At 42.8% G+C, this 138616-nt stretch overlaps 4 protein-coding genes, 1 long non-coding RNA gene and 3 pseudogenes across 7 annotated transcripts; 3 read left to right on the top strand and 5 right to left on the bottom strand.

The window, feature by feature from the left end:
• Positions 1–15306: 15306 nt before the first annotated feature.
• Positions 15307–18754, bottom strand: LOC129811246 (GTPase IMAP family member 4-like; annotated as a pseudogene).
• Positions 18755–26457: 7703 nt separating this feature from the next.
• On the bottom strand, positions 26458–30484 carry LOC129811496 (uncharacterized). Its single transcript, XM_055862854.1, has 10 exons — positions 30115–30484; positions 29763–29833; positions 29499–29675; positions 29347–29408; positions 29181–29264; positions 29052–29093; positions 28702–28983; positions 28057–28603; positions 27664–27775; positions 26458–27569 (listed from the first exon to the last, which is right to left on the bottom strand). Exons 1-7 carry the CDS (start codon positions 30258–30260, stop codon positions 28783–28785), a joined length of 783 nt encoding a protein of 260 aa, XP_055718829.1. The 5' UTR covers positions 30261–30484; the 3' UTR covers positions 26458–27569; positions 27664–27775; positions 28057–28603; positions 28702–28782.
• A 1244-nt stretch (positions 30485–31728) lies between these two features.
• On the top strand, positions 31729–72508 carry LOC129811494 (zinc finger protein 883-like). 3 transcript variants are annotated; one of them, XM_055862851.1, is made up of 4 exons: positions 31729–31818; positions 32243–32326; positions 36105–36276; positions 72420–72508. In XM_055862851.1, exons 1-4 carry the CDS (start codon positions 31789–31791, stop codon positions 72494–72496), a joined length of 363 nt encoding a protein of 120 aa, XP_055718826.1. In that variant the 5' UTR covers positions 31729–31788; the 3' UTR covers positions 72497–72508. The 3 variants fall into 3 exon arrangements, with proteins under 3 accessions (XP_055718826.1, XP_055718827.1, XP_055718825.1); XM_055862852.1 differs by lacking the exon at positions 72420–72508 and adding an exon at positions 70782–72155; XM_055862850.1 differs by lacking the exon at positions 72420–72508 and adding an exon at positions 57215–64837.
• On the bottom strand, positions 69159–71955 carry LOC129811495 (transcription factor Adf-1-like). Its single transcript, XM_055862853.1, has 2 exons — positions 71823–71955; positions 69159–70873 (listed from the first exon to the last, which is right to left on the bottom strand). The coding sequence occupies exons 1-2, from the start codon at positions 71953–71955 to the stop codon at positions 70407–70409; spliced, it is 600 nt and encodes a 199-aa protein (XP_055718828.1). The 3' UTR covers positions 69159–70406.
• Positions 72509–72690: 182 nt separating the features above from the next.
• On the bottom strand, positions 72691–95894 carry heatr4 (HEAT repeat containing 4). The gene is given in 19 exon segments (XM_055862849.1): positions 72691–72718; positions 72720–72772; positions 73011–73063; positions 73247–73400; positions 73489–73567; positions 73773–73962; positions 74138–74207; positions 74389–74569; positions 74658–74776; positions 74883–74987; positions 75140–75309; positions 75555–75731; positions 77491–77634; positions 77794–78228; positions 78322–78509; positions 78706–79486; positions 79744–79771; positions 95314–95359; positions 95791–95894. Coding segments are annotated over 16 exon segments (2910 nt in total). The 5' UTR covers positions 79470–79486; positions 79744–79771; positions 95314–95359; positions 95791–95894.
• Positions 82615–86293, bottom strand: LOC129811244 (transmembrane protein 151B-like; annotated as a pseudogene).
• A 293-nt stretch (positions 95895–96187) lies between the features above and the next one.
• LOC129811492 (uncharacterized) lies at positions 96188–100477 on the top strand. The gene is made up of 7 exons (XR_008752888.1): positions 96188–97061; positions 97195–97337; positions 97438–97520; positions 97692–97833; positions 98053–98197; positions 98299–98409; positions 98703–100477. It is a non-coding gene; the product is annotated as an uncharacterized LOC129811492 (long non-coding RNA).
• Positions 100478–100484: 7 nt separating this feature from the next.
• Positions 100485–129652, top strand: LOC129811243 (RNA polymerase II-associated protein 1-like; annotated as a pseudogene).
• Positions 129653–138616: the final 8964 nt, after the last annotated feature.

The raw sequence follows: 138616 nt of genomic DNA, 5'->3' as shown, positions 1-138616 counted from the left end.
ATGATTATCCACAAAAATAGACATCGTTTCGGGGCATGCGGAGAATGCTTTTCATTTCGTGGCCTAGTCAAAAAGGTTCCAAACTTTAATTTGCCTAGCATTTCGCACCTAATAATAACATAACTACTGTAGCTGCAAACGTGAAACGACCCTACAAAAAAAGGACACAGCTAATTCAATATCATGGTAAGCAAACAGCATATTTGCACATGGACGCTCTAGTCTAGAGCGCCTGGTTCAATTGTGTTTACGAGCATTTTGTCCAAATGGGCAAACTAATGAGATGTGTGATACTTGAAAAAAAGGAAGTTTGCTTCTTTGACTATCACCCTAAATTAATATATTGAATTATTTTGCCGTCTAATGCATATTACGCTACTTTCCATGATGTGGACAGTGTTACATTACACATTGATGTTTCGACCACATCGAATTGGGGGGATATTAGCCGAATTACACCCGTTTTACCTCAGATTGGGGATGTTACTATTAAAGTTTATTCAATACGATGGCAAAATATACATTTCCTAAAAACATATTAATATCTTTGCTTTTGTACTGTCTACTTTTTCATAAGCACTGTGTGGTCACAGCTCTCAAACCCTTATTTTTCATACATACATGCATTCTGTGGTTACATTCGCCCATGGTTGGCTCCATGTGAACTACAATCCCGAAACGGTGTTTTTAAAGTTTAGGAACGTAAATTATTGCGTTCAAAACGATTTTCTAAACATATGTTGATTTGCCTCTTATCTTTCATATCAGTGAGAAATAATCTTTCAAATTAAATATATACACTTGCTGTAGTAGTTTTGCACAGATCTACAAACTGTATATGCTACCAGATGACAAACTAAACTCCTCCCCATTTAAATGTACACACAGGTAGGTGGTAATTAATTAACACAGGTGGCCACCTATGTCTTTCTTAAACAAGCGATGTAACATGGCCGTGTGGGGAAACTATTCCTGTAAAGGTGTGTAGTAATTTAACATTTTTATTGTTATTATCTCTCGCTGATATGAAAGAGTTCTTTATGTTTCCAAAACCGTAAGGCAAGCGATGTGTTTTAACGTTGACGAGCGTCGGGGGATCTTAGCAAACCCCCCCCTACCAGAAAATGCTACCATCAATAGGCGGTAAAACAGTTCGCGTCTATGAAGGGGTTAGACTTACAACGCAGCAATAATTTTCTTTCTCAAATGGAACGGATAATTCAGTGGCGGTCTCTCTATAAAAGTCACAGGCCACATATCAATAGACTGATTTTAATGTCAAACTATCACTTAAATAGCAACCGACCGTTGTCACTGTCGATTACCTATGGCAGGTCGTTATTTGTAGACTTACAGGAAAACTAACTAACAGAAAAAGTTGTTTGTTCCATTTTCCTTGATTGCAGCCTCCCGAAATCAACATTCCAAAACATAGAGGCTATTGCAAGTTTCCATGTGGCCTTTGAATAGTGTTGAAACAGTGCTACACCCCTGTTCGGTCATTTGTTACAAAAATACATTTACACATGCATGTTATTCAATCATTGCACCCACACTGCTTGTCTGCATTGCCAGGCGCTAAAATAGAAGTTGCTTCTATTTGAACACAATGCAAGTCCTGCCTCTCCTCATTGGCTTTTAGAAGCATTGGTTATACCCACGTGGGTGTTTGAAAGATGAAGGTCAGTTGTGGTAATAGACCTTATTATGAAAGTTTGTTGCTGATCATCATATTGTAATGAAACAGGCAGGGAGCAGGTCTCGAACCCTCAACCTTCTAGCCCGAGGTCCGGCGCGTTATCGACTGTGCCGCAAAAGCATGCTCGTGCAGCAGAGTCGATTTACGCGCTTTAAACCCAGGGTCGTTACGCTACTTCCTCCTTTCAAAGAAAGCGCCATCACGCTAGCCTGCGACTCTACGTCTTACAGGAACACGCTCACCGGCCAAGCACACGCACTTGTCGTGAATGCAAGGTCCGATCACTTCTGACACCAATGTAATGAAACAGCAGGGAGCAGGTCTCGAACCCTCGACCCCTAGCCCGAGGTCCGGCGCGCTATCAACTGTGCCGCAAAAGCTCAAGCGGCAGAGTCGATTTCCACACTTATAAACCCAGGGTCATTACAATATAAGGTCAAACAAGAAAAACGATTCGGTTGACTGTTTTATCTGTGGATTAATTGTCGGAGTAGAGAACATTGTGCATTTCAGGTAAAATAACTTTACATTCCAGGACAAATTAGCTAGCAACAGCAAGCTAGCTAGCTAGCAACTGCAAGCTAGCTAGTTAAATTGCCATACATGTTTACTGCTTTTCGACCTGTCCCCAAATTAATATAATTGGTTTAGAGTTTGTTTTGATATTTCAACTGGCGTGTCATGGGGGACAAAATCAACTTGCGCATGATGGCGGTTTGGGCATGGTGTTACATTTACGGTGTTGGCGACCCACTTGAATCAAAATGCAGCACTTCAAAATGTAGCTAGCTGTCTTCTACAAATTGTCCTCTAACCAGTCCTCTAACCATACATTATTCCCAGATTCCGTTTGGTTTTTGAGCTGTGTAAACAGGATGTACAATCCCACTCGTGCAATTGATTTCAAAGTGATAATTGATAGGAGTGATTAAGAAAGCAGTGTTTTTTTTCTCTCTGTTTTGGTGTGTGCAGTTTAAAAGCTTCTCGTAAAAAGAATACAAGTAATATGATTACTGTTGCACATGTACAATACCAGTCAAAAGTTTGGACACACATTTTATTTTTACTGTTTTCTACATTGTAGAATGATAGTGAAAACAAACTATGGAATCATGTAGTAATGTCAACAGGCAGCAGCGACAGCATCCTTTTCAATTAAGACCCAGAGTTAGAGTTCCTGTTTATTATCTATGCATCGTCACTTCACCTCTACCTACATGTACATATTACCTCTTACCTCGACTAACCTTATTTGTTATTTTTCTATTTTTTTTTAATTATGATTTTATTTTTTATTTAGTAAATACTTTCTCAACACTTATTTTTGGCTTAACTGCATTGTTGGTTAAGGGCTTGTAAGTAAGCATTTCACTCTAAGGTGACTGACCTGTTATATTCGGCGCATGTGACAAATAAAATTACATTTTTGATTTGATATACCAGAAATCACCAAAACGGGTTTGCCCTGCCTTAACATAGGCCAAATTGTAGCTTGCCGGTTGACTTTACAGGAATGTTACCAAGTGAGGCTTGTCCTGGGAGGCTTCCTCCAACAGCCCATAAAGAAAAGATAGCTAGCTAGTGCACTCTATTGCAGGAATATGATAGCTACTTTTCACCAATGCAAAGACCTTGTTGGGTTTGCTAGCTAATCCTCTTCATGTCTGTGTCATTTCCCAAAGATAAGACTTGGATTGTTCTTGAATTGAGTTGGAATGTGCCCCCCTCGCCCTTGCAACCATGTAAAACATGTTCAAATGACTAACAGTTACAGAACATAAATGTTTTTGTTGATATTGAACTTCTTATCAATTATGTTCATGCATTTTACTAAGGGTACAGTTGGCTTGTTGTAGTGACATGATTTAGGGATCTATTATCTATTATTTTGAAGTCTAGAACATAAACAAGTATTTAAATAAATGAAAACAAAGAAGTCTATACCTAATATAATTTATTACAAAATATAAAATGTCCCTTAGTTTTATGTCACTGGGGTTTCTGCCTTAAATCGCTCTTTACAAAGAAGGATCCTGAGTATTAACTCTATCGGGGGAGGGGTCTAGAAAAAATAAGATAATCACATCCTTTTATTATGTCATAAATTTGATAATTCCTTTGACAATTTGGTGTCTATAACCAAAGTGTCAATTGGTGTTCCTCAATTTAAATGAAATGACATTGTGATAAAAGTTATAAATCATATTACTTTAGTTATTGATCTTTAAAGGGTTAATGACCTTTGATTTGAGCATCTCTGGTCTCCATAAAATAATTTTTTTAATTGACCTAAAATGTATTACTACCTTGCTGGTGGCACAATGTTGTCATAAAGGTAAAAAATTATTTAGTCATTAAGCTGCCATATTAGTTGATGTACATTTTTCCAAAATTCCATGCCCAAATGCCACCACAAGTCCCTCTTGCTACACCTTTTCAGAAATCTAGTGTTTGTTCTATATAGATATTGAACTTGACAAGTCTACATAATATCTGTTGTTATTATTCTAGGATTGTAAGGACAGTGCCAGCCTGTCTCTTCCCTACCAACCTGATCCTGAACCTACGGTCACACTGGGTCCTGACTGTAACAGTGGAGCTCAGTGCACATTGCCTCCTCTTGCACTGCTGCTGGAAGACTGCATTAACCTGCTGGGGCCAAATGCAGAGTCTATGAAACTGGAGGAGGTAGCGTAGTAAGCATACATTACAAAATGATGTAGTTCATCAATGTATATTTTTCCATTTGACACCACCTACAATTGTCTGTTTATGTTGTCTTTTGTTGTAGGATTGTGAGGACAGTCCAAGCCTGTCTCTTCCCTACCAACCTGATCCCAATTCTTCCCTCAAGAGGGTGACCGTACTGCTGAAGGACTGCAGGAAATCACTGAGTCCAGGTTGTAACAGTGGAGCTCAGAGGATACTGCTGCCTCTCAAGAGAGTTCGAGTACAGCTGGAGGACTGCAGGAAGAAGCTGGGGCCAAATGCACAATCTATACAAGTTGAAGTTGTTGATAGCAGAGGTTCAACTCATCCAGGTAATTGATCAAATTTAGTAAACCTATAAGCATTTACTAATATTACTTTCCTCTAATCGGCACATAAGACGTGTCTTCCTGTGTTTCTAGACTGACTTGTTGACACTTATGTTGGTTTGTTTTGTTGGAAAGTCAGTGATTTAGACTTCCTCATGAACTTTGATCTCAGATTTTATGTGGCCTAAAGGGTGACATTTTCCTCACAAAACAGCACTGAACTGTGGATAACCACATCACAATACTCTGCAGTGTGGTAAAGTTAGTAATCCATTTTTAAAATTCAAGCTCTAGTTGCAGTATTAAAATACTGCCTTATGTACTGTCTTGACTCATGTCAAAATGCTTTTTATACATGGGACAAATGTCACCATGGTCCTTTCTAATTATTTAAAATGTTGTTCAATGCTTATCTTGTCTGGCTTGTCATTACTGTGATCTTGTTTGAAATGATTTAACTGATAACTAGGTTTAGTTAATGATAGTGAATGTGTTTTTGGATAAACCGACAGACCTATGTGTTTAATTTAGATGTAAAATAAAAGATTTCCACGAAAGTGTAAAACTCTTTTCCTCATCCCTGATTTTCAGTGTGATTTGTTTTATTAGATAGTGAAACAGTGATATACATCTGCCTTACATACAGAGAGGCTAGGCTACACCATCAAAGCCATCACTTCAAAGACTTCCATGAATACATCCATCAATATATTCAGTCACAACCTCCTGAAGCAAAGGCTCCTAGATTCATCCACCTATTCTATTCAAATTCCACATGAACATAATTGATTTTAAGTGATTGTTGTGGAAAAAATAAGCAACGAAGTTAAACTAATTTGATTTAAGAGTAATTGTCAGACTGAGTAAATTTAATCCCCCTTATTATTCAAAGGTCAACATTTCAACTATTTCCAGAATTTGCTAAGATCTGACTGAGCCTCAAAGCTCAATGGAATCAGTATTTGTGTTCTGTCCTGGCCACAGATAGATTTCTTATCTGCCATGAAAAGAATGTCAGGAGGTACAGTAGGAGGAGTTTCCTGTTGAAAGTGTGAGATGTAGATGGAGCACTTCTCATGTCTCAGGGTCTGGTCTGACTACAGCACCCTGGGTCTCTTCAGGGCTTCTCCTGGATCTTCTTTGGTCTCTGAACTTCTCCCAGCCTCAGCTATAGAACTCAGAGAGATAGTTCTAGACCTTGGGGATGGGGTTCTAGAACTCTGACCCAAACGCAGCGCGGTGCTCAGATGCTGTGGGTGATGTCAGGGAGTCGTATGCAGAGCTTCTCCGAGACTGCTCAGAAATGTCATCCACTCACAGTGGAACAAAACAATGTGGCGGTCTACATGTTTCTCAACGAATGGGAGCAATTGACAATACTAAGAATATAGATTCTGCTCCAGGGTTAGTCAGCCTCTGCTTCCTGTGGGTCCTGAGCTGGTCTGACTCTGTGGTGGATCTATAGGAAAATAACTATGGTCAAATTCTTAAATACCTTTTCAGAATGTCTGATCATTTTCTTGCCTTCTGTACCTGGATTCCATATTTTAGACCCACTTTTGCAAAACTGGAAATACAATTTATCAATTCATGAAAAATTGTAATTGACTGTAATTACCCATAATTCTGCACTTTTTGATAGTTGTATTTCCAAATGTGATCATCACGATTTAGTTATTGCAAAGAAAATCTATTGATCTACTTGGATTTTTTAAAAGAAAGACTAACTCTTGTCAGCTTAGACAGTTAATTCAGAAAGTATTTAGACACCTTGCCTTTTTCCACATTTGGTTACGTTACAGCCTTGTACTAAAATGTATTAAATGGGGAAAAAATCTTTCATCAATATACAAACAATACCCGATAATGACAAACCTAAAAGTGTTTTTTTTTAAACATTTTTACAAATAAAACGAACAAAAGCATTTACATAAGTATTCAGACCAATTACTCAGTACTTTGTTGACGCACCTTTGGCAACGATTACAGCATCGAGTCTTGTGTATGACGCTACAAGTTTGGCACACCTGTATTTGGGGAGTTTCTCATATTTTATTCTCTGCAGATCCTCTCAAGCTCTGTCAGGTTGGATGGGGAGCGTTGCTACACAGATATTTTCAGGTCTCTAAAGAGATGTTCGATCGGGTTCAAGTCCGGGCTCTGGCTGGGCCACTCAAGGACATTCAGAGACTTATCCCGAAGCCACTTCTGCGTTGTCTTGCCTGTCTGCTTAGGGTCGTTGTTCTGTTGGAAGGTGAACCCCCCCCCCCCCCCCCCCCCCCCCTCTTAGCCTGAGGTCGTGAGCGCTCTGGAGCAGGTTTTCATCAAGGATGTCTCTACTTTGCTCCATTCATCTTTCCCTCGATCCTGACTAGTCTCCCAGTCCCTGCCGCTGAAATGCATCCCCACAGCATGATTCTGCCACCACCATGCTTCACCGTAGGGATCGTACCAGGTTTCCTTCAGATGTGACGCTTGGCATTCAGGCCAAAGAGTTAAATCTTGGTTTCATCAGACCAGAGAATCTTGTTTCTCATGGTCTGAGAGTCCTTTAGGTGCCTTTTGCCAAACTCCAAGCGGATGGACTCCAAACAAATTGTAGAAACATCTCAAGGATGATCAGTGTAAACTGGATGCACCTGAGCTCAATTTCGAGTCTCCATAGCAAATTGTCTGAATACTTGTGCATTTCTGTTTTCTCTTTGTCATTATGGGGTATTGTGTGTCGATTGATAAGGGGAAAAACTATTGAATCCATTTTAGAATAAAGCTGTAACATAAGAGGTGTCTGAATACTTTCTGAATGCACTGCATGTTTGTGTTAATCTTTTTGCAGACAGTTGCGTTCTTTTGCAATTTTGACTATCATTAAGTTTTGATGAATGTATTGATGTTTTTAAAAGGCAGCTACATTTTGATAATGCATATAGGGGGGAACTCCAACCCGAGTTAAGCTTTTCTCTGTGTATTCTGATAAATGTAAGCATGATAATAGCTTAAGGGGTGGATATTTAAGAAATGAAGGTGTGGTGGAAGTGTCCACAGATATGCCCTATTCTTTTATTTGTATTTTTTTGTTACTTTTACCCCCATTTTCGTGGTATCCAATTGGTAGTTAAAGTCTTGTCTCATCGCTGGAACTCCTGTACAGACTCGAGAGCCGTGCGTCCTCTGAAACAACCTAACCAAGCCACACTGATTCTTGACACAATTCCCACTTAACCCGGAAGCCAGCGGCACCAATGTGTCAGAGGAAACACCATGCATCTGGCGACTGTGTCAGCGTGCACTGCGCCCGGCCCCCCACAGGAGTCGCTAGTGCGCAATGGGACAAGTACATCCTGCTGGCCAAACCCTCCCCTAACCCAGACGACGCTGGGACAATTGTGGGTCTCCCGGTCGCGAACCCAGAATCTCTAGGTGGCACAGCTAGCACTGCGATGCAGTGCCTTAGACCACTGCGTCTCTCGGGAGACTTAGATCCGCCCTCTGACCTTCACTTAATACCCTCATAAGTCCACCACTTTTATGTGAGAGGGAACCATGAATAAGGCTGAGTGAACCTACTGGTTCCAAGTGGAAAAAATATCTACTTATTTTTTTAAAGATAGAAATAACAGCATTCTCCTTGCACTGTCATTTCTAAATTGATAAGAGCCAGGTAAATGAGTAATATGTTTGGAGAAGGGGATTGTAAATACACATCGCAATTGTTTTAGGTAATTTTTACTTATGATCCCCGGAGACGAATGTAAAACCAGTCATATGGAAGCAAACTGAAAACCATATCAACATGACATGTATTGCGGCCCCTTTTCCACAGTGAAGTAGGCTATAAATAGCTGTGCTGTTATTCAAATTTTTTATTGTATTTCTTCATAATTTGGAGACCCAAGCTATAGGCATCTGTCGGGCCGAACCTGCCGAGTTAATGTATGTGCTTTAGAATGTTTTAATTATACAGTGCATTCGAAAAGTATTCAGACCCCTTGACTTTTTTTATGTGTTACACTACAGCTTTATTCTAAACATTTTCCCTCATCAATCTACACACCTTACCCCATAATGACATAATACCCCATAATGACATAATGCAACAACACATATATATATATATATATACTTTATTTACATAAGTATTCAGACCCTTTGCTATGAGACTCAAAATTGAGCTCAGGTGCATCCTGTTTCCCTTGATCATCCTTGAGATGTTTCTACAACTTGATTGGAGTCCACCTGTGGTAAATTCAATTGATTGGACATGATTTAGAAAGGCACACACCTGCCTATATAAGGTCTCACAGATTGTATTTATTATGGATCCCCATTAGCTGCTGCCAAGGTGGCAGCTACTCTTCCTGGGGTTCAGCAAAATTAAGGCAGTTTAAAAACATTACAAAACATTCACAGTTTTCACAACACACTGTGTTCCCTCAGGCACCTACTCCACCACTACCCCATATCTACAGTTACTTGATGTGGAATTGAGTTCCATGTAGTCATGGCTCTATGTAGCTCTGTGTGCCTCCCATAGTCTCTTCTGGACTTGGGGACTGTGAAGAGACTTCTTATGGCATGTCTTGTGGGGTATGCATGGGTGTCCGAGCTGTAGTTCAAACAGACAACTCGGTCCATTCAACATGTCAACACCTCTCATAAATACAAGTAGTGATGAAGTCAATCTCTCCTTTACTTTTAGCCAGGAGAGATTGACATTCATATTATTAATATTAGCTCTCTGTGTACATCCAAGGGCCAGCTGTGCTGCCCTGTTCTGAGCCAATTGCAATTTTCCTAAGTCCCTTTTTGTGGCACCTGACCACACAACTGAATAGTTCCAGGTGTGACAAAACTAGGGCCTGTAGGACCTGCCTTGTTGATAGTGCTGTCAAGAAGGTAGAGCAGCGCCTTATCATGGACATACTTCTCCCCATCTTAGCTACTGTTGTATCAGTATGTTTTGACCATGACCGTTTACAATCCAGGGTTACTCCAAGCAGTTTAGTCACCTCAACTTGATCAATTTCCACATTATTTATTACAGGACTTAGTTGGGGTTTAGTGAATGATTTGTCCCAGATACAATGCTTTTAGTTTTAGTCCTAAATATTTCTAACTTATTCCTTGCCACGCACTCTGAAACTAACTGCAGCTCTTTAAGGGTTGCAGTCATTTCAGTCGCTGTAGTAGCTGACATGTATGGTGTTGAGTCATACACATGCATAGACATACTCAAAGTTAGTGGCACTCAAAGTTAGTGGCATGTCATTAGTAAAGATTGAAATAAGTAAGGGGCCTAGACAGCTTCCCTGGGGAATTCCTGATTCTAACTGGATTATGTTGGAGAGGCTTTCATTAAAGAACACTGTGTTCTGTTAGACAGGTAGCTCTTCATCCACAATATAGCAGGGGGTGTAAAGCCATAACACCTATGTTTTTCCAGCAGCAGACTATGATTGATAATGTCAAAAGCCGCACTGAAGTCTAACAAAACAGCCCCTCCAATATTTTTATCATCAATTTCTTTCAACCAATCAGTCATTTGTGTAAGTGCTGTGCTTGTTGAATGTCCTTCCCTATAGGCATGCTGAAAGGTTATCAATTTGTTTACTGTAAAATAGCATTGTATCTGGTCAAACACTATTTTCTCAAAAAGTTTACTACGGGTTGGTAACAGGCTGATTGGTCTGGTGACTTTTTTTCCCCTCCAAGCCTGGGGGCACACACTTTCTAGTAGGCTTACATTGAAAATATGGCAAATAGGAGTTTCAATATCATCCACTATTATCCTCAGTAATTTTCCCTCCAAGTTGTCAGACTCCAGTGGCTTGTCATTGTTGATAGACAACAATTTTTTCACCTCTTCCACACTCACTCTACGGAATTCTAAATTACAATGCTTGTCATAATTTGGTCAGATATACTTGGATGTGTAGTGTCAGCGTTTGTTGCTGGCATGTCATGCCTAAGTTTGCTTATCTTATCAATTAAAAAATCATTAAAGTAGTTGGCAATATCAGTTGGTTTTGTGATGAATGAGCCATTTGATTCAATGAATGATGGAGCTGAGTTTGTCTTTTTCCCCAAAATTTCATTGAAGGTGCTCCAAAGCTTTTTACTATCATTCTTCATGTAATTTATCTTTGTTTCATAGTGTAGTTTCTTCTTCTTTTTATTCAGTTTAATCACATGATTTCTCAATTTGCAGTACGTTTGCCAATCGGTTGTGCTCCCAGACTTATTTGCCATGCCTTGTGCCTCATCCCTCTCAACCATAACATTGTTAAATTCCTTATCAATCCACTGGGATTTAACAGTTTTTATAGTCATTTTCTTAATGGGTGTGCGCTTATTAGTAACTGGAATAAGCCATTTCTTAAATGTGTCAAGTGCAGCAACTGTTTACTCCTCATTACACACCATGGACCAACAAATATTCTTTCCATGAACAAAATAGGAATCACTACAAAACCTATTGTATGACCTCTCATACACAGGAATGCGGTTCTGATTATGAACAGCAACACCTCCGCCATTGGTATTTCATGTAAATGTTATAAACTTGTGTTGCTACAACTGTATCATCAAAGGTATTATCTAAGTGAGTTTCTGATATAGTCAGATTATGAATGTCATCTGTAACTAGCAAATGATTGATTTCATGAACCTTGTTTCTTAAGCTACATATGTTAACGTGGGCTATTTTGAGCACTTTTCTTCTGGGATGCTTCCTTGTTTTCATTGCTTTACTGGGAAGCTTAGCAGAAGTAGATATGTCCATGTTATTTATGCTAGTGCAGGGTGAGCTGCAGACTGGACTTCCTTCTAGGGCACACCGCCTCAGTGCTAACAGTATAAATCTGGTTCATAGTCACATGATTACTGCATACAATAGCTGTAGGATCAGCAGAGGCATTCAGGACAGTTAGAGACATCAATTAGGTTACTTTTATTGTGTCTACCAACAACCCTGGTGTAATGTACATTTGCCACTATGGTAGGGATTAGCTGATCTGGGCTTGGGTCATTGTTTGAACACAGCCTTATACTGCTGTGAAAGGATCAAGGAACTCAAATGATTTGGGTAGATCCTATCCTCCTTATATAATGTGTTTTGTTTCCAAAAAGTATCGAAATTGTCAAGTTATACCCATTGAGCTGCAATAATCACGTAGCCAATTGTGAAGAGTCAGAATCCTGCTAAAGTGTTCAATGCCATGATTCAGAGAGGGCACAGGGGCCAGATATGATGGGTATCTAGAAGAGAGTCAATCAGCTCTTTAAAATCCTGTTTCAGCTGTTCAGTGCCCTTCATAACGTCATTAAAACCCACATGGACTACAATAGAATCTATTTCCATGTCCTGATATACTACGTTTGGGAGCATCTTCGTAATGTAATTTACTCAAGCTCGGGGATAGGACGTTTTTGCAACAGGAACGGTCACATTTTTTACCATGCAGCTGCCCAAAATCACGGCTGGCGAGAAGGACGAGGAAATCCGTCCACTTACACACTTTCCAAAATTCGGAAAATCCTTTACAGATGGGATAGAGGCAGGATGCCTTGAGCCCGTTGCGTCTGGTGCAAAGTTGACAGTGCGGGTCAGAGCAAAAGCCAAGCCATGAGGTCGAAGGAATTGTCCATAGAGGTCAGAGACAGGATTGTGTCGAGGCACAGATCTGTGGAAGGGTACCAAACATTTCTGCAGCATTGAAGGTCCCCAAGAACACAGCGGCCTCCATCATTCTTAAATGTAAGAAGTTTGGAACCACCAAGACTCTTCCTTAAGCTGGCCGCCCGGTCAAACTGAGCAATCAGGGGAGAAGGGCCTTGATCAGCGAGGTGACCAGAGTTCCTCTGCGGAGATGGGATAAACTTCCAGAAGGACAACCAACTCTGCAGCACTCCACCAATCAGGCCTTTATGGTAGAGTGGCCAGACAGAAGCCACTCCTCACTGAAAGGCACATGACAGCCCACTTGGAGTTTGCCAAAAGGCACCTAAAGGATTCTCAGACTCTCATGAGAAACAAGATTCTCTGGTCTGATGAAACCAAGATTGAACTCTTTGGCCTGAATGCCAAGCGTCACGTTTGGAGGAAGCCTGGCACCATCCCGAAGGTGAAGCATGGTGGTGGCAGCATCATAGTGTGGGGATGTTTTTCAGTGGCAGGGACTGGGAGACTAGTCAGGATCGAGAGAAAGATGAACAGAGCAAAGTATAAAGAGATCCTTGTTGAAAATCTGCTTCAGAGTGCTCAGGACCTCAGACTGGGGTGAAGGTTCACATTCCAACAGGACAGTGATCCTAAGCACACAGCCAAGACAACCTAGGAGTGGCTTTGGGATAAGTCTCTGAGTGGCCCAGCCAGAGCCCGGACTTGAACCCGATCAAACATCTCTCAGGAGAAACCTGAAAATAGTTGTACAGTGATGCTCCCCATCCAACCTGACAGAGCTTGAGAGGATCTGCAGAGAAGAATGGGAGAAACTCATCAAATACAGGTGTGCCAAGCTTGTAGCGTCATACCCAAGAAGACTTGAGGCTGTAATAGCTGCCAAAGGTTCTTCAATAAAGTACTGAGTAACGGGTCTGAATACGTGATAAATGAGATCTGCTTTTTCTAAAAATGTATCAAAAAAATAATTTTTGCTTTGTCATTATTTGGTGTAGTGTGTAGATTGCCGGGGGGGGGGTGTAATGTAGGCTGTAATGTAATAAAATGTAGAAAAAGTCAATGGTGTCTGAATACTTTCCAAGTGCACTGTATGCCCAGGGTTTTCTCTGTTTTATTTGACAATTTCTATCATGTTAAATATTATCCACTATCAGGAGCTGTCAGTAATACCCACACACATTTATAACTGTCACTTAGTGTTAGTTTTGTTCAATTTGTAGCCTACATTTTCAATCAATCCATTGCATTCCGTTTACCTTTCTTCCGTCAAGTCCGTGTAGTTGTTCCTGAGGGTCGCTAGCATTAGTTAATTATATTAGGCTAACATTTTGGGACATGTAGCCTATTTGAATCATTATGTAACTCAGACTACATATAGCAGGTTAAACCTGGAGCCTGGTGCACAGTTCGGTATGACTGGACCGTTGTCATACAGTTCCATGATTAGGGTAGATTTATAGGACTTTTGTTCAACCCATATTGTACACTTTTTTTCCACCTTCCAATATTTCATGTATTGAAATTGAATATGACAACTTTCAGGATGAATCAAACCATATTTTTTTTTATTCATCAATATATTTTGTGGGTAAAGGGTCTCCAAACCTGTTTTTTTAATTATGATTCATACATACAGTACATGCTTTCCTAACCTTAAAATTTGCACAAAAAATTTGCACAAAAAAAATCTACAAAATCAGAGTATTTTTTAATCTGCCAGTTGGTGCAGAAATGGAGCCGAATATGCTTATATTTAGATTGATTGCTTTCATTGATCCCTATATACTGAACTCTGTTCCCCGGGCGACGATGACGTGTGTCTATTAAGGCAGCCCACCGCATCTCTCTGATTCAGAGGGGTTGGGTTAAATGCAGAAGACACATTTCAGTTGAATGCATTCAGATGTGACTGACTAGGTATCCCCTTTTCCTTTTTGTGGTGTCGACAAAATTGTAATTAAGAGGTACATCGTATTTAAAGGGATGCACTGAAAACTCTATTAAATGAAAATTTCATGAGAAAATCTGTTGTCCAGCAAGTGGGCGGGTTTTCAGTGGTTTAATTAAATTTATTCAGCGAACACAAGGGAACCAGGCCTGCAAAGCCCGTTACGCACCTGCATAAGGTAAGTCTGAATACCAACTACTGAGAAGTGCGTAGGAAAGGCGTGCATGGGAAAGAGTACATTTCTTAAATCTGAATCGGGCCCTTATTGTTTTGCAAAATGCCAACTAGTTCTGTGTCTTGTGAACACAGTTTTGAAAACCAACAACATTGTTCCAAACTATGCTTGTACATGATTGAGAAAAACAACATATGGTCAATGGTGGTTCAAACCTGGTTAAATGCTGAATGAATTACATAAAATGTATGTGTATTTAAAGCTGCAATATGGAACCTTTTGAGGGACCTGACCAAGTAAAAAAAATATGGACATAAAGCAGTTCAAGCAAGTAAAGACTATATGCAATCAATTAAAGTTCTACAGTTTATAATATTAATACAGGTTAGTTAGAATGTTTCTTACTGACTGGAGGAAGCCCCTTCATGCTGTCTGCTTTCATGATTATTGCAGATTGTTCCTGCTCCTCTTCATTAGGCTGAAACACACCACCTCTCTTTCCTGCCACCATGTCCTCCATCTTCTCCAGCAGCTCTGTGACCTGAGTGACATCACCCCTGTTCTGATTATTCAGGACATGATACCTGTTCCTAAATTTCTCAACAAGCCACTGGAGGGCCTCCCCTTCACTTTCAATGTGCTGCTCAATGGTTGTGTCTCCCAGACAGTCCCCCATAGGTAAACAGCACTATAGTGTGACTACCAGACTGTCTCACTGAGAAGCTCCAGGTGTTCCTCTACTGCTCTTCGGTGTTTCTCAGTGAATTAAACATCTTCTCGTATGACCAGGAGGAGAATGTGGGGTCCTGGGGGACACAGAGACACACTAAGCACAATCTCCTGTTTAACCAGCTCCGGAGTTTCCACTAAGGGAACAATGTGTTTTTGTTGTTGTAAATTCCCATGGAACATCCCCATGGGACACACAGCAAATCATTATTGGGACACGTGCAATATGTTTTAATCATCTGAGAGTTATAAAAACACTCAAGTTAACATCGGTGTGTACAATGACTTATCTGTACCATGCTCTGAGGAAAAAGTTGAAAATTATTGCTGTTTACATGACATTATATATCACAAATCAAATCAAATGTTATTAGTCACATGCGCCGAATACAACAGGTGTAGACCTTACAGTGAAATGCTTACTTACGAGTCCCTAACCATCAATGCAGTTAATATATATTTAAAAAAATATATATTAATAAGAAATAAAAGTAACAAGTAATTAAAGAGCAGCAGTAAAATAACAATAGCGAGACTATATACAGGGGGGTACAGGGTCAATGTGCAGGGGCACCGGTTAGTTGAGGTAATATGTACATGTAGGTAGAGTTATTAAAGTGACTATGTATAGATGATAACAACAGAGAGTAGCAATGGTGTAAAAGAGGAGAGGGAGCAATGCAAATAGTCTGGGTAGCCATTTGATTAGATGTTCAGGAGTCTTATGGCTTGGGGGTAGAAGCTGTTTTGAAGCCTCTTGGACCTAGACTTGGCACTCCGGTACCGCTTGTCGTGCGGTAGCAGAGAGAACAGTCTTTGACTAGGATGGCTGGAGTCTGACAATTTTTAGAGCCTTCCTCTGACACCGCCTGGTATAGAGCTCCTGGATGGCAGGAAGCTTGGCCTGGGCCGTATGCCATACCAGGCATACGGCCATACGGCCCATGTACTGGCAGTGATGCAACCAGGCAGTGATGCAACCAGTCATACCAGGCAGTGATGCAACCAGTCAGGAAGCTCTCGATGGTGCAGCTGTAGAACCTTTTGAGGATCTGAGGACCCATGCCAAATCTTTTCAGTCTCCTGAGGGGAAATAGGTTTTGTCGTGCCATCTTTACGACTGTCTTGGTGTGCTTGGACCATGTTAGTTTGTTGGTGATGTAGACACCAAGGAACTTGAAGCTCTCAATCTGCTCCACTAAATCCAGTTAGGTAGTCTACATTATTAAGGGGGTAGAATTTGTAAAGTATATAATAAGTATGTTTTACCTATTAGTGATCTGAGGTTCTCTCTCTATTCCTGAACCTTCATCAGTCTCTGTTTTGCTCTCTCTTCCTCTACCTTATTTCTCTCTTCTATCTTCTCTAGCTCTTTCTCTTTATCTAATAATGGCCTCCTCTGTTTCCTGACACCGTCTCTTCTATCTTCTCCAGCAGCTCTGTGACATCATTTTTCAACAAGCCACTGGAGGACCTTCCCTTCACTCTCAATGTGCTGCTCAATGGTTGTCTCCCAGAAAGTCCCCATAGGTGAACAGCACTATAGTGTGACTCCAGACTCTCTCACTGAGAAGCTCCAGGTGGTCCTCTATTACTCTGTTTCTCAGTGAATGAATCGTTGACTTTATTTATTTTTTATTTCACCTTTATTTAACCAGGTAGGCTAGTTGAGAACAAGTTCTCATTTACAACTGCGACCTGGCCAAGATAAAGCAAAGCAGTTCGACACATACAACAACACAGAGTTACACATGGAATAACATAGAATAAACAATAAACAAGCCAATAACACAATAAACAAGTCCATTTTTTTATTTTATTTTTATTTCACCTTTATTTAACCAGGTATGGCTAGTTGAGAACAAGTTCTAATTTACAATTGCGACCTGGCCAAGATAAAGCAAAGCAGTTCGACACATACAACAACACAGAGTTACACATGGAGTAAAACAAACATACAGTCAATAATACAGTAGAAAAATAAGTCTATATACAATGTGAGCAAATGTGGTGAGATAAGGGAGGTAAAGGCAAAAGAAATGGCCATGGTGGCGAAGTAAATACAATATAGCAAGTAAAACACTGGAATGGTTGATTTGCAGTGGAAGAATGTACAAAGTAGAGATAGAAATAATGGGGTGCAAAGGAGCAAAATAAATAAATAAATACAGTAGGGGGAGAGCTAGTTGTTTGGGCTAAATTATAGATGGGCTATGTACAGGTGCAGTAATCGGTTAGCTGCTCAGATAGCTGATGTTTAATGTTAGTGAGGGAAATGTAAGTCTCCAGCTTCAGAGATTTTTGCAATTCGTTCAGGTCACTGGCAGCAGAGAACTGGAAGGAAAGGCGGCCAAATGAGGTGTTGGCTTTGGGGATGATCAGTGAGATATACCTGCTGGAACGTGTGCTACGGGTGGGTGTTGCTATCGTGACCAGTGAGCTGAGATAAGGCGGAGCTTTACCTAGCAAAGACTTATAGAAGACCTGGAGCCAGTGGGTCTGGCGACGAATATGTAGCGAGGGCCAGCGGACTAGAGCATACAGGTCACAGTGGTGGGTGGTATAAGATGATTTGGTAACAAAACAAATGGCACTGTGATAGACTGCATCCAGTTTGCTGAGTAGAGCATTGGAAGCTATTTTGTAGATGACATCGCCGAAGTCAAGGATCGGTAGGATAGTCAGTTTTACTAGGGTAAGTTTGGCGGCGTGAGTGAAAGAGGCTTTGTTGCGAAATAGAAAGCCAATTCTAGATTTGATTTTGGATTGGAGATGTTTAATATGAGTCTGGAAGGAGAGTTTACAGTCTAGCCAGACACCTAGGTATTTATAGTTGTCCACATATTCTAGGTCAGAACCGTCCAGGGTGGTGATGCTAGTTGGGCGGGCAGTTGGGTGGGCAGCGAACAGGTAAAAAGCATGCATTTGGTTTTTACTAGCGTTTAAGAGCAGTTGTAGGCCACGGAAGGAGTGTTGTATGGCATTGAAGCTCGTTTGGAGGTTTGTTAGCACAGTGTCCAAGGAATGGCCAGAAGTTTACCGACTGCTACGACCAGGAGGAGAGTGTAAGGTCCTGGAGGACACAGAGACACACTGAGCACAATCTCCTGTTTAACCAGTTCAGGAGTCCACACTAGTGGCAATAACCCACCAGCCTGGAGTGTCAAGCACAGTGACCTGCCTCCCTGCTACTTCTCCCTGTCTCTTCACACACTGAGCAGGTGTCCTCAGGTCAAACTCCTCTCTGCCCAGATGGTGTTTCCTGCTGAACTCTTTCCAGCTCTTCTGTATCTCAGCAGGACCATCCTCAGCTCTGAGTAATGGAGGGTGTCACCAGAGAGAGAGAGATACAGAGAGAGAGATACAGAGATACAGAACCAGTCAAAAGTTTGGACACTGCTCATTCAAGGGTTTTTCTTTATTTTTTCTATTTTCTACATTGTAGAATAATAGTGAAGACATCAAAACCATGGAATAACACATATGAAATTATATAGTAACCAAAAAAGGGCCAAACAAATTAAAATATATTTTAGATGTTCAATTCTTCAAAGTAGCCACTCTTTGCCTTGATTACAGCTTTGAACAATCTTGTCATTCTCTCAGCCAGCTTTATGACAAATGCATTTCCAACAGTCTTGAAAAAGTTCCCACATTTGCTGAGCACTTGTTGGCTGCTTTTCCTTCACTCTGTTGTCCAACTCATCCCAAACCATCTCAATTGTGTTGAGGTCGGGTGATTGTGGAGGCCAGGTCATCTGATGCAGCACTCAATCCCTCTCCTTCTTGGTCAAATAGCCGTTACACAGCTTGAAGGTGTGTTGGGTCATTGTCCTGCTGAAGAACAAATGATAGTCCCACTAAGCGCAAACCAGATGTGATGGCGTATCACTGCAGAATGCTGTGGTAGACATGCTGGTTAAGTATGCCTTGAATTCTAAATAAATCACAGACAGTGTCACCAGCAAAGCACTGTCACACCATCACACCTCCTCCGTGATTCACGGTGGGAACCACACATGCGGAGATCATCCATTCATCTACTCTGCGTCTCACAAAGATAAGGTGGTTGGAACCAAAAATCTATATTTTGGACTCATCAGAAAAAAGTATATTGCTCGTGTTTCTTGGCCCAAGCAAGTCCCTTCTTCTTATAGGTCCTTTAGTAGCATTTTTTGTTGTTGCAGCAATTCGACTATGAAGGCCTGATTCACACAGTCTCCTCTGAACAGTTGATGTTGAGATGTGTCTGTTACTTGAACTCTGTGAAGCATTTATTTGGTCTGCAATCTGAGATGCAGTTAACTCTAAGGAACTTATCCCCTGCAGCAGAGGTAACTCTGGGTCTTAAAGTAATGATGGACTGTCGTTTGTCTTTGCATATTTGAGCTGTTCTTGACATAATATTGACTTGGTCTTTTACCAAATAGAGCTATCTTCTGTAGACCACCCCTACCTTGTCACAAAACAGCTGATTGGCTCAAACGCATTAAGCAAAGAAATTTTACAAATTCACTTTAACAAGGCACACCTGTTAATTGAAATGCATTTCAGGTGAATACCTCATGAAGCTGGTTGAGAGAATGCCAAGAGTGTGCAAAGCTGTCATCAAGGCAAAGGGTGACTACTTTGAAGAATCTCAAATGTAAAATATATTTTGATTTGTTTAACACTTTGGTTACTACATGATTCCATCTGTGTTATTTGATAGTTGTGATGTCTTCACTATTATTCTACAATGTAGAACGTTTTACAAATAAAGAAACCCTTGAATGAGTAGGTGTGACCAAACTTTTGACTGGTACTGCATATTTTCTGGAGCAGCCCACATCACAAAGCTATAGTCACGTTTAATTTACAAATTTACATTCTCCAAGATATGATTTGAAGTACAAAGATGGACCTCTAGACTACTTACCTGCATGTGTGATTAATCTGCTGGCAGCCATATTGTCTTTCTCCTGCTGCCTCTCTCCTCTGCCTGGAGCTTGGATCACTCAGTGATGTCTGCAGTACATCTGACTAGTTAGTTATTTCCTCATTCCCGGTTCTGACACATGGTGAGGTACAGTACCTGTTTGCCAATCTGATTACATTCCACCACTGCTCAAGTTTTATTAGTCGTACACTACCGTTCAGAAGTTTGGGGTCACGTCCTTGTTTTTGAAAGAAAGGCACATTTTTTTGTTCATTACAATAACATCAAATTGATCAGAAATACAGTGTAGACATTGTTAAGGTTGTAAATGACTATTGTAGCTGGAAACGGCTGATTTTGAATAGAATATCTACGTAGGCGTACAGAGGTCCATTATCAGCAACCATCACTCCTGTGTTCCAATGGCACATTGTGGTGTTAGCTAATCCAAGTTTATCATTTTAAAAGGCTAATTGATCATTAGAAAACCCTTTTGCAATTATGTTAGCACAGCTGAAAACTGTTGTCCTGATTAAAGAAGCAATAAAACTGGCCTTCTTTAGACTAGTTGAGTATCTGGAGCATCAGTATTTGTGGATTCAATTACAGGCTTAAAATTGCCAGAAACAAATAACTTTCTTCTGAAACTCATCTGTCTATTCTTGTTCTGAGAAATTAAGGCTATTCCATGCAAGAAATTGCCAAGAAACTGAAGATCTCGTGCAACGCTGTGACCAACTCCCTTCACAGAACATCGCAAACTGGGTCTAACCAGAATAGAAAGAGGAGTGGGAGGCCCCGGTGCACAATTCAGCAAGAGGACAAGTGCATTAGAGTGTCTAGTTTGAGAAACAGATGCCTCACAAGTCCTCAACTGGCAGCTTCATTAAATAGTACCCGCAAAACACCAGTCTCAACGTCAACAGTGAAGAGGCGACTCCGGGAAACTGGCCTTCTAGGCAGAGTTGCAAAGAAAAAGCCATATCTCAGACTGGCCAATAAAAAGAAAAGATTAAGATGGACAAAAGAACACAGACACTGGACAGAGGAACTCTGCCTAGAAGGCTAGCATCCCAGAGTTGCCTCTTCACTGTTGACGTTGAGACTAGTGCTTTTGATGAGCTTTAATTTTGAAAAGCTCCTCTCTGCCGCTGCTACTGCAATTCTTAGGGCTATCCAACGTTTAGGATAGAGTAACTCCAGGTTTTTCTCACAGAGAAAGGAAAGCAGCTCAAAGGCAGTCATCTTGTCTGATGGCAGATCAGGTACATTCTGAATCTCGTGCGCCAGATCCATTCCACTGATGTCACAGTCATCTCTGAAGGTTAGAGTGTTTTTAACTTCCATCCAGTGAGCCTTTAAAGATTCACTGGACATCTGAGAGGCAGTGCTGAAGTTCAGCAGCACTCCATATTTGGTTTTCACCTGGTTCAGTGTTTCAAATCTCTCATCCATGGATGTCACAGCAGAGTCGACCACAATGTTGAAGTAGTTGACATCAAGGTTTTTCAGTACATCAGTCACTGGTTCATCAGGAGCCTCATAGCTGAAATGCCTCTTGCTGTTTCTCAGTCTCTTCTCTTTCAGAACAGCCTCCACATGAATTTCTTCACAAATGCTGTTGTCTGGACCTCAGAGAATCAAGTTTCCCAGTATGTAATGAGGGAGGCCATTGCATTTGCGATTCAATTCACTGCGATATCCAACTGCATTGAGGCAGATTGGAGGAGCTTGTTCACCTTGTTTGTCATTGTCAGTATCTCACACCATTCGACACAGCAAATCAAGAAGCGGTAGGACACAACTTCCTCTGCAAGTGCTTGTGTCTCCACTTTGGCCACATGATCATTGATCGTCTGTCTGGCTTCCAGTAATGCCTCCCGAACCTCATAAGTCTAATACCTGATTGTATGAGCACTTTGGAGCCTACTCTCCCATCTTGTGTCACCCCGTGACTTCACAGTTATGTTCACGTGTTTCTTCAAAACACTCCATCTTTGTGTGAAAAGAAGGTGAAGAGCTTTTCCACATGCCCAAAAAACCCAACTGCATCTTTTGGAGATTTGGCAGCATCTGCAATGACAAGGTTTAGAGTATGTGCTCCACATGGGATGAACGTGAGACTGGGATCTTTTTTTTTAGCAGTCTGGCTTGTACTCTTTGGTGCTTGCCCTTCATGTTGGCCACATTATCATAAGCTTGCCCTCTGCAATCTTCAAATGGAATCTTCAGCTTGTTCAGCTTATCTTAGATGACAGTTAACAGATTGAAGCCTGTTGTAACCTCAACATGCACAAAGCTGAGGAAGTGATCCTTGATCTCTAGCTTTCCCTTTAAAGCCACGCTTCTCAGAATCATGGTCATTTGCTCCTGGTGACTAATGTCAGATGTACAGTCCAAGATAATGGAGAAGTACTTTGAGTCTCTTACTTGAGTCACTATTGCTTCCAGAATCTTGTCTCTCACAATCTGTATCAGCTCATTCTGGGTGCTCCTCCCAAGGTAATGAGCATGTCTCTCCATCATTCATTTTGCTGAGTTGATTTTCCATAACGGGGTCAAATTTTGACAGTAATTCAACCTTTTTTAGGAAGTTTCCATTATCTGGTTGGAAGAGTTTGTCTGATGAACCCCTGAATGCTAGGTTTCTTTCAGCCAGAGACTGAGTGATACTTATTAAACGTGTAAGGACATCCCGCCATCTCTTTCTTTCAGCCTCCAAAATTGTCATTTGTATCTGGTCAAGAGTCTGTCCCCAACGTAGGTGTGGATCAAGTTCTCTCCACTTAATCACATTGTTTGTGTGTTCAGGACTACCCTCATGATGTTTCAGAATGGTGTTGATATTTGACCAGTCATTCACGCCTTCCTTTATTATTTTGTACTTTTTTGTAGTAAAGAGCTTACAGCAAAAACAATACACAGCATTGTTTTGATTGAGAATGAAAGCCAGCTCCTGGTAATCTTTTCCCCATTTGACAGCTGTCTCTGTAATAAACCTGACAGGAAACCTCTTCTAGACTTGTCTTTAGGGTAAGAAAAATCCAGTCCTGGTTGAATGGATCTCTGAGCACTAACTCAGTCCTCATAAAATCTGTTAAGACTGGGGGCCAATCTGGATCATTTGGTGGAGTAGCAACTGTTCTATTAGGGTCTGAGCTGCTGGTGTCTGATGCTGGCTGTACACCTCTGGTTATGCTAGTACTGGCTGAGGCTGCCTGTACTTCACCTGGATCTGTATTAGTACTGGCTGAGGCTGGATATAGATCAACTGAGTCTGTGCTTGTACTGGCTGATGATCCAGCATCTCCTCTACTGACAAACTTAAGCATAGTAATAGTATTGTTATCAGCTGCATCAGCCCCATTCAAACTGGCTCCCACAGATTTCCTTCTATACACGTTCAAATATAAAATAGTATTTATACTATGGCTTGGCTGAATACTTGATGGTTATTATTTACTGAGAGATGTACATCCATATTGCCCAGTATGCCCAGCTAATCAACATTTTAAATGCAATATATAAATCACTAGTCAACGTCAATCCATTGCTTTCCATCTTGCATTAGTCCAGAATAACTAAACCTTGACTGAGAGACTAGATAATCATTGTCTTGTTTTAAAATGATGTGCGCCTATGAGGAGTGTCATCACACCCATATATTGTCTGGACTGGTCCCCAAAGAGGTTGCTGCTGGAAAGCGCGAGTTTCAATTCGTGCACGCGCATATGAATGCATGTTCACGCGCGACGCGGTTATCTTTTCCGAGCTGCAGTTTATAAACACCGGATATGGAGATGAGTAGAACCAGGAGTGGCTTAGACCGGGCAGACTGCCCAAATACCCTACCCTTAACCAGTGGCGACCGGTCATTCAGGACCTGTTTTGAGCACCACCTGTTTAGCTAAAACACTATTTATTTCTAGCTCTAGTTGAGTAAAATAAGTAATATTGTTCTGGTCAGAAGATAATCCAGAAAATGACGGTAAACATTTTCTATTCTATAGTTAAATAAAGGTTAAATAAAAATAAATACAATTCTCAGCTAGGCCCATCTTTTCAAAGAAAACACAATTTCAAAACAAATACATTTTTATTTGTCACATGCGCCGAATAAAACAGGTGTGGACCTTACCGTGAAATGCTTACTTACAAGCCCGTAACCAACAATGCAGTTTTAAGAAAACATTTACAAAATAAACTAAAGTAAAAAATAAATAAAAATAAGACATTAAAATACAGAGTCAATGTGCAGGGGTACAGGTTAGTCGAGGTAATTTGTACATGTAGGTAGGGGTAAAGTGACTATGCATAGACAATAAACAGCGGGTAGCAGCAGTGTAAAAACAAAGGGGGGTGGGGGTGTCAATGCAAGCAGTCCGGGTGGCCATTTGATTAATTGTTCAGCAGTCTTTTGGCTTGGGGGCAGAAGCTGTTAAGGAGTCTTTGGACCTAGACTTGGCGCTCCGGGTACCGCTTGCTGTGTGAACAGTCTATGACTTGGGTGACTGGAGTCTTTGACAATTTTTGGGCCCTTCCTCTGACACCGCCTAGTATATACTGTAGGTCCTGGATGGCGGAAGCTTGGCCCCAGTGATGTACATGGCCATACGCATTACCCTCTGTAGCGCCTTACGGTCGGATGCCGAGCAGTTGCCATACCAGGCGGTGATGCAACCATGCGCTCGATGGTGCAGCTGTAAATCTTGTTGAGGATCTGGGGATCTAATCATATCTCTAGTTGAGCTAAATATGTAGTCGTGTTGCGATCATAAGAAAACTCTAGTCATTCAGGTAAAGAACCTCAGTCAGGCAGACAAATCTGAATGTTCAACAATTCGTTTCCCAGGCTGATAAGGCTTCTACTTAGAAATACTATAAGAGTAAATTAATAGATGACATTCACTGCTATAAACCTGTCTCCAGTATAATCGCATCATTTACACAGACCCACCGCGGACATTCGTGTGAATAGGGGTTCCATGGTCTGTTTTGTCAACGAGCTCAATGTATTTCTAGGACTTGTGGTAGCCAGATGATCCCAATAATTTCGGTAGCCTAGTAAACGATTCCCCCTCTGGGGTGATCTATTGCGAACTGTCTGGGACTCGTTTCCCTGTTTACTACTCAACGATATTTTACTTGTTAAGTCAACGACGAAACAACTGCAATACACTGGTCTCAAATATATTAGCATAACTAGGCAACACAGAACCATGGCGGACCCACTGTAAAATGAGAAGCTTTTTATCTTATGAAAACGTGTCCCAGTCCAACATGCTCGCTCAAATATGCGCTCATATCGTCGTATTTCACCAGATTGAGTTCTGTCATCACCACCAGCTCATCCAGGCCATATCACATCACCCATATTAGATTATTTCTTATGTCTTTCTGTCATGACTGTAATATTAGTTAATATGGCTAAATAGGTCTACCTGGATGTGAGCTGATAACTTATAAAATAATGCTCTCCAACAAACCATGTGATGAGTGATTATCACCTCTGAAGAAAAAGAGATGTTCACATTTACATTGTCACATCATTATTTCATAAATTAACAAAACAATTAACAACAGACACTTATCTTCAGTAGGCTCTTTATGCTCTTTATATCCCGGCAGCAGTTGAAGAAATGACAGCAGCAAGGACATCATCACTGTTTACATCTCTGAACCTCTTCCTGACTAACCTGTTTGACTGGCTACTTACTGTATGTTATCTTTGCATTTCAGACATCACAGATATAAATACATATTTGGACGCTCATGAAGATCTTCTTCTTTAAGGTTTTATGGCAGCCTATAAGTGTATTGCCACCACCTACTGGATGGGGTAGTGAAATTAAATCATACAAAATAAATAAAAATGCTTTGTTTGTAAATTACGTCTGAGTGCTGGGGCCTGTTGCACAAAACTAGGATAAGGGATTAAGCCAGGATATCTTGGTGATCCTGGCTCAATTGATCCGTAATCCGGTTGCACTAAAGATGGATAGGGAGCAGGAGGATATGTTATGGTATAAATTACCATGGAGATTTATTCTGTGGAGCTAGCCTGCTCCAGACCAGGCTAAATTCCAGGATCTATTTAATCTCATCCCTAATGTCAGTCAGCAGTCACCACAAATGGAAACCAATAGTTATTTCAACGCTCACTATACATTGTTATCACATATAACTAGACCCACTGTCATTATTTAAACGTTTGTGATCATTAATTTCAATGATTTTGGATAAATTATTTTTAGATGATGTTGCTATCATTAGATAATTTACAGTTTCCCATAGACTATAAGGCTATATATAAAATGATAGAATATTAGGGCCACAGAGGGGAAAAAAACACAAGTAATAATATTGTAACCAGTTGTTTTAAAGGAGGACATTTGTTAAAATGACAGATGTGGGGCATTTCGTGACATTGTACTTCAGTATGGTTTCATAAACAAAGACATGCTGATGTGCCAGAATATTAAGTATCACATTGTCATAAGTATCAAAACAATTTGTAGCTTTTCTGCAGAAAGAACCAGCCTCATAAATTTATGACTTTATCCTTTTTCTTCAGTGTGGCCCTAGTACTCTGTCATATAAACAAATACACATTCCATATGAATATAAAAACACAATGTGTAACATTATGTTCCTTTATTGAATAAGGACAAAACAAAGCAGGTAAACCATCAGCTCCTTTCGAAACTGAAGTCACAGTGACTCTACAAGATGGAAAGCACAGAATCCAAGCATATTATACATACACATTCAAAGGTCTGTATATAACACACCCTGCATGTCTGCACACTAAAATAAATGCAGGACAAATCCATACACATCAACTGAACAGACAAATGAATGGATGCAGTAGCCTCCCTGCAGCCTTGTATTACACACAGTATACCGCACAAACATCATAAGAGGCCAAATTCGTAAAAAAACGAACCCAAAAAAAAACAAATTCCTCTGCCACCGCAGGACATATTTAACCAAAATTGAAAGCACACATACTAACTAAAATAATTCAACACATATTGGTCCCTCAGCAGCCGACCACTGTCGTCATCAGGGAAGATTGCCGGATTGTCCCAGTCCATGGCTGGTGGCACTCTGGGGGCCCTCTCCTTCCTCAGGCAGGCCACATTGTGGAGGACAGCACAAGCCACAGTAATATCACATGCCCTAACAGGGCTGACCCTTAATTTGTGAAGGCAGTGAAAGCGTGCCTTCAGGAGGCCAAAGGTCATTTCAACTCTGGCCCTGGTCCTGGCATGGGCATGGTTGTAGGCCTGATGTGCTTCCTGGGGGTCTGTGAAAGGTGTCAGGAGAAAAGGCTGGCAGCCATACCCCCTGTCTCCCAGCAACACACCAGAGAATTCACCTGTCAACACAAAATCTCATCATTACTACCTCATAAACACAGTGATATTCTTGACACAGCCATGATGGTTATAAATAGGGGTTGTGTGGCTTACCTTGTGATAGGCACTGATAGATTTCAGAGGCCCGAAAGATTCTGGAGTCATGGACTGAGCCAGGCCATTTTGCCACAACATTGCTGATCACACAGTCAGCATTGCAGACCATCTGAAATCATAAGATGAGGAATATTACACCAATCAATGCACATCACTGGCAATGCAGAGTGTTCGTCAATGGACAATATCAAAAAGTTATGTTCACCTGAACATTAATGCTGTGAAAGGATTTCCTATTCACAAAATCGGCCTCATGGGCACCTGAGGGGGCTTTTAACCTTATGTGTGTGCAGTCCACTGCACCAATGACATTGGGGAAACCTGTCACACAAAGTAATGAGTATCCTACTATGTGTTAACAGTTGTCCTGTAATTTGTAGATCCTCTTACCTGCAATCCTATAGAACTCCTCTTTGATGTCACAGAGTCTTCTGTGGCCAGGGAAGGAGATGAAGACATCTGCTAATGCTTTGATAGCCAGACACACACTCCTTATTGTGCGGCAAATTGTGGCCTTGTTCAGCATCCCCCACTGAGTACAGGAAGGCTCCACTAGCAAAAAAGCGCAAGGCCACACAAACCATTTGCTCCACACTCAGTGCATGGCTCCGTGCAGTGCGGTGCTTAATCCTGGGACCCAGTAGTCTGCATAGATACCTGATGCCATCTGCAGAAAACCTGTATCTTTCATATAGATGGTCATCAGGGAAGGCCAGTGGGTCCAACCGGTCCCTGAAGACCCTTTCTCGCCTGAAGGCTCTCCTCAGCACAAGTGCTTCTTCATCCACCACATCTCGCACGAATGGGCATGCCATTGTCAGAGCAGAAAGGAACACACAATTTTGGGCCTTCATATAGGCTAGTGGCCACACCTGGTGCTGAGGGGGTGGGCAAAAGAGGGCGATGCCTTATAACGATGACTTGGTTGTACTGATTGCTGGGAAAATAAAAAAAACCTTAGAAAGATGCCACCGTCCTGTCTGCTCACAATAAGAGCTCATATGTCATGGCTCACTTGACTTTACGAGAATATACCTAATTTTTATTTTGAGCTGTGTCATCTTCTTGGAGCTGGGGGAGGAAAGAAAAATAATGATTAATACATTTGTGTTACAGTTAGCATACATTGAAGGCATATCTCACCTCCCTCTCAAGTTTTTTTATTTCAAGGTCCAGTTTCCTAATTGTCCTCTTTTTTATTTCGGACTCCAGTGCAAGATTTTCCATCTTTTTCTTCTTGTACTGAATGTCTATGTCTGCCAGTTCTATTTGGCGCCGGAGGTGGTTGCCATACAACTTTCTGATAGCTTGTGAGCTCTGTGAACACAATACAATTAGCGCAGCTGGAATTTGGCAGGATGTGGTGTCCTTTTATTAATACGCACTATGTTGCCAGGCTGGTTTTCCCACTGTATAGCATCTGGGTCCTGTAAAATAAATTAGATTTTTTGATTTTGATGAGGACTCCTCACCATTGTAGAGTAAATAGTACTTTCACAGTCTTAACATGATACCTCATGCCTTCTGGAATCCAGAGAGATGGTCTCCTCCTCATCATCGTCTCCATGTGCTGTTGCTGCTGCACTGGGGCCTTCACCCTATCACATTTAATCGGATTCATATTGAAGCTAGTAGACAAGACATGCCAGGCCTACAGTATGCCTTTGATGGAGTACTCACTGGATCAGCATCGTCTGGTGCTTGTGCTGGTGGCTCTAACAGGAACACAGTGCTGCCAGACACTGCAAGGCAATAGGTAAACCAAAGTCAGACAGTCCAAATTGATTCAATATGAATGTGGTTGTATCCCATGTAGAGATGGAAGGACATACCTTGAATGAAGCGGGTGGCATCTTGGGAGGAACCTATGCTCGTCTCTTTCCCCCCAGGGATCCCCTCTAAGACGGGCCTGCCTTTATTTAGCTCCAAGGCCATGTCCTCTGCTGGGGTAAGGTCAGCCTTTGGTGACCCACCACCCGTGCCTTGTCTGTGGGTATTCTTTTTCACTGCTAAAACAGTACAGACAATGTGTGAGCAGGCACCTTCTGGGTACAATATATGCTTGTGCTTTGTTAAATATTAGTCAGGGACCATACCATTCTGCAGAATGTTCTTGTATTTGATTTTGACCTGCTGCCATGTCCGCTTTGGCCCGTTCATGTTTAATCTACACACACACACACACACTTAATGGAGTCACACTGCAAAAAATTACTTGGTATTTTTGTCTTGTTTTCAGTAAAAATATCAAAAAATGTATCATAGCTTTATACAGTATGATGGAGTTACTTTACACAATTTCACTCATATCTGCAGTGCATTTCAATTAAAAATTTAACCGTTTCATAATTACAGTACAACTGCATTTTTGGAGATGTGAATTAAATATTTGAATTGTAATTGTGATGTTTCAGCGGAGCGGTGACTGTGTAATTGTGCACTACTTACGCATTCAGGCGGTCTGCAATACTTTGCCACGCTTTTTCTCTTTGCTTTATTATCATTTTCTTCTTAATTATATATTTTACCTCCTCGTATGCCTCCATGAGGATTTGTGCTTCCGACGGGGAAAAGTACGCGGCTCTAGTTGCCATGGTAAATCAGTTAATCTGTGATCTGTGGCGGGGTCTATTTGAGTGAGCCGTGAGCGCGCACCTATCCAGGATTGGTTTCACCTGGTTTAATGAATCCGTGTCTGCTCATCCTGGCTTGGTCTTTGTGCAACCAATTAAGCCTGGACGCACATGTTTTGGCTTCATTGAGCTCAGCTGAGTCATTTATCCCGGATGTCTTAATTCTACTTTTGTGCAACAGGCCCCTGGAGTCTGCCCCTGGCTATCCGTAATAAAAATAATAAAAAACTGTGCCATTTGGTTTGCTGAATATAAGGAATGTGAAATGATTTATACTTTTACTTTTAATCCTTAAGTATATTTGACCTATTACATTTATTATTGATACTTAAATATATTTTAAACCAAGTACTTCTAGACTTTTACTAAAGTTATATTTTACTGGGTGACTTTCACTTTTACTTGAGTCATTTTCTGATAAGGTATCTTTACTTTTACTTATGCATGACAATTTGGTACTTTTTCCACCACCATCACACTGCAGGGGTTTGGGCACAAAGGCTCTCTCACAGGATGTCTCATAAACCCAAATACACGTGAGAAGGGAGCCTCTTCATCAAAGAACAACAGAATGGATGGAGTGTGTTTCCTCACTCCATCCACCATGAGGGACAGTTGGTGTGCACCAACCACTTGATACAATTCTTCACATATATCCTTTGCATTTACTTCTAGCGCCACCCAAGAGATATCACCCTTGATAGGTGGCCTGCTTTGAAGACCCACACACGACACATTCCAATCCGATATCTTCTTGACGTACATAGAGATGGAATATACAGTGCCTTTGGAAAGTATTCAGACCCCTAGACTTTTCCCACATTTTGTTACATTACAGCCTTATTCTAAAATGTATAAAATAAAATTGACAAAACTCAACAATCTACATACAATACCCCATCATGACAAAGCAAAAACAGGTTTTTAGACATTTTTGCAAATTTATCAAAAATAAAAAACTGAAATACCTTATTTTCATTGCTATGAGATTCGAAATTGAGCTCAGGTGCATCCTGTTTACATGGATCATCCTTGAGATGTTTCTACAACATGATTGGAGTCCACATGAGGTAGATTCAATTGATTGGACATGATATGGAAAGGCACACAAGTGTCTATATAAGGTCCCACAGATCAAATCAAACTTTATTTGCCACATGCGCCAAATACAACAAGTGTAGACTTTACCGTGAAATGCTTACTTACAAGCCCTTAACCAACAGTGCAGTTCAAGAAGAAGAAAATATTTACCAAGTAGGCTAAAATAAAAAGTAATAATAAAAAGTAACACAATAAGAATAACAATAACAAGGATATGTACAGGGGGCACCGGTACCAAGTCAGTGTGCAGGGGTACAGGCAAATGTATTTTGTGACTCCCAGATGTCATTATACTCCCGTACAGACAGAGGGCGATATTACGTTGCACCAGTAACTCACTGCACACACTAGCAAAGAGAGAGGATGAGAAGCTTCTGTTCATGCTACGATGATGTCAGAAGTGAAACCTGTCTTTGAGGTACGTTTCCACTCAGCAAACTTTAAAGATAAAATCAGTTGGAATTTATTTAAAAAAATGTACATTAAAATGATCGTTTTATGTGCCTCATCACAATAAAACACTGCGTAGTGTATGAACGCTCGTGCATGATTACTAACTAATTGTGTTTGTTGTGGAATGCAGCTAGCCACGCGGCTGTTGGCTTCTTGTATGATATGTTAAGTGTGCAATTGGTTTTGTATTGCAGAAGTGCATAATTGTATGGACTTATGTCATAATGATTTCATTTTTTAACAAAAAAACTCATTGGTCTTTTTATAATTCTAAATGGAGATGTCCTATCATCCGTGAGGGTTTGATCGTGCTACTCTGTTGCACTTTTGATGTTTTCCTTTGTCTTGTTTGTTGTTATGATGCTTTTAACTAATGTTTTCTGCAACAGGAGAACACTGCACTAGGATTCCTGTATAGGCTGATGAATGGAGCGTTTCAGGACTCCAAAGATTCCGTTCTCTCCAAGGCTAATGTAAGCAGTGCTATTCACATTAGCGTTGCGTCGGCAACACGAAAAAAAGTAATTCCGGGTTACGGAATTTCAGAAATTTGTCCAAATATAAGTCCCCCACGTAATAGTAGAACATTATAATTAACCTGTATTTATTTATGATACATGTAAAGTAATTGTCTAAACATTAACCATTATTAATATTTGTTCATATTTAAGTGACATTTGCATTAAATTTGGGGTTTAGAACATCTTCCATGATCAAATAAATGCCCCCAATGCTAATCATTGTATATGGAATACATATTGGCTTATGCCTGCCCATACCATAACCTCACTGCCACCATGGGGCACTCTGTTCACAACGTTGACATCAGCAAACCGCTAGCCCACACAACTCTATACACTCTGCCTGCCATCTGCCCGGTACAGTTGAAACCGGGATTCATCTGTGAAGAGCATACTTCTCCAGCGTGCCAGTGGCCATCGAAGGTGAGCATTTGCCCACTGAAGCCGGTTACGACGCCAAACTGCAGTCAGGTCAAGAACCTGGTGAGGACGACGAGTATGCAGATGCGCTTCCTTGAGACGTTTTCTGACAGTTTGTTCAGAAATTGAATGGTTGTCCAAACCCACAGTTTCATCAGCTGTCCGGGTGGCTGGCCTCTGACTATCCCGCAGGTGAAGAAGACGGATGTGGAGGTCCTGGACTGGCTTGGATATACGTGGTCTGAGGTTTTGCGGCCAGTTGGACTTAGTGCCAAATTCTCTAAAATGACGTTGGAGGTGGCTTATGGTAGATAAATTAACATAAAATTCTCTGGTAACAGCTCTGGTGGACATTCCTGTAGTCTGCATGTCAATTGCACACTCCTTTAAAACATCTATGGCATTGTTGTGTGACAAAACTGCACATTTTAGAGGGGCACCTGTGTAATGATCATGCTGGTTAATCAGCTTCTTGATTTGCCACACCTGTCAGGTGGATGGATTATCTTGGCAAAGGAGAAATGCTCACTAACAGGGATGTAAACACATTTGTTTACAATTTGAGAGAACTAAGCTTTTTGTGTTTATGGAACATGTCACAGATGTTTTATTTCAGCTCATGAAACATGGGACCAACATTTGACATGTTAAGTTAATAATTTTGTTCAGTGTATATATGGTCATTTCACGGGGCTCTGAATAATACGGAGTGTTGCTGGCCATATTGGCTAATAGAGCATAATCTATTCTGGGTGCTGCAGTAAAAGTAATGTAGGGAATACTCAGTAGGGTCTGTAGAATGTATATATGGTGTCATTTCATAGGGCTGTGAATAGTACAGTGTTGCCGGCCTTTCACTGTTGTCAAACGGCTTAAAATGAGGTGTCTGGACACTATGGTACAAATATAGCACTGTACAGGAAAAAATATTTGTGCCGAAATAGAAGTGGGGTGGGTAGTACTTAGTCGGGTCTGTAGAATCTATATACAGTGAATTCGGAAAGTATTCAGACCCCATGACATTTTCACATTTTGTTACGTTAGTCTTTTTCTCAAATTTATTAAATAAAAAATGTTCCTCATCAATCTAAACACAATACCCCATAATGACAAAGCAAAAACAGTTTAATTAAACATTTTTGCAAATTGATAAAAAATACAAAACAGAAATACCTTATTTACCTAACTATTCAGACCCTTTGCTTTGAGACTCAAAATTGATCTCAGGTGCATCCTGTTTCCATTGATCATCCTTGAGATGTTTCTTCAACTTGTTTTGGAGTCCACCTGGGGTAAATTCAATTGATTGGACATGATTTGGAAAGGCACACACCTGTCTGTATAATGTCCCACAGTTGACAGCGCATGCCAGAGCAAAACCAAGCCATGAGGTAGAAGGAATTGTCCGTAGAGCTCCGAGACAGGATTGTGTCGAGGCACAGATCAGGGGAAGGTTACCAAAACATTTCTGCAGCATTGAAGGTCCCAAAGAACACAATGGCCTCCGTCATTCTTAAATTGAAAAGGTTTGGAACCAATAAGGGCTTTGGTCAGGGAGGTGACCAACAACCCGATGATCACTGACAGAGCTCCAGAGTTCCTCTGTGGAGATGGGAGAACCTTCCAGGACAACAGTCTCTGTAGCACTCTACCAATCAGGCATTTATGGTAGAATGGCCAGACGGAAACCACTCCTCAGTAAAAGGCACATGACAGCCCTCTTGGAGTTGCCAAAAGGCACCTAAAGGACTCTCAGACCATGACAAACAAGATTCTTTGGTCTGATGAAACCAATATTGAACTCTTTGGCCTGATTTCCAAGTGTCACGTCTGGAGGAAACATGGCACCATCCCTACAGTGAAGCATGATGGTGGCAGCACCATGCGGTGGGGTTGTTTTTCAGAGGCAGGGACTGGGAGACTAGTCAGGGTCGAGGGAAAGATGAACTGAGCAAAGTACAGAGATTCTTGATGATAACCTGCTCCAGAGCGCTCAGGGCCTCAGACTGGGGTGAATGTTCAACTTCCAACAGGACAACGACCGTAAGCTCACAGCCAAGCCAACGCAGGAGTGGCTTTGGGACAAGTCTGACTGTTCTTGAGTGTCCCAGCCAGAGCCTGAACTTGAAACCTATCGAACATCTCTGCAGAGACCTGAAAATAGCTGTGCAGCTCCCCATCCAACCTGACAGAGCTTGAGAGGATCTGCAGAGAAGAATGGGAGAAACTCCCCAAATACAGATGTGCCAAGCTTGTAGCGTCATACCCAGGAAGACTCGAAGCTGTAATCGCTGCAAAAGGTTCTTCAACAAAGTACTGAGTAAAGGGTGTATTCTTTTTTTTGCAAAAGATGAAGATGATCACATAGAACAAAATGTTAAGTTATGAAGATGATCTCATACATCACTTGTTTTACATTTTGAAGCATTTATGTAATCAAAAAAAGCACAGGCTTCATAATTGATAAAGATCATGTTTAACTGACTGATATTATCTCATAGAACTAAAAGGATAAGAGATTTTAATCCTCTGTTAACCTCAGATTGTTTTTGCTGTTTATCCCAAAACCCTCCCCATAGGCTTTGTCCAACGAACCATGGCGGAGTTGATGCCTACAAAAAGACACTATTGCTATCTATTGAGGGCTTCCACCGTTTTAATGTAGTCAACTGGGTGGGACTTCCAACTTCATTGGCTGATCCCTCCTGGTGACCCTGTTGGAGTCATGTCTAACCTACCCTGTTGGTCGTCAACAACCAGGTGTTCCGGTTTTCAGGGAAATGGAAGAGACCCTGTGACGCGACTTCTGTTTTTGGGCTTTAACAAGGCGACAATATTAACTCCTCCACATTTACTGGATTGGTTGAACAGTGCAGAAGAGAACCTCGCCCGACAGTTATTTTATTCTCCTCAAGACCAGAATGTGGGGGATCTAGTTTCAGGCGTTTCTTTTACGCCTGCTAAGTTAGGTTGTCTAACCAGGTCATCAGAAGGGATCAGCCAATTGTGAAGAAAATGTAGTACTTTAAAATGGAGATTGCCTTTGTGACGGCATGGGCAGAGCCACTGATGCCATAATGGCACGGACACAATGAGGCGTCTTTCCATCTGCATGGTTAGCCCTGACATCTCATCTGAATGAATATTATCCTCTTTGAATGATACTTTCACAATAAGTTTATGTACAGTATGAAATATACCTGCTGTGCTTTTGGTGTCTCCATTCTCTACAGGAGTATACAGCCCAAATTATTCTGGAGAGCGCAGTAGATGGCTTACAGTAAATGTTTTTTCCCGCCCTTTACTCCAGGATTGTAAGGACAACTTCAGCATAACTCCGCCCCATCACGCAAAAGACAAACCGCCCCTGCCGACTCTTAGAAAGGTTTCAGTGATACTGGAGGACTGCAGGAAATTACTGGGAGACCGTTTCAGACAATGTGAAAGAGAGGAGAATGGATTTGAAGCTTCAATTCCTCTTGGTAAGTGTATTTGTTATGAAGTAGTGTAAAAAGCAGCCTATTCAATGTGCCAAACTGGGTCAAAATATATATATTTTTGGGGAATTCTGATTAAGTTGTTCTTTATAATAACAATTCTGAGATAAAAGTGCTTGGAAAGTATTTATGTGCCTTAATTTTAGAAGATATATAAGAGTTAACAAATGTAATTTAATTGTTCCAATGTTTTGAATTGAAGCCATCGGATCCTTACCGTTTTTTATACGGCGTGACTACTTTTGCAGATTTTTCTGGAACCCGAATGTTCCGTGGTTAAGATACTGAGATTTCTGTGCATGTGCAGGATTGTAGTTTTTAACACAGCTGCTGTCTACTCCGCTACCTATGCAGCTGTTGCTTGGGGGCTGCTCGTGTTTCGCTGCTGCTTCCTCCCTGATCGACGATGAATGTTGTACACAAAAGACATGTCGATGTGTTCCAACTATGCACGTTTAATCGCCTCAGGCTATTAAGCATAAGTTGATTGTTATTTTTTTCAAGAGGAGTTGCATGCTGACTACACCGGCCATGCGCGTGCACATGTTGATTTTGTCTGTCCCCATCAGACGCGATCATGACTAGGGGTCGACTGATTATGATTTTTCAACGCCGATACCGATTGTTGGAGGACCAAAAAAAGCCGATACCGATTAATTGGCAGATTTATTTATTTATATATATATATATATATATATATATATAAATAATAATAATAATAATAATGACAATTACAACAATAGTCAATGAACACTTATTTTAACTTAATATAATACATCAATAAAATCAATTTAGTCTCAAATAAATAATGAAACATGTTCAATTTGGTTTAAATAATGCAAAAACAACGTTTTGGAGAAGAAAGTAAAAGTGTAATATGTGCCATGTAAAAAAGCTAACGTTTAAGTTCCTTGCTCAGAACATGAGAACATATGAAAGCTGGTGGTTCCTTTTAACATGAGTCTTCAATATTCCCAGGTAAGATGTTTTAGGTTGTAGTTATTATAGGACTATTTCTCTCTATACCATTTGTATTTCATATACCTTTTACTATTGGATGTTCTAATAGGTACTTTAGTATTGCCAGCCTAATCTCGGGAGTTGATAGGCTTAAAGTCATAAACAGCGCAATGCTTGAAGCATTGCGAAGAGCTGCTGACACACGCAGTAAAGTGCTGTTTGAATGAATACTTACGAGCCTGCTGCTGCCTACCACCGCTCAGTCAGACTGCTCTATCAAATCATAGACTTAATTGTAATATAATAACACACAGAAATACGAGCCTTAGGTCATTAATATTGTCAAATCCAGAAACTATCATTGTAAAAAACAAAACGTTTATTCTTTCAGTGAAATACGGAACCGTTCCGTATTTTATTTAACGGGTGGCATCCATAAGTCTAAATATTGCTGTTACATTGCACAACCTTCAATGTTATGTCATAATTACGTAAAATTCTGGCAAATTAGTTCGCAACAAGCCAGGCGGCCCAAACTGTTGCATATACCCTGACTGCGTGCAATGAACGCAAGAGAAGTGACACAATTTCCCTAGTTTAATATTGCCTGCTAACCTGAATTTCTTTTAACTAAACATGCAGGTTTAAAAAAATATACTTCTGTGTATTGATTTTAAGAAAGGCATTGATGTTTATGGTTAGGTACATTCGTGCAACGATTGTGCTTTTTTCGCAAATGCGCTTTTGTTAAATCATCCCCCGTTCGGCGAAGTTGGCTGTCTTTGTTAGGAAGAAATGGTCTTCACCAAGTTTGCAACGAGTCAGGCGGCTCAAACTGCTGCATATACCCTGACTGTTGCACAGAACGCAAGAGAAGTGACACAATTTCCCTAGTTTAATATTGCCTGCTAACCTGAATTTCTTTTAACTAAACATGCAGGTTTAAAAAAATATACTTCTGTGTATTGATTTTAAGAAAGGCATTGATGTTTATGGTTAGGTACATTCGTGCAACGATTGTGCTTTTTTCGCAAATGCGCTTTTGTTAAATCATCCCCCGTTCGGCGAAGTTGGCTGTCTTTGTTAGGAAGAAATGGTCTTCACCAAGTTTGCAACGAGTCAGGCGGCTCAAACTGCTGCATATACCCTGACTGTTGCACAGAACGCAAGAGAAGTGAAACAATTTTCCTAGTTAAAAGAAATTCATGTTAGTAGGCAATATTAACTAAATATGCAGGTTTAAAAATATATACTTGTGTATTGATTTTAAGAAAGGCGTTGATGTTTATGGTTAGGTACATTGGTGCAACGACAGTGCTTTTTTTCGTGAATGCGCTTGTTAAATCACCCGTTTGGCGAAGTACTCTGTGATTCAATTATATATATATTTTTAATTTAAAATTTTTACCCCCTTTTCTCCCCAATTTCGTGGTATCCAATTGTTAGTAGTTACTATCTTGTCTCATCGCTACAACTCCCGTACGAGCTTGGGAGAGACGAAGGTCGAAAGCCATGCGTCCTCCGAAACCCAACCAAGCCGTACTGCTTCTTAACACAGCGCGCATCCAACCCGGAAGCCAGCCGCACCAATGTGTCGGAGGAAACACTGTGCACCTGGCGACCTGGTTAGCGTGCACTGCGCCCGGCCCGCCACTGGAGTCACTAGTGCGCGATGAGACAAGGATATCCCTACCGGCCAAACCCTCCCTAACCCGGACGACGCTAGGCCAATTCTGCATCGCCCCACGGATTCAATGGTAAATGATCGATTATATGCCATGCAGGACAAGCTAGATAAACTAGTAAAATCATCAACAATGTGTAGTTAACTAGTGATTATGTTAAGAGTGATTGTTTTTTTTAAAGATACGTTTAATGCTAGCTAGCACCGTGGCTCCTTGCTGCACTCGCATAACAGGTAGTCAGCCTGCCACACTCCTTGTGGAGTGCAATGTAATCGGCCATGATTGGTGTCCAAAAATGCAGATTACCGATTGTTATGAAAACTTGAAATCGGCCCTAATTAATAGGCCATTCCGATTAATCGGTCGACCTCTAATCATGACACGCAGGTGAAAATACCAAAAGCTATTGTGAATCAAATATTTAAATTCAGGGGCAGATCGATACAACAGTGCAGTTCAAGAAGAGTTAAGGAACATTGAGTTGTTATTTTATCTGACAAGTATGTGGTCCACTTATTAGCTGGTTCTTTGTAGAGATCTTACCAGGAGTCACACAAGTGTGTTTCTCTACTCTGATAATTCATCCACAGATAAAATGGCAAACCTAGTTTTTAGTTAGTTAAACTCATGTGGGTTTGTATCTTCCTGATGTCCAGTAAGGAGGGGACTTGTAGTGCATCTCCAATAGAACCACGCTATGGCTATGAAGATGCTCGTTAATGCATGTGAGCAGTGTGTGTAAAATGATTGAATAACATGTATGTGCACATTTATTTAGCAACTGTCGCGCACTCAACATGGCCAGTGTGGTTTGCGTGTTAGGCTAGATGCAGCTATACACAAAATACATGTTCAGCCAGGGCTGTAGCTACATATGAGGAAACTGATGTCCGGACCTCAGTCATTTTTCAGAATAAAAAATCTAATAAATAGTTTTGGGGGAACTGTTGGTCTCAGCTTACTGTTGATAGTTAGAATAGTAGAAAACACAAAGTGCCATTTGGAAACTTGGTTGTGTATCAGCAGTTTTCCTCTTGTTATGTCGCTCACTGACAGTCACTCAGTTAGTCCATGTCAGTTAACATTTTTTAGATTGGTAAATTAGTCTATAGCCAGCTATCTTACCTTGTAGTAATCATGGCCGAATTACTGGCAAGGCACGCAGGGCACTGACATCCAGGGGGGACCCCATTTTAATTTTGTTAGTCATTCTCACTCAGATATCAAATGGCATAAGTCATGGCAAAATGTGTAGAATTTAAGGAAAATAGCTGTAAATCTGCAACAACAAATCTGTAAAGCAAACTTATTTGTTCACCTTGTGTTAAAGTATTTTTCTGGTAACAGAAAGCATTTTAGAGTTTTTAAATGGTATAGAAATGCAGTAAATGAGCTTTAACTTAAAAAATATCTAGATTTGGACCTCACTAAAACACAGACCCTGGCTACGGCCCTGTGATCAATATGTTCGTACAAGCTTTGGTGTCGTAACAGTATTGCAACATAAGCATGTTTGAAGATTATAAAGAACATGTTCTGAGAATAGGCCTATACTGTCTACATCCCCGCCAGTGATAACACATACAGCAAGAAAAACAAGCAAGTCATCAAATATTGAATGACCTTGTATTCAGATGAACTATTTTGGATTTAGAAGATAATTATTTGCCTCTGTGTAGACAAACCAACTGTGTTGTTGAATACTTCACAACTGGATTGAAAAACCTTGTAAGATGTAATCATTTAGCTTTATCCACTTTTATTGAATCGCTGCGGTAAAACTGTCATTCTGATCTTGGAATGTTGTGATCACAGCATGTAAGTGTGTATAATTTGCATATCCAGACTCAACTCCAAGACACCATTGCTAGAATGTTACAATGTTCACCCCCCAGGTAGCTGGGTTTGTATTGTAGTCATCCCTTGACATGTGATACGCTTGATGTTTGAGTTTGACAGCTGTCAAACTCCGATTACGCCCATACATCACGGGCTGTTATCGTTGGACAAATTTGTTTTTCATCGCCCCCTGCCTCATGTCGGCGGAGTATGCCCATTTTAGACCATTCCATTGGACCTGAAGTGAGTTCTCCACCCACCCGGGGCATTGGGCGACGCAAAATGAACTCGTGCATTTTCAGTCTGGTTACCGGTCGGGATATGTACTCAGCTTCCTAGATCGTTCAATAGGCTACAGTGGTTCCTCCTTTAAAAGTTGCGAGCTTACACTGCGTGGCTTAGAGGTATTCAACGTTACGGCTTCATTGCTCCAAGCCACCACAAGGGGGAGTTAGAGCACTCATTATGCATTTGGGTACCAAGGTTTTTATGACCAATCAAATCGAGTGGTTCCAATGATGAATTTAACGCAAGCCACCAGTCCCTGGTGACTTTCCTCAGTAAAGATGGCTGACAAAACATTACGGTGGAAGCAAATGTAAGTAATTATAACGTCATAACGAGTCAAGCAAAAAATGTACAATTGAGAGGAATATGTTAGTTAATGTAGAATGACAAATAAAATATGCACAATCAAAGTTAATTTATGAAAATCGCTATTTAGCAAGTTTTTTTTCAGTCATATACAATACCAGGTGTATCAAACGCCATTCTTTGAATGATGCGGTGTCTGCATGTATGTATTACAATTATATACTTCAAGTGTTTACCGCTCCTGGGACATCATGATTACACATTGTAACTATGCAATAGACTAGAAACATGATTTAAGTAACAGCTGATTTGTAATTCATATATACAGAAAGAAACAGTACACTGCACTTCCTATGCATATCTAACTCCCTTCATCTGCATTAATCTGAGAAGGTTCTCCCAGCCATGTGGACGATTGAAAACACGGCAGCAAAGTTTGTTACCAGAGCGGTTTAGAGCATATTACTATTTGCCCGTGAATAACCAGACCTTCATACAAACTTGCTATGCTGAATTCTAGATGCACAACCAAAGATTCTGCCATATCCTGCCAGCATACCCACAAGCGAGCCACTCAGGCGGAGAATGACGTGTGGAAGAGGGCAAGGAAGGAGATGGGGGGGAGTAACAATCCAGGCTATTTGCTCTGAGACCGGCATAGTAATGTAATGAAACATGCAGGGAGCCGGTTTCAAACCCTCAACATTCTAGCCTGAAGTCCAGCATGCTATCGACTGTGCCCAAATGTATTAATTGGGGTTGGGGCAGATTGTGGCTAAAAACACTTGTATCAATTGGAATCTTTAACATGTGGAAAGGGGTAAAAGTATTATTAGTTTTTCACAAGCGCAGCAGGCTGGGATATTAACTGAACAATAGGCTATTATTCAACCTTTACTAAAGAATTGCCTAATAGCCGAACTAGGTGTGACAACTTGAGCTAGGTTAAGCTAGGCACTTTCCCATGTTTACTACAGTATGTACTGTAGGCTTTGTTTACTTGTCAGACTGCACAGTAGCCTAATAAACAAATGCAGGTGGCTTATCTTCTAAATGCTTCCAAATGTAAAAGCATATGCTGTACAGTACTGTATTTCTTCATCAGCTTCTTTATGATTTCGTTAATAAAATAATGATAAAAATACTCTTTCAAAATGCAGATGTTTTAGTTATGGATCCATAACAAATTACTATGGGAATAAATATCACTGATTTACAGAAATATTGGAACAAAGTTGTCTAATGATGGCAAACAATTCAGAATCCTTGGAAGTTAGAGTCATTAAAACTAGTTTTTCAACCACTCCACAAATTTCTTGTTAACAAACTATAGTTTTGGAAAGTCGGTTAGGACATCTATTTTGTGCATGACGCAAGGTATTTATCCAGCAATTGTTTACAGACAGATTATTTCACTTATAATTCACTGTATCACAATTCCAGTGGGTCAGAAGTTTACATACACTAAGTTGACTGTGCCTTTAAACAACTTGGAAAATTCCAGAAAATTATGTCATGGCTTTAGACGCTTTTGATAGGCTAATTGACATAATTTGAGTCAATTGGAGGTATACCTGTGGATGTATTTCAAGGCCTACCTTCAAACCCAGTACCTCTTTGCTTGACATCATGGGAAAATCAAAAGAAATCAACCCCCACAAGTCTGGTTCATCCTTGGGAGCAATTTCCAAATGCCTGAAGGTACCACGTTCATCTGTACAAACAATAGTAAGCAATGATAAACACCATGGGACCACGCAGCCGTTATACCGCTCAGGAAGGAGATGCGTTCTGTCTCCTAGAGATGAATATACTTTGGTGTGAAAAGTGCAAATCAATCCCAGAACAACAGCAAAGGACCTTGTGAAGATGCTGGAGGGAACAGGCACAAAAGTATCTATATCCACAGTAAAACGAGTCCTATATCGACATAACCTGAAAGGCCACTCAGCAGGGAAGAAGCCACTGCTCAAAAACTGCCACTTAAAAAAGCCAGACTACGGTTTGCAACTGCACATGGGGACAAAGATCGTACTTTTTGAAGAAATGTCCTCTGGTCTGATGAAACAAAAATAGAACTGTTTGGCCATAATGACTATTGTTATTTTCGGAGGAAAAAGGGGGAGGCTTGCAAGCCGAAGAACACCATCCCGACCGTGAAGCACGGGGGTGGCAGCATCATGTTGTGGGGGTGCTTTGCTGCAGGAGGGAATGGTCCACTTCACAAAATAGATGGCATAATTAGGAGGAAAGGTATGTGGATATATTGATGCAACATCTGAAGACATGTCAGGAAGTTAAAGCTTGGTCGCAAATGGGTCTTGCAAATGGGCAATGACCCCAAGCATACTTCCAAAGTTGTGGCAAAATGGCTAAAGAACAACAAAGTCAAGGTATTGGATTGGCCATTACATAGCCCTGACCTCAATCCTATAGAAAATTTGTGGGCAGAACTGAAAAAGCTTTTACGAGCAATGAGGCTTACAAATCTGACACCACCAAAGTCTGGAGGAATGGGCCAAAATTTGCCCAACATATTGTGGGAAGCTTGTGTAAGGCCACCCAAAACATTTGACCCAAGTTAAACAATTTAAAGGCAATGCTACCAAATGCTAATTGAGTGTATGTAAACTTCTGACCCACTGGGAATGTGATGAAAGAAATAAAACCTGAAATTAAATAATTCTCTCTATTATTCTGACATTTCACATTCTTAAAATAAAGTGGTGATTCTGCCAGGAATTGTGAAAAAGTTTAAATGTATTTGGCTAAGGTGTATGTGAACTTCCGACTTCAACTGTACTATGTTATTACAAAAAAAGCTTTTAAGTTCTCTGCTAATTTTATTTATTTATTTTATTTCACCTTTATTTAACCAGGTAGGCTAGTTGAGAACAAGTTCTCATTTGCAACTGCGACCTGGCCAAGATAAAGCATAGCAGTGTGAACAGACAACAACACAGAGTTACACATGGAGTAAACAATAAACAAGTCAATAACATGGTAGAAAAAAGAGAATCTATATACAATGTGTGCAAAAGGCATGAGGTAGGCAATAAATTGAATAATTACAATTTAGCAGATTAACACTGGAGTGATAAATCATCAGATGATCATGTGCAAGAAGAGATACTGGTGTGCAAAAGAGCAGAAAAGTAAATAAATAAAAGCAGTATGGGGGTGAGGTAGGTAAATTGGGTGGGTAGTTTACAGATGGACTATGTACAGCTGCAGCGATCGGTTAGCTGCTCGGATAGCAGATTTTTAAAGTTGTTGAGGGAGATAAAAGTCTCCAACTTCAGAGATTTTTGCAATTCGTTCCAGTCGCAGGCAGCAGAGAACTGGAAGGAAAGGCGTCCAAATGAGGTTTTGGCTTTAGGGATGATCAGTGAGATACACCTGCTGGAGCGCGTGCTACGGGTGGGTGTAGCCATCGTGACCAGTGAACTGAGATAAGGCGGCACTTTACCTAGCATAGCCTTGTAGATGACCTGGAGCCAGTGGGTCTGACGACTAGGGCATACAGGTCGCAGTGGTGGGTCGTATAAGGTGCTTTAGTAACAAAACGGATGGCACTGTGATAAACTGCATCCAGTTTGCTGAGTAGAGTATTGGAAGCTATTTTGTAGATGACATCGCCGAAGTCGAGGATCGGTAGGATAGTCAGTTTTACTAGGGTCAGTTTGGCGGCGTGAGTGAAGGAGGCTTTGTTGCGGAATAGAAAGCCGACTCTAGATTTGATTTTGGATTGGAAATGTTTGATATGAGTCTGGAAGGAGAGTTTGCAGTCTAGCCAGACACCTAGGTACTTATAGATGTCCACATTATTCTAGGTCGGAGCCGTCCAGGGTGGTGATGCTAGTCGGGCGTGCGGGTGCAGGCAGCGAACGGTTGAAAAGCATGCATTTGGTTTTAATGCCTATTTGGAAGACCATCAAATGCTTCTCAGATGCTCTCTGGTGTTCAAACTAGCACTAACTTGCTTTAACAGAAAACATTTCTGACAATTAGATAACGTGCCACAGAATGCTGCAGCAGCATGCAAGGTGTGCTGCAGTATGACAACTTTTAAAGGAGCAACCACTGTACTTTCGTGATCATTGAAAGGCGAAGTAGCAGTTATAGGGCCTGTGTGTGGATAAAACAGTTTTTTTGTGTGAAGTTACATGCATGTATCTAGGCAGCATATCAAACACAGGCAAGATACAGACATCATTGCAAACATTGGCTATAGGATGCAAGTCTGGCTAGTGGCTTCGATATGGCAGCAACTATAAAAATTAGCCTACATCACACAACGTAGATTGTTTTTTCTTCAATGCGATGTGTAGGGACTTGCAACTGCAATATCCGTTACAAGAGACAGAAGGTTCATAATAATACATTGCCTTCAGAAAGTATCCATACCCCTTGACTTATTCAACATTTTCTGTATATTTTTCTGAAGCTATTACACTGTTGCTTTGGTTGTGTACATGGGGTCATTGTCCTGCTGGAATGTAAATCTTCACCCCAGTCTAAGATCGTTTGCCCTCTGAAGCAGGTTATCAAGGATTTGGCTATATTTGGCTCCCTTCATTGTTCCCTTTTTCCTTACCAGTCTCTGCTGCTGAAAAGCATCCCCATAGTATGATGCTGCCACCGCCGTGTTTCACGGTAGGGATAGTGTTAGATGGGTGATGAGCTGTGCCTGGTTTTCTCCAGACATAGCGCTTTGCATTCAGGCCGAAAAAGTAAAATTGTCTCATCAGACCATAGAATCTTTTGCCTTATGATCTGTCTCTCATGTGCCTTTTTGCAAACTCCAGGCGTGCTGTCATGTGCCTTTTTCTCAGGAGTGGCTTCCATCTAGCCACTCTCCCATAAAGCCCAGATTGGTAAAGTGCTGTAGAGACTATTGTCCTTCTGGCAGGTTCTCCCATCTCAGCCAAGGAACACTGGTCATTGGGTTCTTGGTCACCTCCCTGACCAAGGACCTTGTTGCTCAGTTTGGTCGGACGGTCAGCTCTAGGCAGAGTCTGGGTAGTTCCAAATGACGAAGACCACCATGCTCTTGGAAACTTTCAACACTCTAGAAATTGTTTTATACCCTTCCCCAGATATTACTTGTCACAATTATATCTCTGAGATCTACAGACAGTTCCTTGGACTTCATGGTATAGTTTCTGTTCTGACATGCACTGTCAACTGTGGAACTTTATATAGACAGGTGTGTTTCTTTCTAAATTATGTCCAAACAATTTGAGTTGGCCACAGGTGGACTCCAATCTAGTTGTAGTCACATCTCAAGGATGATCAAAGGAAATTGGATGCACCTGAGCTCAGTTTGGAGTGTCATGGCAAAGGAGTGTGACTATTTATATAAATGAGATATTTCTGTATTTAATTTTCAATCAATTTGCAAATATTCTAAAAACATTTGTTCACTTTGTCATGATGGGCTATTGTGTATAGATGGATGAGAAATGTAAATTCTATCCACTTTGAACTCGGGCTGTAACACAAAATGTGGAATAAGTCAAGGGGGATGAATACTTTCTGAAGTTACTGTGTATACATACTTTTTGGTAATGTTTGTTCAAATCCCCATAGGGTTTTTAGTTCAGATTTGAGGCAGAGACATCAGCTACATTGTCATGTTTCAGAAGAGGCTGAATAAAGAGAGCTACGTAGAATAATTGTGTGAGTAAAATAACACATACGTAGAACATGATCCGGCTCCTTAGCTTGAGAAAAGAGGTTTCCAGAGTGGGGGGGTTGGTCGGAGGCAACCACAGCTTATTTTTTAATATATATCACCTCTCCTCAAAAGTTGTAATTATCATTTGGTATGACTGTGGCGGTCATGAAATTGTCAGCCGGTTGTCATGCATAATCCTGCCGGTCTCATGGTAATTAATAAACAAGTTTAGCATCTCCAAGCCTCCATGCATACAAGCTGCACAGAAGCAGCTGATGCGCGCCCCAGGAACATCTACATTTAGAAAGGTCTAATCTATTTCATATACACCTTCACAATGAATCCATCATTTTAGTCAGGTCTAAAGAAAGATAATATCAATATGAACAGAATATGACTTGGCTCTGCTCCATGCAGTAGGCTTGTTCATTTAGCTGACAAGGAATGCATAAGTCCTGTGTCATTATTTTGTATTACACGGAACCCAAACCGGATGCGCGCGTGCGCTATCGTGCATTAATGTATTTTGTCCTCTTGCACCAAACGCGATCACGACACGCAGGTTAAAATATCAAAACAAACTCTGAACCAATGACATTAATTTGGGGACAGGTCGAAATGTATTAAACATGTATGGCAATTTAGCTAGTTAGCTTGCACTTGCTAGCTAATTTGTCCTATTTAGCTAGCTTGCTGTTGCTAGCTAATTTGTCCTGGGATATGAACATTGAGTTATTTTACCTGAAAATGCACAAGGTCCTCTACTCCGACAATTAATCCACACATAAAACGGCCAACCGAATCGTTTCTAGTCATCTCTCCTCCTTCCAGGCTTTTTCATCTTTGAACTTCAATGGCATCTAAACTTTCATAGTATTACCACGACGACCGGAAAAACAGTTCGTCTTTCAATCACCCACGTAGGTATAACCAATGAGGAGATGGCACGTGGGTACCTGCTTCTATAAACCAATGGGGAGATGGGAGAGGCAGGACCTTCAGCACGATCTGCGTCAGAAATAGAAAGGAGTTCTATTTTAGCCCTTGGCATCGCAGACGCTCGTTGGCGAGCGCAATAATGGAATAACATGGATTTCTAAGTTTATTTTGCAACTCTCGCGCACGCGACGTGTCCGGTCTGGTCAGCATTTTATAAGATTTTATAGTAAGAAGAATATAATTGAACTTGGCTGAATAAAATAGAAAGTGCTCGTATGAAGTAGGGCTGGGCGATATGGCCAAAATATTATATCACAGTTTTTGAAATAAAAAGTACGGTATTTTTAGTTTTTGAATAATACAAGTTCTACGTTTGCTTTATGAGTAGTGAGTGATCCTAGGGTGCTTTATGAGTAGTGAGTGATCCTAGGGTGCTTTATGAGTAGTGAGTGATCCTAGGGTGCTTTATGAGTAGTGAGTGATCCTAGGGTGCTTTATGAGTAGTGAGTGATCCCAGGGTGATTTATGAGTAGTGAGTGATCCCAGGGTGCTTTATGAGTAGTGAGTGATCCTGGGGTGGCAACACATACATTCTAAGTGATTTCAATGAGGCTTTCTCCATTCTGATTGTTTTATACTGTTCAATTCAACTTCAACCAAAACAAATTTGAGCACTTTTATAATTTCTGCATTTCCTGCACTCAATTGCAGTGGTTGAAAAAGTACCCAATTGTCATACTTGAGTAAAAGTAAAGATACATTCATTGAAAATTACTCAAGTAAAAGTCACCCAGTAAAATACTACTTGATATACTTAAGTATCAAAAGTAAATGTAATTAATAAAATGTACTTAAGTATTAAATGTAAAAGTATAAATCATTTTAAATTCCTAACATTAAGAAAACCAGATAGCACCATTTTCTTTATTTATTTACAGATAGTCAGGGGCAGACTCCAACACTCAGACATCATTTACAAACAATGCATTTGTGTTTAGTGAGTCCTACAGATCAGAGGCAGTAGATGACCAGGGATGTTGGGGTGGCAGGTAGCCTAGTGGTTAGAGCGTTGGACTAGTAACCGAAATGTTGCAAGATCGAATCCCCGAGCTGACAAGGTAAAAATCTGTTGTTTTGCCCCTGAACAAGGCAGAGGCAAAACAAAAAAAGAGCTTTAGCTTCATGCAGCCACTAAATTGTATGTTTAATTAATAGGCTTTCATTAAGACATTAACATATTATGGGTCTAACATATCACTGTTCCTAGGCCGTCATTAAAAATATGAATTATGTTCTTAACTGACTTGCCTAGTTAAATAAAAGTGTTAAAAAAAAGTTTATCTTGACAAGTGCATGAATTGGACCATTTTCCTGTCCTTTTAGGTGTCAGGGAAAATGTATGAAGTAAAAAGTACAGTATTTTCTTTAGGAATGTAGTGAAGTAAAAGTTGTCAAAAATACAAATAGTAAAGTACAGATACCAAAAAAACGACTTAGGTAGTACTTGAAAGTAATTTTACTTAAGTAGTACTTGTAAAGTACTTAAGTAAAAATACTTTCACCACTGCTCAATTGAGAATTTACATACTGCCAAGTAGGGCTGCACAATATGGGCAAATAGTCTTGTTGCAATTAGGATTTGACTTGCGAATTAGGGCAAACTGTTGGAATCATGGAAATGGAATGACTATTCTAATTCTATAGTTAGAATATAATAGACACTTTGAATACAGTGTTGTTTGAGATGACAGAGATGACAACGAATTAAAATGCCAGGGAGGAGTTATTGTGACAGGGTAGGGACTAAAGTGTTGATAAGTATTTCCTAGGGGATCCTATAAGCTTTGGCTACATTCAAATCAAATATATTTATATAGCCCTTCGAACATCAGCTAATATCTCGAAGTAATGTACAGAAACCCAGCCTAAAACCCCAAACAGCAAGCAAAGCAGGTGTAGAAGCACGATGGCTAGGAAAAACTCCCTAGAAAGGCCAAAACCTAGGAAGAAACCTAGAGAGGAACCAGGCTATGAAGGGTGGCCAGTCCTCTTCTGGCTGTGCCGGGTGGAGATTATAACAGAACATGGCCAAGATGTTCAAATGTTCATAAATGACCAGCATGGTCAAATAATAATAATCACAGTAGTTATCAAGGGTGTAGCAAGTCAGCACCTCAGGAGTAAATGTCAGTTGGCTTTTCATAGCCGATCAGTGGACAGGTCAGGGTTCCATAGCCGCAGGCAGAACAGTTGAAACTGGAACAGCAGCAAGGCCAGGTGGACTGGGGAGAGCAAGGAGTCATCATGCCCGGTAGTCCTGACGCATGGTTCTAGGGAGAGAAAGAAGGAGAGAATTAGAGAGAGCATACTTAAATTCACACAGGACACTGGACAAGACAGGAGAAGTACTCCAGATATAACAAACTGACCCTAGCCCCCCGACACATAAACTACTGCAGCATAAATACTGGAGGCTGAGACAGGAGGGGTCAGGAGACACTGTGGCCCCATCCGATGATACCCCCGGACAGGGCCAAACAGGAAGGATATAACCCCACCCACTTTGCCAAAACACAGCCCCCGCACCACTAGAGGGATATCTTTAACCACCAACTTACAATCCTGAGACAAGGCCGAGTATAGCCCACAAAGATCTCCGCCATGGCACAAACCAATTGGGGGCGCCAACCCAGACAGGAAGATCACGTCAGTGACTCAACCCACTCAATTGACACACCCCTCCTAGGGACGGCATGAAAGAGCACCAGTAAGCCAGTGACTAACCCTATTACAGGGGCTGAGAGGCAGAGAATCCCAGTGGAGAGAGGGGAACCGGCCAGGCAGAGACAGCAAGGGCGGTTTGTTGCTCCAGAGCCTTTCCGTTCACCTTCACACTCCTGGGCCAGACTACACTCAATCATATGACCTACTGAAGAGAGAAATCTTCAGTAAAGACTTAAAAGGTTGAGACCGAGTCTGCGTTTCTCACATGGGTAGGCAGACCATTCCATAAAAATGGAGATCTATAGGAGAAAGCCCTGCCTCCAGCTGTTTGCTTAGAAATTCTAGGGACAATTAGGAGGCCTGCGTCTTGTGACCGTAGAGTACGTGTAGGTATGTACGGCAGGACCAACTCGGAAAAATAGGTATGAGCAAGCCCATGTAACGCTTTGTAGGTTAACAGTAAAACCTTGAAATCAGCCCTTGCCTTAACAGGAAGCCAGTGTAGGGAAGCTAGCACTGGAGTAATATGATCAATTTGGGTTCTAGTCAGGATTCTAGCAGCCGTATTTAGCACTAACTGAAGTTTATTTAGTGCTTTATCCGGGTAGCCGGAAAGTAGAACATTGCAATAGTCTAACTTAGAAGTAGCAAAAGCATGGATTAATTTTTCTGCATCATTTTTGGACAGAACATTTATGATTTTTGCAATGTTACGTAGATGGAAAAAAGCTGTCCTTGAAACAGTCTTGATATGTTCGTCAAAAGAAAGATCAGGGTCCAGAGTAACGCCGAGGTCCTTCACAGTTTTATTTGAGACGACTTTACAACCATCAAGATGAATTGTCAGATTCAACAGAAGATCTCTTTGTTTCTTGGGACCTAGAACAAGCATCTCTGTTTTGTCCGAGTTTAAAAGTAGAACGTTTTCAGCCATCCACCTCCTTTTGTCTGAAACACAGGATTCTAGCGAGGGAAATTTTGTGGCGTCACCATGTTTCATTGAAATGTACAGCTGTGTGTCATCCGCATAGCAGTGAAAGTTAACATTATGTTTTCGAATGACATCCCCAAGAGGTAAAATATATAGTGAAAACAATAGTGGTCCTAAAACGGAACCTTGAGGAACACTGAAATGTACAGTTGATTTGTCAGAGGACAAACCATTCACAGAGACAAACTGATATCTTTCCGACAGATAAGATCTAAACCAGGTCAGAACTTGTCCGTGTAGACCAATTTGGGTTTCCAATCTCTCCAAAAGAATGTGGTGATCAATGGTATCAAAGGCAGCACTAAGGTCTAGTAGCACGAGGACAGATGCAGAGCCTCGGTCTGACGCCATTAAAAGGTAATTTACCACCTTCACAAGTGCAGTCTCAGTGCTATGATGGGGTCTAAAACCAGACTGAAGCATTTCGTATACATTGTTTGTCTTCAGGAACGCAGTGAGTTGCTGCGCAACAGCTTTTTCTAAAATTTTTGAGAGGAATGGAAGATTCGATATAGGCCGATAGTTTTTTAAATATTTTCTGGGTCAGGGTTTGGCTTTTTCAAGAGATGCTTTATTACTGCCACTTTTAGTGAGTTTGGTACACATCCGGTGGATAGAGAGCCGTTTATTATGTTCAACATAGGAGGGCCAAGCACATGAAGCAGCTCTTTCAGTAGTTTAGTTGGAATAGGATCCAGTATGCAGCTTGAAGGTTTAGAGGCCATGATTATTTTCATCATTGTGTCAAGAGATATAGTACTAAAACACTTGAGTGTTTCTCTTGATCCTAGGTCCTGGCAGAGTTGTGCAGACTCAGGACAGCTGAGCTTTGGAGGAATACGCAGATTTAAAGAGGAGTCCGTAATTTGCTTTCTAATGATCATGATCTTTTCCTCAAAGAAGTTCATGAATTTATTACTGCTGAAGTGAAAGCCATCCTCACTTGGGGAATGCTGCTTTTTTTATTATTTTTATTTTTTTATTTTTTATCCCCTTTTCCCCCCAATTTTCGTGGTATCCAATCGCTAGTAATTACTATCTTGTCTCATCGCTACAACTCCCGTACGGGCTCGGGAGAGACGAAGGTCGAAAGCCATGCGTCCTCCGAGGCACAACCCAACCAAGCCGCACTGCTTCTTTAACACAGCGCGCCTCCAACCCGGAAGCCAGCCGCACCAATGTGTCGGAGGAAACACCGTGCACCTGGCCCCCTTGGTTAGCGCGCACTGCGCCCAGCCCGCCACAGGAGTCGCTGGAGCGCGATGAGACAAGGAAATCCCTACCGGCCAAACCCTCCCTAACCCGGACGACGCTAGCCCAATTGTGCGTCGCCCCACGGACCTCCGGTCGCGGCCGGCTGCGACAGAGCCTGGGGGCGAACCCAGAGACTCTGGTGGCGCAGTTAGCACTGCGATGCAGTGCCCTAGGAATGCTGCTTTTTAGTTAGCTTTGCGACAGTATCAAAAATAAATTTTGGATTGTTCTTATTTTCCTCAATTAAGTTGGAAAAATAGGATGATCGAGCAGCAGTGAGGGCTCTTCGATACTGCACGGTACTGTCTTTCCAATCTAGTCGGAAGACTTCCAGTTTGGTGTGGCGCCATTTCTGTTCCAATTTTCTGGAAGCTTGCTTCAGAGCTCGGGTATTTTCTGTATACCAGGGAGCTAGTTTCTTATGACAAATATTTGTAGTTTTTATGGGTGCGACTGCATCTAGGGTATTACGCAAGGTTAAATTGAGTTCCTCAGTTAGGTGGTTAACTGATTTTTGTCCTCTGACGTCCTTGGGTAGGCAGAAGGAGTCTGGAAGGGCATCAAGGAATCTTTGTGTTGTCTGAGAATTTATAGCACGACTTTTGATGCTCCTTATTTGGGGTCTGAGCAGATTATTTGTTGCGATTGCAAACTTAATAAAATAGCGGTCCGATAGTCCAGGATTATGAGGAAAAACATTAAGCTCTACAACATTTATTCCATGGGACAAAACTAGGTCCAGAGTATGACTGGCAGTGAGTAGGTCTAGAGACATGTTGGACAAAACCCACTGAGTCGATGATGACTCCGAAAGCCTTTTGGAGTGGGTCTGTGGACTTTTCCTTTTGAATATTAAAATCACCAAAAATGAGAATATTATCTGCTATGACTACAAGGTCCGATAAGAATTCAGGGAACTCAGTGAGGAACGCTGTACATGGCCCAGGAGGCCTGTAAACAGTAGCTATAAAAAGTGATTGAGTAGGCTGCATAGATTTCATGACTAGAAGCTCAAAAGACGAAAACGTCTTTTTTTTTTTTTTTTTGTAAATTGAAGTTTGCTATCATAAATGTTAGCAACACCTCCGCCTTTGCGGGATGCACGGGGGATATGGTCACTAGTGTAACCAGGAGGTGAGGCCTCATTTAACACAGTAAATTTATCAGGCTTAAGCCATGTTTCAGTCAGGTCAATCACATCAAGATTATGATCAGTGATTAGTTCATTGTCTATGACTGCCTTTGAAGTGAGGGATCTAACATTAAGTAGCCCTATTTTGAGATGTCACAATCTCTTTCAGGAATGGAGGAGGTCTTTATCCTAGTGAGATTGCTAAGGCGAACACCGCCATGTTTAGTTTTGCCCAACCTAGGTCGAGGCACAGACACAGTCTCAATGGGGATAGCTAAGCTGACTACACTGACTATGCTAGTGGCAGACTCCACTAAGCTGGCAGGCTGGCTAACAGCCTGCTGCCTGGCCTGCACCCTATTTCATTGTGGAGCTAGAGGAGTTAGAGCCCTGTCTATGTTGGTAGATAAGATGAGAGCACCCCTCCAGCTAGGATGGAGTCTGTCACTCCTCAGCAGGTCAGGCTTGGTCCTGTTTGTGGGTGAGTCCCAGAAAGAGGGCCAATTATCTACAAATTCTCTCTTTTGGGAGGGACAGAAAACAGTTTTCAACCAGCGATTGAGTTGTGACTGCTGTAGAGCTCATCACTCCCCCTAACTGGGAGGGGGCCAGAGACAATTACTCGATGCCGACACATCTTTCCAGCTGATTTACACGCTGAAGCTATGTTGTGCTTGGTGACCTCTGACTGTTTCATCCTAACATCGTTGGTGCCGACGTGGATAACAATATCTCTATACTCTCTACACTCGCCAGTTTTAGCTTTAGCCAGCACCATCTTCAGATTAGCCTTAACGTCGGTAGCCCTGCCCCCTGGTAAACAGTGTATGATCGCTGGGTGATTCGTTTTAAGTCTAATACTGCGGGTAATGGAGTCGCCAATGACTAGGGTTTTCAATTTGTCAGAGCTAATGGTGGGAAGCTTCGGCGTGTCAGACCCCGTAACGGGAGGAGTAGAGACGAGAAGACTCGGCCTCAGACTCCGACTCGCTACTTAATGGGGAAAACCGGTTGAAAGTTTCTGTCGGCTGAATGAGCGACACCAGTTGAGCATTCCTACAGCATTTCCCTCCAGAAGCCATGAGAAAGTTGTCCGGCTGCGGGGACTGTGCGGGGGGGATTTATACTACTATCTGTACTTACTGGTGGCACAGACGCTGTTTCATCCTTTCCTACACTAAAATTACCCTTGCCTAACGATTGCGTCTGAAGCTGGGCTTGCAGCACAGCTATCCTCGCCATAAGGCGATCGTTCTCCTGTATATTATGAGTACAGCGACTGCAATTAGAAGGCATCATGTTAATGTTACTACTTAGCTCCGGCTGTTGAAGGTGCTGACGAACCATGTCCAGATAAAGCGTCCGGAGTGAAAAAGTTGAATGAGGGGAAAAAAGTTGAGGGAAAAACTAAAAATATAAACGGTAATTAAAAAGTAAAAACCGTAAAGTTGTCAGCTAGCAAAGTAAGGTTGGCAACAAAGCGCACAGCAACACGTCTGCAAGTTCAAGAGGAAGTGACGACACAGCTTACCTAACCTTTGTTGATACATTGCATGTTTTCTCTTAGCTACTTCATGTAGCTAACATATTCTTGCTTTGCATATTCCTCTTTGATTTAGAAGATACTGTTGCACATACAACATGCTGATTTAGGTCTACAGCATCACTGGTATTAGCAGGCTGTATTAGCTAGCTACGTTTGCTCTTACTCAGTACATTTATTAGCTATTAGCATTAGCGGCTAACAATTAGCATCTCACAAGATTTAGGGCATCTTGCTAACGGTTTGCTGATGTAAGTAACAAACTAATAGTGTCTATAGAATGCTAGTGGATTTACATTAAGAAGCAAAGTGAAAACAGCATTGTTGTCATCAACATTGTTGCATGTGCTGCATTGACCATGTCTTGTGGTTGAGGAACATCAAATGTGCTCCTTGAGTGACAGGGGGCGTGGCTAGGTCTGTGTGGAAAGTGGCAAGAAGAGAAAGAGTGAAGAGAGATGACTCAAGTAGCAAAGTAAACTATAAAAATGTATAATACACATGGCGTATCATATTTAACAAAACAAACATTCAAATACCGGTATAGAAGGTAATGTAAAAACACAAACCGGTCCCTGTATCAATACAGTATCATAAAATACGGTATACCGCCCAGCCCTAATATATAGTAACATGTTTTTGCAACAAATTGTTGGTCACTGTGGCCTCTTTTATGGACACAGATTAAAGGGCAGAGCCTCCACTTTTTAACCTGCTTTGATCAATTCCAGCACCAAACCAATGTCTACATATGAGAAAGGTGTTTGTGGTTAAAAAGACAAGACTCCCAAAAAATGCTTCTCTGTGACATAAGGTAGGCTTAAAAGTAATTTTCAAAACCTGTAACAAGTTTCTATCCCAAGGGAGGGTATTTTCTTGCTGCCCACATCATCGCAAATCTCATGGTGTTTGACAAATTGTAAAGGAAATTTTCTTGTGTGAAGAGACAGACTTGAAAATGTTAATATTGTCTTTTGTGTCATAAACAATCCTTGGTTCCTGCTTGTGCTTGGTAAAGATATGAGTTCGGGGGGGGGGGGGGCGAGTCATGACCACCTCCTTAGGACCATCTTGCAAAATGCACAGAAAGTTAAGATAGGAGATGGAGCCAGTCACATGTAGGAACCGATCCAATGAATCCTGTTTGTTGGTTTTTATGTAGCCGTATGTAGGGAACGCCTTTGGAGAGCTCACTTCAGAACGGGACTTTATGTATCTAAGTTTGACTGTGACCTCGCTAGCATTCCGATAAACAGTTATTCATTTAGATTGGCTTTGATTGTGCTTAGGTAGAATTTCCACGACAAAGTGTTTTAACCTTTGATGGTCACCGGGGTAGAACTTCTCTACAAAACTTAGAAATGTGCCGTTTTCACATATGTTAACTGGTGTTGTGCTGAAGATGACGTGGAAAACCAGTTTCCCTTTAATCCTGGACTAAATACTGTCAGATTTAAATATCCTAATACAGTTTTGGATTAATCGACATGGCTTGATTTTCTTGATAAATCTGTCTTTGATGAAACTTCCTAAGACATTGATCTGTTCTTTTATCTAACCCAAGACTGTTTCAATCACACAGGACGGAGCCCTAGTCACAAACAGCCGAAGAACAGAAAGAGCTCCTCTACATCAGCGAAGCCTAAACAACAACAAACATTTTTCACAATTAAGATGCACCACTGTAAACAGTGTGGGAAGAGTTTTAGTAATTATAAAGATCTAAGGAATCATCAGAAAGTGCACAAAGGGAAGTCCTACCACTGCTCTGACTGTGGAAAGTACTTTTCTATCTTAAATGCTTTGAGAGTACATCGGACAGTTCATACGGGAGAGAAACCTTACTCGTGCTCTGAATGTGGGAAGAATTTTAAGCACATGGGAAGCCTACGAGAACATCAGCTAAGACACATTGGAGAAAAACCCTTTAGCTGCCCTGACTGTGGAAAGAACTTTATAACACAACGTTATCTGAATAAACATCGGCGAACTCATACCGCTGAGAAGCGATACCCCTGTCCTGACTGTGGGAGAGGCTTCACTACGGCAGGACTTATGAAAAGACACAGAAGAATCCATACTGGTGAGAAGCCATACCAGTGCTCTGACTGTGGGCAAGGCTTTGCCAGATCCGAGGCATTGAAATCTCACCAGCTTACTCATAATGGCGAAAAACCTTATTCTTGCCCTGATTGTGAGATGAGTTTCAGCTCATCAGCGGGCCTGAAGTATCATCAAATGAATCATACTGGAGAGAAGCCCTACCACTGTGCAGCATGTAATAAGAGATTCAAGTCAGCTTCAAGCTTAAAGTCTCATCAGAGGACGCACACTGGAGAGAAACCTTACCAGTGTCGTGACTGTGGGGCAACATTCTCCAGTCTCAGTAATTTAAAAAAACACCAGCGCATTCATTCTGGAGAGAAGCCATACTCTTGCCCTGACTGTGGAAAAATATTTTCTGCAGCATCCACTGTAAAAGCACACCAGAGGTCACATACTGGTGAAAGACCTTTTCCATGCTCTCATTGTGGGAAGGGCTTTACCATAAAGGCACATCTTGTGGTACACATGCGCATACACACTGGAGAGAGGCCATACCACTGCACTGTCTGTGATGCAACCTTCTCCTCTTCAGGTCCCTTGGTGAGACACATGAGAATACACACTGGGGAGAAACCTTATAACTGCATTCATTGTGACAAGAGCTTCAAAACCTTGCATGAAATTACTGCTCATACAAGGGTACATACAGGAGAGAGACCTTACCACTGCTCTAAGTGTGAGAAGAAGTTCAAGGGCCTGGGAGACTTGAGAAAGCATGAGCACACGCATACTGGAGAAAGAGTAGCATGTGGTCAGTGTAAGAAGACCTTTGCCTCCAACGGAGGATTAAGGTTACACAAAATGTCACACACAGGAGAGAAGCCCCACCACTGCACTGTCTGCGGGAAGAGATTTATATCAACGTTTCTTCTGAAAACACACCATAGAGTGCACAGTGGAGAGAAGCCTTACAGTTGCTCTGACTGTGGGAAAATGTTTTCCCAACTGGCTAACTTATGGACCCACCAGCGCATACATACTAGGGAGAAACTGTAATGCTGCTCTGAATGTGGAATGTTATTTCAAAATCTCGCTTGAAGGTGGACGTGGTTTTCCATAGAGACGATCAGCCTTTTTCCTGTGGCCGGTTTGGAAAACCAAACACACACCCAATCCTATTGGCGAAAAACGGTTCCATTGCTCCAACTGTGGTAAAAATGCCACCACATCAGGCCTGAAGTCATAAGTATTTGCATACTGGAGAGAAGTCTTGGTTGTGGAAAGGGTTTTGCATTATCACTTCAGTTGAAAATGCATTACAGGGTTCACAGTGGTGAGAACATGTGTAAAGACTGTGGGAAGTGTTTTCCCCAGCCCTCTAATTTGAAGTGTCATCAGATACAACACATTGGAATACAACCACACTGCTGCTCTGACTGTGGCAAAGCATTCACCTTAAGCAACCTAGTGCAACATTGGTGTGTGCAGACTGGAGAGAAGTCCTACCACTACCTTGAATGTTGAAATATCTTTTCAGTATTAAAAGAACACAAGCGTGTTCACTCTGGAGAAAAGCTTTACTGTTGCTCGGACTGCAAGAAGGACTTTGCACGGATTTGTAACTTAAAAGAAACACCAGAAAACATCACAAGCAACATGCAGTAGTCAAAGCTAAAAAGTAGATGTGACAGTAGGGCCAAGAGTTTCTCTTGAATGGTAGCGCTTAAACAATCAATGTACACCTCTACATAAGTGTGTTTTTAAATTAAACGGTGGGAATAAATGTGGATTGTACCAGTATGGGGAAAACATTTGAACCAATTCAATGTTAGTGGTTGATGTAGAGTTATTATAGCTAAACATTGTTACGCTTAAACTTTTATGCTATACAAAACTGATTTGGCTTAACAGATGTATAATTTTTTATTAATGACAGTTTAATCGAACAATCCATGTGGTTATAATATAAAATAAACGTAGTACATGATTTCCTATGCATTTCAATAGTAATCTACTATGAATAATTTGTGTGGTTTTAGTACCAAACATTCACAAAATTATTAAATGCTCTTTAACCCTGAATGTATTTTTCTTCACTTTTGTCCCTCTGGTCTTGACAGTATCCCTAAAAGCTTATTTGTGTGTGATACATTTCATTTAGTGAGCTTTGATTACATTATTGTAACAAGTGCTTTTTCCTTTGCAAGAAATTCCATGTTGCGGGCAGAGGGGGTGCAGAAACTTGCACATTAATTTGAATTTCAACCAATGTCGGATGAAGTGCAATTTCTAAGTCGTCTTCACAAAAGCAGTCTTAACTAGTGTATGGGGGTGTTAAAGCTGGAACCCTTAAAGGCCCCATTCAGTCTTTGTAATTGTATTTTTAAATCACCACTGTATGTTGAATATAGATCAGTGTTAATTTAATGAAAACTCAATGTTTAATATATTTCACAGAGCCTCCTTTGCTGTTTGAAATGCTCAGTCTGATCTTGTGGGTGTTAGGATATTAATGTGAAGATATTTATATACATAGCCCTGATTGGCTGATAGGATGGTCTAGAGCCTTTACCCAGATGAACAGTCATTGGTCTATTATAATCAGATCGCATGGTGACATGTGGGCCAAAAGGTCCATCCTACCTGAACAGGCTGAAATTCCAGACAATTTCTTCAAAGGACTCTTGTACAAAAAGGGCATTATCATAATCTCAGTGTTATATCGACCTCACAGTGGTGAAAAAAGTACCCAATAGACATACTTGAGTAAAAGTAAAGATACTTTAAAAGAAAATGACTCAAGTAAAAATGAAAGTCGCCCAGTACAATACTACTTCAGTAAAAGTCTAAAAGTATTTGGTTGTAAATGTAATTGCAAAAAACTACTTTAACAAAATTAAGTATACATTTCTAATTCCTTTAATTAAGCAAACCAGTGCCTCCCGGGTGGCGCAGTGGTCTAGGGCACTGCGCCACCAGAGTCTCTGGGTTCGCGCCCAGGCTCTGTCGCAGCCGGCCGCGACCAGGAGGTCCGTGGGGCGACGCACAATTGGCATAGCGTCGTCCGGGGTAGGGAGGGTTTGGCCGGTAGGGATATCCTTGTCTCATCGCGCTCCAGCGACTCCTGTGGCGGGCCGGGCGCAGTGCGCGCCAACCAAGGGGGCCAGGTACACGGTGTTTCCTCCGACACATTGGTGCGGCTGGCTTCCGGGTTGGAGGCGCGCTGTGTTAAGAAGCAGTACGGCTGGTTGGGTTGTGCTTCGGAGGACGCATGGCTTTCGACCTTCGTCTCTCCCGAGCCCGTACGGGAGTTGTAGCGAAGAGACAAGGTAGTAATTACTAGCGATTGGATACCACGAAAATGGGATAAAACAATAAAATAAAAAATAAATTAAGCAAACCAGACGGCATGATATTAGAGATTGCATTTTTTTTTTACAGATAGCCAGGAGCACACTTCAACACTCAGACATCCTTTACAAACGAAGCATTTGTGATTAGTGAGTCTGCCAGGTCAGAGGCAGTAGGGATGACCGGGATGTTCTCTTGATAAGTACGTGAATTAGACAATTTTCTTGTCCTGCTAAGAATTCAAAATGTAATTAGTATTTTTGGGTGTCAGGGAACATGTAAAAAGTACATAATTTTCTTTAGGAATGTAGTGGAGTAAAAGTAAACGTTGTCAAATATAAATAGTCAAGTACAGATACCCCCAAAACGACTTAAGAGGTACTTTAGAGTATTTTTACTTAAGTACTTTACATCACTGTGTGGAAATGTCATTAATTAAAATGGGGAAATCACGTTAACAGAACTGCAGATTTACTGCATCAACTGCATCAGTTTCACCCCCCCCTCCCCCCCCAACCTACCCCCGGGGACGACATTCCACGGGCGATAGAACAGCAGATCATTTCAGCAATAAGACCACAGCTAAGGGATGATCTTATGCACGACTCAACGCAGAGTGCCTGGATACAGTCCTTAGCTGTGGTATATTGGCCATATACCACAAACCCCAGAGGTGCTGTATTGCTATTAGAAACTGGTTATCAACAACATTAATGTAATTTTCTGTCATGCCAGTGGTATGTTTTAAGCAATAAGGACCCAGGAGGTGTGGTATATTGGCCATATACCACAAACTCCCAAGGTGCCTTATTGCTATTAGAAACTGGATACCAACGTAATTAGAGCAGTAAAAACACATACAGTTGAAGGGGGAAGTTTACATACACCTTAGCCAAATACATTTAAACTCAGTTTTTCACAATTCCTGACATTTAATCCTAATAAAAATGGGTCAGAAGTTTACATACACTGAATTAGTATTTGGTAGCATTGCCTTTAAATTGTTTAACTAGGGTCAAACGTTTCAGGTAGCCTTCCACAAACGTCCCCCAATAAGTTGGGTGAATTTGGCCCATTCCTCCTGGCATAGCTGGTGTAACTGAGTCACGTTTTTAGGCCTCCTTGCTCGCACACACTTTTTCAGTTCTGCCCACAAATGTTCTATGGGATTGAGGTCAGGGCTTTGTGATGGCCACTCCAATACCTTGACTTTGTTGTCCTTAAGCCATTTTGCCACAACTGTGGAAGTATGCTTGTCCCTTTTTCAGGACCTTGTCTTTCAAAGATAATTTGTAAATTTCCAAATAACTTAACAGATCTTCATTGTAAAAGGTTTAAACACTGTTTCCCATGCTTGTTCAATGAACCATAAACAATTAATGAACATGCACCTGTGGAACGGTCGTTAAGACACTAACAGCTTACAGACCGTAGGCAATTAAGGTCACAGTTATGAAAACTGACTCTGAACAACACCAAAAGAAAGATGCCCAGGGTCCCTGCTCATCTGCGTGAACGTGCCTTAGGCATGCAGATGTGGCTAGGGCAATATATTGCTATGTCCGTACACCTAAGACAGTGCTACAGGGAGAACGGCTGACGGTCCTCGCAGTGGCAGACTGCGTGTAACAACACCTGCACAGGATCGGTACATCCGAACATCACAACTGCGGGACAGGTACAGGATGGCAACAACAACTGCCTAAGTTACACCAGGAACACACAATCCCTCCATCAGTGCTCAGACTGTCCACAATAGGCTGAGAGAGGCTGGACTGAGGGCTTGTAGGCCTGTTGTAAGGCAGGTCCTCACCAGACATCACCGGCAACAACGTTGCCTATGGGCACAAACCCACCGTCGCTGGAACAGTCAGGACTGGCAGAAAGTGCTCTTCACTGACGAGTCGCGGTTTTGTCTCACAAGGGGTGATGGTCGGATTCGCGTTTATCATCGAAGGAATGAGCGTTACACCGAGGCCTGTACTCTGGAGCGGGATCGAGGTGGAGGGTCCGTCATGGTCTGGTGTCACAGCAGCATCATCGCACTGAGCTTGTTGTCATTGCAGGCAACCTCAACGCTGAGCGTTACAGGGAAGACATCCTCCTCCCTCGTGGTATCCTTCCTGCAGGCTCATCCTGACATGACCCTCCAGCATGACAATGCCACCAGCCATACTTTTCGTTCTGTGCGTGATTTCCTGCAAGACAGGAATGTCAGTGTTCTGCCATGGCCAGCGAAGAGCCCGGATCTCAATCCCATTGAGCAAGTCTGGGACCTGTTGGTTCGGAGGGTGAGGGCTAGGGCCATTCCCCCCAGAAATGTCCGGGAACTTGCAGGTGCCTTGGTGGAAGAGTGGGGTAACATCTCACAGCAAGAACTGGCAAATCTGGTGCAGTCCATGAGGAGGAGAGGGGCTGCAGTACCTAATGCAGCTGGTGGCCACACCAGATACTGACTGTTACTTTTGATTTTGACCCCCCCTTTGTTCAGGGACACATTATTCCTACCGCAAGCTCTGAACCTTTACACCGGATCATCGCAGCTAGCAAGCTGCTATCCGAGTGGCTACTCCTGGCTAACGTCTCTGTCCCAAAGCAAGCACAAGCTAGCCTCAAGCTAGGCACATCTCCCGGCTAGCCAAAGAGGTCCAGCAGCCAATTCTTGGGCTACAATACCTCTTTGCCAATTGGCGACATCGCCGGATGCCCATCTGCTAGCCCCGGCCCGCTAGCTGTCTGAATCGCCGTGTCTCCAGTTCGCCTAGCATAGTAGCGACTACAGCTCCCTGACTCATCTAGTGCTGCTCATTGGACCCTATGATCACTTGGCTACACATGCCTCTCCCTAAAGTCAATGTGCCTTGTCTACTGCTGTTTTGGTTAGTGATTATTATCTTATTTCACTGTAGAGCCCCCAGCCCTGCCCAACATGCCTTAGCCCTTTTGTTCCACCTCCCACACATGCGCTGACCTCACCTGGCTTAACTAGTGTCTCTAGAGACAAAACCTCATCGTCACTCAATGCCTAGGTTTACCTCCACTGTACTCACATCCTACCATACCCTTGTCTGTACATTATGCCTTGAATCTATTCTTCCGCGCCCAGAAATCTGCTCCTTTTACTTTCTGTTCCGAACGCACTAGACGACCAGTTCTTATAGCCTTTAGCCATACCCTTATCCTACTCCTCCTCTGTTCCTCTGGTGATGTAGAGGTTAATCCAGGCCCTGCAGCGCCTAGCTCCACTCCCATTCTCCAGGCGCTCTCATTTGTTGACTTCTGTAACCGTAAAAGCCCTGGTTTCATGCATGTTAACATTAGAAGCCTCCTCCCTAAGTTTGTTTTATTCACGGCTTTAGCACACTCCGCCAACCCTGATGTCCTAGCAGTGTCTGAATCATGGCTTAGGAAGGCCACCAAAAATCCTGACATTTCCTTTCCTAACTACAACATCTTCCGACAAGATAGAACTGCCAAAGGGGGTGGAGTTGCAATCTACTGCAGAGATTGTCTGCTGAGTTCTGTCATACTATCCAGGTCTGTACCCAAACAGTTCGAGCTTCTACTTTCAAAAGTCCACCTTTCCAGAAACAAGTCTCTCACCGTTGCCGCTTGTTATAGATCCCCTTCAGCCCCCAGCTGTGCCCTGGACACCATATGTGAATTGATTGTCCCCCATCAATCTTCAGAGTTCGTACAGTTAGGTGACCTAAACTGGGATATGCTTAACACCTCGGCCGCCCTACAATCTAAGCTAGATGCCCTCCTACCGGGTACAACCCTAAATCTGTAACCATAGGCACTCTCTTAGATATCATTCTGACCAACTTGCCATCTAAATACACCTCTGCTGTCTTCAACCAGGATCTCGGCGATCACTGCCTCATTGCCTGCGTGCGTAATGGGTCCGCGGTCAAACGACCAACCCTCATCACTATCAAACGCTCCTTAAAACACTTCAGCAAGCAGGCCTTTCTTATCGACCTGGCCCGGGTATCCTGGAAGGATATTGACCTACTAGCCTATTCAACCTCTCTTTCGTATCGTCTGAGAACCCCAAAGATTGGAAAGCTGCCACGGTTATCCCCCTCTTCGAAGGGGTAGACACTCTAAACCCAAACTGTTATAGACCAATATCCATCCTACCCTGCCTTCCTAAAATCTTCGAAAGCCAAGTTAACAGATCACCGACCATTTAGAATCCCACCGTACCTTCTCCACTATGCAATCTGTAATTATTTCGCAACTATGGTTTATTTATTGCCTTACCTCCCTTATCCTACCTCATTGTATATATACTTTTTACACTGCTCAAAAAAATAAAGGGAACACTTAAATAACACAATGTAACTCCAAGTCAATCACACTTCTGTGAAATCAAACTGTCCACTTAGGAAGCAACACTGATTGACAATAAATTTCACATGCTGTTGTGCAAATGGAATAGACAAAAGGTGGAAATTATAGGCAATTAGCAAGACACCCCCCAAAACAGGAGTGATTCTGCAGGTGGTGACCACAGACCACTTCTCAGTTCCTAGGCTTCCTGGCTGATGTTTTGGTCACTTTTGAATGCTGGCGGTGCTCTCACTCTAGTGGTAGCATGAGACGGAGTCTACATCTACAACATCAATGCGAACTGTGGCAAAAAGGTTTGCTGTGTCTGTCAGCGTAGTGTCCATAGCATGCAGGCGCTACCAGGAGACAGGCCAGTACATCAGGAGACGTGGAGGAGGCCGTAGGAGGACAACAACCCAGCAGCAGGACCGCTACCTCCGCCTTTGTGCAAGGAGGTGTACTGCCAGCGCCCTGCAAAAGGACCTCCAGCAGGCCACAAATGTGCATGTGTCTGCTCAAACGGTCAGAAACAGACTCCATGAGGGTGGTATGAGGGCCCGACGTCCACAGTTGGGGGTTGTGCTTACAGCCCAACACCGTGCAGGACGTTTGGCATTTGCCAGAGAACACCAAGATTGGCAAATTCGCCACTGGCGCCCTGTGCTCTTCACAGATGAAAGCAGGTTCACACTGAGCACATGTGACAGACGTGACAGAGTCTGGAGACGCCGTGGAGAACGTTCTGCTGCCTGCAACATCCTCCAGCATGACCGGTTTGGCGATGGGTCAGTCATGGTGTGGGGTGGCATTTCTTTGTGGGGCCGCACAGCCCTCCATGTGCTCGCCAGAGGTAGCCTGGCTGCCATTAGGTACCGAGATGAGATCCTCAGACCCCTTGTGAGACCATATGCTGACACATGCACATTTGTGGCCTGCTGGAGGTCATTTTGCAGGGCGCTGGCAGTGCACCTCCTTGCACAAAGGCGGAGGTAGCGGTCCTGCTGCTGGGTTGTTGCCCTCCTACGGCCTCCTCCACGTCTCCTGATGTACTGGCCTGTCTCCTGGTAGCGCCTGCATGCTCTGGACACTACGCTGACAGACACAGCAAACCTTTTTGCCACAGTTCGCATTGATGTGCCATCCTGGATGAACTGCACTACCTGAGCCACTTGTGTGGGTTGTAGACTCCGTCTCATGCTACCACTAGAGTGAGAGCACCGCCAGCATTCAAAAGTGACCAAAACATCAGCCAGGAAGCCTAGGAACTGAGAAGTGGTCTGTGGTCACCACCTGCAGAATCACTCCTGTTTTGGGGGGTGTCTTGCTAATTGCCTATAATTTCCACCTTTTGTCTATTCCATTTGCACAACAGCATGTGAAATTTATTGTCAATCAGTGTTGCTTCCTAAGTGGACAGTTTGATTTCACAGAAGTGTGATTGACTTGAAGTTACATTGTGTTGTTTAAGTGTTCCCTTTATTTTTTTGAGCAGTGTATATTGTATTATTGACTGTATGTTTGTTTATTCCATGTGTAACTCTGTGTTGTTTGTGTCACACTGCTTTGCTAGTTCGCAGGTGTAAATGAGAACTTGTTCTCAACTAGCCTACCTGGTTAAATAAAGGTGAAATAAAAAATACATACATTTAAAAAATCAGGTTTCCGAGCTGGTCATGGGTGCACCTCAGCCACGCTCAAGGTCCTAAACGATATCATAACTGCCATCGATAAAAGACAGTACTTTACAGCTGTCTTCATCGACCTGGCCAAGGTTCTCGACTCTGTCAATCACCGCATTCTTATCGGCAGACTCAATAGCCTTGGTTTCTCAAATGACTTCCTCGCCTGGTTCACCAACTTCTTCTCAGAGTTCAGTGTGTCAAATCGGAAGGCCTGTTGTCTGGACCTCTGGCAGTCTCTATGGCGGTGACAGGGGGCTCAATTCTCAGATGGACTCTCTTCTCGGTATATATCAATGATGTCGCCTTTGTTTCCAGTGATTCTCTGATCCACCTCTACTCAGACGACATCATTCTGTATACATCTGGCCCTTCTTTGGACACTATGTTAACATACCCTTGTAAAACTGACTATCCTACAGTTCCTTGACTTTGGTGATGTCCTTTTTAAAATAGCCTCCAACACTCTACTCAGCAAACTGGATGTAGTCTATCACAATGCCATCCGTTTTGTCACCAAAGCCCCATATACTACCCAACACTGCGACCTGTATGCTCTCGTTGGCTGGCCCTCACTACATAGTCGATGCCAAACCCACTGGATCCAGGTCATCTATAAGTCTTTGCTAGGTAAAGCCCCGCCTTTATTACAGCTCACTGGTCACCATAGCAACACACAGGCGCTCCAGCAGGTATATTTAATTCCCAAAGCCAACATTTCCTTTGGTCGCCTTTCCTTCCAGTTTTCTGCTGCCAATGACTGGTACGAATCGCAAAAATCACTGAAGCTGGAGTCTTATATCTCTCTCCCTCTCTAATTTTAAGCATCAGCTGTCAGAGCAGCTCACCGATCACTGTACCTGTACACAGCCAATCTGTAAATAGCACACCAAACTACTTCATCCCCATATTGTTATTTATCCTCTTGCTCTTTTGCACCCCAGTATCTGTACTTGCACATCCATCACTCCAGTGTTAATGCTAAATTGTAATTATTTCGCCTCTGGCCTATTTATTGCCTTACCTCCTTACTCTTCTACATTTGCACACACTGTACATAGATTTTTCTATTGTTACTGACATTTATGTGTAACTGTTGTTTTTGTCACACTGAGTTTATTTTATTTTTACAGGGACAGTGCACATTAATCAACGTTTCAGTAAAAGTGCCGGTTTTAGCCAGCCGGTAATTTTCAACCGCAGTCCCTGGGCAGGTTATTATAGACAATCATTGAGCAGTGAGCACACGCAGAGCAACATAGGACAAGCAAGACATAGCATACAGACAGAGCAACATAGGACAAGCAAACGTAGCATACAGACAGAGCAACAAAGAACAAAAAGCAGCAAGACAAAAGTCATAAAAGCAACAAAGTGTTTCCACACCTCACAAGCTACAGACAACATGGAAAGCGGCAATACACAGCTAGGGATTATGTTCACAAATCTGATTGACCTTTAGCCATGTCTTTATGCATTTTGTGAAAGTGTGATATGTGTGCAGAGAAAGCGGATTTACTAAAGGTGCTTTTCCTTAAGGGAACTATAGTCACCTCTCATGGCAGACCTTGTGGATCTGCTGCCATATGTTTGGGTTTTCTGTTTAACAAAAATACTGAGTGGAGGAGGAGCCAGGCCATTTAGGATCTTGAATACAAGACATGCGTCGGTGTATTGGCACGAGATTTTCCCAACTCAGGAGCTTATGCTTTGAGGATTTAACAGTGATGGCAATGCTTTGCTTTATCTTGGCCAGGTCGCTGTTGTGAATGATAACTTGTTCTCAAGTGGCCTACCTGGTGAAATAAAATGTAAAATATTTTATTTGTTATTCACATGTCTGTGGAACTTGTTCAGTTTGTCTCAGTTGTTGAATCTTATGTTCATACAAATATTTAAACATGTTAAGTTTGCTGAAAATAAACGCAGTTGACAGTGAGGACGTGTCTTTTTTTGCTGAGTGTACAGTTGAAGTCGGAAGTTTACATACACCTTAGCCAAATACATTTAAACTCCGTTTTTCACAATTCCTGACATTTAATCCTAGTAAAAATTCCCTGTCTTAGGTCAGTTAGGATCACCACTTTATTTTAAGAATACGAAATGTCAGAATAATGGTAGAGAATGATTTATTTCAGCTTTTATTTCTTTCATCACATTCCCAGTGGGTCAGAAGTTTACATACACTGAATTAGTATTTGGTAGCATTGCCTTATTGTTTAAGTTACTCAAATGCTTAATGACTACGAAGATTAAAATACTCCAAGAGCTGAAGTTACGTGGTTGCTGAATGCCCTCAAAACACTGTTGTTGTTGCCTTTGTCAGTTACCTGTAGCATATGGGCAATTCCACTCTGATTTTTCACTTTATAATGCATGTGATGCAAAGTTAAACCACAACTCTATGCACAAGGACTACTTAATGTCCACTGAAAATGTTACAAAAACACATGTAACAGAACGACAGCAGTCATTCTCTTACCAAACTTTACATCTGCACTGTAACATTGTGGAAATTGTTATGGTTTAATTATTTATTTGACAGACATTTAAGTAAAAAAATTGCATACATAACTTGCTTGACATACAACACCTTAGTGAAATTAATGCAGCTGAGTGAAGTGGGGCAGCATTTAACCACAACTTTTATTAAGCTCAATAACATTCTAAAATGCATGAATGAAATAACCAACTTCAAAAAGTAGACAAAATATAAATTGTCAAAAGAGCAACTATTGCACCATTACACTAGCATGGAGAACATTTACTCAACTTTTTATTTTTACAACCCGACAAGTATTACAGGAGCAAACAAAATGCATACCTGTATGCATAGCCGCGGGAAGTAGGGGTGCTGAAGCAACCCCTAAAAAAATAAAAGTAGTGCACTGGGCCTTTACTAGTCCTGTATTAGCCCCCACCCCCAAAACATCATCCCTTGGCTATGCCTGTGACCAGAGGGCAAGGTGACACTAAACAGACCAACATTGTTAGAATATTTTTTACAAATAAAATTCTAAGTAACAAACCATCTCCATGTGTTCGTATATATAATACATGTATAAAGGGTCTTCGCTAAAAGCAGCCCTCTCCACAAATATTAGGAGAATGAAAACATTTTAAACAAAAAATAATGTTTCTAGCTTAGTCCGGTTAATTAAGAACTACAGCCCCCTCCCGTCTATCACTACCACACTGAAACATCACCAGTGGGCTCAAACTTGGAAGGTGTGTGTGGGAGGGGTTCCACTTTCTCAAGGTAACTAAATGAATATTGATAAAAATGTATTTCCAACAAAATGTTCTGTCCTAAGAAAGTCCCAACTCGTTGATACAAAATATATTTACTGTACAGTTAGGCTAGTCGGTGTCCTCAAATTCAGCATCGTGGAGAAGTTGGTGAAATTTCAGCTTAATTGCACACTTTTTCCTGTAAGGTAACCGCTTGAGGTGAGGGAGTAGGCTCATGAAAAACATCTCATCCTCATTGTCTCCTTGTCCAGCTGTTTGCCAGGAATCTTTCCATGTCATCTCATCTAAGTTGTTGTCCAAAGGTGGTGACATCTTGGTATCAACCACACTTCCATCTAGATCAATCAGGACGTCAGAGGTGCTAGTTGTCTCATCTTTTCCATCATCAAACTCCTCTGTGCTATTGCTGCCGCCAGTTCCTCTACCTCGCTGTATGTATGGGATCAGAAATGCCATTAATTCACTATATCTCCATTTTTTTAGGGCCTTCCCTGTGGCACCACGGATCCGATCTGCTTTCACTTTCCTTGTGAACACATCCCTCAGGTTTCTCCATTTCTTTCGGGCATCTTCCTCTGGAACATAAAAAGAGGACATCCAAGTTGACAGTAGTCTCTGTTCTGTTTTTAAACTTCCCTTATGGCTATACCAGTGCTTTATGCATGGTCATTTGGATGAGCCATGTGTTTCCACAAACGTAGTCTTCCAATTTGTTCTCCACCTAGTCTAAGTATTTGGTTAGTTGAAACATACTATTTTGTTCTGCCCAACTGCAACCTTCCACTTAGGCCTAGCTTGGCTATGAGCTAAAGCTGAGGGATAGGGATGGTGTAGGACTAACAACGCAAATCCCTAAACAGAGCTGGGATGCGTAAAAGCCCCCGTCTCTATAGTGTAGAATTATGTTGTCACTGGATAAAATGGCTTGCACTGCTCTAGCTAAGAGTCTTACGCCAATTGTGACATATTGTTAAATCTTTGGATTATATTCTTATACTAACACTGACCTAATTATCGTTACTGCTGGTGTAGCAGCCAACATTGTTGTTGGCAGAACACTTGTGGTGCAAATCACGAGTGCCCGCTCAACTGGTTCACATCAGGTAGAAAGTTAATGAGCTAGCTAGCTAACGTTAACAAACCGTGGCACACTGCCCCCTGTGGTCAGCTAACTTTACACGGTATATTGACCAAGGGAATCGGCATTACTAATCAATCATAAACGTAGCCAACTATTCTAATGCAATTAACAAAACAATAAAGAGCGATGAACAGTTAATGGTCGCAAACAATTAATAAACTAACCAAGCAAACAGTAGCTAGCTAGGATAGACCTGGAAGTTAAACCCAGCGTGAACGATGTTGTTCGCTAGAAAATATAGTAAGCTAGTCAGATATGTCAAACTTAATAACTAACGTTAGCGAAGAACAAGTTTAGCTAGTAACGTTAAAATTGTTACTCATTACTCACGCTAGCTAGCCAAAATGTATGCTAATGTTCTTAGCTAGTTAATCAGACCATACCTTTCAGTCCCAATTGTTTACCCACAGCCTTCCATGCATCCGATTTTTTTATCGGGTCTCTATATGAAGTCAAAGTTGAGTTATATAATTCTGGGTAGTCTGAAACCGCGGATATTATTCTTTCTGCAGCCATCCCAAGACTAGCTAGTTAGTTATCTAGCTAACCAGGGGCTGGTAGCCAGACCACTGTGAAGCCAGCAAGAATAACTAAGCACTTCCGGGTCGGGGTCACGGATTTTTGGAATCCTTTAGAATGAGTCCTGTCCTGTACATCCTGTATATGCACAATAATCGATGGGCTATATACTATATTAAAATCTAGAGTTTACACAACGAGAGTCGTTGCTTCTATTATTGTGGCCCTTAATCTGTGGAATACTGGTCAGATGCGAATAGAACAAGTATATTGCACTGTTGCAGTCTTTGTGGTGTCCATTCTACTAAGGATCACTATACTGTATATCCTCCAGAGTCTACATACACAAGTTCATCACAACTATTTGTGTGACCCTGTAATGTGCAATATGCATGTTCCAATATGCATATCAGAGTCATAATCTGACCTACAGTATTTCCCACATATGTTCTCTCTTTCAGAACAATGGTGTAGCTCAGGTCCTGGCCTAGGTGACAGGTGGAACAACTGCAAACAGGTTCTGCAGTGGAGGAGCTAGCAGCACAGCTCCATCAATAACATCACGACCTGACAGTAAATCAACCCCTTCACAATCCCTTACAACTACATAATCCCCCAGTACTACTAAAGCAAACAAACATTTCTTAGTCAACAAATATTGTATTTATTTTATGCGGCCATGGTTATTAAATATTATCTTCATTTTCTTGGAGTGCTGAAGTTTCTCCACTGTCACATGATGGAGTGTTGATGATCTTGATGATGAAGAGGATTTGTTGACAGAGCTGGATTCAAGCGTGCATTTAGAGGAGGACTACAGAGAAAAGGGGAGTTCTGTTCATTTACAACATCCACCTTAACGGTTTGTTTTTATCCTGGTTAGGATTTTACTCATGTCATATTTGTTTTGGAAGTAATTGCTTGTATTAATAGTAGCTGTTCGTTTTATATAATAAATCAATTTAGCTTAAAATAAAGTGTATATTTCAAACTGGTTCGTTCTCTAGTTCTGCAACAAGACTAGGACTCAGGACAGGGAATACCTGACTCACAGAGGAATCTGAGGAGTGAGTCGGCCTTACTGTGGAAGGGCAATGTTTCATTCCTAAAAAAGACAATGCCCACAATGGTTTCATGTTACTTTCTTCAAAAATGATATTCATCAGTCATAAAACTGCATACAGTATACTGTTACTGCAGGAAATAAGACGGCTCTAATTCACTGCACATCAAGAATTAAATTAGATATTTAACTCAGGTTAACACACCGTAGTAGTCCGTCACTCACTGTTGTAGCGTTCCTGCAGCAGCTGTGATATTGGTGTAGTGTCCGGCCGGCTCTCATTTACCAGATACTTCCTCTGTTGCTGGTACATGTCCTCCAGCTTCTCCATCAACAGCACTTTGTCTGTGATGATGCTCTTGGTGCATAGCCTCTGAACCTGCAAACCAGGAGGATGGAACTGATGGCCCTTATTTGGCAACAAAAACACAAGTGCCTTTCCATGGCTAACCTTGAAACACATTTACCTGATCTTTGATTTTGTGGACCATGCCCCTGTCTCCTTCAATACTGTAGCCATAGTTTTTGAGGAGCCCCTGTATATGCCTTGTAGACCAAAAAATGGTTTTTGTTTTTAATGTTATGGACATAGATACATAGATAAACACTCATACCGGTAAAGCTAACACAGATGTGGCATGACATTATATCCCACTGGGCACACACTGATTAAATAAACTTTGATGTGGCACCAACGTGGAATAGACGTCTGTGCCCAGTGGGATGGATTTTGATCTGAACTCTGACTCACCTATGGACCTGGGGGTGGGGTTCCAGTACAAACCGCTCCTGTAGGAGGTGCTGCAGCTCTGGTCCCTTCACTTTAAGGATCTTTAGGGCCTTGCAGGCGGCTATACGTACCTGGGGTTTCTCCTCATGATGTAACGCCCAGAGGAGGTGGTCCTGGAGGGTGGGCGTGAGGCAACCGATCTTCCCTAAAGCTAACAAACAATTGCAGTGCCTCGACACGTTCACACATCTGCTTTCTGACACTAGACTTATACTGTATATTTATATACACTATCACAGAAAGTTGCATATCTAGTGCAGTTGCAGTTTCACACTGTCATTACAAAATCCACTCTGTTGGCCAGTGGTCATCACCATGATGCTTACCACTGATTGCAACAACTTTAACCTCCGATGCTGGGTCATTCTGCGTTAGCTGAATCAGCTGATTCAAGACCTAAAACCAAAAAGTAAAGATGAGGAATTTTTTCACCTGAAGTCCATCGTCTATCTATATTGAAGTGATATTGCCAAAGAAGACGTGGTTTATAGGATATATTGGCATGAGTATTAGGCACGAGACGAAGTCGAGACATACATTGTCTGCAAACTGCTGCCTCTCCTCAACCCTTTCTCACCATGCTGCACTTCATAATTAGAGCTGCAGCAGTCAGACAGGCCTGTTTCCTCACAGCCACAAAGTTGTCATTGAAACATTTCAGGAAGGGTGGCAGCAGCTTGGCGGTCATGATCTGCAGATGAGCTATGAGGATGAGAGCCTCCACCCTCCAGGAGGCGGGACCTTCCTCTAGCTTCATTCTGAAACAGCCAATGGGTGAGGTTTTAGGAAAAGAGTGAGATGCTCTCTAATCAGCTCATTAGTGATCACCAAATGCCAGTCTGGTACCTCAGCTCGTTGTGCACATCTCTTCCCATTCCTAGTTTCCCCAGGGCCTGGGCTGCAGCCTGCTTCACATTACCACTCCAGTCATTCCACATCAGGTAGATCAACTTGTTTGCAAGGTCCTACAAAATATAATTTCTAATGAGTACATAATCACATATCAATATCATAATTTTGGTTTGATTTGAGACACCAAATAAATCACAGAATTAGGGACTCAAGAGACACCTTATTAATTGGTCCTTTCAATTGGGAGATAGTGTTGCAAGCCAAGAGTCTGGTCCTCCAGTTGGCACAATTCAACTCCTCAGCCAGCAGAGAGCGAACTAGAGTCTAAAGAAAAATGTTAAGCCCAGAAAAAGGACATTTCAGATATCATGGATTTGCGATTAAACAGAAGAACACAGGCTAATAGTGCTTGCGCCAATGACTGGGTATATCATTTAGTTGAAGCAATTTAAGGGGAACAAATTTGAGTTACACACTGTCTTGCTACTGATGCTGGCAAGTAGAGCCGCTGACTGTTCATTATCTGTGTGAACCTCACTGAAGAAGTGCTGGGAGAGAAGTCTCTGAATGACTGGCCGACTGTGCTCCCCCTCCACAGCCAGGCACTGTGCTGCCACCCAGCTGTCTGCACCTACACCTGCAGAGTCTGACACAAAACACTACACTTTTCATTGAATGTCAGTGAAATGCAATTCATCCTGAATAATAAACCCCTACCTAAGTTATTTACTTAAAGTATTGGCGTTACATTTACGGTTTATATTCCGTTCAGATGTGAGTATTCACACAGACAATATGGGTCTTGGTGTTAGAACATAGTTGCACCTCATGTCTTTCCCTAAGGTATATGTCGTTACAATGTACTCCAAAATCAATACAACCTGACCTAACCTTGATGTAGTGCATTGCGGAGGATTACGCGGGCTCGGGAGTCTGGCGTCCCCATGGCGTACTGGCACACTGCTGCTGCCATCTGAACTCTCTTCACAGGGTCGTCCAGAGCCAGGAGAAGAAGAGGCTGGAGCTCCTGAGGAACTGGCTGGATGTCCCACACACGGCCATACTGACCTGGGGGGAGTTTCCCAAAAACAAGTGCTATGTATGTTTTGTCCTTGGCTACTATATGTGTACATACAGTTGAAGTCGGAAGTTTACATACACTTAGGTTGGAGTCAATAAAACTCGTTTTTCAACCACTCCACAAATTTCTTGTTAACAAACTATAGTTTTGGCAAGTCGGTTAGGACATCTACTTTGTGCATGACAAATCAATTTTTCCAACAATTGTTTACAGACAGATTATTTCACTGTATCACAATTCCAGTGAGTCAGAAGTTTACATACACTAAGTTGACTGTGCCTTTAAACAGCTTGGAAAATTCCAGAAAATGATGTCATGGCTTTAGAAGCATCTGACAGGCTAATTGACATCATTTGAGTCATTTGGAGGTGTACCTGTGGATGTAATTCAAGACCTACCTTTAAATTCAGTGCCTTGTTGCTTGACATCATGGGGAAACATCTAAAGAAATCAGATAAGACCTCAGAAAAAAAATTGTAGACCTCCACAAGTCTGGTTCATCCTTGGGAGCAATTTTCAAACGCCTGAAGGTACCAAGTTCATCTGTACAAACAATGGTACGCAAGTATTAACACCATGGGACCAAGCAGCAATCATACCGCTCAGGAAGAAGACACGTTCTGTCTCCTAGAGATGATTGTACTTTGGTGCGAAAAGTGCAAATTAATCCCAGAACAGCAAAGGACCTTGTGAAGATGCTGGAGGAAACAGGTACAAAAGTATCTATATCCACAGTAAAACAAGTCCTATATCGACATAACCTGAAAGGCCGCTCAGCAAGGAAGAAGCCACTGCTCCAAAACCGCCATAAAAAAGCCAGACTATGGTTTGCAACTGCACATGGGGACAAAGATCATACTTTTTGGAGAAATGTCCTCTGGTCTGATGAAACAAAAATAGAACTGTTTGGCCATAATGACCACTGTTATGTTTGGAGGAAAAAGCGTGATGCTTGCAAGATGAAGAACACCATCCCAACCGTGAAGCACTGGGATGGCATCATCAGGTTGTGGGGGTGCTTTGCTGCAGGAGGGACTCGTGCACTTCACAAAATAGATGGCATCACGAGGAGGAAAATAATGTAGATATATTGAAGCAACATCCCAAGACATCAGTCAGGAAGTTAAAAGCTTTGTCGCAAATGGGTCTTCCAAATGGACAATGACCCCCAAGCATACTTCCAAAGTTGTGGCAAAATGGCTTAAGGACAACAAAGTCAGGTATTGGAGTGGCTATTACAAAGCCCTAACCTCAATCCCATAGAAAATTTGTGGGCAGAACTGAAAAAGTGTGTGCGAGCAAGGAGGCGTGCAAACCTGACTCAGTTAGGAGGAATGGGCCAAAATTCACCCAATTTATTGTGGGAAGCTTGTGGTAGGCTACCTGAAACGTTTGAACAAAAGTTAAACAATTTAAAGGCAATGCTACCAAATACTAATTGAGTGTATGTAAACTTCTGACCCACTAGGAATGTGATGAAATAAAAGCTGAAATAAATAATTCTCTCTACTATTATTCTGACATTTCACATTCTTGAAATAAAGTGGTGATCCTAACTGACCTAAGACAGGGACTTTTTACTAGGATTAAATGTCAGGAATTGTAAAAAACTGAGTTTAAATGTATTTGGCTAAGGTGTATGTAAACTTCCGACTGTACTCTGTACTCAACTGTACTCACACACAATTACCAAAACAAATTGAAAAAGATGAGTTGAGAGATATGACGCAATCTATTACATCTCACCTGCATCTGTGGGATGTTGCTTTTCCCTCGGTCTGTTCACTGCCCCTGATGCACAAGTGGCTATGGCTGACAGGCGAACGTGGTAGTGCAGGTCTTTAAGGGCCCTTTTCAGCCCTTCAATAGTCACACTCTGCCAGGTGATCTCTAAAACAGGAAGGAACAGCCTCCTCAGGTTAAAGACAAACTGAAGTAGTATATCCGGGCATGCTGTAGTGTAACGATGTGAAATAAATTAGGCTGAACAGCACAGTGATATTGACAAATGCTTAGAGAACATCAATATTTAATGACAAGGAGACCTACTGATCTTCCAGGCACTCCTCCATCCCTCCACTGCGTAACGTAAGGAGGAGAGCTCAGCCATAGGGTTGTAGTGGGCTTGCTGTCTGGGCACCTCTGTGTCCTTCCCGCTGTAGTCAGGAGGTCTCAGACCCACCTCTGTGGCATAGTCAGCAGTGGTAGGCAGGTCCACCCACCGCCGAGTACCTTTCTCCACCCGTCGCATTCCTACCCAATGGAATTTGAATGAGGTAAACCATGCTTTAACAGAGGTTGCATTTATTTGGTTAAAGTCCCAACCTTGTGTCTCATTGTGCATGGTTGCTGCTGAAGCCTTCGTCCACTTATCTGGACCACAGGGGAAAAAGTCTTGAAGGTTCTTTTGGTACTCTGAATTGTTGTCCATGATGATGCGATCGTGGTTCCGTGGATCTCGCTGATGTACCTGTTTGGCTATTCCTGCAACATGCAAATTCAAGGAAATGTGATGTAGGTCAATAACCAATATAGAAAAATACTTTTTTCATTTGCATGTGTATTGAGAGGGTGTACCAGAAAATATCTCCTGTTCAAAGTTATTCTCTGTGTGCAAGACATGGCTTCCAAGACGGGGGTTGAGGCTATCCTGAAGACGAGGAGGTTGAGGGGTTTCAATGTGCTTGACTGCTACAGTGTTGGCAGTCTGGTTCATACCCCCAGGCTCATCAGAACATGCAGGGGGAAGAGAGTAGCCCTGCACCCTGCAGCAGGTATGTCAAGTGAAAATAGAGATCAGTGATATAAAACTGTGAATACAAATTCTTATGATCTACACATTATAGAAACTCACATAAAACATCAACTTTAGTGCATTGGACACTATTTGTTTGAAGCGTAAAACTGACTGGGGACTCAATAATTCAACATTAAATATTACGGTAGGTTTTGTCTCCTTGCCTGTAGTATACTGGAAGAGGTGTCTCAGCCTTGCTGCTCTGAAGAGCCTGCTGCTTCTCAGTCTGCTTGTGGAGATCTTGGTAGCTGCAGAAATCCTCCTCACACATCGGCTCCTCATTGACTAGATCTGTGGCGCTGGCTGAACCATACTGACTCCTCAGCAGTGACTGCAGCCGAGTCTTATTCTGGCACTGGTTTGGAATCTGTTGACTCACTATCCACTGGGCTGTGGTCTTGGTCAGCTTCTTTAGCACAAACTCATCCCAGTGGCAGCTCTTTAAACGATCCTCCCTGCCTCCTGTAGATGCTTCCTCGAGACAGTTGTAAACATTAGAAACTCCTCGTAGTCCTGTCCTTTTAAAGGAGTCCAAGAGCCCCCCCTGGTGACTAGGGAGTGTAGAGGAGCCTTTGGCAGTCAATGGAGCAAGATGGGATATTTGTAATTCAGGGAGCATAGAGGGAGGGTCTCTGAAGCCTCTGTTCTTGGCAGGATCCTGAGGTGAAGGATGAAGGGGGATACCTTTCATTGATTTTATCCCTGTGCTCTTCGGCTTGGGACTTGGTGCCAGAGGTCCAGAGGCATTGAAAAGCCAGTGGAAGTCAGCTTGACTGTAAGGTATACTGTCTGACCCCATCTCCCATATAACATCTTTGGAGAAGGTGAGACCGCAGGTGGCATTGTTGAGGAGTTGTCTGTAGAGCTGCTGGCCTTTCAGATTTTGTAGGCGGCCCACCTTTGATTTGGTGCGTTTTACCAAATCCATGTTGCTTAATGTATCCTCTTGGGGAACAAACCATTCATAAAAAAATATAACATAAATAGTGTAAAATTCAAAAAGCCTCACATTGCTAGGTTCATATGTTGCTGAGTGGATAAAATACCATAAAAGGATGCATAAAATCTCATTAAAAGGAATGATAATGTAAATCGCTAGAATATTGTATCTTGAGCCTGCTAATCAGCCCACTTAAATTATAAGTATAAGATGCATGTTTCAAACCATAACATCTCAAACCATAAAAAGCCTAAACACTTACCTGCATATTTTGTTGTCTGTCCGTATACCTGTTGTAGTAAACAGAATACTAGGTCTTAAATATATTTATATATATTATATCTATAATGTTATCTTCAACCTAGACATAATCCAGGAAGAACCACCACCTTCAATGCTGCTAACATGTATCAGTTGTTGACCATTAGTTGTCATGGCAACACATCAGTTGAGAGTTTGCCAGGGTTAGCTTTGTTGCTGTCTTTGTGAATATAGCAACAATGTAGGCAACAATGTATCAACAACCAACAGATATTTTATGCTTACACAAAACACAGATGATTTTGTTAGATGCCTTTTTATTAACAGTCACTGCCATTTAAAACGGCACTCAAGATACTTAACTAGTTAAATAAAAATAAAACGGCACAATTTCTTTATTGCTCTCTGTATGCTTTTAAAATGTTGACAATAACTTTGTTCAAACTCCATATTTAATCCAATCAAGTTCTTTGCAATATAATGGTAATTTATAAAGCAATATTATCTCTTCATGATTTCTATTAAAATAATCTGTATCAATAATTTAACTGCTTTGGACTCAAATAGACTACAATTCATCTTTTGAAACGAACTTTGAGAATTGTTGTAAGTATCTCAACATGCACCCGTGAGAAGATAGGTATGTAGGCTCATGTTAGCTTTTGAGCATGGCTTGCATTTGTTGTAACAAATTATTCATATTATTAATAATTGATTATGATTATTAATAATTAGTAGTATTATTCAAACTCTCACATAAATAGATTTGTGTAACGAGTGTGCTGAGAGTCGGGTAGCAAGTTCAGGGATTGAGTGTTTTAATAAATAAAATAAACATGACACACAAGCAATGCACCGACATGAACAAAGAGTCAATAACACCTGAGGAAAGAACCAAGGGGAGTGACAGATATAGGGAAGATAATCAAGGAGGTGATGGAGTCCAGATGAGTGTCATGAGGCGCAAGTGCGCGAGTCGATGGTGACAGGTGTGCGGGATAATCAGCAGCCTGATGACCTAGATGCTGGAGAGGGAGTATACGTGACAGTACCCCCTCCCCAATGCGCCGCTCCAGCCGCAGGACACCGTCAAAGGGGATGAACCCGGGGAACAGGAGCGGACCAGTCACCCCTGCTGATGCGCGAGAACCTGTCACGCCAGCTGAGGCACGGGAACCTGTCAAGTCAGCTGGGGCGCGGGAACCTGACAGATCGGTTGAGGCAGGGGAGCCTGGTGATCCGGTGGAGGCATGAAAGCCTGACGAGCCGGCTGAGGCAGGGGAGCCTGGCGATGCGGCTGAGACAGGGGAGCCCGACGAGCTGGCTGAGACAGGGGAGCCGTCTGAGGCAGAGGCTGTGGCTCGGGTGGTTGTTGTCCTTGATGATCTTTATGGCCTTCCTGTGACATCGGGTGGTGTAGGTGTCCTGGAGGGCAGGTAGTTTGCCCCCGGTGATGCGTTGTGCAGACCTCACTACCTTCTGGAGAGCCTTACGGTTGTGGGCGGAGCAGTTGCCGTACCAGGCGGTGATACAACCCGACAGGATGCTCTCGATTGTGCATCTGTAGAAGTTTGTGAGTGCTTTTGGTGACAAGCCGAATCTCTTCAGCCTCCTGAGGTTGAAGAGGCGCTGCTGCGCCTTCTTCACAACGCTGTCTGTGTGGGTGGACCAATTCAGTTTGTCCGTGATGTGTACGCCGAGGAACTTAAAACATACGACCCTCTCTACTACTGTCCCGTCGATGTGGATAGGGAGGTGCTCCCTCTGCTGGTTCCTGAAGTCCACAATCATCTCCTTTGTTTTGTTGACGTGGAGTGTGAGGTTATTTTCCTGACACCACACTCCGAGGGCCCTCACCTCCTCCCTGTAGGCCGTCTCGTCGTTGTTGGTAATCAAGCCTACCACTGTAGTGTCGTCCGCAAACTTGATGATTGAGTTGGAGGCGTGCATGGCCACGCAGTCGTGGGTGAACAGGGAGTACAGGAGAGGGCTCAGAACGCACCCTTGTGGGGCCCCAGTTTTGAGGATCAGCGGGGTGGAGATGTTGTTACCTACCCTCACCACCTGGGGGCGGCCCGTCAGGAAGTCCAGTACCCAGTTGCAAAGGGCGGGGTCGAGACCCAGGGTCTCGAGCTTGATGACGAGTTTGGAGGGTACTATGGTGTTAAATGCTGAGCTGTAGTCGATGAACAGCATTCTCACATAGGTATTTCTCTTGTCCAGATGGGTTAGGGCAGTGTGCAGTGTGGTTGCGATTCAGTCGTCTGTGGACCTATTGGGGCGGTAAGCAAATTGGAGTGGGTCTAGGGTGTCAGGTAGGGTGGAGGTGATATGGTCCTTGACTAGTCTCTCAAAGTACTTCATGATGACGGAAGTGAGTGCTAAGGGGCGGTAGTCGTTTAGCTCAGTTACCTTAGCTTTCTTGGGAACAGGAACAATGGTGGCCCTCTTGAAGCATGTGGGAACAGCAGACTGGGATAAGGATTGATTGAATATGTCCGTAAACACACCAGCCAGCTGGTCTGCGCATGCTCTGAGGACGTGGCTGGGGATGCCGTCTGGGCCTGCAGCCTTGCGAGGGTTAACACGTTTAAATGTTTTACTCACGTCGGCTGCAGTGAAGGAGAGTCCGCAGGTTTTGGTGGCGGGCCGTGTCAGTGGCACTGTATTGTCCTCAAAGCGAGCAAAGAAGTTATTTAGTCTGTCTGGGAGCAAGACATCCTGGTCCGCGACGGGGCTGGTTTCCTTTTTGTAATCCGTGATTGACTGTAGACCCTGCCACATACCTCTTGTGTCTGAGCCGTTGAATTGCAACTCTACTTTGTCTCTATACTGACACTTAGCTTGTTTGATTGCCTTGCGGAGGGAATAGCTACACTGTTTGTATTCGGTGTATTTGGTCCACTATATCTACCCGAGGAAGACCTCTCCTGATGGAAACCTCCTCTATTGGAGAGGGGCTGTTGTGGCTGTCCTCCAGCCCAAAGAGCTTCTCAACATGGTAGTGCACAAAGGCTGTACGGGACTCTATAAGCACCCTTAGGGGCCAGGACAGCATGAGAAGAGCAGTGAACCAGAACGGCACCTGAGAAGTATACCAGAGCAACCGGTCAGGGTCCACGTAGGCTATCAGATGCTCTCTAAAGTTCACGTTTTTCAGTTGCAACCCTTCTCGAGCCTCCATGTAGTCATCTAAACCCTCAATCTCTGAGAAGAACCTGGCACGTTGGTTGAGGTAATTCTTTTCGGGTCCAGCCCCAGCAAAACTGAAGCACTTAGTGAAACAAAGTGTTGTTGCCGGGTGGCTCTCCAGTCCACGTAGATCCCGTGAGACGTCCCGCATACCACAGCGACTGTATTCAAACTCTCCCTCACCCTCGTGTGTGTTGACCTGCTCATGGTAGACGTAGGTGGTGGTGTAGGCTTCCCCGGTCCGGTAGCGGGTCACCTGTCTGGTCCTCAGAACAAAATGGTAACTTATGGCCTTCCACTAAACACACGGACGGGCTTGTCGCATCCTCAATAGGTACTCATACACGCTATCCACATTAGCCTTACACTGTAGCTAACTGCGAGCCCAGCAGTGCCAACACTCTACCAGGTAGACAACATAGAGCATGAACAGGAAGGCAAGAGTGATGTACACATAGCCGTCAGAGCAGGGGCTGTCATGGTAAATCATAGCGCCTCCTCCCATGCCAACCTCCTTGATTGAGGAAATGGAGGTCAAGGAGGTGATGAATGAGTCGAAGCTGAGTTTGGTGACTCGGATGAGCTGGCACCAAGCCACAGCGCCCAGGCAGCTGTACATCGGCAGGGAGAGCAGAAGGCACCGACAGTGGGACTCTGGACACATACAGGCACTCAAGGACTGCTTCGCAGGCTGCTGCTGCAGAGAAAGAGAGGAGGAAAAAGAGAAACAGTGTGAGAAAAAAGCTTACATACAATACTCTATTTTTCACATCTATTAAAGATAAAAGGCTGCATTTAAATAGCTTTTAGCAGTGTGATGAAAAGGAGAACATGGTTTGAAGAACTTACAGAATTCACTAGGGAATCTAATAAAAGTACAACAGTTTATTTACGTTTCTTCTTTCCTGTGACACTATGTCTGATGAATCAGTTCGATGATTTTGCTGTGTTTAAGGTGCTTGATCACAAGGTAGTCTATTTGATATTTACCTATACAGGTTGAAAGGTTTTTAACGGGGCAGAAACAACAGTGTCACATGAATTATAGATCTACAGTATCACATGAAAGAGAATGGTAAAACATGATGAAAAGTGAGTCCACATGCCAATGAGCCTAAAAAATGTCACTGATCCAATTTTGCTGTGGGCAAATTAACATGACAGGGCTGTAATGTGCTGAGCTTTTCCAAACTCAGAATACATTAAATGAGGTTGGAGCGATAGCATGTAGGTCACATGAATGTAATTTAATTAGGCTATGCTGCAATGGGAACAAATGCTAATCACATTAGCTCAATGTACAACTAACATTCCCCCAAAAATCCTCCCTCGCAACTGTATTTTCAGACCCCCTATGTTTCTGCTAACGTTTCAAGCATCTTTGCACGGGTTACAGCAAGCATGCACCATGTCCAACAGGGCGTGTGTATCCTCAATCCCCCAGTGACTCGTTAAATAATCTATGACCTCAGACGGCTGCTAAAATGAACGTTGATTTTCTATACTAAACTTGACCACAACAGAATCAAACACACAAGTCATCGGATTACACATTCTGTGCGCCCTATGTCTGCTGAGTGTAAAGTGAAAAGTTCAGTGCAGCAACCCGTCTTCGAAAGTGCTCACATTTGCAATTCTGACTGCCAACGAAATGTCTCCTCTTCAGCAGAGGCATTCTCACAAAGTTGCTCTATTTTGTTCCAGTACAATGAGTCAGACCTAAGGCAACTGGCTAGAAAACATTACAAATAGGCAGGGTTAACTTAGTTATACTTTGTCTTGTTGTATTCAGCTAATTAAGGTCTTTCAGGTGTCTATAGCCATTCACCCATGAAGATCCATTGACAACATAGTGGACGTGTCATTGTGGTCTTTTCAGCTCTCAGAATTAGTGTTGCTTCATGCAAGAAACGTCTCATTAACTGATATGTGCTCAAAGGAGAGCTCAGTCAGCAATGACTCAGGAGTCAATCATTAGTAAACTTCGTTCCAATAACACAGTGGTTCCCAACCAGGGGTACTAGGGCCCCTAAGGGTACTAGGTTTATCCACAAGGGGTACTTGAGAAGACTCATGAGACCATAGGGCCTACTAGTAAAATGCACATGAGGGGGTACAGTACTTCTGGGGTACTCCGGGCAGATCAAAATTCAGTTTGTGGTACAGTAACCGATAATAGTGTGCTACTGGTAAAGCGTTTCACATGAAGGTTATGAACCAAACTAATCAGACCAGACAGAAAGGGCTGACTCAGACGGGACATGCAATCAGGCATCGACAACACAAGCAAAACATCCAAAATAGCATTGACCTTTTTAGAGCATCCTGGTACAGGGCAACACAGCATCATAGGTCAAGACCTCTGGGTCATGGACATACTGTCGGTTTGAGGTAAAAACAACTTGTTATAATTTTATGGTCTCTCATAGAAGCTATATTTCACGGTGAGCTGCACACAACCAATTCCCCAGATGGAATAAGTGTTATTACAGACTGGAGGTAAAGCTCTCACATCCCGAGTACACATCATTAAAGGGTACAAAATCCAGGTTCTCAGAATTACTGTATTGAGCCTTGCATACATATGCCATTACTAGGCTCTGTCTTCTATGACTTGTATTTCTTAGGGAAATTACGTTGTTTAATGTGTTATACATAACACAGTACTTTGAATGTAGAATTACATTCATGTAGATATGATGGTAGGGATGGACATCATACAGGCCCCATGCTGCTCTTGGCTATTGCATTTCCGTAAAATCTGAGAAACTATTAAATGAGATAGTATTTTGCTGGTGAATTAATAGTGATTATTAGACTCCAGTGAACAGATAAAGGATGTTGTGGTTACCAATTGCACTCTGTATAGAATTTCTTCCATCTGAGCAGAGGAATGAAATAGACATGACATGAATAGCAACAATCAATATATGATACGGGCTACATGTATAGGCCCACAGATATTGAGTGTGTGCCTTTTATTATGAGACTGTGTGTAGAAGGCTATCTATCATGACATTTTAATTCATAAAAAAGGCAACACCATTGTGCGCTTTTTCAGGATGATGCTGTCATTCCTATCATGTAATCTGCATTTAAAATCAAATCAAATTGTATTTGTCACATACACATGGTTAGCAGATGTTAATGCGAGTGTAGCGACATGCTTGTGCTTCTATTTAAATGCTTAGCCTTCTGCATTTGAATGAAAATGTTGCATTAACTCTCACCTCTTCCAGTACATCACTGCTGGCCGGTGCAGTCTCTCCATCATTGGGGGTCTTGGGCGCTGTGTCTTCCGCAGCGGTATCAACTTCGAAATTGGGAGAGAACATGCTGCTGTCTGGACATGATAGCATCAAGTCCAAGCTTCCCGTAGCCAAGCCCCCTCTCCTTTCTGATCCTCAACAGAGTTTCAGATCACCTGGGCTAAGGCCAAAGCAAATGGGAATCCCGCTTTAGGAGCTCCCATCGCTTGAACCCGGAGGGCGGGGACGATTCGATCGCAGAGGCTTTGCTAATATAGTCAAACAGAAACCGTAATGTGAAACACCAAAACAAAAGTGATGAAAGTGATACGCTGTCACACATGAGTGCGCAATAAATGGCCTGATCACTGATTAAAAGTCTGATCACTGATCCGATATCTAAAATGAATGGCAAAACATCCTAATGAGAAAGTGATGTCATTTCGCTTTTTACAAGCAGGAAAAAGCATAACAGAATTTTACATTTCAAAATAATTGATGCGCACCAATGATGTGTGTAGGCTATGTGCAGCATCAGCATCTGTAGCCCATTAAAGAAGAAGAAGACGGCCTGGTCAATTACATCACATGAAATACTGTAGTTAAGGCTGCGCAATCCATGACACCACCTGTTGTCTGCAGCCAGATAGCCTCGTTCCAAAAAGTGAGATTTTTCCTAAATTATGCACCCATGGTAAATATATTCAGTAGCTTTGATTGGACTGATCATTTAAACGCCATACTTTCAAAATCTTCGCCAGCAGTCATCATCATGAATCAAGTCAACATTCTACTGGCAAATCCTTTTTCATTCCTTGTCATATGAAGAGAAATAATGAAGAGAAATTATAGATCAAACGTATCGGTGCTCATCGGCCATTGAACATAAACATTACACAACAAGTTGGAAATCACAAATTCAACAATGAGTGGTTTGGAAGGAATCAGTGGCTAACTGCAAGCATTGCAAAGAAATCACAAGCCTGCTATTCAGTGGAGTAGGTGTGTGGTCCCAAGTCTGGGTTTAAGGATAAACATTAAACATTGGCCATGCTGTCTATCCAGCATGACTTCTGCCTCGCTCAAAACAACTGTAAACTCAGAACTGGGAAATCTGATTTTAGTGACTTCAAAACAACTGGGAACTTGAAAAAAATGAGCTCCAACTGGGAAAATAGGTTTTGAAGGTCATCCAACTGGAATTGCAAGTAGGGAACTCTGGCCTCTTTCTAGAGCTCCGACCTGATGATCACTGACGTCATCATGATTCGACCTTGTTTTTTCAGAGTTCCCAGTAGTCTTGAAAGGACCATAAATCCAGAGAATGCCAGACTTTGATGACAAAGTTTAGTGACGAAATTTGCCCCCGAAGGACTGCTGCGTCACCTTCCTGCTCAAGTGAGAATAGCACAACAAGATGAGTCCAAAAATGTATTGTATGCTGTTGCGTAAATGATGTAATATGCCAGGGAGACTGTAGCTAAGAAAGTAATACTAAGTGTATATTGTGTAGTACACTGTTAGTAGCCAATGTGCCTCACCCTAATCATTTGGACCCTTTTCCGCTAATAACAGATACTGCGTTTTGGAAGTGTCAATGCGGGAATGATATTTGGTTTTCATTTGGTACTAATCGGTCAGCAGGTGTCGCTATTTTAAAAGGCAACTTTAAGGGTCATATATAGAGTCATGAAGCAGATAATACAGGGAGATGGATTACACTATTGGTAGATTCAATTCATTGTTGTAAATACTTATGCTACCAATAACAAGTCAAGTAACTGTATTTTATTTAGAGACATTGAGAGGAAAATAATTAAAATTATGTCTAAATTTCCATTGGCCAAAGTAATATGGGGTGGAGATTTTAATACAGTATTACATGATAATGTAGATTGATGGCCTCCTAAGGATAGCAATTCTGTTTGTGAGATAAGGAATATATGTCTAAGGTTAGGTGTTCTAGATATTTGGAGACATAAGAACCCAGGTAAGATTATGTTTACATGGAGTACCAAAGATTTATGTATACAATCCCGTATTGATTTCTGGCTGAAGATATGGCTGACAAGGTTGATACAGTCTCAATTAAACCATCGATTTTAACAGACCACAAAGGGTACTCAATAAAGATAAATATGCATGGTTTGTCAACAAAAAAAGTTAGTAAAGGTTACTGGAAAATGAATAAGACTTTACTAGAGAATTAAGTATTTAAGAAGGAAGTAGCAGGAATTATTGATAAATACTGGAATTGTGCCTGTGTTATGAATATGTTTGGAAGTTACTGGGAGCTAATGAAATTTGAAATAGCTTTTGGCTATTTCAATGGGGAAAGAAATTGCTTGTGCCAAGAGAGAGAAAGAATATGACATCATAAAGGGAATAATGGATTATACTAAAAAAACTGAACTAACTAATCAGGAATTACTGGAGCTATCATCATTGCAAATGCAGTTAGACTGTATCTAGGAGGAAAAGGCCCGGGGAGCGTTTGTAAGATCAAGACGAAGATGGATGGAAGAGGGAGAGAAAAATACAAAGTATTTCTTTAATTTAGAAAAAAGGGCAGGCGAAAAGACTTCCATATGTAAATTAATGATCAGTAATACTCCCAATGAAAATCCAAATGAAATCTCTCAGCCTGTTGCCCAATTTTATCAGAATCTGTATACATCACCCCAGTCAACTTCCAATATGGATCTTTTCTTAGACAATGTAGCAAACATTGCTAAGAAGATAGATAATGATTTCAGGGATTTTTGTGATGATGAGTTATCTGAAATTGAGATAAAAGACTGTATTAAAAGCCTTAAGGACAATAGGTCCCCTGGAAATGATGGTTTAATAAGCGAGTTTTATAAAGCATTCAATGATAAATTGATTCCTTTCATTCTTGCTAGGTTCCAAGAATCAATAGAAAAAGGGGAGTTACCGGCTTCCTTAAAGCAAGGTGTAACTACTTTGATTCCCAAACCTAATAAGGATAGTCTTTATATTGACAACTGGAGACCCATTAGCCTGTTGAATAATTATGGGAAATTATTTGCCCTTGTATTTGCTAAGAGGTTGAAACAAGGCTTGCATCATATAATTGACGAAGAACAATCTGGTTTTATGCATGGTCGACACATTAGTAATAACATCAGGTTGATCTTACATATGATTGACTATAATGACCTCATCCTTGATGATAGTTTTCTTATGTTTGTTTATTTTTTTAAAGCTTTTGACACTGTAGAACATGGGTTTATGTTCAAAGCAATACGTTTTTTGATATAAAGCCTTTTTTTTATATAAAGCAGTCCAAACTTTATATAGTGGTTGTACTAGCTCTGTAAAATTACCTCAAGGGACATCCCAAAAATGTGATATTGGGTGTGGAATTAGGCAGGGCTTCCCAATTAGTCAATTTTATTTTTTATTGATTACTCAAATTATGTCTCTTCATATCAAGAAAGGAAATTTAAGGTGTTTGCACTTGGCAATGAATTTAAACTATGTCAACTGGCTGATGATACCACCATATTTTTGAGAGACAGGAATGAGGTTTCTAAAGCAGTTTCCTGTATTGAAGACTTCCTTAGTTTCAGGTTTGAACATTAATATCAATAAGTCAGTCTTATTTCCACTGAAGGATTGTGTTTTACAGGAAGTATATGGTATCCCAGTTAAAGATACGGTTACTTATCTTGGAATTGTTATTTGCAAGGACGAAAAACAAAGGAGTGAATTAAACTTTAACCCCATTATTGAGAAAACAAAGAAGAAATTTAACCTCTGGTTGCTGAGAGATATCTCGTTATATGGTTGGGTTTTATTGTCCAAAGCTGACGGGTTATCCAGATCGGTTTATGTCTTGTTATCACTTGAATTATCCATAAAATTGTAAAGGACTTAGATAAGATTCTTTATAATTTTATTTGGATGTACAAGCCTCACTATCTATGGAAAGATATTCTCACTAATACCCATGAACAAGGAGGTCTTGAGGTTTTAGATTTCAATACTCTAAATAATACTTGTAAAATAAATTGGATTCTGAAGTATATTAAAAACCAGAACAATATTTGGAATGTCTTCCCTAAGTATTTATTTGACTCTGTTGGTGGTTTGATGTTGATAAAATCCCAGTAAAATTGGCCAAATTCCATAAGCAGGCAATTTTAGCTTGGATGTTAGCGTATAAACACACTTTTCCCCCCTCACAGATACTTTCTATGGAACAACAAAATTATACGATTTAAAAATAAGTCTAATTTTTTTCGTAACTGGCTTGAAAATACAATTATTTTGGTTGGTCAGTTACTGAATGAGGATGGATATCTACTCTCATATGGGGAATTTCTTGATAAGTTTAAAATTCCAATAACCCCCGAAATAATGTGCAATTGTGTAACGGTTTTCCTCCTCCTCCTCATCCGAAGAGGAGGAGCATGGATTGAACCAAGGCGCAGCGTTGTGAAATGACATGATTTAATAAAGACACGACAAAACAACGAAGACAGAAAACGAAGAATACTTGAATTAACTAACAAAATAACAAAACGAATGTGTAGACAGACCTGAATTATACGAACTTACATAAAACACGAAGAACGCACGAACAGGGAAAATAGACTACACAAAAGAACGATGTACAAACAAACCGAACAGTCCCGTATGGTGCGACAAACACTGACACAGGAGACAACCACCCACAACGAACACTGTGAAACAACCTATCTAAATATGACTCTCAATTAGAGGAAACGCCAAACACCTGCCTCTAATTGAGAGCCATACCAGGCAACCCTTAAACCAACATAGAAACAGAAAACATAGAATGCCCACCCAAACTCACGTCCTGACCAACTAACACATACAAAACTAACAGAAAACAGGTCAGGAACGTGACATAACCCCCCCCTTAAGGTGCGAACTCCGGGCACACCAGCACAAAGTTTAGGGGAGGGTCTGGGTGGGCATCTGACCACGGCGGTGGTTCAGGCTCAGGACGAGGTCCCCACCCCACATTAGTCAATCCCATCTTGCTAATCCCCCTCAGAATGACCACCTCTCTATTTCACCCACCTAATATATGCAACACAAAATAAAGGGACAGCTCCGGGACAAGGTAGCTCAGGACATAGAGGTAGGTGAGAATAGAGAGGTAGATAGAGAGGTAGCTCAGGATAGAGGGGCAACTCCGGACTGAAAGGCAGCTCCGGACAGAGAGACAGCTCTGGACTGAGGGGCAGTTCTGGATTAATGGCCGCTCTGGGCTGAGGGGCAGCTCATGACTGGCTGACGGCTCTGGACGCACATGGCTGGCTGACGGCTCTGGACGCTCATGGCTGGCTGATGGCTCTGGACGCTCATGGCTGGCTGACGGCTCTGGACGCTCATGGCTGGCTGACGGCTCTGGACGCTCATGGCTCGCTGGCGGCTCTGGACGCTCATGGCTCGCTGGCGGCTCTGGCAGATCCTGTCTGGTTGGCGGCTCTGGCAGATCCTGTCTGGTTGGCGGCTCTGGCAGATCCTGTCTGGTTGGCGGCTCTGGCAGATCCTGTCTGGTTGGCGGCTCTGGCAGATCCTGTCTGGTTGGCGGCTCTGGCAGATCCTGACTGACGAATGGCTCTAGCGGCTCCTGACTGACTAACGGCTCTGACGGCTCGGGACAGACGGGCGGCTCTAATGGCTCGGGACAGACGGATGGCTCAGATGGCGCTGGGGAGACGGATGGCTCAGACGGCGCTGGGGAGACGGATGGCTCAGACGGCGCTGGGGAGACGGATGGCTCAGACGGCGCTGAGGAGACGGATGGCTCAGACGGCGCTGAGGAGACGGATGGCTCAGACGGCGCTGGGGAGACGGATGGCTCAGATGGCGCTGAGGAGACGGATGGCTCAGACGGCGCTGAGGAGACGGATGGCTCAGATGGCGCTGAGGAGACGGATGGCTCAGATGGCGATGCGGAGACGGATGGCTCAGACTGATCCTGTCTAGCGGAAGGCTTTGGCTGCTCCTGTCTGGTGGAAGGCTCTAGCGGCTCCTGTCTGGCGGAAGGCTCTAGCGGCTCCAGTCTGGCGGAAGGCTCTAGCGGCTCCAGTCTGGCGGAAGGCTCTGTAGGCTCATGGCAGACGGGCGGCTTTGCAGGCTCATGGCAGACGGGCGGCTTTGAAGGCTCAATACAGACGAGCAGTTCATGCGGCGCTTGGCAGACGGACAGTTCAGGCGCCGTTGGGCAGACGGCAGACTCTGGCCGGCTGAGACGCACTGTAGGCCTGGTGCGTGGTGCCGGAACTGGAGGCACCGGACTGGAGACACGCATTTCAAGCCTAGTGCGGGGAGCAGGGACAGGGCACACTGAGTTCTCAAAGCGTACTATTTGCCTGGTGCGTGGTACCGGCACTGGTGGCACCGGGCTGAGTGCACGCACATCAGGACGAGTACGGGGAGAAGGAACAGTATGTACAGGGCTCTGGAAACGCACAGGTGACTTAGTGCGTGGTGCCGGAACTGGAGGCACTGGGCTGGAGACACGCACCATAGGAAGAGTGCGTGGAGGAGGAACAGGGCTCTGAAAACGCACTGGAAGCCTGGTGCGTGGTGTAGGCACTGGTGGTACTGGGCTGGGGGGGGGAGGTAGCGCCGGAAATACCGGACCGTGCAAGCTACTGGCTCCCTTGAGCATTGAGCCTGCCCAATCTTACCTGGTTGAATGCTCCCCGTCGCCCGACCAGTGCGGGGAGGTGGAATAACCCGCACCGGGCTATGCACACGTACAGGAGGCACCGTGCGCTCTACTGCGTAACACGGCGTCTGCCCATACTCCCGCTCTCCACGGTTAGCCTGAAAAGTGGGCGCAGGTCTCCTGCCTGCCCTTGGCCCACTACCTCTTAGCCCCCCCCAGAAATTTAATTTTTTGGGGTTTCTTCACGGGCTTCCTTGCTAGCCGCGTACCTTCATAAATCCGTTTTTGAGCTTCATTCTCCGGTTTCCAGCCACGTCTCTTTGCTGCCTCCTCATACCACCGCTCCTGGGCTCGCGCTGCTTCCATCTCCTCACGAGCGCGGCGATATTCCCCAATATGAGCCCAGTGTCCTTTTCCCTCCAATACTTCCTCCCAAGTCCATGAGTCCTGATTTCTTGGCCGCTGCTCGAACTCATGCTGCTTGGTTCTGGATCGGTGAGTGGTTCTGTAACGGTTTTCCTCCTCCTCCTCATCCGAAGAGGAGGAGCATGGATTGAACCAAGGCGCAGCGTTGTGAAATGACATGATTTAATAAAGACACGACAAAACAACGAAGACAGAAAACGAAGAATACTTGAATTAACTAACAAAATAACAAAACGAATGTGTAGACAGACCTGAATTATACGAACTTACATAAAACACGAAGAACGCACGAACAGGGAAAATAGACTACACAAAAGAACGATGTACAAACAAACCGAACAGTCCCGTATGGTGCGACAAACACTGACACAGGAGACAACCACCCACAACAAACACTGTGAAACAACCTACCTAAATATGACTCTCAATTAGAGGAAACGCCAAACACCTGCCTCTAATTGAGAGCCATACCAGGCAACCCTTAAACCAACATAGAAACAGAAAACATAGACTGCCCACCCAAACTCACGTCCTGACCAACTAACACATACAAAACTAACAGAAAACAGGTCAGGAACGTGACAAATTGTTTTTGATGCGATTCCAAGGGGGGTTTTATCTCTTTTTAAATTCCTCTGTGGTTGATGTAAGTAACATAGATTTACATGAAAATATATTCATTGGCAATATTAACATCAAAGATAAATGTAGTAATAACCAAATTAGGAATATTGTTTGTGATACTACAATTCCCTCAGCAAGATTATTTGTGATTTCTGTGGAATGAAGAAGGAGACCATTTAGCATATTTTTTTGGCCTGTGTTTATAGTAGAATTTTTGGGATTGACAGAGAATTTTGTTACAAAAAAAATAGGACCGGTTGTACAATTTAATTGTTTTGATATGATGATTTATTTCAGAAATTCTGACATTGAAGATGTACCTAGTGTACCTAATAATACATTTCATATTCACAAATACAAATGGTCTAATTCAAAACCTAACTTTTTTCACTTTATAAATTAATTTAAACAATATGGCACTACTTTAACTAAAATGAAAAACAAAAAGGCAATTAAAGCTTGTATTATTAATGAATATGATTTGTTTGTTTAGGATTCCTGGCAATGTAAATAGTTTGTATGTATGCTTGTTTGCATGTGACTATTCCTCTTTTGTTTATTGATATTTGTTAATTGAAAAAAATATTTCAAAAAAGAGAGTAAGAACAGCCCTTAGCTTTGGTATATTGGCCATATACCACACCTCCTCGGGCCTTATTGCTTAAATATACCACGGCTTTCAGCCGATCTGCGTTCAGGGCTCAAACCACACAGTTTTGTAAAGGGAAATAATGCACGCTCTAAAATGTGAGTGGAACAACTGACCTTCCACAGAGTTATTTTCCAGAGAACGCATAGAGCCACGAGTTGATTATCCGTTATATACCATGGCTATAATTTAACAAATTTTCTTCTAGAAATGTGTTCATTTGCTGCTAAAAATATGTTCAACATCCACTGAAGTAGCTAGCAGAAGTTGTGACAGAAGTTGCCTTGGTAACCAAACAAACAGACTTTCTAGTTTAGCTAACCAAATGATCAGTCCTAACTTGCTATTATGAAAATCGAATTCAACAATGGCAACAACAAAAAAATCGTCGTTTCCTTTCAAAGGTAACTCAAACATATAATTAACTATAGCCATTGAATTGTACCATGCAAATAATACTATGCGTTATAGGGAAATAATGCACGGTCTAGAATGCCTAATGCCTAAGAAAAGTTTGCTTTCTGATCAGGACACTCCACACTGTTCATTACGAGGAGATCGCATTGAATATCAAACACCAAGCTAGCTAAATAGGCTGTTGCTAGCATACCTGCCAATATTACAACCGAATTAAAAAATACCAGTTGCTGAAAACAGCTGGTCAACCTAGAAACATGTGGGAGGATTTGACAACATAGCGACACTTGCGTCATAACTGCAACATGGGGACCAGAGAAATTAATATTCGTCACTTACCACATTAGGTCATCAGATGCTCCCAAAAAATAAGTATCCGTTGGACCTGCATTTAAAATGAATCAAAGTTAGGTTGGTGTGGTTGGTTTAGCTTTCTCTAACTTTGTAGTAAGTATGATCTGCATGTGTAGGCACATATTGCAAGGTGCCCAGATATCTTTACTAACTGTCCCATTATCTGGTTTAAATGTCCATTCTAGAATGCACTTCTAACCAATGAGAAATGAATATTCAACAACGCTGTGGTATAATGTGTGATAACATCTGACTAAGGGCTGTTGTTAACTGTTGACCCAGTTGTTAATTCTAATAATATTAATTCGATGTTGCTATGCTAAACAAATTTGCATGAAGCTAGCTAGCAGAGATTCGACGATGATGATGCGAGACAATCATTTCAATATATAATGATTGAATAAATATCCAATAAGCCTACAGTACATAGGCAACAAGTATGGTTGGCGAGTCCGAGCTTACCTAGCAGAGATTCAATGATGATGAGAGACCAGAACGTCAATAAGTAATGATTTTAAAATATTCTAGTCGATATTGGATATAACGTCACAGCCTCGCCTGACTGTTGAAAAACAACCTGTGGTTACCTAGGTTACCCATTGGCTCAAACGCAATTTTCTTGTCTGTTTGTTTTAGTCAATTACAAAAATGCATTCAAGAAAAGTACAACATGTTAAAGCGCCTTACAATTATGAACATGATCAGTAGGTTTTCAATGTACTGTCTGTGTTTGTTGGCTGCTGGATCAGTGCCTGTAATTTACAATGTTCTAGACCAGCTAGCTACAATATTTTTTTTTTTAATTAGGCAAGTCAGTTAAGAACAAGTTCTTATTTACGATGACGGCCTAACCCGGTTGTGATACAGCCTGGATTCAAACCAGGGTCTGTAGTGACACCTTTAGCACTGAGATGCAGTGCCTTAGACCGCTGCGCCACTCGGTCAAATGGCAGGACAGGACAGGACTTGATATGCTGTAACTTAGGTGAGAGGCAAGGAGAATGTAATTGGCTTAGTTAAAATATAATTTTCTGGTGTGCTATGATATCACAACCCTGTACGTAAACATAATAATAAGTAGCCATATAACGTATTGTGTGATATCCTATTGTAATGACCTGACTAGATCATAAAAGAACAACTGTCCAGACAGAGGATTGAGTTTACGAATGGACGGTTTATTAAACCAACTTTACACAGGCGACTGTTTGGCCGTAGCGCACGCCAAATAAATGAAAGATAGCCCACAAGCCAATCGTGACCTTCTCTTGTGAAGCCCAGACATAAGAGAGAGAACAAAGGCTAAACCTGGTCTTAACTTCCAACGCTCCATCCCCCTGCCCAACCCCCCTCCACGCCACTCCGCCAACCGCCAGGATGCCCGGCATCAGAACATTCCAGGCATTCCCGTGATTGGCAGATAGCAGGTTGATTGACATGTCGGACCCCGCGAACACAACCACCTACTAGCCTAACACATAACACACAGCTGTCTGTGCGGGTCGCTACACTATTATGTCTACAGACAGTCAATTCCTTTTGCCTAACATGTTCCTTTATCTGTAGGGGGATGATACGGCATCCCAAGCCCACTGACTCTGAGGCTGATCTACGAGAGCAGGAGAAGTTTCTTGCCTCTGGGACCCAGTCCATAGTCAATGTGGTCTGACGGCCAGACAAAAGAACAGGAGACTCAGGGGGCTCAAGGAGAACAGATGTGGTCACAATCTAAGGTTCATAGTAACTAAGTTCATTATCATACACCTCTCTGCAAGACAGTTGATTGTGTGTAGCTTCAAGCCTAAAGAAAATCTTTGGTATTTTGATTGTTAATAATATGATGCTGTACATCTTTCTTTATATCAGTCAGATGAGCTCTCCACTCTGACTCCTGCACCTCCCAAAAAGTCTTGCTTTCAAAGCCGAGCGTGTTGGCTTCGAGGATGAGGACTCAGAGGAGGCTGGACAGACATGACATGCACACCAGTGCTGTTCTCACCAAGAACATTGTGAGTGATACTCTCACCATCTGTCTCCTGCTCAGTAGAGCCACACAGCTCTGTTTGTCTCAACAACTACCTCTATTTTTACACTCTTCTCTTCCCCTAGGAGAGGGACACTAGCACTACACCAGTGTCCTTACCAACATTAATTCTCCTAAAGTATTACATCGGCCGGAGAAGGAGAGCCCGGTAGGAGCTCAATTTAGTAATGCGGATCAATGAGTTGGTAAAATACAAAAATTACATGCTGTAGTTAACTGCTCAAAAAAATTGAAGTTTATACCAGATGTAATGTAATTAATCCAAAATGGTGCTTCACAAGTTCTGGATGCAAACTTAAACTATGCCATTAAACTATAGAAAGAGGAGCATTTGCCCGACAGATTGCAGCATAGAGAATAAGAGGGGAAGACCACTTTGTGCTGTGTACCAGAATCCAAGGAGCTGAACCTCTTTCCAGAATCCTCCATGGATAAGGATCAACCTCATTCTAGACTTGACAGTAAGTACCATAATTCAAATTCTTAATTTCATTAAGTTGATAAGAATAGATTGCTGGCAGGCAATAATAATGTACTTGGATGTCTATTCTGTAGGCCTAAATTGGCTTGCACTGAATGTGATGTCCTGTTTGTTTTTGTACTGTCTCACTTGCAAGACAAGCCTGGCAATGCTAAATTGTTCAGTTGTTCACCTGCTCATGTCTCTCTTTCTCTTCCAGGATTCAGTGCGATGGTGGTCCAGGTGCTGGGTGGGTCAGACAGTACAGTAGAAAGTGAAGATCCACCAGGAGAACCAGGCCAAATTACATGCCATGTCTAAGGGCGAGATCCTGGAGGAGCAGAAAAGGCTGCTGGGTCAGCTAGGTAGGCCCAAGTTACTGTTTGGGGGCTCTTGTGCTGTGTTTAAAAAAAGGATATGATGTGAGCCTATTAAATGTTTCATATTGTGTACCTCTACCTCTCAGATCCCAGACTGGTTGACTTTGGAAGGGACTCGTAAGGCACTGGGAGTCTCTGTCGCAGTCAGGTGATCCAGCAGTGGAGCCCTCAACACTCTGGCCAACATTCTCACCAAGGTAGTCAGGTAGCCTAGTGGTTAAGAGCATTAGGCCAGTAACCACAAGGTCATTGGTTCGAACCTGAACCGATTAGGTGAAAAGTCTGTCTGTGCCCTTGACCCAGGCACTTAACCCTTACTGCTCCACTGTCGCGCTGAAGAGAGTCTGATAAATTACTTAAATGTAAATGTACTGCCTGTCAATCAGTTTGATCATGTAGAGCCCTTCAACTGATATATGTATGCAGATGTTGTAGTTATCAAAAAGTACTTGAATCCACTTTAACATTGCAGATCTTTGTGTTTCTGTAGGCAGAGGGCTGGCAAGTTTACAGCTGCTCTCAGGGGTAGGGTGGTGGCAACTCTTCTGGCCTTCTCTTCATGCTGCACTTCTCACTGGACGATAATGTGGAGGGAGTGATGTCTGCCGCTGTGCAGGGGCTCGGTGTCCTCAGACGATGAAGTAAGGTAACTTACAGTGTGTGATTGCATCATCATCAGCAATATACCATGGCTTGCTATGTGTGTATAAACTCATGGTTAAAACCCAATCATTGTGTGTCTGGACAGCAGACTTTCATGATTCCATGGGCTGGCCTCCTTTCCTCTGTTCAGGAAGAGGTGGAAGACGAGGGGCTCTGAGGTCATGAGAGAGACTGCTTCAGAGAAAGAAGAAAAAAAGACTGATGACTTTTCCAGGGATGATGTCATTAAGGTTGACTAGAGACCTGACTGGTTAATCAAACCAACACTCCACAATCGCTCTCTCTGTAATTATGCAGTGCGTTGTCTTGGCACCCTGTGGAGAAGTACTAGTGATACAGTTGAAGTCAGAAGTTTACATACACCTTAGCCAAATACATTTAAACTCAGTTTTTCACAATACTTGACATTTAATCTGAGTAAATATTCCCTGTTTTAGGTCAGTTAGGATCACCACTTTATTTTAAGAATGTGAAATGTTAGAATAATAGTAGAGATAATGATTTATTTCAGCTTTTATTTCTTTCAACACATTCCCAGTGGGTCAGAAGTTTACATACACTCAATTAGTATTTGGTAGCATTGCCTTTAAATTGTTTAACTTGGGTCAAATGTTTCAGATAATCTTCCACAAGCTTCCCACAATAAATTGGGTGAATTTTGTCCCATTCCTCCTGACAGATCTGGTGTAACTCAGTCAGGTTTGTAAGCCTCCTTGCTCGCACATGCTTTTTCAGTTCTGCCAACAAATTATCTATAGGATTGAGGTCAGGGCTTTGTGATGGCCACTCCAATACCTTGACTTTGTTGTCTTTAAGCCATTTTGCCACAACTTTGGAAGTATTCTTGGGGTCATTGTCCATTTGGAAGACCCATTTGCGACCAAGCTTTAACTTCCTGACTGATGTCTTGAGATGTTGCTTTAATATATCCACATAATTTTCCTTCCACATGTTACCAGCTATTTTGAGAAGTGCACCAGTCCCTCCTGCAGCAAAGCACCCCCACAACATGATGCTGCCACCCCCGTTCTTCACAGTTGGGATGGTGTTCTTCGGCTTGCAAGCCTCCCCCGTTTTCCTCCAAACATAACGATGGTCATTATGGCCAAACAATTCTATTTTGTTTCATCAGACATTGCTCCAAAAAGTATGATCTTTGTCCCCATGTGCAGTTGCAAACCGTAGTCTGGCTTTTTTATGGTTTTGGAGCAGTTGCTTCTTCCTTGCTGAGCGGCCTTTCAGGTTATGTCGATATAGGACTCGTTTTACTGTAGATATAGAAACCTTTGTACCTGTTTCCTCCAGCATCTTCACAAGGTCCTTTGCTGGGATTGATTTGCACTTTTCGCACCAAAGTACGTTCATCTCTAGGAGACAGAACGCGTCTCCTTCCTGAGCGGTATGACGGCTGCGTGGTCCCATGGTGTTTATACTTGCGTATTATTGTTTGTACAGGTGAACGTGGTACCTTCAGGCATGTGAAAATTGCTCCCAAGGATGAAACAGACTTGTGGAGGTCCACAATTTTTTTTCTGAGGTTTTGTCTGATTTCTTTTGATTTTCCCATAATGTCAAGCGAAGAGGCACTGAGTTTGAAGGTAGGCCTTGAATTACATCCACAGGTACATCTCCAATTGACTCAAATTATGTAAATTAGCCCATCAGAAGCTTCTAAAGCCATGACATCATTTTCTGGAATTTTAAAGGCACAGTCAATTTAGTGTATGTAAACTTCTGACCCACTTGAATTGTGCTATACTGAATTATAAGTGAAATAATCTGTCAGTAAACAATTGTTGGAAAAATGACTTGTGTCATGCACAAAGTAGATGTCCTAACCGACTTTCCAAAACTATAGTTTGTTAACAAGAAATTTGTGGAGTGGTTGAAAAACAAGACTCCAACCTAAGTGTATGTAAACTTCCGACTTCAACTGTAAATGCATTGTGTAAAGCTGTTGGCTGTGTTGGTTTTCTGTCTCAGGGTTTACTGAGGATGAAGCTGCTTCCTAGGCTCCCCTACATCCTAGAGGGGATCCGCCCGTCACCCAGGGTGGTCCAGGATGTGATGGAAGTCCTGATCCGCATCTTCAAACACTCCTCCTCAGCAGCCACTCAGGTAACACCAACTACACCTCCCACAATGCCCTCTGGCATATCTCTGCCTCTCTCTTGTTTTATTAGCTGTAAGCACCTTCACATGAGTTACCATTTGTAGTATGAATAGTATCTGTACTGTCACTATAGGTCTTGGACTGCCTTCGTTTGAAGGAGACTGTGATGTCAGAGTTCCTGCCCTGCTCCTGGGCAGTGCCCACCTCACCGACCCCCAGTCTGTATGCGTGGCCAACGCCATGAAGCTCCTACATGTCCTGTACACCACTGACAGACACGCCTGTGCCAGGCTGGTAAGTGTGGAGAGAGGAATTTTCAAGCCCAACTACCAGCTTACCTGATGTATTAATACCACACTTAACCTTCCTCTGTTGGCTCTTGTATGTATCCATAGTAACTTCAATGTATAAGGGAGTGACTAATAAGTGTTTTATGATCTGGGTCGGATGTATGATCTGATAGACTAGTCCATCCATAATAAAGTCACCCTGACTGTGTGTTCCCCAGGTGAACTCTCTGGGTGTGCGGGAGCGTCTGTCTCGTCTGCTGGCCCCGGAGCCCAGTGATCTGCAGCTGGAGCCAGGGGAGGCCCTGAGGGTTAGCTCTGAGTCCTACCGGCTGTGGGCTGTGGCAGCCAGCTACGAGAGTAACTGGTCGTAACTGGGTTGGCTGACAACGTCACGAAAATGATGCGTGTGCATCGATGTGGCCGGAAGGTGTGCGTGATGTCATATATATGCTAATATGGCTACATTTCGCTTGCTAGCTAATCAGCAACTGTAACAATGTATTTCAGAGACAAGTGCTCATTGTGCAAATGTATTTGTTTTCAATAAACATTTGGAGACTAAATATAGTTGACATGTTGTCAACAGTCTCAGCCAACCCTGTCTGCTTTGCCCATAGTTGTGCACATGTCAGATTTGTTGCTATGCAACCAAGCGTCTATGGGCTCAGTCATATCATGGAAGACACCTGGTGGATGGTAGGGACGAAATAAGTCATCTGTACACGCCATCTTAAGTATTCTCCCATATACAATACCAATATCAGATGTGTGTAATCACATGTTGTTAGATTATACATGGCAAGAAAAGCTGTGTAAGCGAAAGGTTTCCTGTCATGCCAAATGCTCTTAGAAGCTTAGAAAAATAATTTTCTGAAAGAGTCCCTCAGAATGAGTAATACGGCAGAAACTTTCTCCCCTCTACCATTTCAAGAGACCTGTACCCCATCCTGGTGAAAATGTTGCAGTCTACCCAGCGGCTCTGGCCCCCTTCGGACCCCCTGCTGCCCCTGCAGCACCACAGGCTCCAGGCCCTCACTCTGCTCACACACGTCTCACACACCGCCGGCTGCCATCAGGAGCTGCAGGCTGGCCTGGTCAGGTAACACACACTCTGGCTTTCTGATACTTTTTAACTGTTCTCTCCTGCAGCTTTCTGTAGTTCCTTGATTTGTTGTTATCCACTAGATTCAACAGAGCCAAACCTCTACTTTCACTACAGTTCCCAGGGGTCTGAGTGTGTCCCCAGTGACGTGGGGTCATATAACAGGTCTGCAGCTCAAGGTGCTGGGGCTGCTAAAGGGCTGTGTGAGGACCCTGAGGGACCATGTCCAGAGGGAGAGCACCCTGAGACTGGTGCCGGCCTACCTGCGTTACATTGGGTCCCTTTACATTGGGTCCTTCTACTCCCAGCTCTCCATCCAGGTGAAAGTACAAACTATCATTTACATTTAAGTCATTTAGCAGACGCTCTTATCCAGAGCGACTTACAAATTGGTGCATTCACCTTATGACATCCAGTGGAACAGCCACTTTACAATAGTGCATCTAAATCTTTTAAGGGGGGGGGGGGGGGGGCAGAAGGATTGCTTTATCCTATCCTAGGTATTCCTTGAAGAGGTGGGGTTTCAGGTGTCTCCGGAAGGTGGTGATTGACTCCGCTGTCCTGGCGTCGTGAGGGAGTTTGTTCCACCATTGGGGTGCCAGAGCAGCGAACAGTTTTGACTGGGCTGAGCGGAAACTGTACTTCCTCAGTGGTAGGGAGGCGAGCAGGCCAGAGGTGGATGAACGCAGTGCCCTTGTTTGGGTGTAGGGCCTGATCAGAGCCTGAAGGTACTGAGGTGCCGTTCCCCTCACAGCTCCGTAGGCAAGCACCATGGTCTTGTAGCGGATGCGAGCTTCAACTGGAAGCCAGTGGAGAGAGCGGAGGAGCGGGGTGACGTGAGAGAACTTGGGAAGGTTGAACACCAGATGGGCTGCGGCGTTCTGGATGAGTTGTAGGGGTTTAATGGCACAGGCAGGGAGCCCAGCCAACAGCGAGTTGCAGTAATCCAGACGGGAGATGACAAGTGCCTGGATTAGGACCTGCGCCGCTTCCTGTGTGAGGCAGGGTCGTACTCTGCGGATGTTGTAGAGCATGAACCTACAGGAACGGGCAACTGCCTTGATGTTAGTTGAGAACGACAGGGTGTTGTCCAGGATCACGCCAAGGTTCTTAGCGCTCTGGGAGGAGGACACAATGGAGTTGTCAACCGTGATGGCGAGATCATGGAACGGGCAGTCCTTCCCCGGGAGGAAGAGCAGCTCCGTCTTGCCGAGGTTCAGCTTGAGGTGGTGATCCGTCATCCACACTGATATGTCTGCCAGATATGCAGAGATGCGATTCGCCACCTGGTCATCAGAAGGGGGAAAGGAGAAGATTAATTGTGTGTCGTCTGCATAGCAATGATAGGAGAGACCAACTATAGTGGTACTCAAGGAAATTAGCGTTGAATCTAAATAGTTTTAACATCCTGTCCTCGTCGCCTCGTTTTCCTTCATCAGTACAGATTGGAAAGAGCCTATAGAGAGAGCCTATATCACTATATCACTTTTACTTGTCTTCTCTTTTCCTATCTGGACTAGGGCCCTTTTATGTGTTTTTAGTTAGTAATACATGTCTGGACTAGGATCCTATTAGAATGTGTTTTTAGTTAGTAATACTTCTGAACTAGGGCCCTCTTATGTGTTTTTAGTTAGTAATACATGTCTGGACTAGGATCCTATTAGAATGTGTTTTTAGTTAGTAAAACTTCTGGACTAGGATCCTATTAGAATGTGTTTTTAGTAGTAATACTTCTGGACTAGGATCCTATTAGGATGTGTTTTTAGTTAGTAATACTTCTGGACTAGGGTCCTATTAGAATGTGTTTTTAGTTAGTAAAACTTCTGGACTAGGGTCCTATTAGAATGTGTTTTTAGTTAGTAATACTTCTGGACTAGGATCCCATTAGGATGTGTTTTTAGTTAGTAATACTTCTGGACTAGGGTCCTATTAGAATGTGTTTTTAGTTAGTAATATGTGTCCATGCCTGCCCTTTCAGAGCTTGTTCAATCCAGTGGAGGGTGCAGGAGCTGGAGATGCTGACCTCAGAGGTTCTTCTCCCTCTGCTGTCCCATGAGGCAGTTCACAGCCTGATTTAACAACCTCAAGTGAGTCCCATCTACTTGGCAGCATAGAGCAAAATCTATGGTGATTTACTCACACTCTGCAGAGCTTAATGGAAGGAATGTTGGTCTCTGTGTGGTTGTAATGGATATAAATATTTATTTTTCTGTCTCTGTGTGGTTGTAACACCCAGTTCTACTGCCCCGGCCCTGAGTTCATCCCCAGTCTGCCTGGCTTGGGCTTCTCCGGGTGGACGTCTGGTGGGGGTCTGGCTGGACTCAGCTCCCCCTTCCCCCTCATCACCTCCCTGTGCTTCCTCCTGGACAACCTCCTCAGCATCCACAGAAGCCTGGTCTGCAAAGTAGGTCCTTATGGAGCTGTAGTTACTCTCTGATTTTGTTAGGCGTAAACCACAAACAGTGCAACAAACAATTCACATGCATTTGTTTGCCTCGTTACCTTGCAGCTGGCTAGTGGGAGTAGGACTAATCTCTCTCCTATGGTTTCTATCTCTCCCTCTCTGTCCAGTTCAGCTCCCTCCTCCTCTTTGAGGCTGTGCTAGGATACCTGCTAAGACTGGCCCACAGACTGGTAGTGTTTTGAGCCCAACATCCCTCCCATCACTCAGTCTTAGGCTAGTCTCTGTATCAGTCTGTTTAGCTATCACGCCACTCCTGTCATGCTGAACGCCACCTTTCACATATAACATGGAGTACAAGGAGTGGAATGTTTGCAAAACAGACTGGTACCTAGGGCTGTTGCGGTGACCACATTATTGCCACACCGGTAGTCATAAGTCAAATTCCACGTGACCATTGAGTCACGGTAATCTCCTTTTATGCACTCTGGACATGCGTTGGTAGTACCCAACTCACTAATGACCATCAAGTCCTAATGGCCTGGTACTCAGGGCTCTATTGTCCCTCTAACCCACTCTGACATCAATGCAGATGCAAGTCAAACAGACATCAAACACTTATCATCAAAACAGTATCATGCTTTTAAAACTCACCTCACTGTGATCTATCAATTTGAAGAAAGAAGTTTAACAGGTTGAAACTGAGCGGAAAACATGGTCATTGTGGATGTTGTTTCAAAGCCAAACCCAACAAAGAACTGTTACTCAGTTAAGCCCAAAAGATAATTCTGTCTTATGGTTAACAACTCCTCGATTAAAACCTGTTGTAGGTTAGTTGAACAAGAAGCCATGTCTGTATTTACGAGAAAAACAAACCAGATTCAGAAGAACCTCACCAGGACAGAAGAACAGGCCCTTAATTAACTACTGAAAGACTAATCTTTGGTTATCAAACCTGCAGGCAAGGGGGGTGCTGATGGAGTTTTAGACTATGACAAATACAAAAGAGAGGTTCAGAAACAACTCAGTAATGAAGGCTTCTATAGAAAACTGAGTGTTGATCCCACACAGGTGTTCTAAAGGGATATTAGCTCACATCTTGAGCCCTATTTAACAACCTTCTCAAACCCTGAATATGAATACCTTTTCTGCAAATGTGCCATATGTCCATGCCTGTACATTTTGCCTAAGTTACATGAACCTAAAACACAAGGGAATTGTCCAGGCAGACCAGTGGTTGCAGACTATTTCATTAAAACTCATGTGCAAGCATTGCCATCATATGAGAAAGAATCTATAGGCTTTATAAATAAGATTTCAGAAATAACGGGATTAACAGAAGACTGTAGTTTGGTCACATTAGATGTCGAGTCTACATACCAGCATTCCCCACAAGGGGGGCGGGCAGCCCTAGCTCACTACTTGAGAGACCGAGATACTAACAAATACCCACCAACAAACTTTATTCTATTCTATGTTTTGAAGTATAACTACTTCAAGTTTGATGATGAATACTACATCCAAACGAATGGAACATAGATCCAAGCTATTCTAACCTTTATGTGGGTCAATTTGAAGAACGTTTTGTTAACAATGAAAATTAATTATTGAATAAAACCCTGAAGTGGTATCGATATATTGACATTTTTTGTATATGGGGAGGAACGGGAGAAGAGCTGTCAGATTTTATGATATTACTCAATGACATTGACCCTAATCTCAAATTCACTATTGAATGTGACAACGTGTTCTTTACCTCGATATGTGGATTGAGAAAACAAATGTAACCCTGTTTACAACTGTGTACAGAAAAAGTATATTACAGGGAGACAGCTTCCACCCTGAGCCATTTAAAAAGACGATTTCCAAGAAGCCAGTTTTTCCAACAGCTCCGTATATGCCACTCCACAAAGGACTATCTAGAAAAAGCAGCGAATATCCGCAATAGGTTCCTAAGAGGCTACTCTCCACAATGTGTGGATGACGCTCTTAAATTGGCATATGTGAAAACAAGAGATTAACTACTACAAAAATGAACCACTAGAGCTAAAGAACACTCTCTAATGTTCATCACCACATATGCTTTTAACTCGCGCAAAGTGGGAGATGCTGTCAAGAAACACTGGCGTGTTTTATCATCGGACCCAGCTATTCCAGATGAAAATAAGAACCTACCACTTGTTGTATACAGGAGCGGTCCCAATTTCGCAACAAATTGGTCCATGCCAACTGCCAGACACAAAAGAAAATGAGCCAGGCCCTTTTACGCCCTCTTCCGAATAAAGGCATAGGATGCGCACAGTGCAACAATATGATGAAGTGTGAATATGTCTGCCACCCTCATACAGGAAAACGGTTCCAAATAAATTAAATGATTACGTGCTCCTCCACCCATGTTATCTACATGATTACATGTTCATGTGGGCTGTGTTATGTAGGCAAAACCTCTCGTTCTCTCAAACAGAGAATTAATGAACATACAAGTTAAGGGGAGGTGATATAAATAATACTGTGAGCAAAACATTATGTTATTGGTTTTTCACCCTCCAGACATTATTCCCAAAAGGTCGAATGCCCGTGCATGTTATGTTGTAAATGTGAACATAAACTAATGCCACCACTTCAGCCTAATTTGACGTTTTTTCTTGCACTGTACCCAATGATTTATGAAAACTTAATTGATAGGTCGATGTCCTCATTGTGGTTTTACAGACGTATTTAATACGTTTTTTGTACACACTTTATTAGAATACTTATGAAATGCACATTGTTATATTTGGTAACATGTTTATTTTCCCTCGACTCCAACCACATTCGATGCATTGAACGGATGTGGATGGAGCAATGTCGACATAGAAACACAAAAGCTCTGACGATGGTACGTAAGCTTAACAAAGAGCAGTGATACTGGCAAGAGCAGTGTACGGGTTTCTTCTTTTATTCTCATGTTAGTCAATTGTTACCATTAACCAGGCTGTATCACATCCGGCCGTGATTGGGAGTCCCATAGGGCGGCGCACAATTGGCCCAGCGTCGTCTGGGCTTGGCCGTCATTGTAAATAAGAATTTGTTCTTAACTGACTTGCCTAGTTAAATAAAATAAATAAATACAAAAAACCTGCAACAAAGTTAGCTCGGATGTGCGAGTCCCTTTTGAATTTTCAGGCCAAACACAACGAAATGGACAGCACTTTCTAAGGTGATGATTAGTTCAAAACACCTATACACATATTAGAGCTGATGCTTACGCATAGGCCTATATATGAGCCCAAGTCCGAAACAATTACCTGAGTTAAAATGATTGCGCCATTATACAATACATAGCCTAGTAGCCCACCGCATATTACGCACGGCAGAAAACATGAACAGATTTAAGATGTCTGGGGTACATAATTGGTCTATCTAGCTAGCCTATACTCCAAAACTTATATTAATAACCTTTATGTCTGGATTGTATTATTATACATACTGGATGTACTGGTTACATTATGCTACGCTCCAAACATTCTATCCATGAGTCTGGGCAGCCCAGCCTCACATTCAATTCGCGCATATATGTACAAAATGTATTTCAGCAGATTTCGTGCGTTTTTGTGCATTTTTGGGGTGTTTTGGGGTGGTTCAATTCGTTTGAAAATACACGAATTTCTGTGCTACTTAATTCGTGCGAAAAGACACGAATTTAACCAGTAGGCGACATAAGCCGTTGCAACAACCATAGACGCGATCGCCTGTATTTATTTATTTTATGTTATGAATATATAGATATTTTGTCTTTTTTTTAACCATATAACCATAAGAGGTTATATATATATATTGTCTTTATTTAATCCCTATTAAAACATTGTGGTTTTATGCCTATATGTACTGTTTTCGATTTTTCTGAACAGACTTTTCAGTATAGAATGAATGTAAGCAATGCATGATGGTTAATGGTGTTTTATTCGGTTGTAGTTCCATGTATTTCTTAAAAAATAAACGTGTAAACCATTTTTATTGAACAGAATGTAACTGAAAATACAATGGCAGCCTTGCCATTGTCCATCAATAACAAAACATTTTTTTTTTCGTATAACATTTGGGGAAACGTATGCAGTCATTGTAGTCTTACATTTTGTTGGCCAACCAAAATTACCAAAACGTTAACCCGTAATAAGGCTAGGGTGGCTGAGTGTAAATATATGGCTCTGAGTGTAGCACCTTTTCACTAGAAACGTTCTTGTGTTCAAATTACCGTCAGTGCGAAATAGCTAGAAAGCTTTCGTATTTCCACTTGGCTACACCTACGGTTACGATAACGATAAATCAAGTGCAATACCTGCATCGACCTGTGTCGAGCAGCAAAACACCGGAAAGCTTCTAGCCTACCGGAAAGTTACAAGAAGAACAAGAATAGTTACCTCATCCGGTCATGTGACACTCTGGATGCCCCCTAAAAGCAATTTCAACCGTTTTGAAAAATGACGCCTGTTAACCCCAAAAAAATACCAGGTGCACGAAAAGTTTGGACTTAGAATATTTTTTGAAAACCTCCATAAATCACTCAGGCCATTGACTCGAGAAGAAAAAACATAAAATATTTTCCAGAAGAAAAAACAGAATATTTTTTGAAAACCTCCATAAATCACTCAGGCCAGCACCCATTGATTTGGGGCGGTAGTATAGCGCTCCCAGAGCGGGTATGGAAGTCTGGATCCCCCCTAAAAGCATTTAAGGCTCTGTGTGTCTGTAAGCACCATACTTTTTCACTCCGTCCTTGCTGTGTGTGTGTGTGTGTGTGTGTGTGTGTGTGTGTGTGTGTGTGTGTGTGTGTGTGTGTGTGTGTGTGTGTGTGTGTGTGTGTGTGTGTGTGTGTGTGTGTGTGTGTGAGAGAGAGAGAGCTTTTCTTTGACATCTGTTTAGCGAAATTACTGATTTACAGTTCATGAGGGTTGACCGATTCACACATTTAAAGTTTTGGAAAGATCTGACCTTTTTAAACCTTCGAAACAGCACCTATGACCCCATTTTAAGGCACTTCCGGTTGGCACAGGAAGCTATAAGTAAATACATATCCTGATCGGGGTATGCTTTTACAGAATCCTGAGTTTTAAGTCTATACGTTAAGAACTGACTGATTTACACAGGGTTGAATGCACTATATATCACAAACTGCTGGTTGGGTATGGCAAAACACTTTTAGGGTGATTTTATCACTTCCGGTTGCTCCAGGAAGCTTAGAATCAACACAGGTAGACCTCATAGTGGCTTGATGGATTGTCATTGAAGACAGGTTCATAAGGCATTATTAACCCTCATAGGCTTCAGGTTGAATTTAGGGGTGCAGGCAATGTGTTCCTATGGGGTGAGATGTCATTGTAAACTGTTTGATGTAAACACCTTCTTTTAACTGTTAAGGGTTAATGCCACACGGTCAAGGTTAGGCTTGCACAGAGACCTTAGGAACGTTCCTGAGGTCAAATTGTGCTTCTAAACCTTAACAGTTCTCTCTCTGTCTCCCAAAAGCAAAAGACTTGAAATGTAGGTCAAGGGTCATCTTCTTGTCACTGTCGCTGCGCTCAGACCGAGCAAGCTACGGTCAAGCGGGGCATCTCGTTGAACTCGGCACGGCTATGGTGATGTCATTTTTAGTGGTAATTTCAGAATGCTATTTTGGTGGTTTTTCACTGTTGAAACATATTGCAAATGCACAAAAGTCAACTAGCAAGTCAGTGTCCATCAGCCAATTAGATATTTTCAGACACCAAACTGATACCATCTGACTCCAAACTCACTTTTTCCAACTCGTTTAGAAGCCAACTATCACATATTTCATAACAGGCCCAAAATTCACAGCGCCTTCCATTTAAACCATAATAAAACAAATAATAGGTAGTTATGTTCTAGCTGCGGGTCCAGTTTTCACAGTATTTTTAGCCCTATGTGAGGCGACCTCGAATCCCAAGTTTCGGCTCGATAGGTCATTCGGTGCCCGAGCAAAACCTTAATTGGTGCTGAAATTCCACTTTTTTCCATGCCTTGCTACGGGGTCCTTGAAGGAGCTATCGGACAGAAATGTCGGGGTCCGTCTCTATGGGCCGAGCCGGTTTCAATGCACCTAGTCGTGCAACTCTGGGACTTTTCTAAATGTCACCATTTTGTAATGCTCAAAATGAATTGAAGTCAATGCAAATGCACCGAGGCTTTTTATCGGTCCGAGAACCTTCTAGAGCCACATAACTCACCGTGCTTAATCGACCTGAGCTCTAGAACAGGTTTGTAAAGTTTCAGAACTCTAGGTCTGACGGTTCTTTAAAAGTTCAAACAAAAGTAACTATTGCAGGCACTGTCTGCCTCTAAGCCCCTCAGTGTCTCACTCCATCCTTTCTGTGTGGGTGTGTAAATTTTCCTTGAAATCTGATGGGATGAATGACTGATTTACAGTTCATGAGGGTTTCCTATTCACATATATTAAGTTTTGGAAAGATTTGACTTTTTTAACCCTTCGAAACAGCCCTTTTGACACCAATTATGGCACTTCTGGTTGGCACAGGAAGCTGAAAGTAAACACATATCCTCATTGGAGTGGGCTTTTACAGAATCCTGAGTTTTAAGTCTATACGTTAAGAACTCACTGATTTACATAGGGTTGAATGCACTATTTCTCTCAAACTGCAGGTTGGGTATGGCAAACACTTTTAGGGTGATTTAACCACTTCCGGTTGCTCCAGGAAGCTTAGAATCGACACAGGTAGACCTCATAGTGGCCTGATGGACTGTCATCGAAGACAGGTTCATAAGGCATTATTAACCCACATAGGCTTCAGGTTGAATTTAGGGGAGCAGGCAATGCATTCCTATGGGGAGACATGTCATTGTAAACTGTTTGATGTAAACACCTTCTTTTAACTATTAAGGGTTAATGCCACACGGTCAATGTTAGGCTTGCACAGATCGGGAGGACCTTAGGAACGTTCCTGAGGTCAAATTGTGCTTCTAACCTTAACGGTTCTCTCTCTGTCTCCCAAAAGCAAAAGAATATGAAATTGAGGTCAAAGGGTCATTTGGGTCCTTCTTCTTGTCCCTGTCGCTGCACTCAGACCGAGCTAGCTACGGTCAAGCGGGACATCTCGTTGAACTCGGCACGGCCTGGAGATAATGGCAATGCCATTGCAGGCTTTGTGTGTCTTTAAGCACCGTACTTTTTCACTCCATCCTTTTATCCCCTTTTCTTCGTGGTATCCAATCGCTAGTAATTACTATCTTGTCTCATCGCTACAACTCCCGTATGGGCTCAGGAGAGACGAAGGTCGAAAGCCACGCGTCCTCCGAAGCACAACCCAACCAAGCCGCACTGCTTCTTAACACAGCGCGCCTCCAACCCGGAAGCCAGCCGCACCAATGTGTCGGAGGAAACACCGTGCACATGGCCCCCTTGGCTAGCGCGCACTGCCCCCGGCCCGCCACAAAAGTCGCTGGAGCGCGATGAGACAAGGATATCCCTACCGGCCAAACCCTCCCTAACCCGGACGACGCTAGGCCAACGGACCTCCCGGTCGCGGCCGGCTGCGGCAGAGCCTGGGCACGAACCCAGAGACTCTGGTGGCGCAGCTAGCACTGCGATGCAGTGCCCTAGACCACTGCGCCACCCGGGAGGCAGATCTGACCTTTTTAACCCTTCGAAACTGACCCTATGGCACCATTTGAAGGTACTTCCGGTTGACATAGGAAGCTGAAAGTGAACACATATCCTCCTTGGGGTAGGCTCTTATATAATGTTGAGGTTTAAGTCTTTATGTTAAGAACTGACTTATTTACAGAGGGTTAAATGAGTGTGTGTTATTTCATAAAATCACATAAAATCACAGAATTCTGGCAGAGCTTCGAGACCCACTTAAAAAATGTTCGTCTGAACACACTGCAACTGGATCTGTAATTTTTTATTTTTTTTACTCCTTTTTGTGAACATGACCAATTTGTCAATGTACGATTTCTCTTAAATTACGATAGATAAATGGCTGGTTCTTTTTTTCCTGACACCGTATGCTTATGTACTTTGACGTGAAGCGGTCAAATTAGCACCCTACTTTGCGTTTTTGACCTTTAATCCCAGAAAAATGGCCATAACTCAAAAAGCGTTGAGGCCTCGACGCCATCTTGTTCGGGGCCAACTGTCCATTACATCTTCGAAATATTTTCCGTTTAGGAGAAAAGGCCACATGCATTTGCAATGTGCTTGTGCATTTGCAATATTATTTATTTTCCCTCTGGTGGGAATTTCCGAGACTGCGGAAAAATGACCAAAATTTGTTATTTTTATAAAACGGAAACCGAACGTCCGAGAGATTTAGTTTGATGACTTCCTGAAAGATCTCTCCCCCGCGCACGGCCCGACGCCGTCCACGAATTTTAGAAACGTTGCAGGACGTCTAGTAAGGGACCTTACATTTGCAAGTGGCGTTTCTCACTAACCATATGGCGAGTGCTAAAATGTTCCCTTAAGGTATGGAAAGGCCTTGGAAAGGCCATAAGTGTAAGCCAACATAATTCATTATTTTACATTAACATGTAATACATGCATTATGAAGAAAATGGTGTAATTTAGGCTCCACAAAATATGAAATGGGTTATGAAGAAAATCGTGTATGGTTGCCTACATGACAAAAAGGCGTTCTGATTACAAGTGCACCAGTATCCAAAGTATTAAGCGAAATCAAGCACAGAAAACAGCATTGGCATTAATAAAACAATATTTCCCACGAATTAAGTCGCACTTAAATGTGCGTCTTTTCTCAAATTCTGTTCAGCAAGTCTAAAACAGTACATATAGGCATACAACGACACATTTTAAAACATGGTTAAACAAAGACAACATTTCTGTATATTCATGACGTTGAATTAGCCATTAAGAAGAACAAAAATGAAAGACAAATTATCGCGTCTACATGGTTGTTGCAACGGCTTGTGTCGCCTACTGGTTAAATTCGTGTATTTTCAAACGAATTGAACCACCCCAAAACACCCCAAAAATGCACAAAAACGCACGAAATCTGCTGAAATACATTTTGTACATATATGCGCGAATTGAATGTGAGACTGTGTTGGTCTGGGAGAGAACATATAGGCAGGCCTAGGCGATGCTGTTGGTTCATTGATTTTGCGGGGCGGCTTACCGAGTGAGCCTACAGTTATATGCATTGGATTTTGAGTAGCCTAGTAATAGGGCATGCGTTATATTTTCATAATAGGTTGACATTACCTTTAGCTATAGAATATCTCACCACCTTGCGTTTCCATCGTCTCCTCTCAATTACATTTCAATTCAAATTAAAGGGCTTTATTGGCATGGGGAAAATATGTTTACATTGAAAAAGCAAGTGAAGTAGAAAATAAACAAAAGTGAAATAAACAATACAAATTAACAGTACACATTCACAAAAGTTTTCAAATGTCAAATGTGCAAATAGTACAAAAGGGAAAATAAATAAGCATAAAAATAGGTTCTATTTACAATGGTGTTTGTTCTTCACTGGTTGCTCTTTTCTTGTGGCAACAGGTCACATCTTGCTGCTGTGATGGCACACAGTGGTATTTCACCCAGTAGAAATGGGAGTTTATCAAAATTGGATTTGTTTATGAATTCTTCCTGGATCTGTGTAATCCGAGGGAAATATGTGATAGGGTCATACATCTGGCAGGAGGTTCGGAAGTGCAGCTCAGTTTCCACCTCATTTTGTGGGCAGTGTGCACATAGCCTGTCTTGTCTTGAGAGCCATGTCTGCCTATGGCGGCCTTTCTCAATAGCAAGGCTATGCTCACTGAGTCTGTACATAGTCAAAGCTTTCCTTAAGTTTGGTCAGTCAAGGTGGTCAGTTATTCTCTCTGTTTAGGGCCAAATAGCATTCTAGTTTGCAAAAAGTTTTTGTTACTTCTTTCTAATGTGTCAAGTAATTATATTTTTGTTTTCTCTTGATTTGGATGGGCCTAGTTGTGTTGCTGTCCTGGGGCTCTGTGGAGTGGGTTTGTGTTTGTGAACAGAGCCCCAGGACCAGCTTGCTTAGGGGACTCTTGTTCAAGTTCATCTCTCTGTAGGTGTTGGCTTTGTTATGGTTGGTTTGGGAATTGCTTCCTTTTAGGTGGTTGTAGAATTGAACGGCTCTTTTCTGGATTGTGATTATTAGTGAGTGTCGGCCTAATTCTGCTCTGCATGCATTATTTAGTGTTTTACGTTGTACACAGAGGATATTTTTGCAGAATTCTGCATGTAGTCTCTCAATTTGGTGTTCGTCCCATTTTGTGAATTCTTGGTTGGTGAGCAGACCCCAGACCTCACAACCATTAAGGGCAATGGGTTCTATAACTGAGCCAAGTATTTTTAGCCAGATCCTAATTTGTTTGTCGAATTTATGTTCCTTTTGATTGCATAGAAGGCCCTTCTTGCCTTGTCTCTCAGCTTTGTGGAAGTTACCTGTGGTGCTGATATTTAGGCCGAGGTACAGTTGGAAGTTTACATACACTTAGGTTGGAGTCATTAAAACTCGTTTTTCAACCTCTCCACAAATTTCTTGTTAACAAACTATAGTTTTGGCAAGTCGGTTCGGACATCTACTTTGTGCACGACACAAGTAATATTTCCAACAATTATATACAGACAGATTATTTCACTTATAATTCACTGTATCACAATTCCAGTGGGTCAGAAGTTTACATACACTAAGTTGACTGTGCCTTTTAAACAGTTTGGAAAATTCCAGATAATGATGTCACGTAGATTAGGCCAGAAGGCTAAACTGAAAAACCTAACCTCTATCAAATAAAAAGATGGCGGAGTACTTCTGTGCAAGGGTGTTTATTTACATTGTGAATCCGGAAGAAAAACAACAGTACTGCCATCCAAAGTATCTATTATGGGACAGCTAAAAACAATGCTGCCCCATCAACCGCTCAATCCAAAATGGTCCACTCTTGAACTGAAAGAGAGGCTCCTTTTGTAGGGGAACCCCCACCCATCAGAACATACCCAGCACTAATTAATTAAGCAATTACCTTCATCAAAGCCTACATTTTCCACTCAGCTAAACATACTGAATTGTATACATTGCAACACGTTTCTCATGATACAATATACCAATATAACACATTTACAAAATCCCATCCCTACTGACATGGAGTCTTCCAATATGCCCATTCACATGAACGCGCCATCCGGGACAGGCACTACAAAGCCAGCCCGATTACAGTAGCTCGGGTCCTTATACCAGCCCGATTACAGTAGCTCTGTTCCTTATCCCAGCCTGATTACAGTAGCTCGGGTCCGTTTCCCAGCCCGATTGCAATAGCTCTGGTCCTTATCCCAGCCCGATTACAGTAGCTCTGGTCCTTATCCCAGCCCGATTACAGTAGCTCTGGTCCATATCCCAGCCCGATTGCTGTAGCTCTGGTCCTTATCCCAGCCCGATTACAGTAGCTCGGGTCCTTATCCCAGCCCGATTACAGTAGCTCTGGTTTTTATCCCAGCCCGATTACAGTAGCTCGGGTCCTTATCCCAGCCCGATTACAGTAGCTCGGGTCCTTATCCCAGCCCGATTACAGTAGCTCGGGTCCTTATCCCAGCCCGATTACAGTAGCTCGGGTCCTTATCCCAGCCCGATTGCAATAGCTCTGGTCCTTATCCCAGCCCGATTACAGTAGCTCTGGTCCTTATCCCAGCCCGATTACAGTAGCTCTGGTCCATATCCCAGCCCGATTGCTGTAGCTCTGGTCCTTATCCCAGCCCGATTACAGTAGCTCGGGTCCTTATCCCAGCCCGATTACAGTAGCTCTGGTTTTTATCCCAGCCCGATTACAGTAGCTCGGGTCCTTATCCCAGCCCGATTACAGTAGCTCGGGTCCTTATCCCAGCCCGATTACAGTAGCTCGGGTCCTTATCCCAGCCCGATTGCAATAGCTCTGGTCCTTATCCCAGCCCGATTACAGTAGCTCTGGTCCTTATCCCAGCCCGATTACAGTAGCTCTGGTCCATATCCCAGCCCGATTGCTGTAGCTCTGGTCCTTATCCCAGCCCGATTACAGTAGCTCGGGTCCTTATCCCAGCCCGATTACAGTAGCTCTGGTTTTTATCCCAGCCCGATTACAGTAGCTCGGGTCCTTATCCCAGCCCGATTACAGTAGCTCGGGTCCTTATCCCAGCATACCCGGAAGCTACAGAGATGGAGAGAGGAACAGAACCAAACAAACAACGCGCTCATCCATAACATTGATAAGTACAATAAACGTTGCTTAAATTGAACATGAACGCTTGTCTGTATAATCTTTATACCATAAACTGTTACTGACGGGAGGTAAGAATAAAGTGTGAAATGTATGTACTAAGATAGAGAAGTTAACTTGTGTGTCGACCCACATTGTTAACGTAGCTGATAACGGAGTAGGGAGGCGCGATGAATGTTTGTGTGTTAGTGTACCAAACGCTGCCCGCGGCCAGTGACGAACTTCTCCGTCACATTACCTTCCTCCTCTCCTGAAGCAACCAGGTTCGGGAGTCGGGATAGGTAGTCTGCTGTGACGTTTTCTTTTCCTGCCTTGTGACGGACACAGAACCTGAAGGGCTGGAGCTCCAGATACCACCTGGTCACATGAGAATTCCGGTCCTTCATGGTCTAGATCCAGGTCAGGGCTCTGGTCTGTGTGCAGGTCAAATTCCCTCCCAAGAAGGTAGTAACGGAGGCTATCTAGTGCCCACTTTATAGCCTGGCACTCCTTCTCGATTGTCAAATACCTGGTTTCCCTGGGCAACATCTTCCGACTCAGGTACAGCACAGGTAGCTCTTCTCCTGGCCCCCCTTGGGCTAGTACAGCTCCAATTCCCACAGCCGAAGCATCCACCTGTACGAGAAACCGCTTATGCAAATCAGGGGTCTGGAGAACAGGGAATGAGCACAGGTGTTTTTTCAGCATCATGAAAGCTTCCTCACACTCCTCAGTCCACTTCACAGGGTTGCTGGCCACCTTTGAAGTGAGGTTGGTCAGAGGGACAGCGATGGTCGAAAACCGCGGAATGAATCTCCGGTACCACCCTGCCAGACCTAGGAAGGACTTCACCTGTGTCTTGGTTCTGGGTTGAGGGCTGTTCCTGATGGACTCCACTTTGTCCACACGAGGCCGAACTTCAGCCTTACCCAGCTGGTAACCCAGGTACTTTGTCTCCTGTTTTGCCCACTCACACTTCAGGAGGTTAAGCGTGAGGCCTGCATCATGGATCTTCCCCAGGACTCTGCTAAGATGCTGTATGTGCTCCTCCCAGGAGTGGCTGTAGATCACCACATCGTCCAAGTAAGCAGCACAGCAATCGTCCTGGACGAAGGTACCACGTTCATCTGTACAAACAATAGTACGCAAGTATAAACACCATGGGACCACGCAGCCGTCAAACCACTCAGGAAGGAGACGCGTTCTGTCTCTTAGAGATGAACATACTTTGGTGCGAAAAGTGCAAATTAATCCCAGAACAACAGAAAAGGACCTTGTGAAGTTGCTGGAGGGAACAGGTACAAAGTACCTATATCCACAGTAAAACGAGTCCTATATCGACATAACCTGAAAGGCCGCTCAGCATGGAAGAAGCCACAGTCCTGGAGGACCTTGTCCATCAGCCTCTGGAAAGTCGCAGGGGCCCCATGAAGGCCAAACGGCATAACCTTGAACTGGAACAGGCACATCGGCATCTGGAAGGCAGTGTAGGCCTTGGATTGTTCGTCCAGGGGCACCTGCCAGTACCCTTTGCAGAGATACAATGTGGTGATGTAATGAGCTCTACCTATTCTCTCCAGTAAGTTGTCAATTCAGGGCATGGGGTAGGCATAAAACTGGTAGATGGTATTCACCTTACGGAAGTCCATACAGACCCGCAGAGAGCCAGCCTTCTTTGGGACAATGACAATGGGGCTGCTCCATTCACTTGAAGATGGCTCGACAACATCCATCTCTATCATGGTGTGGAGCTCTTCCTTGAGGGCTACCACCAGCCTCTCAGGCACACGGTAAGGATGCTGGCAGACAGGGTTCTGGTCAGGATTCAAACGGATGATGTGTTCCAGGACTTTGGTTCTCCCTGGCCTCTGACTGAAGAGGGCCGGATACTTGCCAAACAGCTGCTTCAACACATCTTGCTTGTCTTCTTCCAGGTGAGCCAGTATGACCTCAGCTCGTCCTTTCCATGCCTCTGTGACCCCCTCCAACTCATCCTCTTCTTCTACTCTGCGGACCAGAAAGGACTTCCCCTTGGAGAGTTCTTCTCTCTCCTCCCAGGCCTTGAGGAAGTTAACATGATAGGCTTGCATCTCCTTACCCTTGTCCAGGTGCAGCACCTCATAGGTCACCGGGCCCATCTTCCTCCCGATTTGGTACGGCCCTTGCCACTGCCAAGGAGCTTGCTGGTAGACGAGGGAAGGAGGAGCAGGACTTTCTATCCTGGCTCAAACTCTCTGTGGCGAGCGTGCTGGTCATACCCTCTCTTCTGGGCCTTCTGGGCTTGCTGAAGGTTTGGCCTAGCTTCCTCTCGGTACCACTCCAGCCTGTCTCGCATCTGGAGGACGTACTGGACAATCCCCTGTCCCGAGGTAGCTACTGGAGGACCTTCGCATTACTTCTTCAGCAGGTCCAGTGGTCCCTGCACTGGCCACACATAGAGGAGTTCAAATGGTGCAAAACCTGTCAATGCCTGAGGCACCTCCCTGTAAGCAAAAAGCAGAAAGGGTAACCACTTATCCCAGTCTTTACCAGTGTCGGCCACAAACTTCCTCAGCATGTTCTTGAGCGTTTAATTGAACCTCTCTACTAGCCCATCCATTTGGCGATGGTAGGGAGTGGTACTCAAGCTTTTAATGCCCAGCTGTTGGTGGAGTTGAACCATCAGTCGCAAGGTGAAGTTTGTCCCTTGGTCCATCAGGATTCCATCTGGGATTCCTACATGAGAGAAGAGCTGAACAAGAGCACTGATTATTTTTGGAGTGGTTATGGAACGGAGTGGGAAGGCTTCTGGGAACCGGGTGGCATAGTCACAGATCACCCGTATATACTCGTAACCTGCGCTACTCTTCTCCAAGGGTCCAACAATGTCCATTGCAATTCTCATGAATGGGGTAGAGATCACTGGCAGTGAACAGAGAGGAGCCCAGTCAGACCTACGGACAGCACTGGTTTTCTGGCATGTGGTGCATGTTTTTCAGTATGTTTGTACATCAGTATACATGGAGGGCCAAAAGAAACAGGAGCCTAGCCTAAGATAGGTCATATGTTGCCCTAGATGGCCTGCCCATGGAACTGTATGTGCAAGATTGAGAACAAGTGGTCTACATGTAGATGACACCACTAACTTCCTGCTATCTGCTTCTGACCCAAGGTAGAGTATGTGGTTGTCTACTGTGTAAATCCCCCCACATGAAGATTGGCTGTCCCCAGCTAAGTCCTTGTCAAACAAACCTGTCAAGGTTGAGCCAGACTTCTACAGTGTAGCAACATTTTGTGGAACATCCCATTGCACCTCTAACCCAGACACATCAGCAACAGGTACAGGGGTCCCCACATACTTCTCAAGACGCCGTTGGCGGTGTGACTTTCTGGGCCCTTTGTTTCCCCCCTCGCACAGACTATCAGTCAGGCACAGGTTGTAAACCAGCTTTGGCCTGGGCACGAGTGACAACTGAGTATGACATATGAACATCAGACTGGTAAACTGACTGGTCATATAGCTGACCCCCACACTTCCCAACAGATCAGAGAGTACACGCACATGCCTCCCCAAAATCATCTCAGAAAGGTAGTTTCTCCATTACCCCAACTTTGAGGAGGTATTTCAAACCCTGAACTTCAACTGTGAGCTCAGCTGTGCGCTGCTGCGACTGATCACCGTGGACGCATTGGATCAGTGTCTGGTGAACGTAATCAATGTCATTAACAGGTACATTAATTGTCTGATTAACGACAGGGGACTGCCGGTGTCAATCATTGAAGTAAGACTTTTACCATTCACTTTTACAGGTACCAAGACTGACCCTTCCCCACTCTGTCTATTCTGAACACCATCCCCCTCTCTGGTCACATAACAGTAACCTGAGAGCTTGGATTTACGTAGTGGACACATTGAAGCTTTGTGCTCCTGCTGCCGGCAGTAAAAACAGGTCAGACCCTTCCCATCAGAGCGAACTGCGTGATCCCTTATCTCCCTCCTCCCAGACGCATATCCCAGAGAGTTACCTCCACCATCTCTGTCTTCACTGATGTCCCTTGTGTCTCTGAAACTCCTTGGAGCGGGTGCTGCAGGTTGTGGTGGGCCCCCTTTACGTGCATTAAGTTACTGGAGTGAAAGCTTGGCCGCCATAAGCTTTGGGCTCGTGCTCTTAGACCCAGGTTCGAATGTTGTGTGGTAGAACTTGTAGAAGTTGCTTAAGGATGATGACCTCACCGATCTCGTCCTGTGTCTTCTCCTCCGGTCGAACCAATTGTCGGTAGAAGCCCTTGAGACGGTGGTACGTCTCTATTGGCAACTCACCCGATGGCATTGATGCAGCTCTGAAGCATTGACGGTAGGTCTCCGGGGAGATGTCGAACTTCATCAGCAGCGCTTCCTTCAAGCCCTTGTAGACGTTGGACAACCCCTCGCTGTATACGCCTCTAAGGCCTTGCCCGTGAGCAATGGGACAAGCCTGCAGGCCCACTCTACCTCTGGCCATCTTGGCCATTCACTCAAACCTAAGCAGGTAGTTTTCAATGTCCCCCCCCCCCCCCCCTGCTGGTATAAGGGCATCTTTGGCTCCTCCCTCAGGAATGCTGGACCGGTCTCCTGATGCTGGGGCTGGCCTCATCACTGCTTGGGGAGCCTGCTGTGGAGTTGAAGTCCCTGCTGCGTCGAGCATTTGTCGTCCTGGTGTTGGCAGAGCCAATCTTGGGCTCTCACTTACGAGTTTCGCTTGATGAGGAGCTGTAAGGATAGATTGGCGTAGGACACGGAACTCCTGCTTGAGGTCTTCGTCCCTCCTCTCAAGGCAGGTGAAAATTCTGGTCCCCCAACTGCTCCTTCAGTCAGTTGGTCTTTTATGGCTGTATCTGCTGGTTCAACCGGTAGCTCAAGCGGTTCTGGTTGTGTTTGGCCCCTTGGTCGGGCTCCTACTTTCTCATAATTGACCTCTTCTTCACCTGACGATTCCATGGTATTCCTTCCCGTTTCAATTTTAGGCACCTTTTCTGACAGTTGATGTTGCGGCTGAGAACACAATCAAAACACAAGTATAAACACCATGGGACCACGCAGCCGTCATACCGCTCAGGAAGCATACGTTTGTGTATGCCATAGGACTGTGTTTTTGATTAGTGAAATTGTTCACTTTAAGTTTGTATTATTCTGTTTCATTTGTTTCCAAGGGGGAAGGCACCTTGGGAGTGCTTAGGCAAGAGGCCTGCGGGCAGACATATACCTGTAGTATGTACAATGTCTATGCACACTAGGTAAGACCTGGCCGGACCATCCCCTGTATTTTGGTTAGTGTGCCAGGTAGGTAAGTTGTGGGTAGGTAAGGTAGGAGCGGGGGCTCTTTAAATTTTACTTAATTTGCTTTGGTTCCGTCCAGCCCCTTTTCCCCAAATTACCGTGTGATGGAAATAAATTCCCTGTAAACGGTAATATATTCTGCCTCTGTCATCCTTACCCGCACCTGCAGTCACATACCTCTTTCACTCCACGGGTAGTTGAGTGTAGCAGGGTGTTGCGTTCCCTCCTCCAAGAGGCGTGCGTAACGATACCCACAGTAAAACAAGTCCTATTTCGACGTAACCTGAAAGGCTGCTCAGCAAGGAAGAAGCCACTGCTCCAAAACCGCCATTAAAAAAGCTAGACTATGGTTTGCAACTGCACATGGGGACAAAAATCGTACTTTTTGGAGAAATGTCCTCTGGTCTGATGAAACAAAAATAGAACTGTTTGGCCATAATGACCATCATTATGTTTGGAGGAAAAAGGGGGAGACTTGTAAGCCGAAGAACACCATCCCAACTGTGAAGCACAGGGGTGGCAGCATCATGTTATGGGGGCGCTTTGCTGCAGAAGGGAATGGTGCACTTCACAAAATAGATGGCATTATGAGGCAGGAAAATGATGTGGATATATTGAGGCAACATCTCAAGACATCAGTCAGGAAGTTAAAGCTTGGTCGAAAATGGGTCTTCCAAATGGACAATGACCCCAAGCATACTTCCAAAGTTGTGTCAAAATGGCTTAAGGACAACAAAGTCAAGGTATTGGAGTGGCCATCACAAAGCCTTGACCTCAATCCCATAGAAAATTTGTGGGCAGCACTGAATAAGCATGTGCAAGCAAGGTTGTGAAGACTGGCCTCAGACCAGTAAGTGTGAGCTGAGCATCTGGTACATGCCATTGACTTGGGCTAGTGTACTGTAAGAGTGGGGGTTGGGCCTGTTTACCTCCTCACGGCCTGGGCGTATGTGTGACTTTCATGTTGAGGCCTTCTTTGCAGGAGTGGGGCATTTGTCTGATCTAAGGGGGCCTAAATGGAGTGTGGGCATGGTTGATTTTGGGAGGGGGGTTTGATTGGTTGCGGTGGGGGTGTGGTCTAGATGTAGGTCCTCTCGGTGTAAGTTCTGTAGGTCTGGGGGGGTCCCGCAGGTCTGGGATAGTGTCTTGCTGGTCTGGGTGGGGTGTCTATTGATCTGTTGCTCCTGTGTGAAGTGTTGCATCAGCGGTTGAGGGCGGTGTCCTTTCGGGTCCGAGCACTGCTACATTGTATAGGTGGACCTGGTCGTAAAGACTGTTCAAGTCCAGGGTGGAGTGGTGGGCCAGGTAAACATTTGGTTTTGAGGCACAGTCACGGGAAATACTTGCGTTTACCCACTGTATGGTAGGAGGCTGGAGATAACCACTTGTGTGTTGGGGAAAATAGAAGAAGCTTTTTCAATCACTCCCTTGAGTGCTGTGGTCACCCTTTCCTGCTGTGTTGTCAGGTTGTTTGTGACTGTGTATTATTATGTGGCTGGGTGACCCTAGTTGGTCCTAGGACAGAAAGTCTAAGGTGAGCTGAGTGTTTGGACACCAGAGTTTAGACATGTGTTTGGGAAAATGTTTATTTTCTTGTATATATTTCCTGTTTGAGTCCATAAGGAGTACAATCTGTGGATTGTGTATGTTCTCAGTGGGTGTGGGGGGGTTGTAGGAGGACTATCAGAGTGGCTGACAGGGGGGGGGGGGGGGTGCTCAGAGGGGGTGGGATCCCCTGGGCTTGGGGTTCTTCATCTGGCTGTCCTGCTGTGATGTTGAGGATAAGGTCAGGGTCTGGGGTGGACTGTTCTGCTGGCTTTTCTGAGGGGGTGACCAGGTCTCTAATGGGTTGTTCTCTGTCACACGCCATCCCCCTCACCCTCTCCTCCAGCACTCTGATCCCCTCCTCTAGTGCTGTGTTCTGCTCCTGCTCTTTCTCCTGATGTTGTCTCACCACAGTCCAGAGTGCAGATATGTCTCTCCAGGTCTGGTTGAGGGGCTGTTTTGTGCTATTTTTTGTGCTGACTGGAGTGTGTTCACCTGCTGTTCCAGCTCCACTTGCCTTACCTCCAGCTGGGGGAATGTGTCCTTCATTTCAATGAGGAAGTAGTATTTTGTGCTGGGAGGTTGACTTTCCGCTTGGGGTTGTTCGTCTGTGGGGTTGTATAATGAAGAGGTCTGGTCTGACACACTCGGGGTGGGGGTATCTTTCTCAAGAGAGAGCTTATCCTAATGAGGTATCTCTTTGATTATGTGAAAGTTGGGGGGTAGTGTGTTAATATAGTGCTGCACCTTGCCAGGGGATGGTCTGTGTGGAAGATTCATTTGCTAATGTTCCCACTTTTATAATAGTCAGCAAAGTTTCTCTTGATTTTCCATAAGGAGCTTATTTTTGTACTATTTTCGTGCCTTATCATTTTTTACATGCAGAGGGTACTGTATTGTAATTACCTATGAACAGCGGGAGGGGGTTTCAAAGGCCTCTGCATTTTTGTGGGGTAGGCTTTGAGACTATCCTGCCATTGATGGGCTCAAGGGCTTTGACACCTCTCACTTCACATGTCAGTGGTAATTGAAGATGCTGTCAGATCTGTTCTGTCCTAGCAAGCTTGGTAGCTTTAACTTAGCATTCAGTCCTTAACAAGTAAAATAATAGAATTGTAATATTTTTTCTTGGCTTTTAAAATAGCTTCAGACTAAACATGACTCACTCAGTTCGAGGTTGGAGGGTGTTTTCAGGTTTCTGTTTGTTTGCTAGAGCATTTGCTGTATAGCTTAGGTAGTAGGACTCCTTCCAGGTAATCTTGTCCAAAGTCAGGTTGGAGGTTTGGAGTTTAGATTTGGAATGAAGGTTTTGTTGTGTAAGGTAGTATCCTGTATATATCCTTGCCAAAAAATCCAAGTTATCTAACTCAAAATCTATATTTTAAAAACATGCTGAAAAATGCAGGAGCTCATCTGCTCATGACCCCTCTCTCCTCCATTCCTTTCTCAAGCTCGCAGAGAAAGGGGCTGTCAACAGTTTAATTACATCTGTTTCGTTGGGAAAATATGTTTCTATCTATGTTCTCAAACAGATTTCACTGGGTAGCTGCAGGAACAGGGTTGGAGAGCCCATGGCATACAGAGCTTGGAAGAAGTATCACCTGTTGCGCAGCGAGAGCATGCTCCTCAAACACTGGTTGACGCCTGGAGTGAAGATGTTCTTATAAGCCCAGACATTTCTACTTGCAATCCCGTTTGAAAGCAGAGTTTTGATGCTTGTCACTAAGAAGAGGACCCCAGCTGCTACTATATTTATTTCTCAGCTGCTAGTATTAAGCACATGCTCCGCTATGAAAACCGGAGTAGCCTACCTGGCATGTTTAAAAAACAAACCCAGTGAAAGCAGCCTCCATTCGCTATTCGAGTGCATACAGATTATGTATTTTCCCCCCTGCCCCTGCCCATTTGATAACGGGCCATTCTAAATCGATGCAAATTTGACATATTAGTACAGACAAGATTACTTTGAGAATAATCTTATGTGTGAAAAATATGATCACTTTGAGAGAACAGTGTGAGCAGCCTGAGTCAAGGAACAGAGCGCAAGCTTTTTTGTGACTTTCTCAAATCATTATTAGCATATATAGTTGCATTATGCTGCCCATATTTGTTTTCATTTCTAAGACATTCTAAGATTTGTATCATTAACTATAGTTGCCAATTAACTCTAAATCTAGCGTAAAGGACCTGTTTCAAATATCTACTTTTACGCTCAACATCGCCAAATATCGCTCCGGAATGGAAAACATATCCTTTATATTTTATTCAGCAAAGCTCAATTATATTCTTCTTACTATAAAATCATGTAATGGCACAGTACTTATAAGCATATCTTGTGTGCAAAATAATACGCCTACTACAGCCTATGCTGTGGCACATACAATAGGCCATTCATTCTGTTCTTCTGTGTAAGTGTACGTCAGGAAGCAGGTGCAAAATGTGAGTTTAATAATGTACAGATACAGTTTAAGAAACATGAGACGAATACTGAACGTGAGATAAAATAATACTACCTAATGACTGATGTCAACTGAGGGCTAAATAAAGGTGGAGTAATCAAGGATAAAATGATTATCAGGTGTGCTAATGATGGGGAACAAGTGTGCCTAATATAGTTGCCAGGGCCGGTGTTAGCAGACCAGTGATATCGAGCGCCAGAGGGAGCAGTAGTAGGCGTGACATTCTGAAATACATTTTCTTCACATAATGTTTCTTTTAGACCTGCATAAAATAAATCATGGATTTATTGTGATGGTGTAAATTAAATGGATTTCTTGGAGATGCGAAAGGTCTTTATGTTAATTAATGGACCGGCAGTCAGTTGCATGATAATAACCAGCTGTCAGCCCTAGTCTTAGGCTATATAGCATCATCATATAGAGTTATTCAGGGCCAGGCTGTCTCATCTCCCTATACAGTAGGCTCATCTAGTCCTTCAGTCACTTTGTTCCTCAGACAGGTGGCTTTGTTAAGTAGTGAATCTGTACATGTATGTGCATCTGTGAAGTATTCACTTGTTGGGATACTTGGCAATTTCCCTGTTAAATATATCAGATACAGATAGTGTACCATAATAATCTTCACAATATTTGACTGAGCTGTTTGTACTCAATGCTTCCAGGTTCTCACTGTTGAAAGAGAATTCTCTCACGGGCCTTGTCTATGTGATTTGGAATGCTCCTGGCTAAATGTACATGGTGTTCTTTCCCAAACCAACATGGCCAACCTAAAAGGAGTTCTCCTCCATTGAACTTTCATAAAACAGAATTTAAAACTCTGGAATTCCTGTGCTATGAAATATTGGATGTGTTGAGGTGCAGGCCCAGAAGAGGAATTGTTGAGAGCCAGGGTGGTTTGAGATGCATTACCCCAAGCCAAAATGTGTAATGTTGGCACAACTCAGAATATATCATCTTGTTGGTTCATTGTTAATCTATGTAGTTTATTGCAGCAGTGTGCTGCCGTGGACATTGTGCACCACCAGATGCAAGCATGGTTTACATTTTATACAGCATCTGGTCTGTTAAGCACCACAATTGCTCTTCTCACATTCAGTTTTATTTATTTTTTGCATTGCCGTTGTCTAGATCTAGGCTTCATTAGAAATACATGTGAAGCAGGTTTTCAAAAGCTCATGGGCAAGGGCTGGGGGCTTTCATCTCAAGTCACACAAAATTAATAGGTTTTTCTCAGGATGGGAAATGGGTGTGCCTATGCCCACCCATGCTGTGCCCCTGCCCAGTCATGTGAAATCTATAGATTAGGGCCTAATTTATTTCAATCAACGGATTTCCTTTTTTGAACTGTAACTCAGTAAAAGCTTTGAAATTGTTGCATGTTGTGTTTTTATATTTTTGTTCAATTTAGTTTCTAACCTGATATTAAACATGTCATGCTAAGCCATTGTATATTATATCCAGGTTACACCGAATAGTATCCTCTGGATCTAACTCCTGTCCTTTTCACTTTCAGTTAGATCACTGCTCTATAGCTGGAATTCCTCTGATGCCACAGCCAGCCAGCCTTAGTCTTCTTATAAAGGCTCTATTTTATGTGAACTCAGTGCTGTATAGCTCCTCCCCTCCCCCCAGACCCTGGGTCCTTTGCTAAGGGAAGCCTGTGTCCAGCTGCCCTCTGTCCGGGGCTGCTACCTCTCTCACCTGGCCCACATGAGCCTTCTGTCCTCTCCTCCAGGGACCACCACCTGGGCCGAACTCCCTGGCTCAATACCCAGCTCCTCCCAGAACTCTCCGGCCCCCCCATCCTGTCCGATTGGTTCTTCCTGCCACTCGTCAGCCTGTACGAGCGGGCAGAGACACTGGACGGAGGGGTCCTGCAGGTGGAGTTGCTCCCCGCGGTGGAAGTGCAGTTGGTCACACACTGCCTACAGTGGCTGCTGCTGCTGGAGGTCTGGAGGGAGGAGGTACTCAGGGTGGTGCTGCCTGTAGCCAAGCTGGCCTGTCTGGCTTGTATCTTCCTGTGCTCCATTAATTTCTTCCTGGAGAGGCCTGTCTAGAGGCTGACCTTGGCTCTGGACCTCAACTCCCCTCCTCCAGGCCTGGACTCCTTCAATGACCTCTATTCTGCCCTGGTTGGACAGTTTGCGTCGGGGTCAGTCGGGGTCCCCCTGTTTGACTACTTCAGCAGAGGCGCTTCAATGCCACCATGAAGTTGGCTGCGTTTAGGGAGCATGTGGGCCTGCTGCGCTCCCTGGGGGTAACACTGGAACAGGTGAGAGGGAGGCTGGTTAACATGCTGGATTGAAAGTTGTAATTGAGAGTACACGGTACATTTCTGTGTAAACGGCCAGTAGATAGAGCACTGGGGTTCTTGTCACTTTCTGCAAAATTGTGCGATTTGACAGTATCTAATTCATGTGACATAAAGATAGGCTAAATGAACCCCTCTCTGTGTTCCTCCTAGCTGGCCATTCCTATGGAGAGGTTCACGTCGCCCCCGGTGGATTCTCTCCCACTGATACTCTACTTCCGTGCGCTGATGACGGCGACCTCAGACCCACGATGACAATTGACTGGACTGTGTTGCATTGCAGTTCCTAGAAATGTCATACTGCTCAACAGGGCTAGGCAATTTGAGGGTAATTGAGAATCGCTCTGTACTTTGGATATGAACTCTTTTGTACGCCCCTCTGAAAGGCTTTCTCCCCCCTTCTCCAGTAGGTTGAAACAGCACGTCGCAGCTTCCTGAGGAAGACTCACTACTACCTGACTGATGAGGTACACACCCGTACTCACTCTCCTTCCCCTGGGCCTTCCAGCTCTTCACTCCTCTCACCTTCCCCTGGGCCTTCTTATCCTCCTGCCACTCCTCCCCTCTCCGCTGAGGGTCTTTCCTAACATCTGTTCTGTCCAGATTAGGTGTTGAGGAGCCACCTGCTGCTGTTCAGTCTGCCCCAGAAAGTCTTTGAGCTGGGCTTCGTCACTGACGATCATCTGCCTCCCATCTGGCAATGCAGACTGGAGAGTGTTCTAGGGACCCAGGAGGTTAGTGAAAGCAAAGGGGAATGAGGACAGTGATTAGGGGGGCAAATCATGGTTTTCATTTGAGCTCTGTGGTCATGCCAAGGGTACAAGCTCCAGGAGGGTTTACTGAAAACACTGAGCGAGGATAAAGACATGCTGTAAAAGGGCCTGGATGTGTCTGTCAAAATAATCAGTTAAGCTCCTTTAGTATGTTTATGTAACTTCAGCACTGTTAGAGTATTACATTTGTCTTTAATCTTCGTTGTCATTCAGCATTTGATGAACACTTAAAATAAAAATGGATCTACTTACAGATGAATACGCAGTAATGGTTTTGGTCCGCTGCCACAGCAGAGCATGTCATGTTCAATGTGGCTTTTTGCAAATCAAAACTAGGTTCAAATGATGTAATTATGTCACTGAAAATGGGATGATAATTAAGCCGGCTCCTGTTCTACTTAAATGTCATATCAGCCCAAAAAACAATGAAACACTTACACTCCAATTTAAATAATGCTTAATGTAAAATCCCACAAACTTTTACCAGTGTGGCCCCTGTTACTTTTCCATTGAAGCTACTTAACTAGTGCCTGTCTAAAATCTAATTTGTAAAGTGCCCATAAGGAATGTCAAACAAAGTGATGTTAGTCTCTTCCCCGCTGTGCTAGTATAGATAAAAGTTTGGTTTCAAAGACCACTTGCCTGTTCCATAAGATATGAAAAGGTTTCCTTCTGTCCTTTCCTCTTATTTGTCTATCTTTTATTTAACCTTTATTGAACTAGGCATGCTGGGCCAATTGTGCGCTGCCCTATGGGACTCCCAATCACGTCCGGTTGTGATACAGCCTGGAATCTAACCAGGGTCTGTAGTGACGCCTCTAGCACTGAGATGCAGTGCCATAGACTGTGCGCCACTCGGGAGTCTACACGTGTCCGTGTGCCACTCTCACCCCTCACCTTGTGATTGGGAACATTGTTCTGTGTAGGGTGATGTCTTTCAAATGAGACGTTAAACGGGTGTCCTGACTCTGTGGTCACTAAAGATCTCATGCCACTTATCGTAAGAGTGGGGTTGTTAACCACGGTGGCCTGGCTAAATTCCCAATCTAAATTCTCATACCATCACATGGCCACCTAATTATCTCCAGTTTCTAATTGGCTTATTCATCCCCCCTCTTCTCCCCTATAACTGTTCCCCAGGTCGTTGTTGTAAATGAGAATGTGTTTTCAGTCAACTTACCTGGTAAAATAAGGGTTCAATAAAAAAATAAAAATAATAATAAATTCATTCGTACCAAATGTTCCCAAAAGAGAAAAATGTTTCTGTGTTTTGTACACCACACAATGAACAGTCTATGAGATCTGTGTTTCTTTTCCAGTCTATTTTCTTTCAATTATGCATACAGTTTGATGTGGCCATGATTGCTTACAGTGCAGATTTTCACACCCAACATGTACATGCAGGGGCGAAAATCTGAGATCAACCTTGGAGGGGACAATTACATTAAATTTTCTCAAGAGCAATTCCTGAGGGGGACACCAAAGTAGTGCTGTAACACATAGCATACGTTGTTAAATGTATATTGAGGAACCATAATTCCTACAACTGGATAATTGATAGGTACAGTAGTTAACTGAAGGGTTTTCCCAACTTGTTCAAATGTTTAAATCATTATAATTCTACTACTAATAATAGTTATAGCAGTGCTCCTTACCAGTCCAGTATGTATGCAGGTATTCGTACTTACAACCAGCAATATCAAGAAAGGTCAGTAGGTGACAATGGTACTGTACACTGTATGGGTGTAGTTTTCATAAATACAATGAACATGGTGTGATCACATCTAAAATAATCTCCATTGAGAACCATCACAAAGTTGGTCTCCGTATTGAATTGACCTTTTAATTTGACTTTTTCTGATACATTTATATAGTCATTAAATATGTCCACCTGGCCTGAGTCTACAATATCTTTGCAAGAACAAAAAGCTTAAAATAAGTACAGTTCTAAAAGCAAAATAACTACTTCAATGAAAAACCCAAATAAATCAACCAAAATATCCTTCAGTCAGTGTCTCAACTCTTCAAACAGCAGCTATGGACAAGTATGTCGCACAAAGTATGCAATTTTAAATAAAATAACATGAAATAAATCATTTGTAAGTGTACTAAAAACTACTAAACAAAATAACAACTATCAATTACACCATGGGTTCTCAAACAGGGGTCCATGGACTAATTGCAAGGGGTCCGTGAAATAAAAAAGTGTAATGAATGTAGTCAGTACCACAAGGTTTCCAGTAAGTTTACATATAATATAGAGGGGGTGGAGGTCCCTGAGGACCGCTCAAAACCTTGCCTGCCTTGCCTCAAAATATGCAGGGGTTCCAGTACCCCAAAAAGGTTGAGAACCACTGCTATACACACTACTGAACAAAAGAACCGAGCATATGTTTGCGGGTTTCCTCAACAACACATCAGTTGGCACTTTCGCAATGCCCTCGCCTGTTGTCTCCGACACCCTGTATAGCCCAATAAACTCCTTGTGAGGGACATGGTCATGGTCAACATAACGCAAACAGACATTCTCCTGTTCAGCACCAGAGACATCTTGAGTACCATCAACAATTAATGAAAATTGTACAATCGGAAGCGACCTAATCTCAGCTGCAATGCCTCGAATGACTATTGGCCATGATGTTCAGAATTTCATTCTGTGCTTTGGGGCCTGTGTACATTGTGGTACGCTCTGTTAACCACTTCAGTAAAATGGGATCATCCTCTTCTGCCCTAAGTTTCAAAATCTGGTATAAATTCCCACTGTCATCCGTGTGGCCTCTAAAGGCTTGTCCCTGTCTTACTACATGCCGCACCGAACTAACAATTTTCATCAAGCAATGCCTTGCGTCATCCTGCTGTTTACCCCACGCGCTGGACATAACTGGACACTGATTGGATTTAGCTGGTGTGCTGTTACAATTACAAAGTAGCGGTGGGTTTGGCAATTTTGATGTGCTGTGAATTTTTCAATGCCTTTTCTCCAGTTCCTAAATCCTGCACTAATGAAGGCAGCATCAGCTCTTTGGCCAAAAGATGGCTGGCTTGAAAACCCTTGGCTACAGTGAAAACACAACACTCCTTTTATTGATGGATTATAATGTAGCCAGGGGAAATCGCGAAACCATCTCTCTTGAAACGTCAACACTCTGTTGGCAAGAGTTTGCGGTTCTATAAATTGTGGGTGTGGCTGATATGGTTTTGTGCCATCACTGTGGTAACTGGACAATGCTGTGCCACTGTCCCCTATACTGGTGCTGCTGGCAACAAGGGTGACACTTGGTCCTGCCGTGGCTGTGACACTGTCCTCTGAAGTCTCTCTCCCTGGCTCTTTCCCTTTCACCACCCTAACTGACTCAGTCTGTCTCCTAGAAAATAAATAAGGTGTTTGCCGTACTCCTAACTACCGGTACCCAAAACTACACAATTAATCACAACAGCAATACCATTGCCGTAAACAAATCTTAGTTTAGTCACCAGTTTAAGTTGAGAGTGGGGGTATCCATGGCATTTTCCAATTATGTCCCTATTTTACAAGTCAAAAAAATTGAGAACCTTTCATAATGTTGCCAAACAAAGACTCAACAAACTTACCTGAGACTCCCTGTCTGCCAGTCTGTCCCTGCATATCTGTCCCCAACTCTGCTGTCTGTGTGCCATCTGTTGCCTGCTCTGCCTAATGACATCATTGTGAAACATTTCCATTCGCATTTCACTTCTTTCTTATGAACATTTTATCAACTAGTCGTTGAGATATTAGGATACTAGAGTTCTTACTATGCGTTTTGGTGTACTGACAAATACTCTGATGTCCGTCTTCTTACTTTTTTCTGCCATTTTTCTACCTGGCTGGCTGGCTGGCCTAGCTGCACACACACACATTTACACAACACATGCTGCAACCTTTTGTAATTTAAATAGTTTGTTTCATATTGGCTGGCTTCCAACAATAGCTGAATTTGTAAAGCTAGCGAGCACCAATTCCGTTTCTGTGTGTTTGCTATAATCTTTGCTACCTGGTTAAATAAAGGTGAAATAAAATAAAATAAAAAAAGTTCACTATCGACAATTTATCTTTTGCAACGAGACCATTATATATATTTAAGACAATGGTAGAAGAGAGTGTAGTTCTGTTCTGTTCAGTTTGGACTTCAGTTTATTGCTAACCTTATCACAGGGACGTCGAAGCACTACAGCTGCATGCTGATCTTGGAATAAACTGACGATAGCAAAGATTCCATCTTTGACGACGCCACATAAATGGAATAGGTACTAGCTAGCTTGATAGTTAATGTTTGCTTTAGTTTGCGCGCTAGCTCTGCAAATTCAACTAGTGTGTGAACCCTGCCAACATAAAAATAAATAAATAACATTGCTATGGACCTGCTATGGATTGACTGGATTAACCTCACGTCAGTTACGTACATGTCCCTTTCGGACAGTAGATACGAACTCTCTATTACCTTGCCAGCTAAAGAACTGGCAGTGGATCAAACCATTGTGAGGCAAAGGGCGGGGTGGGTCGCAATCTTTTGAAATTTAAATGCGCTATTAAGTGTCTATAATCAGCACAAGTGCTTTCATTGCGTATTATTAATATTATTGAAATTACATAGTTATGTTTACAGTGATATATTGGGGGGGACAAATCATATTTTTCCCAAGATGGGGGGGTCGTGTCCCCCCCGTCCCCCCTGGGATTTCCGCCTATGTGTACATGTAGAATGACAGGCTGGCGCCTTGGTGAATCGCATCCAATTCACTCTCTCTCTTTCGCTCTTTCTCACTCTCTGTAACTAACTCTTCCCTAAAGAACAGTTGTTGGTTGGTTGCTTTTCTTGTTAGCTTCCTCAGGAATGCTGTCTTTGTGGTTTGCCAGTATGGGATGACAATGGACCCTCTTGCGGGCTTGTCTAATACTGGTCATATGGTTCCCTCCACATCTGGTATGCATTGTTACTCAAGCAGGGTTCCCTGAGGTTTCACACCAGTTCCCATATGAAAGCAGGCCATGTACAGTACATACATATTAAATGGCGCCAGGTTCATCATGGCTATTTTATTGATGGCCGTTTAACGCTGTGGTACGAACATGTGGATGACATAGCTTCCAAAACCTAACTTTTCCAAGATAAAATTTCACACCTGATTTGTTTCCCTGGTCAAATGCCTGGTATACTGTATGTGTTCTCCATGACCGTCACATCTATTTACCGCGCACAATGGAGAGCTGATTATTATTATTATTGTCTCTGGGGAAATCAATGTTGGGGCGGCAGGTAGCCTAGTGGTTAGAGCGTTGGACTAGTAACCGAAAGGTTGCAAGATTGAATCCCTGAGCTGACAAGGTAAAAATATGTCTTTCTGCCCCTGAACAAGGCAGTTAACCCACTGTTCCTAGGCCGTCATTGAAAATAAGAATTTGTTAACTGACTTGCCTAGTTAAATAAAGGTGTAATGTATTAGCAACAGTTATTAAAACACCTAAATAAGTCCAGAAGGTTGAATATCACAAGTCTCTCTCTCAAAGGATGTTATGATAATTAGGTTAAAGTAACATAACATAAGTTTTCTCTCTTAAACACTATTCCTTCTCTCCTTCCTGCTGCTATAACTTTGTTCAAGAGAGTTTGACAGAGTTTCCTGGGACAGATTACAGACAGGTCTCTGTAGACACAGAGCTTGAGCACACTGCTGTTGTAACATTCCTCCATAAAGGAGTCTCACCTGATGGATCTCCTCTGTTTCCTCCTGGAGCTTGAATATGATCCATTAAACTATCTGCAGCACTTGGAAAAATCTCACTCCAGATGGCCACTCATAAACTACTTTTATAGGAAGCTTAGTCTGTCAAGAATTTATACTGAAATCAGAAGTTGACAGATATGGGGTGGGAAGGTGTTAGGCCTATTTCTACAGGCAGATTTTTGTTCCCACACACCTTGCAATCTCAGTTCAGTTAGAATGCTCTTAAATGCTCAGCAACTTGTATGATTTTGTGCGCAGTTGCTATAGAGCAGAAACCAATTCTTAAGAGTTGCTGTAGCTTCTGTAGGAAAATAGGGCATACTTCATTGAATGAAGAGGGCTCCATGCAAATTGAAAACATGAATTCTTCCACTATAGTTGTAGACAGTATAATGATTATTTACGCGGAGTTGTCGTGCATCCGCCATTACTCAGCTGCAAACGTCAATGTAAAAACGTCTCATATCCTGTGAGTCATTTTGTGTGTTTCTGTCAAACAACCTCATATTCAACTCAGTTAACCTTTTTCAAAGAGTGTTGTGTTATGACTTACTGCGCCATAGTAGAATTATCTCTCAGAAGTTTAGGTCTCAGCCATCTTGATAAGCAAAATGTCTTAGGGAATAATCACACACTTCCTGGAGTGAAGTGTGGAAAGAAGACGGAATTAACCACGATGGGTTCTAAAGTCACAACAACCGTACAGTAAAAATGCATCTCTTTGTGTTTGTCTCATTGTGATTAAGGCGATCATTCAGTTGTACTGCCTTGTTTTTCAATGTCCGAGATGAAGAGAACGCCCACCGGATAGGTTTACCTCAGAGTACAGACGTGATACCTGGGACTACTGAAACAAAAGCCTGATATATGTAACATATGTGATGGCTGGGTCATATTTCTCTCCTGTCATGGTTGGGTGCCATCTGGAATAGCTGCTGGGCATGTCGGCTGTTTCAAACAGATAGAGCTAACTCTGTCAGTGGGATAATGCAGCCTTTGGCAAATGTGCAGCAGGCTGTGTTCCAACAGACATAATCTCTGGTCTAAGAGTGTATTTCGAACAGGAGGGGGTAAAATACGGTCTGTCTGTCTCTAGATAGTGCAACTGTAACAGCTTATGGCCGTTATGTATGGATCTTTGACCTCTGGATGATTGATATTCATGACGAACACAACATTGGTCTCATCCATCTCTCTGGTTTCCCCCCATTTTTTTTTTATAGATCCATCAGCCTAAACTGGGTCAATGGAGTGAAGATGCTTAAACCTGATTGTTATAGTGAATTATCTTCAAAGGGCGGCTGAATAGCATTTGAACCTCATGGCACGTTGTTGTAAAGTTCATGTTGTCCAGTAGGAGGTGCTGTTTGGTCATCTGAGAACTCCCTAAGGTGGCAGGCACACTGGGCCGATTGACCCGGTCCTACAAGAGAACTAGTAAGCCCCAGAATAAGTGGACTAAATTGCTATCACCAGGTCCTAATGTCATTATCCACAGTAGTAATTCAGTGGGACTGATTATATTAGTTTGAGGACATAATGCTCTGGCGATGGCGTGGTTTCTCAACACTGCCCACATTGAGTCCAAGTTGTTCTCGTTACAGACAAAAATAAAGACATTGTAAAATGCATACTTCTCTTTACTATGCTTTTGGCCAAATACAGGCAGGCTTCTGTCTGACTGGTATTCCTAAATAAACGGCATCTTACTACAGCAGGTATTGTCATACACCAACATGGTCTATAGAGCATTCCTGTCCACATATGGGAAGTTGAAGGGTGGATGTGTGTACATGCATGTTTAGTGCTGGGTTGAGGTCGACGTTGGCTGATGTTGTTCTTTCTTTTACTCTCAGGATGACGTGGTAGGAGAACTCAATAACTCGCCGTCTCCTTGTTGTTGAGGTAAATTACTCATTTACAGTGAATTAAATTGAAACAAGCACTGTGATTCAGTTAGTGGCCAGCAATAACTTGCCTTGTCACGCAACTGAGAGAGAGGCGGTGAGAGACAGTATACCACGCTTCTCTACCCCTGGCGTATGAGGAATATAGCACCTCTATAAAATTATTCTTAGAGAGCAACATCTATTACAGGTTGCGAACACCTGCTCTACCTTTAAGTCTCGTAAAATGCCTTTCCTTCACGTTATCATTATCACAGTCATTATCATTTTTGCGGTCATTATCATTATTGTGGTCATTATCACAGTCATTATCATTATCGCGGTCAAGTCGTATCAAGTCATCATTATTATCTGCTAGCTGAGAAAAGAAGCAAGGCCTCCCTTTCCAGAGCTATTTAGTCCTTTGTCCCAGGCTGATAGAAATAGTCAAGGTCAGCAATGGAGGACTTCCAATTACCAGCTGAGCCACTAACCACACATAGACTTTAGAGGGTATTAGATATGTGAAATATTGATTGCCCAAGGAAAGGGCACTAAAACCACTTTAAACATTGCCACCAAGTGTCTCAAACATACAGAGAATATTTTTCATACACTAAACTCTATATAGTACACTACACAAGACTGTCTCTTTGACCACGGTGCGCTTTGTAACGCAGTCTGTATGATTTGATTGTGTCTCCCAAAATGCAGCAGCAAGGAATAGCTAAATTCATGTATTTCTCAGTAACATGTTGGATTAAATAATTATTGTCATGCTGTTCATAGGATTGGACTCTAGGAAACCGATTATTTAGAAACCACAGCTAAATGGAAAGTGCATTTACCTGTAAAGGATGTTAGATTCAGAAAATGCCCCATGCATTTGGTGGGCTTATTGAGTTTTTGAACTGTTTCACATTTACCATATTGCAGGCCTATTGATTCCTGCAATTAAAGGAAAAGGTGTTTAATAGTTCCTGTAATATTAGATTTGATCTACTATTGATTTTATACACAATCAGTGGTGGATATACTGAGGCAGAAATGCAAGAAAACAGAATTACTAGGGACATTGTTTTTTATTAGTTTAATGAGTTATAACTGTTCATTAAGGATGTGTATACATGCTTTATTGTCTTATGCTTTAGAGATGTGGCGTTGTGCAAGTGATATTTGACCAACTGGTATTTCAAAAGAGTATGCTATGGTCAAATAACCGTCAATTTCGCAACTACGTCATCTGCACAACACGGGGTCATGTTTAAACCATTAATGACGCAAGTTTCCTGCCAGCATAGGTTGGGCTGGTGTGTGGATGAAAGCTTAGCTGACGTCTTTAAAGCCTCTGAACTAGCAAGACCCGGGACCCAAAGCAGGCAGACAGACAGACAGAGACAGACAGACAGACAGACAGAGAGCTAGCAGAATCCTAATGTCAGTCCGCAGAGTTCTCTCTCTGTAGTTTGGGGCTTGTTAATTATTTATCAGCCAGCTAACGAGGCACTATACTTTCCAAGTAGGGCTGAGAGAGAGCGAGAGGGAGTGGATGGGCCCGAATGAAAGGCATGAAAGGGTTTTTAGTGTCAGAT

Source organism: Salvelinus fontinalis, chromosome 15 (genome assembly GCF_029448725.1).
Source record: "Salvelinus fontinalis isolate EN_2023a chromosome 15, ASM2944872v1, whole genome shotgun sequence".
Lineage (NCBI taxonomy): Eukaryota > Metazoa > Chordata > Actinopteri > Salmoniformes > Salmonidae > Salvelinus > Salvelinus fontinalis.
This window is presented reverse-complemented; position numbering and strand designations above follow the sequence as displayed.

Bases quoted from the DNA above. Each gene is read 5' to 3' on its own strand.
- LOC129811496 (XM_055862854.1), bottom strand. From the start codon at position 30,260: ATGGCAACTAGAGCCGCGTACTTTTCCCCGTCGGAAGCACAAATCCTC. The intron at 29,834-30,114 runs GTAAGTAGTGCA...GTGTGTGTGTAG, and splicing joins ATTGCAGACCGCCTGAATGC to ATTAAACATGAACGGGCCAA. The intron at 29,094-29,180 runs GTATCATGTTAA...TTTATTTTACAG, and splicing joins TGGATTCCAGAAGGCATGAG to GACCCAGATGCTATACAGTG.
- LOC129811494 (XM_055862850.1), top strand. From the start codon at position 31,789: ATGATGTCAGAAGTGAAACCTGTCTTTGAG. The intron at 32,327-36,104 runs GTAAGCAGTGCT...CCTTTACTCCAG, and splicing joins CCGTTCTCTCCAAGGCTAAT to GATTGTAAGGACAACTTCAG. The intron at 36,277-57,214 runs GTAAGTGTATTT...TCAATCACACAG, and splicing joins TGAAGCTTCAATTCCTCTTG to GACGGAGCCCTAGTCACAAA.
- LOC129811495 (XM_055862853.1), bottom strand. From the start codon at position 71,955: ATGGCTGCAGAAAGAATAATATCCGCGGTTTCAGACTACCCAGAATTA. The intron at 70,874-71,822 runs GTATGGTCTGAT...TTTATGTTCCAG, and splicing joins TAAACAATTGGGACTGAAAG to AGGAAGATGCCCGAAAGAAA.